Source organism: Vitis riparia, chromosome 18 (genome assembly GCF_004353265.1).
Source record: "Vitis riparia cultivar Riparia Gloire de Montpellier isolate 1030 chromosome 18, EGFV_Vit.rip_1.0, whole genome shotgun sequence".
NCBI classification, from domain to species: domain Eukaryota; kingdom Viridiplantae; phylum Streptophyta; class Magnoliopsida; order Vitales; family Vitaceae; genus Vitis; species Vitis riparia.
The window spans coordinates 2,061,447-2,183,342 of record NC_048448.1 but is presented as its reverse complement, the minus strand read 5'-3'; the positions used below and the strand labels follow the sequence as shown (position 1 = coordinate 2,183,342).

At 33.5% G+C, this 121,896-nt stretch overlaps 6 protein-coding genes across 7 annotated transcripts; 4 read left to right on the top strand and 2 right to left on the bottom strand.

Moving 5' to 3' along the window:
• Window positions 1-3,744: 3,744 nt before the first annotated feature.
• On the top strand, window positions 3,745-18,624 carry LOC117906610 (UDP-sugar pyrophosphorylase). Its single transcript, XM_034819711.1, has 17 exons — window positions 3,745-3,964; window positions 4,048-4,152; window positions 5,240-5,356; window positions 8,482-8,622; window positions 9,039-9,138; window positions 11,356-11,483; window positions 11,559-11,630; window positions 11,768-11,832; window positions 12,306-12,366; window positions 12,560-12,677; window positions 13,284-13,408; window positions 14,182-14,258; window positions 15,034-15,139; window positions 15,334-15,393; window positions 16,173-16,253; window positions 17,344-17,586; window positions 18,038-18,624. The coding sequence occupies exons 1-17, from the start codon at window positions 3,848-3,850 to the stop codon at window positions 18,170-18,172; spliced, it is 1,851 nt and encodes a 616-aa protein (XP_034675602.1). The 5' UTR covers window positions 3,745-3,847; the 3' UTR covers window positions 18,173-18,624.
• A 1,727-nt stretch (window positions 18,625-20,351) lies between these two features.
• LOC117906611 (probable calcium-binding protein CML44) lies at window positions 20,352-21,088 on the top strand. Its single transcript, XM_034819712.1, has one exon. It carries the CDS (start codon window positions 20,431-20,433, stop codon window positions 20,917-20,919), a length of 489 nt encoding a protein of 162 aa, XP_034675603.1. The 5' UTR covers window positions 20,352-20,430; the 3' UTR covers window positions 20,920-21,088.
• A 3,178-nt stretch (window positions 21,089-24,266) lies between these two features.
• Window positions 24,267-38,715, top strand: LOC117906625 (probable methyltransferase PMT10). The gene is made up of 9 exons (XM_034819731.1): window positions 24,267-25,085; window positions 26,211-26,360; window positions 26,442-26,712; window positions 27,088-27,198; window positions 27,475-27,634; window positions 33,450-33,707; window positions 33,865-33,987; window positions 38,035-38,112; window positions 38,206-38,715. The coding sequence occupies exons 1-9, from the start codon at window positions 24,435-24,437 to the stop codon at window positions 38,402-38,404; spliced, it is 2,001 nt and encodes a 666-aa protein (XP_034675622.1). The 5' UTR covers window positions 24,267-24,434; the 3' UTR covers window positions 38,405-38,715.
• A 208-nt stretch (window positions 38,716-38,923) lies between these two features.
• On the bottom strand, window positions 38,924-41,123 carry LOC117906626 (BTB/POZ domain-containing protein At4g08455). The gene is made up of 2 exons (XM_034819732.1): window positions 40,766-41,123; window positions 38,924-39,533 (listed from the first exon to the last, which is right to left on the bottom strand). Exons 1-2 carry the CDS (start codon window positions 41,090-41,092, stop codon window positions 39,066-39,068), a joined length of 795 nt encoding a protein of 264 aa, XP_034675623.1. The 5' UTR covers window positions 41,093-41,123; the 3' UTR covers window positions 38,924-39,065.
• A 5,819-nt stretch (window positions 41,124-46,942) lies between these two features.
• On the top strand, window positions 46,943-64,169 carry LOC117906881 (PHD finger protein EHD3). Its single transcript, XM_034820142.1, has 7 exons — window positions 46,943-47,059; window positions 47,467-47,806; window positions 56,333-56,572; window positions 57,649-57,972; window positions 61,194-61,283; window positions 61,522-61,566; window positions 62,756-64,169. The coding sequence occupies exons 2-7, from the start codon at window positions 47,561-47,563 to the stop codon at window positions 63,623-63,625; spliced, it is 1,815 nt and encodes a 604-aa protein (XP_034676033.1). The 5' UTR covers window positions 46,943-47,059; window positions 47,467-47,560; the 3' UTR covers window positions 63,626-64,169.
• A 10,335-nt stretch (window positions 64,170-74,504) lies between these two features.
• LOC117906299 (tetratricopeptide repeat protein 33) lies at window positions 74,505-82,437 on the bottom strand. Of its 2 annotated transcripts, none has more exons than XM_034819277.1 (5): window positions 82,129-82,437; window positions 78,873-79,011; window positions 78,443-78,522; window positions 75,599-75,685; window positions 74,505-75,133 (listed from the first exon to the last, which is right to left on the bottom strand). In XM_034819277.1, exons 1-5 carry the CDS (start codon window positions 82,408-82,410, stop codon window positions 74,999-75,001), a joined length of 723 nt encoding a protein of 240 aa, XP_034675168.1. In that variant the 5' UTR covers window positions 82,411-82,437; the 3' UTR covers window positions 74,505-74,998. The 2 variants fall into 2 exon arrangements, with proteins under 2 accessions (XP_034675168.1, XP_034675169.1); XM_034819278.1 differs by having other exon boundaries at window positions 78,465-78,496; window positions 82,129-82,425.
• Between the last annotated feature and the right edge of the window lie 39,459 nt (window positions 82,438-121,896).

Genomic DNA, 121,896 nt, shown 5'->3' with positions numbered 1-121,896 from the left:
TTGGACGCCAAAAGAAGAGGAAAATAGAGAGATAGAAACAGAAAGAGAGGAAGAGAGAATGTGGTGGCTGATTCGTGGGGTGTGTTGGGTGTAGGATGCATGCATGGGATTCATGGAATGGGTAGTGGGCTGGTTGGATGAGTAATAACAGTGGCCATGGCGAGAGTGCTATGATAATCAGCAATATCAACGATCAACAACAATAAAATAATCCAGAAAATCCATGAAATATAACATGTAATCCAATCCAAGCTGATAAGCAATGCCAAGTAAACCCAAAATGAGGAAGAGACGAGAAGAAAATGAATGAAACGGAGTAAAAGACCTACCTCAAGCTCGCTTGCAGCAGCTTTTTTTCTTCGTGTTCCTCATCTCCAGTCCGTTCTCCCCTTTCAGATCCCCATTATCTAGGAATCTCTTTTTCTTGTTTTTTCGCTTTTTCTCTTTTTCTCTGCCACCACCAACTTTCTGTCTTGTGTCCCATCTCGCCGCCACCCCCAGCTTGATTTCGGGGTGGTGGGAAGAGTAAACATAAAAAAATGAAAAAAAAAAAAACCGTCCAAGGGGGGGGGGGGTCTACAGTGGGATTTTCTGATAAGTGTCCCAATACGATCCCATGTTTAATGGCTCATTATGGGTCAACATGGGAATTTTTTTCAATAGTACGGTAATTTAAAAAAAATATTCTTAAATTATTGTAGTAAAAAAAGTTATTACAAATATATGGTAGTTTTTGCCACTTAGGAGAGAAGGTGAACGGATAAATTTTTTTTTAACCAAAATCGTATTTTCAAAAGACGATTTCATTTCCATTTAAAAAATAAATAAAAATTCAAAAGGGAAATCGTTGACGAATTCCCATGAAAAAATAATAATATTTTTTTTAAAAAAAAAATCCCAAATTAAAAAAAAAAAAATCCTCAAGAAGAGACGAGTTCCCATGAAAAAAATTAATATATATTTTTTTTAAATCCCAAATTTAAAAAAAAAAAAAAAAAGTCCTCTATAGAAATCGTCTCTTGAAGACGATTTCCCATTAAAAAAAATTAATATATATATTTTTTAAAAATCCCAAATTATAAATATATAAAAAAATATTAATTTTTTTTCATGGGAACTTGTCTTTTTTTTTTTTTTTTTTTTTTTTTTTTTTTAAATTTGGGATTTTTTTTATGGGAACTCGTCTCTTGAAGAGTCGAGTTTCCTTAAGGCTTTGTTTTTTTTTTTTTTTAATTTTATTTATAATTTGGGATTTTTTTTTTAATATATTAATTTTTTTTTAAAAAAAAATATTAATTTTTTTTAATGGAACTCGTCTCTTGAAGAGACGAGTTCTCTTGAGGATTGTTTTTTTTTTTTTTTTTTTTTTTTTTTTTTTTTTTTATTTGGGATTTTTAAAAATTATATATATATTATTTTTTTTTTCATGTTCCTTGAGGATTTATTTTTTATTTATTTATAATTTGGGATTTTTTAAAAAAAAAATATTAATTTTTTTTCATGGGAACTCGTCTCTTTAAGAGACGAGTTCCCTTGAAGATTTTTTATTTTATTTTATTTTATAATATGAGATTTTTTTTAAAATTATTATTTTTTTTCATGGGAACTCATCTCTTGAAGAGACGAGTTCCCTTGATGCTTGTTTTTATTTTTATTTATTTTTTTATAATTTGGGATTTAAAAAAAAATATTAATTTTTTTTTATGGGAGTTTCCTTGATGATTTTTTTTATTTATTTATAATTTGAGATTTTTTTTTTAAAAAAATATTAATTTTTTTTCAATGGAACTCCTCTATTCAAGAGACAAGTTCTCTTGAGGATTTTTTTTTTTTTGGGATTTATATATATATATATATATATTCATGTGAACTCGTCCCTTGAAGAGACGACGAGTTCTCTTTAGGATTTTTTTTTTTAATTTGGGATTTAAAAAAAAAATAAGGGATTTTTTTTTAATTTGGGATTTTTTTAAAAAAATATTATTTTTTTTCATGGGAACTCGTTTCTTCAAGAGACGATTTCCCTTGGGTTTTTTTTTTTTTTTAATTTGTAATAAATATTAAAAAAATATTAATTTTTTTAATTAGAAATCGTCACTTAAAGAGACGATTTTCCTAAAATCGTCTTTTGAAAATATGATTTTGGTTAAAAAAAAAAATTTATCCATTCACCCTCTTTCCTAGGTGGCAAAAACTACCATATATTTATAATAACTTCTTGTGTTACAATAATTTAAGAATAATTTTTTAAAATTATCATAATATTGAGAAAAGTCCGGTCAACATGTTGGGTCGACATGACCTGAGTTGAAAATCATGTCAAGTCGAACCGACCCATGCAAATCAAATAGGTGGTTCAATACGATTCTGTCGTGTCATTTTGTGTTGATGGACTCTGTTAATCCAGAGCCCGCTAAAATAATTGGACCGTATAAATCTGGCCTTTTTGGCGTGTTAGGCTGCTTGTTAAAATGGGTGACCCGACCATTGGACACCTCACGGGAAGTGGGCCCAATGGATGAGTGTCGGAACGTAACCCACTTGAGATGTTAAAAGGACACAATAATAGAAAAGGAAGAGCCAAAACGTAAAGCATATTCCCTAGGGGTTCCGGGCATCCGATTCCAACGCACCTTTCTTTGTACCGCCTAGCAGGCCCCATTGCCCTACAAATTGCACCAATTTAGACTGTTATTAGTTTGCAACATAATAAAGTGGCATAAGAACAAGTTACATAAATTTAAATATGTTTTAGCCAACACATGGGCGATGTCACAACCCATATGGTATATTTTACATAAAAATATCCTGAAAGTAAATTCTTTAATTAAAAAAATTTAAACTAGTACTTAAAACTTTTAAAATTTAAACACGTTGGAGGCAAAAGGGACGTCCTCGATGGATCATGCATGCAGGCAGGTACTGACCCATACATACTCAACCGCCCATCCAACGACACCTAATAAAGAACACCACCCATAATGGGCAGCAACTCGTTATTCAATTATTGAGAACGTGGGTTATTGGGAGAGAAAAGGATTTTCAAGTAACAACAGCCAAAGGGCAATTCTTTGAGTGTACTCAAAATTGGTTGATGAATCAGTGAGCCAATCATATGAATGTGGAGTAGGTGTAAAAGAATGGTGCCAACAAAAAGAAAACATCATTGTGAACCCAAAATTGAAGTTTTGGTTGTCTTGGTTTAACCGATTTTGTGATGATAGTCAATCATGCCATCAATTCATGTTATATGGTTCTTTATGGACCCCACGTATTGGTACACCCGCCCTTTTGATTTGTAAAAGTGTTTTTAGCTTATAATTTTATTTTTGTTGGACTTTTTATTAGATGTTTTCAAATATATCAATGATATAAGTTGATGTTGTTTTTTAAAATTTTTTATTAAAAATATATTTTTTAAAGATTTTAGATTATTTGTTTTTTTAAATATTTCATTTATTTTTAATCTAAATATTAGTAAAAAAGTCAAACACAATCTAACTTTTACGATTTTATTACCTTAGAAAAACATATACGTGACCATTTTTGGGAAGAAGTAAAAGTCTTACCTTATAGACATTTTACCATTGAAAAAGATATTAATGATTCTTAACTTTTACGACTTCATCGCTTTTGAAAATCAGATAGAGAGGTTTTAATTTTTTTTTTAATTAAAAAATAAAAAAATTCAAATCTCGCACGGAATCAAGAACCAACCATTTACCGCCTATAAAGCCAATGGTTTATTTCCAATTCCCAATCGAGCGAAACGCCAACTCCATTTCCAATCTTTCTGCTCTCGCTTCACTTTCTTTCTGGATCAGGTTTTCGCAGGAGACAGGACAGAATGGCGTCCGTGGTCGGATCGACCACAGAGAAGTTGTCGAAGCTCGACATAAATGGAGAATCGATTTTTTCTGTTCCAAATTTGCACAAGAATCTCTCCATTCTCTCCCCTGACCAGGTTTATGATCAAATTTTTTAAAGATTTTGGTGGTGTTTTATTTCTTTTTGGGATGATGGTTTTGATTGTGATTGTTGTGGCAGATTAAGCTTGCGAGGATGTTGGTGGAGGCCGGGCAGAGTCATTTGTTTCAAAGCTGGGCGGAGCCCGGTGTTGAGGATGAAGAAAAGAGAGGTTTCTTTGAACAGGTATTTTTTTTCTTAATTCTTTTTTTATGTGGAAAGTTTCGGAATTTCGGTGTGCTGGTTGCTTATAGATCTGTTTACAGGAGAACCGGGTCAAAGAAATTCGGAGTTTTTAATTTTCTGCCATTTTGTTAATGGAAAATAGAAAATTTTAATTAATCCTTTTTACTCAAATCTGCACTGCAGGAACTTTATATTATTTGGCTATGTTCTTTTTTTTTTTTTTGTAACTTTTCTGGTTTATTGGCAACTAAACATAGCACGGATTAAGTTAGGAAGATTGATAGATTGGGTGCTAAGAACATATGACAAAAACATCAGGATGAACAGAAAGGGGTTGAGAAGAATAAAGGGGGTTGGTGTAGGGGAACTATGATCTGTAGAATTCCTAACATACATCAAATTTAATGGTAAAAATATGGATGATTATTTTAAGGTTGTGGTAAATTGATCTCTCCAAAAGTTGTCAAGCCTATTCATCAATTTTAATCGACTGCAGGTTCAATATTTAATAGGGTTCATCATTTAATTTAGCAATTATGCCTTAGGTGCTCACTTTCTCAAAGATCATCCATGCCCATGATACGAGTGGGCATGCTTTGGGTCAAAAGTTGAAATTGACACACATAAAGCAGCATAGGAATATGATGAGTAGAAAAAGATGCTGTAATTATGTGGCAATCTTTTCTTATAACCCATTATGTATAATTTCTGAACATTACTCCTTTAGATACAAAATGATAAAAGAACAGATTTTTGCAAAATCCACTAGGATTCACAACCCAAAATAAAAAAGACACAAGAACAGGTGACATTTCTATTATCTTAAGCTATATTTAATTTTATGGCTTGTAGATTTAATGTGTTGTGCCAGCATTTGTTATGAAGTATCTTCATTTACTTTTTAAGTTTTAAATTCCTGTGGGTACTGTTTTTCCCCTGAAATTCTTTTATTGGTTTTCTGACATTCACCTATTTGGTGTGCCATTGTTATTAGGTTCACATTAAAGCAAAAATCTTATTATTTATTCTTCTACTCATAAAATTTATATTTTGAAAAAATTTCACGTAATTTAGCGGTTTCTTCCAGGTGGCTCGACTTAATGCTAGCTATCCAGGAGGTTTGACATCATATATTAAAACAGCAAGAGAACTCTTAGCAGATTCAAAGGCCGGAAAGAACCCATTTGATGGCTTTACACCTTCTGTAAGTGAAGGGATTTCCATGTTCAGGAAACTATGAATCTTGACTTAAAACCATGTGGTGTTCAATAGAAATTGGCATCAAATACCTGTCTTTTCTTCCTGTGGTTAATTTTGTAGGAAATAGTAAATGCACCAAACTGTTTTACCTTGCTGAAATACTTATGCAGACCTTGAGTTTCATCATTTTGGATGTAAATGCCTTTGGTACCTGGTTTCTAATATGAAGCTTATTTCTTATGATGGCACACCTTAATCTGGGAATAAATGATTTGCTGGAGCCAATAACATTGACCTGGAATTATCCAATCTTGTTATTTCTGTACATTTTACTTCCAAGCTTGATCTGATATTCCTAGTATTTTCTTTAGTGCTTTCATTGTGATTTCTTATTTCCATCATTGTTTTTTATGCACATAGGAATATCATCAGACAAGCTAGTCTGCCCTTTCTTTATATAAAGGTTTCCTGCTGATTCTAAATTTTCTCATGTGTAGGCACATATCTTTAGCAGCAATGGGGTTCATGCCTTGTAGTTTTATATTGCACATTTCATTTTCTTTCCTTTTTAAAAGATCAGATAAATGCATTATTTTTGTTGATTGAGAACTTAAAAAAAAAAAAAAATTATTTTTGTTGATTGAGTACATTAGTATGCGTTGAAATTTAATTTTATAATAACAAATATAACCGATGTGCTTGAATCCATAGCTCTGTTACTCATTTTTGTTTTGTATAAGAGTGCATCCACACTTGTTTATGCATACTTGGGCAGGAGAAAAGTATTGCTGACATGTACAAGTTGGGACAAAGTTGCATGAGACTTTTTGATTTATCATGCCTCTAAGAACAAGGACTATGGCATTTAAGGAATATGAAGACCAGTAGGCAATGAGAAATACACATTCTCTAATAAAATATGCCCAATTTCAATTAGGAATTTATTAGTACCTAAAAACCAAATTCTCAGAATTATATTAAACTTAAAAATGATTGGAATTACCAATTTTGATCAAAATTACCAATAAATGTAAATCAGTTAATTGGTAATCTACTAAATTTATTCAGACTTAGAAGACAAAAAAACATCATAATCTCCAAAACAAGTAATTTCCAAAACCTATTCTAACTCAGAGGGGAAAAAATAATAATGTCAAAACTAATAACTCTGTAACACATATAGACTCAAAAAGAAAAATATGTAATAATTCCCTAAACATATTTAGGCTTTTGAATTTGGTCAATCTTTAGTCCCATAAGTTTCTCACTCTAAATCACTCTTGTTTCTTTTAAGCATTTAATGTTCTAGAGCTTATGCTTTGCTATAGTTTTAAGAATTGAATTAAAACAAGCTACATATTTTGTTCGAGTTTGTCATGGAATTATTACTTTCTGCATAGATGCATGGTAAATCAAATTGTGATTTCTTGGCAACTGGTGATCATTGAGACGACTGGACATCATTCTTAACTATTTTAACCCAAACTTCAGCCTGACCAATTGCTTTTTGTGGGATGTCTAGGCCGCTCTTCATGTGCATTCTCATGGACCTGGCCCCAAGACTACTCATATCTGGATGCCTTTTGTTGCCTCTATGTTTTGTCTAGGGTTTATCTTAGCCTATCTATTGATTATTTGGTACTTTGATTGCTGCAAGTTGTTGATGTTGAGAATCATTAGATTAGATGTGTTAGATAACCAATTTTCCTAAAAGCTTAAACTTATAAGATTTGGGTCCACAATGTATATAATGCTCTTTAACACCTTTCATCACTTGCAGCCTTATACTCATACATGGAGAGACACATAGATACGTAGGGAAACGACCACTATTAAACTTTTTTGGGCTTGCATGTAAGCTCAATAAATTGGGGATATAAATATTTTTGTGATGAGGCTCAAACACAGACCTCCTGCCAAACAAGGCTCTAATGCCATGTTATTATCATGAAGTCATCTTGTTGCCATTCATCAAAACTTTTAGATTCTTGGGGATGAGTATCTTCTAGGGGATGTTTTAGTTTTCCCTGTGCTTGCATCTACACTCTCACAACTTCAGCCTATAATAAATAATTAGGTCCCTTTAGCTTTATTGAAGTAATATGAACTCTAAGTCTCTAACACTATCTCCAGATTTATGATCACTTCTAGACGTCATACTTGCACTTAAAATGGGAACTATTGCTCTTAAAATTGAAACAAAGGGATGTTAGGAAACTTTTGGCACTAACACATACTTGCATCACAAAACACAACCAATCACATAGGTACTAGTACTGGAGCTCACCGTAGCAAAATAATTGTGGTGTAGACTGTAGTACTGTAGCAGATGACTGTAGCAAAATCATTGTAGCACATACTGTTGCAAAATCACTGTGCTACATGTTGTAGCATGACACTGTAGCCTTTTTTTTGGGTCCACAAGCCACAATGCATATCATGTAGTTTAACAAATGTAGAAGTACTTTATTGTGTGGAGGCAACTTATGGCTTTAGTAGGAAGAGCAATACAATAATTGGAGAAAAATATACCATATATACTGGTTAATTTTATATTTGACTAATTAATTGTCAAGAGAAAGTGATGGGTAACTTCTCAATCAAAGGAGAAATATTCCATGGGGCCTTGATCTACATATCAGAATGCAGATATCTAAGTTTACAGCTATTGGAATAGCATTTGATGTATCTTTATTTCTAAGCTTCAAAGTTTAGGATGGCTTTCAAGGGTGGTTGGAAACTCTCTTGACAAGGAGAGGAGTAGCCTTCTGTTTAAGTGTTACCTACCAATCTGGTTAATTTGGTGTCTAAGATGACTGTATACAACTTCACTTTTCTGAATTTGTTGGATTTGTGGAAAGGTCTATTTTCAAGCTTTATGAGTTTCAAATAGAAAGATAAGATGGATATATAATTATCTAGTGGAGCTGTTTGAGTTTAAGGTTCATGGTATGGAAATTGGGAAATTTACTAACTTACCAATGCAAGTTTGTAGCATCATTGAAAATCACTTAATCTTGGTGAACAACCACATCAAATACAAATCTTGATGAGACTTTCTGAGCCTACTCAGGGTTGGCAGTGTACCTCAAAAATGAGAAATTGGTTTCTGTGTGAACATATTTGCAGGTCCCAACAGGAGAGGTTCTAACTTATGGTGATGATAACTTCGTCAATTTTGAGGAACTAGGCATCAGAGAAGCACGGAATGCTGTATTTGTTCTGGTTGCAGGTGGCCTTGGGGAGCGTCTTGGATATAATGGAATTAAGGTAAAGGCACATCATCACATATGAGCTTTTGATTCTTTGGTAGTGATCCAGGTTCATATTTTCTGTGAAGAATATATACCACCTTCTTTTTCTTAATTGAAATCCTTGCCCTTCTTATCTTGCTCGTCTTTGAAGTCCTTTGAACTTGAACTAAATCTCTTTTTACTACAGTCGGCACTGGTTTTCAATACATCTGGATAAGAGATGTTGGTGGCTATTTTCTCATATTATCCTTAATGGTCCCATCAACTTTTCAACAACAAACCATTATCTTGTTACACTTTTAAATCCTTGTTCATTTTATTGACATGTTTCTTGACTCAATGATCCATAAGATAAAACCAGTTATATCCTTCTTACAGATTCTCCTTTTATTTGCTATGTATTATTTTGTAAATTTTTTTGGCAACTTGCAGTTAGCTCTTCCATCAGAGACCACTATGGGGACATGTTTCTTACAAAATTATATCGAGTCTATTCTAGCTCTTCAAGATGCTAGCTGTCGGCTGGTACAAGGTTTGTCCCTACTAAAAGCTTATCATTATTTGATATGCTGAGAAAGTTTTTAGCATGTTGCCTTCAAGTTTAAAGTACCCTTCTATATTTTTTATTTTCCTCTTTACTAGAAGAGAATAATATATTGCAACGATTTGTCATTATTTAATTTGTTTAGAAAATGGTTAGAATGTCATCTTGATGCTTAAAATACCATTCTATGTTTAGAAAGTGTCAAAGCAAAAAATAAAAAGAAAAATTATAGATCAGGCATACATAATATTCAAACCAATTGTCTTTAAACTCAATACACTGGATCCAAAAATCCTCCACATGAAACATTAAGATGTCACAAAGGAAACACAGAATGTGATTTCATCTCTAAGGGGGCATTCAAACTCTCAAAAATTCTTATATCTCTTTCCTTCTATATGTTATGATAAGAGCAAAGTGATTTATCTTTAAAAGCTTCCATCCTAGAACACCCATTTCATTTCAAGGACTCAAGAACTGCCTTGGCCCAAGGAATTTGAAGCTGTGATTCGGTGAAGATAAATATAGATGATAATACAAGGTTTTAACTGCTCATCATGCAATGGTTTGGAAAAATCCAGGTTTTTGAAAATAAACAGTCTTGTGTTTTGGTTTTATAAAAAATACGGGAGTTCCTGAGGGCCTTTTTTGAAAGCCCCAAAGGATGCTAAGTCATTTTTCTGGGAAAAGCAGCTGCCTTTTCAAATGAGATAAGTTTGGACTTGGACTCCAGAATCTATTCTGGCCTATTTGATAAAATAGTACTTAACGACAACCCAAAAGTTTCTGCATCTAATCAAAGCTTAATTCAATGTTAAGGGTCTGCAACTGCAACTGAAAGCAAATTCAATGCTTTAGAAATTTGCTTTGTATCTTGAACCAATTCCGATTCATTAACCCCAACAAAAAACAAATTGGGGCCAAGCAATGAAAAAAATTCTCAGTGCATTAGTAGTCCTACTGAAAACTCATCCAGCTGCCCAAACTTACGGAATACAAATCCTCTATGGAACTTCTGCATGCCTACTTAATCCTGTTCTGTAGACCAAAACCAGAAGGGGTTATCTCTTCCAAAGAGTTTTACCACAGTAAAGAGGAGCCATACTTAGGAACATTAACTTAAATGCCATAAATTGCCACTGTTATCCCTAAGTTTTCCAGGTGCTCTCTCCAAATAGGCTCATTTTATTGAGGCCAAGGTTTTATAGTTAAGCTCATCACCCTCCTTGGTAGTGAAAATCTTTTCCTAACTGAATGAAACTTAGGTCTCCTTTCTTTTTCTTTCTGAGAAAATTCCATGTCTTTTAAACTCCAAATACCATGGAAATTTGGGAAGGTTACACTGAAAGGCAGTATATACATATGTGGCTTAGGTGCCTTCCATCAAAACACTCTACGGTCTCCCTCCCTCCCATTCTTGAATAGGAAATTGGAGAATCGTATTAGTAAGATAGAAATAAATAGAAATAAGGACAAACTATTCTTTGAACCAGATACACGTGAAGAGAGTCTTAAATAAAATGGTTTACAAATACCCAACAGAGGGCCCCTACTGAAAGAACATAAAGCTGAACATAATCCCTGTGCATGAAAGGATCACTTAGAGGAGGAAGGGAAAAATACCAGACAAGTGAAGCGGTATTGCTAGCCTCTTGAGCTCTTGAGACACACCCACAAAGAGAGCAACTGATGAGTCTCCCTCCTCTTGCAGGCTACAATCATATCCTGAGGATACCACAATCAACCATTCCAACAAAAAGGGTTTCTGCTTCAATAGCTAAGACAAAACTTGGTGGTTAGAGAACACACTATTCATCTTGTCACTTTTTCCTCAAGTTTATCACATCCATTTTTTATTCTTTTTTTTTATAAGTAAGCAAGACATTTTATAGATAAAACCCAAGCTTATCACATCCTTGCATCGCTTTACTACAGAATATCCAAAGTTATGGGTTTTTTCGGAAGCCCTCAAAAGCAACTCAGATAAATCCACTCCAAAACACAAGTTAAGAGTTAGTTTTGTCCCCCAACTTCTAATAACTTCTTGTTGCATGAATTAATTTGCAAGCCTGAAATGACCCAATTTGGGCATGGTTGAAACAGTTTGACTGAATATACTTTCTGCCTATGGCCCTTGGTTTTGTATTACCAAGTTTGTGACCTTTTTTTCAGTTTTCAATTGATGAAGTTGCTATAAACTTGTAGGTGGATGTCAAAATCAGATTCCACTGGTTATAATGACGTCAGATGACACACATGCACGCACAATAGAACTGTTAGAATCAAATGCTTATTTTGGAATGGAACCTAGTCAAGTAAAGCTTCTAAAGCAGGTATGTAATGGGATATTACACTGTCTTATTAGAGCAACATCATTATGAAGTATTTAATTTTACCAATTATTCCAGGAAAAAGTTGCATGCTTAGACGATAATGATGCCAGGCTTGCAGTGGACCCAAAAAGCAAATACAGAATTCAGGTGGCTGTTAAATATTTATATGTTACTAAACATGGTCACATTTTCAGTGGCAAATACTTGTAGCTTTATTGTATTATTTCTAAACATAGATTTCCTTTTTATGCCTGTTCCTTTTCTGCTGGTCTTCTTTGTGATAGACAAAACCTCATGGCCATGGTGATGTGCATTCACTTCTTTATTCCAGTGGTCTTCTCAATATATGGTATGTCTTGTATCCTACCTAATATCTTAAGTTTGTTTGTGTTATCCGACTTTACTTTGCTTTTTATTGCCTAGACCTTATTCTGTGTACAAGATAAGGTCTGTGAAAGTAATCCTGTGCATGTGTGTTGTTGCTTCTCTGAGTAGAGATTGAGACACTTAAAAACCTTCTGATCTATGTTTTCTTTAATGAGAACCATTTTCTTAATGAAATAAAAATGCTACTAGTTTACTCTGCAAACTATCTATTTTCTAGCTTTACTTCCAGTGCTGCCATCAGAAGTAGTGATTGGATTATGATCTGGATCATTTTTATTTGGTTGCAGCTTCTTTTGCCATCTATTTGTTTTAGAAGTTAGATTCTCAAACATACCTTTTGAAAATTCAACAATGGATAGTGGATACAACCATCATGTTGTATAATATGCTTTTATGTGAAACATGATTTGATCTTCACTGTCATCATTTTATTAGGTATGATGCTGGTTTGAGATGGGTTCTGTTTTTCCAAGATACAAATGGACTTCTGTTCAAGGTTTAGTTGTTTTCATTGTTGCATGGCTTCATTTATTTCTTAATTTTTTCCTCCAAATTTTAAATAGGTATCATTTTCTTCTTCTTTTTTGTTCATTCCCTTTTTGTGGGTGTGTGGGGGGTGCGGGGGAGATGCTGGTGGGGGTTATGAAATCACACATACTTATTTCCTTTTACTTCTACCTATGTTCAAGGCAATTCCAGCTGCTTTGGGTGTGAGCTCCTCCAAACTATATGATGTTAATTCTCTTGCTGTTCCACGCAAAGCAAAAGAAGCTATTGGAGGAATTACCAAGCTTACTCATGCTGATGGTATTTCATTTTACTTATGTATCTTGGTCCTTCAGAGCAGGCATTGCCTGTTTATGAAATAATGCACTGTAGCATCAATAACTTGATAAATTTATTTGAAGTATGAAAAATTGGACGAATTTTCAATTTTATGGCATATAAGACAAAGTTTTATCTCCAGAGTGCACATTCTACAACTGGGACACGAAAATGATACTATTTTACTGGTAAAGATTACCAAGGTCTTTTATATTTGTCTTTCAAATTTTCTGTCCCCTTTTTTGTCTCTATAGGGATTCTATTTTCACCTTTAGATGTAAAGTTCTTTGAGGAACACTACTTATTTCTCTTCATAGCTTAAAATGGAAGTCTTTGAGAATCAAGTGGGCTATATTTATGATGAGCACAGGTTGTTTCCACCAGATAGATGTTTGTCTTTCATTTAAGATGTTTAAAATCTACAGTCTGCTAAAACTCTGTTATGTTAGTTCTATGCATATGTAATGGATGTATGTGTAACAAATTCGCTGTTATGATTGTGTTACAATGTGCACAATACAATATAGTTTATATTTTAGTCTTACTTTCTCATTTGCAAAAAAACAAAAAATAAAAAATCAACTTCAGGGAGGACAATGGTGATCAATGTGGAATACAATCAGCTCGATCCTCTACTAAGAGCAACTGGACATCCTGACGGTGACATCAATTGTGAGACAGGATACTCTCCTTTCCCTGGAAATATAAACCAAGTAATTCTCTGGCAGAACTTATCAGTTGATCTCTTTATTTTTGTAAAGATACATATTGAAACAAATTGCTTGACCCTTTTTTATCAGCTCTCTCAAACATCTGCTCATATTTTTTTAAATTACTATTTTTTTACTCTCTTCCTTTCTCTCTCTAGAAAGCAAGGTTCAAACATGGACCTGTTGTTCATGCTTTTAGTGCTGCATGAGCCCACAAGCTGGGTCGCACTTGGGGATTCTCTTTGTAAAGGAAACATCAATCTTAATGATTTCAGACCATTTTACATTATAGATAATTTCATTATTACAACAAATGAAAAAGATCTGGTAGGGAGTAATATGGTGCAAGTTGAAGGTCATGCCAAACATACGGACATAGATCTGATATTTTTGATTTAGAAGATGTGACAGGAACCAATGTGTAATGACAGAAAAGGATTACTTTAACTGACTAAAAAAAATTGGGATAAACTTCTGTTGGATCGTCTATATCAAAGTTTGCATAGCAAGCATTCCACCATGTTGATGTGATACCTTTTGTCTTCTGCCCCTGTTTTGTGTAACGGATGGAACACTATCAAATCTATTCTTTTGCACAACTACTAGAAATCCTACTAGCTTACATGGCTTTCTCAAATAGCTTCCACTCTTCTGAATATCTTTTCTATCATTGACTTCAGATGCTTTTTGTGCACCAATTTTTCTAATGTAACAATGTAATATAGTGAACATATTTCAATCTTGGGCTTGACTTTTACATATACAATTTTTTGCAGTTGATTTTGAAGCTTGGTCCTTATATCAAGGAACTCACTAAAACAGGAGGAGCCATAAAGGAGTTTGTTAACCCGAAGTAATTTCTCCATATGCTGAATTCTTTGTTTTGATTTATAATACGATTTCCTTTTTCCTTTTCTAGATCCAAAACATGATTTGATTCATTAGAAAGTGGAACTTGGGCTCAGTGAATAAGATAATATGATACGTTTAATTCAATGATTTAATCATCATCAATTATGTGCAGTGTAAAAAGTCTTATTGTTCAATGCATGGTAGAAGCCTACTGATTAATTATTATAGGTGTTTGATCCAACTTGTATTTCATTTTGTTAAAAAATTAAAATAAATTTCTACTTTAGGGTACTATATGATGGAGGGCCATAATCTTTGATCAATTTATGGGCATGATAGGGGCATCTGATCCAGTGATAGACTTGGAAAAACATGGATTCCGCATAAATTATTAAGTTAAATAATAATATGAAGTTTTGTTCCAGGTGTAATTTTATCCCAAGTCTGTTATAAATTTATAACATCAATGTTTTCCAGACATGGTTGCTAGTTTAGTTCTAAATATTTTTTAATAATTAAAGGATGCAGTATGTCCTCAGGAATTCAAATCATAATTTATTTCATGAAGGGTGCTCTAAAAGACTATTCAGTTTGTGCTTGCTCATTTTTAATTCTATTTCTGCCTCTTAACACCAACAAGACACAGTAAGCTAGCTGTCTGTGTGAATTTTTTTTACCTCACAAGTTTATGCTATCATATGAGTAAAAGAAATCTTGGAAATCTTTCTTCTTTTCAATTACATTAGCGATCACCCTGCCTTCCCATCTTACTGCAGATACAAAGATTCGAGTAAAACTTCATTTAAGTCCTCAACTCGATTAGAGTGTATGATGCAAGACTATCCAAAAACGTTGCCTCCATCAGCAAGGGTTGGATTTACAGTAAGTTCTTAAAGCTACTCAAATTCTAGGTTTCTTGTCCCTGGGACTTGAGACTTTATGTCTCCAGTCAGAGACCATCTATTGTATGTTATACCACTAGAGTTTTTCCCTCTGTTGTGTGGTAGCATCTGTCATTCGGGCACTCTTTTTGCCATGGAACTAATTCCTGTCACTGCCATCATGTGACTGCTTAGGTGATGGATACATGGCTTGCTTATGCACCTGTGAAAAACAACCCTGAGGATGCTGCTAAGGTAAAGATTTCACCATCATGGATGCTCATTAATTGCTCCTATCTAATAAATTGTATATTTTGGGAAGATTGAACAAATTCCACTATATGGCCTTATTTTTCATGTGCATTTGAAAATAAAGACAGAAACTCAAAGTAAATGGACTTTACCTTATATATATATAAATACTCATAAAATATTAGGAGTTTTCAGATTATGTCTGACCATTTTACTTTAGAATGTTATTGTGAAGGCTGGATCATTTTTCTGAGATCATGGAAAAAAATTCTTCAAATCAGATAACATGTTTAAGTTAGATGCATATTTTGTTGGGCCCTGCACTACCAAACTATTGCCATATTTTCAGCTAAGGTGCTCAAGAGCCCATGCATGATGTATGGGGCTCTCACTAAGCTACTTCTTTGGCTAGATGTGGTCTAGTTATGTAGTGATTTTTGCTGCTGATTGCCCTTATGACATTTTCTTCATCCATAATAGAAGATTTTGTGTATGTATAACGTGAGATGATTTTTTCAATATGTAGGCAAATTTTAACATGCTTAAGTTAAAAATTGTTCATGATCATGAGTATTGAGACCAAAACTCTTCCTGGATAGTTTCAAGACTATGGGAACATTTTGGCGATTTATCCTGTTTTTGGTTCGGGAATGCCTCTTGGTTGGTTAACACTCTAGTGAATTATTTCCTTTTAGATTCGTCTTCAGTTGGGCGTTAATGTTTCAAACTCAGATTGTAGACTTTATTGTACTCCTAGTAACTTAACTTGAATTTAACTGAAGGTACCAAAGGGAAATCCATATCATAGTGCAACTTCTGGGGAAATGGCCATATATCGGGCAAACAGCCTCATCCTCAGAAAGGTAATTATATCTCTTTTATTTCCTTTGAAGTGTTGGACATAATTATCACTGATTTCAGGTTTTTATTCTCTACCTAATGCATTTGTCACAAGAATCAAAGACTTGAAAGGAAGATAGTGCCATCAGGCTGTATGAAGATGTCAACTTCATTGTCTTCTGAATAGGGGAGGCTTGGGGCCAACTTTTGTTCATATATGGTCTATGCAAGATCTTGCCAACTCTTCATTCTACCTCATTTATATTCTTGAACACTATTTTTTTTTTTTTTTTTCTCTCAATGAAATCTTTAGTGGCATTTTTTGGTCTTTTTCCCATAGCACCAGTGATTTAGGCGGAAATTAAGATGGTGTTTGTTTTTTTAGCTTTTTGTTGAAAGTAATTTGTTTTTAGACTTTAGATCGTTTGTTTTTCTACTTTTTCATGACTTATTATAAACTTTTTGTTGAATAGAAAAAACCAAAATATTTGACTTTTTTTAAATGGAAAAAGTAACATGTTTTTTCCTTACTTTTTAATACTTAATAGAAATAAAATACTACAAAAACAAACAACCTAATACTTAACACTATTAAGCATTAAAGTTCTATTTAGAATTAAGTAAAAAAACAAACACCACCTGAGATTATTATATTATGATTTGACATTTAGATTCCATCTAGTAATCTCAAAAGCTAACTACCTCATTGAGAATGCAAATCCTCTTTTCCTTGTATTAGTGGTTCCAGTTGAATGCATAGTCAGTTACAATGCAAATCTAGAGTGCGTAGGCCTCTCAGACACACAACACAAACATACACAGTATTCATAGAGTTCAGTTGTTCATAGCTAACTGCCTTGGTGGCAATGCAAATCTAGAGTGCCCTCAAGTTGGAACTTCAGAGTAAAGACTATGAAGGTCCAGTATTAGTGATGCCCCCTCTATTCATGGAGTTCAGTTGTCCAAAGCTAGCTGCCTCAATGATAATGCAAATCTAGAGTGCATCACTCTGTGTGTGTGTGTGTGTTGAGAGAGAGAGAGAGAGAGAGAAAGAGAGATTAGTTTTTTGACATTTTAACATTTGTTGTCTATGTTTTTTTTTTGGTCTGCTAGGCTGGTGGTGTTCAAATAGATGATCCAGTACAGGAGGTCTTCAATGGACAAGAGGTGGAAGTGTGGCCACGAATCACATGGAAGCCAATATGGGGACTGACATTTTCAGAGATTAAAAGAAAAATCAGTGGAAGCTGCTCTATTTCTCAGAGGTCTACCTTGGTTATTAAGGGCTGTAACATCTTTCTTGAGGATCTCTCCTTGGATGGAACTCTTGTTGTCAACTCTGTTGAAGATGCTGAGGTATGCCATGAAAAACTGATAATATATAATATACATGGAAAAGAAGTCTGCAAATAGATGGAGAAATTGATCATTTTGGAAATTTTCAGTGTTTTCCTTTTCACCTTTTCCTTTTGGCCTCTCAAGAATGTTGAGCTATATTGTAATTTTTCCTTGTGTGGATGTTACCAATTCTGTTGTCAACCTGGATGTCTGGAGTTCAGAAATAACTCCCTAGTTATTTGCACAATCCCTGATTTCCTTGCTTTTCCTGATCAGTTTTTCTCTATATTTATTTTTTATTTGTTAAAAAACTCCTCCATATTCTGCTGTTATCGCTGCTGTAATTTATTACATAACCTTTAACTCTCTTGATATACCATAGACATATTTGTGAAAGCCGATCTCTAGTCGTGTTGGAAAGCCCTTAGTACGATTCTTTTTGATAAAAATGGTTTACCTGTATTAACAGGTCAAAGTGGGAGGCGTGGTGCAAAACAAGGGTTGGATTCTGGAAAAAGTTGACTATAAAGATACTACAGTGCCTGAGGAGGTAAGGACCAGGGGGTTCAGAATCAACAAAGTAGAGCAGCTGGAAAAGAATTAGATTAAATGACCCAGTGAAGTTCCAGTTGAGGCCTTGGAAGGGGAACTTACTCAGAGCAAGGTCATACAAGCGTCTTTAAATAAAGGTATTTGATGCTAATAAAAGCTTTCTTTATTTTTCAAGAAATAAAGATCTCTCCCTTTTGTAACTCAATATTGTATACTAGTTGATGGTTCACCGAAATAATGAGGAGATTGTAAGCTGTCAGGTGGGATTGTTCCCCCGTTTTTGTTTCCTTTTCCTTTGTGTCTGTTTTGATAATTCTTTCCATTTCTCGACAAGGACTGAGAAAGCAAATTAGTCCACAATAAACTATCTATGCCGAGGCTTCCATAGTTATCTTAGTTCTGTTGAGAGTTGAGAATGTGTCTAATGACTCTAATCTGTGCTAAATCCAACTCAATGTTTGGTTGGGAATTTTCGATCCAACTCAATTTGGGTTTTAGTGGTTATTTATCTATTTGTTTGTTCATTGTGTTTAAAGTGGTCCTCTTAGCTTTTCAATTTTGTTCCTACTTTTGTGAGATGTATTTCCTATTCCTGTAGTTGAGAATGAAATTCCTCAATAATTAAAAACAATTATTTTTAAATAATAAACTCTAATAAAATATTAAAAAATAAATTTGCTTAAAGTTAAAATATAATGTAATATTTACAAACTTATTCGGTATTGAAAGATATTTTAACAATTTATCAAAAATGATTTAGGAGGTTTTACACCCATTTATGGATGCGTACGTATATGGTATCATCTTCAATCCAATTTCCTTACTGATGCTCTTTCTTACCTGCATATGGAACTGCACCAAACCAAACGCCCACCCTTGTGAACTCTCCAGAACCCTCCAGAACTCTCACCTCCCCAGTCCTGTCTTGAGGCTGGTCCCATGGGTAAGCAATTGGAGGCACAGCCGTATAAGTACTGAGATGGTCAAATTTAAAACTGTCTTTATTCATTTATTTTTGGTCGTTGTAAGGCATGCGCAACTAGTATATGATGTGACCAAATCATGTGTGCGGTTGAGCGTATACCTCAAGCCATACCCACCATGGGATCTCTTGAAATCTTATATGTAAAAATGCCAAATTTATAACACAAGGTTGTACCCCCAACTTTTCTATCCTCGGGTTAACACAAATTCAATTGTCCAAATGGGAAGTTCAATAGGAACGAGAGCTCTAATTTCATATTTTCCAATATTTTTGGAGATTACATCTTCAAACCGAATCTTCGAGTCAACGACTCAACAAACAATCTCTGGTACAAATGAAATAACCTTATTAACTTCTGCAAAAGACCATAAAAGAGGAAAAAAACAATGGAACCCTTCATAATCGAAAGGCCCGCAACCTACTGTCACATACCTGCCTGTTCACTCAAGACTAGAGCCCTTCTTTCAAGTTGTGAACCCAGCAACAAGCTTAGCCGCAAAACGCCCAGCTTGAAATTCGTAGTGATGTGTCACATGCTCAAGCAGAGGTTAAGAGCATCGAGATCACCACACGTATACACTTCAGGATGTGATCCTATCATACCCCCACTACCACCAATCCCACCACCCATTGTCGTGAGAGCCTTGCAGGCGAAAAAGACGTATCAAAATACCCCCAAAAAAAAATACAAAAGGGGTCCTTCCCCACAAGAGAGGGACACCCATGTGTTTGAGCATTAAGCCCTCCTCCATGAGTACCATAACATCATTACCTTCCCTCTTTTACTTGACCAAGTGAATAAATAGTTTTTTTTTTTTTCATTTTTTATTTATTTATTTTGACTTCAAATATAGACTAAACTTGAAGATGTAGTTTCAAATGAGAAATGATTTGGAACTGTTGATGTTTCCAAACCATTATAAATGGGGGGTATTTGAGAAATGATTTAGACAAACAGGTATAATGGAAGAGAAAGTAATTAAGCTTGTAACTGAATTGAATGATTGAAACAACGGGAAATAGACTATATGCTAAAGTATCAACGTTTCTTTCAAGCTCTGCTTCCGCGAAGCTTCATCATAAAATCACCACCGCCCTGACGGCGACAATTTATACTTCTTTTTTTTTTTTTTTTTTTTTTTTTTTTTTTTATGGTAAGTACGGTGCCGTACTAAAGGACGCCAGTCTCCATTTTTCTGCGTCTTTCCTTTGAACGTCTATAAATACCACATGAGTCTTCAAGCATGGCATCATTCAACAAACACATGTAACCTCCCAAGGTTGAAGGTTTTAGGCAACGACCCCCCCACAATCACTGATTCACAATGTCTTCGTCTTCCCTGAGCTCCAATGACCTGCACAGGATTTTCCACAAGCTTGACCGAAATGGTGATGGCCTGGTGAGCCTTGGGGAGCTCAACTGGCTGCTTGAGAGAGTTGGTGTGCAGTACAGCCTGGATGAGCTGGAGAGTCTCGTGGGGAACACCACCCTCGATTTTAATGAGTTCTTGGTGTTCTATGAATCCATTTCGACCGAGAAAACGGGAGAGAGCGAGGTGGAGGAAGAGGAGGTGAAGGAGGAGGAGGAGGAGGAGGACGTGGGTGACCTAGCGAAGGCTTTCAGGGTGTTTGACTTGAACGGAGATGGGTTCATCACATGTGATGAGCTTCAGAGCGTGCTGTCCAGACTGGGAATGTGGGAGGAGAATGGTGGAGGTGATTGCAGGAGCATGATCAAGGTGTATGACACCAACTCTGATGGGGTTCTTGATTTTGAGGAGTTCAAGAACATGATGCTCCTCAGTACCATCTGAACTCCATCCATCCATCTTCATCATGATTCTGCATCCATGCTTTTCATCTTTGTACCACTACCCCATCATTAATCTTCGTTCCTATATTTTTTTTTTTGTTATCATCTCAATAATCCACTGTAAAATTTCGTGAATCGGAAACTATATATTATTATTATTATTAGTATTATTAGTATTATAAATCTTTATATTAATTAATTGCAGAGAAGTTTCCATTATTGAATGTTGTTCTCGTTTGACAAACTCAACCAAGAATATGCTTTCAAAAAATAGCTAAACAATCAAGTTATTTTTATTCTATTTTGGGTTGTTTTGACAAGACGTGAATCAGTTTGTTTTTAGTTTTGGTTTTCATAAAGAGGGAGTACGGGATGGGATTTGGAGGGTTCTGGCAACTTCTGGAAAAGCCCAAACTTACTTTTTGCCTTGCAGTATTTGGATTCTAGAGGTTGGATGTTTTGTAACATAATAAATCAAAATGGCATATGCATAAACATCGTACTTGTGGTATGGAGACATGGATTAAAGTTAAAATATGCTTTAAGATTTCATTGCATCAATGATTGGGAAAAAGCTAAGCCATTATCATAAGCCTTGATAACTAAAATTACATTTAAACAAAGAAAAATAGAAAATACCCAACTAAATAATTTTATTTATTTATTTATTTATTTTGAACTTGTAATTTGTGTTGGATTGAATTCTATGTAGAACTCGTGTTTTGAAAATATAAGCTCCTTTGTAAATAAGAGAAAATAGTATTCAATGATATCGAAAGCGTTGGGTATTTAAGACGACCCAGTAACAAGGTGAAACTTCCCTGAAAACTGCCAACAAAAAATCTTTCAAAGTCAAAACTCATTCAGATGGCCAATAATCCCCAACCCATCCCATTCATATTATCCCAAGTCTTCTTCCCTCAGTTGGGTGGCTGAACCTTCTCTTAAACTTTCTAAACTACGATTCCAAAATTCAACTAAGGGACCCGCTGGTGCGGAGTTGACGGTAAAAGAAAAAGGTTGTTAAGGAAGTTGCATATCTTGAGGTGATGATGGGAAAAGTACTCATCAATAGTCTAAAGTCTTCTTTTTGACCTTTAAAAAATATTCAAAAATTGTGCAATGGTAAACTTCTGAGAAGTTCAGTCCGTGAAGAAAGAACCCACCACCACCAACTTACCAAATCCTTGGTCCAACCTTAAACATATTCCAAGTATTCCTTTTGGCAGTATTGGTTTGGTCCTCTTGAGAAATGACTTGGGCTTTTGGGGCTTTGTACAAAGTCACCAAAATAGAAAAAAAAAACCTTAATTAATTCCTAGGGGGCATAGGAATAAATATCATTAATTTTCTAGAAGTTGAGTCGCAACTTTCCGCTTTCATTTTTTCTTCTTCCGCACACATAGATTTGTGCATTTTGTGAATACAATATTTTATGTTTTAGTAAAATTATTTGACAGGAAAAATAAGGTGGAAAACCATTTTTAAGCAGGACTACTTTTTCTTGTTTGTGTTACACATGTTTGTTCAATTTGTAGTTACCAAATGTGGAGGGTAATCACAAATTTTATTGATTCTTTTTTTAAAAGAAGTGCTATATGGTTTATTTGATAACTGTTTTCGAAAACCGTTTTTTATTTTTCAAAAAAAAAAAAAAACATTTGGTAATTATAAATTATTTTATGTTTTATGTTCTTAAAAACATAATTAGAGTATTTTTAAATAATATCTTTTAATTATTTTATGATAATTGTTTTAAAAAATATTGATGTAAAATGATTAAAAATAAAAGTTAATTTTAAAAATATTATTTTAAAAAACATACTTTTGTTTTACAAAATATCGAATAATAGTTTTCAAAAATTATTCTAAAAAACTATATTTTAAAACCATTTTTAAAAATATTTGCCAAACAACACTTTAAGTTTCATATAAAATATAATTTTTAACACTTTCTATTAAATATTAATTTACCAAAGCATCAATTTTTTTTAATTAAGATACTTAAAGTAATTAGATATTTGAATTTTTATACCTAGATTTCTCATCTCATAAATATAAATTATAATTTTATAATCCAATTCAAAACAAATGGATAGTAGTTATATTTATCATAAAATGTCAACTATAAGATTTTTTTTTTCTCTCAAATCCTCTTTTTGCATTGATCTCCCATTTTTCAATCTTTCGATTCTTTTCATCCTAATCAAACTATGACAAATATAGAAAATTTGTTATATGCTGATTTTTTGAAGGTTCAAATAATTTTTTTTAATACTTTCAAACATTTCTATTCAGATGTTTGACAAGACTTTATAAATCTCAAAAACCCTGTAAAATAATTTTTTTAAATATAATTTGATAGAAAATGCACACAAAAAAAAATCCTTATATAATAATAATAATTTATTTTACAGGCTGTCAAGCCGTCACAAGTTGTTTGCTTATGAAAAATCAATAATCCCACATATAACGTCGCTAACTCATCCGATTTATTAAAATACATCTATACTCTAATTTAATTAATACTAAATTCTTTACCCACTATGCCTGTTCTTTAGTTGTTTATTATTATTGTTTTTGATCGTACTCAGGTTGATTTCGACCGACCATCGAATTATAAAGTGATCATTTTCAGATTCCCAATGTCTTGGAAATCCCTGCCCAGCACCATCTAGGTACCCGGTAATTCTCACCTTTGACCTAAAATCACCTTCTTAATATGCCCATCTCTAATCTCCATGTTCCTCCCAGAAAATAAAGACGAGTTTATTTTTTTTATTTTATCTTTTTAAACGAGTTTTATTTTTATTATTTTTTTTTATATTTAACTCGTATTTTTAAAAAAAATTAATTTATTTTTTTTATATTTTATATGTATTCATCTTTTAAAAAATGAGTCATACTTAAAATTTAAGAATATAATAGTTTTAAAAAATACATTATTAAAAAAAAAAATCGAGGTTTGAAAATAATAAATTTTGAGTTGTCTTTATGTATAAGTATGAATTGATATCCAATAAATTTACTTAAAGTTTTAAATTATATTTAAAAAATAAAAATAAAATTTATTCTCAAAAGCTATGATTAGAAAATTTTTATTTATATTTTTATTCTCAGTCTTCCACAATACATTGCCATTAACTAATAAAATAAATCACGAAAAACATCTTCTTTTTTTTTTTATTCAATTTATTTATTTTATCAATTATTTAGAATTTTCGGTTGGAGTTTTATTCTATTTAAATTAAATTTTAAAATTTTGAAAATTGAAAAAATAAAGGTATAAAATTGAAAATTTGATTTTGAGTCCCAGGATATAGGCTGAGAGAACACGTGAGGCAAAGTACAAACCAGCTTGCAGCCCAGAGAGTCCAACTTCGCCCATCAAAATCCAGCGGCGATTTGAAACACGCTACACATGCTCCTTCTTTTTCTTTCACTGTCTCTGATTTTCCCAGGGAAATTCCAGATTTGAAGTTCAAGGTCACTTTCAGATCTCTCGTCTCTGCCGCCATGAAAGATATAGGTCCCAATTTAAACTTCATTAAGACTCCGGCATTCATCAAAATTACTGCCTTTGCCATTATCGTTCTCTCTTGCTTCTACCTCGGCAAGCACTATTCCGACGGTTACCAACAGCTCTCGTTCTTCTCCACTTTCCATTCGCCGCAAACCGATTCCATCATCGATGTCGCCGTAGGTGTTTCTCCCAATGTCGGCAAGTTCTCCGACCAGAACCTGAACCTGACCGCTCCCCCTTCGATTCCCGGTTCGCCCCCCAAGAACTCGAAGAATGCTCAGCCGCCGGCTGTGGAGAGGATAGGAATTGTTGATGAGGACGGGGCGATGTCGGTGGAGTTCGAGGTCGGCGAGTTCGATCCGCATTCGGTGGAGGATTTGGGGAAATCGGACGGGGAAGAGGAAAAAAAGGTTGGAAATAGGGATTCTACGGTTAAGATTGAGAATTTTAGGGTGTGTGAAGCGAGTATGCAAGATTACATACCTTGTTTGGACAATGTGGAGGAGATCGCAAGATTGAATTCGACGGAAAGGGGGGAGAAATACGAGCGGCATTGTCCGGGGAAAGGGGAAGGATTGGATTGTTTGGTTCCGATGCCCCAAGGTTACAAACCTCGGATTCCTTGGCCGGCAAGTAGAGATGAGGTAATCTGAAAAAATAAATGTGGCAATTTTAATTTATTTTGATATTTTCCTTGATTTTCATGTTTGAATGTGCATTTTAGTTTCAATTGCTTGTACTGGTGATGGTGGACAGATTATTGGTAGTTGAGTAATTTATGCTAAACCCTACTTATTGGGATGAAAGTTAACCAAAAAGAGATTTCTTTTAGTTGATCAAGTTCGGACATGTTTTGAGCAAGCAAACTTGTTAATGTATAGAATAAATTCATTTGATTAATCTTCTCTGTATGTATTAGTTTGCACTGTGCTATTGCAACAAATAGCTTACTAGGCTTATATATAAAAGGCATTGTACTCCTATTTGAATTTTGAAATTCATCTATATTAAGCCAAGGAACTGTCACAAAGTGCAGCTTATTGGTAGTTGAGTCGCTTATGATGAACCCTACTTGATGGGATGGGAGTTAACTAGAAAGGATTTCATTTAGTTGATGTTGCAAGTTTTGCTTGATGAGTTTCAGACATGTTTTGATCAAGCAAACTTGTTATGTATTGAATAAAAATTCATTTGATTGTTTTTTTTGTGAGTGGAATAGTTTGCACTATGATGTTGCAACAAATAGCTTACAAGGTTTATAAATGATGGCATTGTGCTTCAAATTGAAATTCCGGTATACTCTAAGCCAAGAGACTCTTACAAAATGCAAAACAAGGCGTAATATTGGTTAGGACTAGACTTAGGTTCCTTACACTATTCTCAAAAAGAAATAAATTAAAGTTTATGGTTGATTCATCTCCAGACTCAACAGTGAAAAACTCTATTTTGAGACATTAAATGAACAAAAGGGAATAGTAGAGAATGAGACAAAACTAGAGATTGTGTCTTTAGCCTATGCAGCTTGAAGAAGTGAAAAATTATTCTTTGTTCGATGAAAGGAAACAAAATCATTATAGCTGCATTTAACATGCTTACATCCTATTATAGCAAGTGGAAAAGATTGAAACAATCAAAGACAAATTCTCTGTGGTCAAGAGGGAGGGAGAGAGAGAGAGGGACTGTTATTTGGTTGACTTACTGTTTCTTAAAGTTTGTTATAGTTAAGTTCCTTTCTCTAGTTCTGAACTAACTTTAGGGTCCAATGTCAGGTGTGGTTCAGCAATGTACCCCATACACGACTGGTTGAAGATAAAGGGGGCCAGAATTGGATATCAATAAAAGGTGATAAATTTGTATTTCCAGGAGGTGGAACACAATTTATTCATGGAGCAGATCAATACTTGGATCAGATTTCACAGGTTGACCATTTCTACAATTCTGACTTGGTATTGTTTGTATTTACATTGTATTAATCCCCATCTTTTGACTTGAATATGCAGATGGTTCCTGACATTGCATTTGGTAACCACACCCGAGTCGTCTTGGACATTGGTTGTGGAGTGGCCAGTTTTGGTGCCTTTTTGCTACAACGTAATGTGATCACTCTATCAATAGCTCCAAAAGATGTTCATGAGAACCAGATTCAATTTGCACTAGAGCGTGGTGTGCCTGCCATGGTAGCAGTATTCGCGACACACCGGTTGTTATATCCAAGCCAGGCTTTTGACTTGATACATTGCTCAAGATGTAGAATTAATTGGACCCGTGATGGTATGCCCCCTTCTCCTTTGTATTTCTATTAAGAAAAGCTTTTCCCATTTAAACTGGGTTAAGAAATGACTATTGGTAAATCTTGAGCACAAAGATGCAGTTTTCTATGTTAACCATATTTGTCAACCTAAACACATGAACTTATTCATCTGTATATATTTTCTATGTTATGCATAAAAGCCTATGTTGTGTTAATGGTTTTTTAGTATTCTGATTGAAATCCTTTTGGGTCCATAGGAAGTGTTTATGATCTTTTAGCAGTTCCTTCAAACAGAAGAGGGATGGAATACTTATATTCTTGATGACTAAAGCTCTTTAATATTGACTGTTTTTCTTTTTTCTTTTTTTCTTTTGTTTGTTTGGCTTGTGATAAAGATGGAATTCTGCTTCTTGAGGTCAACAGGATGCTAAGGGCAGGAGGATACTTTGCTTGGGCTGCACAGCCTGTTTATAAACATGAAGAGAACCTCCAAGAACAGTGGAAAGGTAGCTCATCCAATTCATCCTATTCAAAGTATAGATACAGATGTTTGTGGCTACCACTATCTTTCTGACAATTGTAAATTGCTTTTTGAAGTTTTATATTCTTTATCTTGACATGTTTGGTTAAAATTTCATGTCCATCGTAGACATTTCCAATTCTTTTTATCTTTTTAATCCATCATCATCATAATCCTTTTTGGTTTACATTGGCTTGATATTGTTTCAGTGATTTCATATTTATTTGGAATCTTAGTAAATATTTTGTTTGTTTATGGACAGAAATGGAGGACCTCACAATTCGCCTTTGTTGGGAACTCGTAAAGAAGGAGGGATATATTGCCATATGGAGAAAGCCTTTAAACAACAGTTGTTATCTTAATCGAGATACCGGAGTGCAACCTCCATTATGTGATCCTAATGATGATCCAGATGACGTTTGGTATGTCATACTTTGCACCTTCAAATTCAAAGTTTTGAAATAACATTCTTAGTTCTAAACTAAGTTTTCTTGATTGATCCTTTCATGTCAATCCCTATCAATCATATAGGTTAAGCAACATGTGCATCAGTGCTTGATCAAAGATAAATTAGACAGAATATATTCAACTTGTTTGGAAATATATTTGCCCTTTCCAAAATGAATCTTCTGTATCTGACAATAAAGTATCTTCAGTAAAGTTCCATTTAAGATTTAGATGCTGTATTAACCATAAATATTGAATTTATAACAAAGTTTGGCTCTATGGTTCCAGTTGGATCCTTGTCTCTGCAGAGGTGCAGATTTTGAAAAGATTATTTTCAACATTTTCTTATAAAAGAATTCCCTTCCACTTTTACCATGCTTGAAAATTCCATTTTATTCTCCATCTTGTGACACTAAGATCGTTTGTTGAAATATCTTCGAGGGTTTGAAATACGTTCATGAGTTCCACAGCCAAACTGCTCTATTGGAGCATCAAACCAGCTTGTTGCTCTCTTCCTGGTATTATATTAGCATTGGATCCATGCAGTATAGCTCCTCAGATCATGAAGTTAATTAACTTCTTTACAAAAATTTCCTGTTTTTATCTGTAAATATAGCTTTTAAGAAAATAAAGAAGAGGTGATGGAAATACGTGAGATGATATGAATGACAATGCAATATAAAGAAAACAATCAATAGTTTCATCTTCCAAAATCTACTCCCATCTTGAGGCTTGGCTTATGTAGCAATTAGCAAAGAGTTGGTAAAGATGTGGGAGGTTCTAGGTTCAATTTCCATCATGGGGAAAAAGGAAAAAATATTTCTTACCAAAAAAATAAAGGAAAAAAAAATTCAGCTTCACCCCATTATCTCTCTTGATTACTCCCACTTTAGTTGAAAGCTAGGGTATCCACCTTTTTAGTTTGACTACTTTAGAAAGAGGTGACAACAAATATCCTATTTCATTTTCTTGGTTGCTTTAAGGTTTTCCACAAAATGGCTAATGTGCGCAATAAGAGAAATTTGTTGACTAAAGTAAGAGTAATGACACTAGTTTGTTTGAGGAGAGTGAGATTAAGGTTGAGGTGTGTAGAGCTTTCCCTTCTCTGCTCTTTGAGATGGGTGATTAGAGACTGAGCATTAGGGGGTTTGAGTTTTGAGATTTTGAGGTTTTGAAAAATGACAGTTTTGGGGGATTAAAGGAGCTATTTTGAAGGAGGAGGCTTTTGTAGCTCTTTCTAGTCTAAGTGGGGACAAGGTCACTAGGCTGGATGGCTTTACTATGGCTTTTTGGTAGTCACGTTGGGATGTTGTTAAGTTTGAGGTCATGGGTTCTTTTAGAGAGTTTTACTCGAGGTACTTTTCAAAGAAGCTTAAACATCACTTTTTTGGTATAGATCCCAAAAAAAGATGGTGTAGAAGATTTGAAAGACTTCGGACTCATTACTCTTGTAGGAGGATTGTACAAGTTCTTAGCTTAAGTGTTGGTGATTGACTTAAAAATGTGATGGGAAAAGTGGTTTCTCATTATCAACTTGCTTTTGTAAAAGGTAGACAAATTCTGCATGCAGTTCTTCTTATTAATGACGTCACTTGAGCTTGAAGAGCAACAATTCAAGGGTTATTTTGAAAATGGACATTGAGAAGGCATTTGATAACATTAACAAGGACTTCTTACTTGTAGTCTTGTCTAAAATTGGGTTTAGACAAAAGTAGACTATAGTTGGATCAAATGGTCTATTTTGTCAACAAGCTTTTTTGTCCTTTTTAATGGAACCCTATTTGGTTTCTTTCAAAGCTCTAAGGGTTCGAGGTTGGGCAATCCCCTCTTTACCTATTTGTTCATTTTGGTAATGGAGATTCTTAGTTAGTATTTGACTAGAGCCAAGATTAAAGGCTTTATTTTGGGTTTTAAGGTAGGTAAAAGAAGTAAGAAGGGTGTCACATTTTGCTTGTCGGTGACATTATGATTTTTTTGTGATGCCAAATCTCTTGAGATATTTTAGTTAGGTTTTTATGTGGTTTGAGGTAATATCAAACTTAAAAATAAATGTGGATAAAACTAAGGTAATTCCTATTGAGGAAGTTGCTAACATGGAGGAATTAGCCTTAGTATTGGGTTATAGAATTGGGAAGTTGTTGTTTACCTATTTGGATCTCCCTTTGGGAACCTCTTACAAATCTATGAGGGTGTGGGATACAATGGAATAGAGATTTAGGAAGAGATTAGCGATGTTGAAAGGTATTACCTTTCTAAGGGAGAGAGACTTACCTTGATCAGAAGCACTTTATCAAGCCTTCCAATTTATTTCATGTCCTTGTTTGTCATTATGAGAAAGACCAATTCAAGACTCGAGAAGATCCAAATAGACTTTCTATGAGGAGGTGATGCTTAAGAGAAAAGATCTCATTTGGCTAATTGGAACATGGTTTGCTAGAGAAAGAAGGAAGGGTGTCTTGGCATGCTTGCCTTTTATTTTTAAACAAGGCTTTGCTTGGCAACTAGAACTAGAGATTTGCTATTGAAAATGGGTCTTTGTGGAAACAAATCATAATAAGGAAGTTTGGAGAGGAGGAAGGGGAGTAGTGCTCGAGAGGTGTGAGGGGAGGTTATGGAGTAGGGGTGTGGGGAAAGCTATTGGAAATGAGTGGGAGGGCATAAAAAGTAGGACTCACTTTTCAGTTGAGAATGAAAGAAAGGTCAAATTTTGGAAGGACTAATGATGTGAGGATTTACCTTGGAAGAAGCCTTCTCGAACTTGTTCTCTTCTGCCTTTAACAAAGATTGATAGGTATTGGAGGCTTGGTAGCTGGATGAGGAAGCAATTGAGTGGAGCCTTTGCTTTTCAATGGAGTTTAGTGACTGTGTGAGCTTGAGGAAGTGAAGTTTCTCTTGCAAAAATTGCAATCGTTCTTGATGAAGAGTGAAGAGGACAAAATAAGATGAAATGAGTCCAGTAATGGCATTTTCTAGGTTCTTTTCATCCTTGACAAGGGAAGATAGAGTGATGTAGGACAACCTTAGGATGGTTGACTACAATCAAATATGTCAGGTAAGGTTTTTATTTTTTAGGGTTTAAGGAGAGGAACAAGAAATAAAGTTTATGGTAGAGAAAAATGAAATGAAAAATATAGAGAAAGAAGATACGAAGAAGATATAAAAATCTTTTAGTCTCACTAAGGCCTTTTAGGAGTTTTACCTAAAAGAAGATTAATGGAGTTTCACCATTGAGGATTGCAACACTCGAAAAAAAAATAATAATTTACTAACATCAATTAATTACTTTGATTTACATCAATTAATCTTATTTATAGGTTTCTCTAAGAAATCCAAAGTCTATTAAGATTCTAATAACCCATTATGACTTTAATTCTAGTTGTCTTATAACCTGATTAGTTAATCCTAATTTTACTCCAATAAATACTAATCCTATTTTAATTCAATTAATACTAATTTTAATTTAATTTCAACTAATATTAATTCAACTTAAAGTTTATGAGAAAATAAAGGCTAATCTTTAAAAGAGAAAACACCCAAGAGAGGGGGTGAATTGAATTAAAATTTTGTTTTAAACACAACAAATTTAAGCACAAAAGGAGCAAATAAAAAAAGATAAAGTTAGAGAAATCAAACTCAGATTTTATAATGGTTCTACACTTCTTTACCTACGTCCTTTCTGCTCAAGCTCCTAACTGAGTGAGGGTTTCACTAATTTGAAGCTTCAACCAAGCTTCCAATCACTTTTACACTTGGATTCTGGCTCCAATGGACTCTTACACAATCTTTTCAAGTTTTAATTCACTTGAAGGCTTTAACACTTAATTAACAAGAATGAATCTATCAACCTAGCTCAACAATAGCTCAAATACAATTTAAGGCTAGGATGAATCGCAAAGGTATACTAAAGGATATGCAAATGAAGATTTAATGCACCAAGAAAGGAATGAGAGCTTTTAAGGCAAGAACAAGTGGGTAGACAGATAAATGCAGGTGTTCTCTTACTCATAAATGAAGTGGAACTCTCTATTTATAGGTTTCTAACCTCGGGAGCCAATAAAACCAAAAAGCGGTCTCAACCGATCGAGTTAGGGGTCCACCGGTTCACTAGCCGTTGGAGCATTTAATGCTTGGCAGGTGACCATTACCCTCGATCGGACCTCGTCCGGGAAGGCAAATACCTCGACTGGAAAGGAAAGGCTATTGAAAGAGAGAGAGTGTTTTTTTCACTCTTTGACCGAACTTCGACCGGGAAGAAGGAATCAGTCGACCGGTACCCCTAGCTGGTTGAGCCAGTTGGCCAGTGCCTCGACTGGTTTACCATTTTTGGCCCGAAAACCTATCTTTTTATTTATTTATTTTTCTAACACTTAGGTATGGTTTTTAGGTAAATCACTACAAAATTGGCATTTTTATTTATTTATTTTATTTGCCTAAGGTTCATTTGATAAAACTCGATGGAACTGTAACTTTAAAGAATAAATCTAGTTTTTCAAATATGCATGAAATGATATGTAAATCCTAAGTGCACCTATGCATTCATCTTACATATGTTTCCTATAAATAAAGGTCTTCCAAAAGTCTTGATCTTGCATCCATTAGGTCATTTGATGAATTTTCAAATTAATACCTGAAATTCTTTATAATTCAAACCAATTAGTAACTTAACCATGACTTGTTATCATCAAAACCTGATTAGGAGAACCCTTGGGCTAACAATTTATTTATCTCTTTCTTTTCCTTTCTAGAATCTAGTATAGTGTGGAGCACTTAGGTATCACTGAAGGTTGGTTTCTTTGCTTGGGAAGCGACTTGAGGTAGAATTCTTACTCTTGATTAGCTTAAAAGCAGTTGGTGGACTTTGTCGAATAGGTGTTATTAGTGTAAAGGCAAGGAAGAAACAACATATTACTTGCTTTTCCACTATTCCAAAGCTTGTATGTTGTGGCCGATTCTTTCTCTCTTTGGAACAGTTTGAGTGATGCATTCTTGGTTAAAAAGAACCTTTCGGTTGGCATGGTTCTTTCGTAGGGAAGAAATGAAAAAAAGCCTGGAGGTATACACCCTTGTGCTTGTTATGGACTCTGTGGAAAGAGAGGAATAGAAGGAATTTTAATGATGTTTGAGCAATCGAATCAAACAATCAAATCTTAGTATATGTAGTCTTTTGTGAATTAGGTTTAAGGTGTACACAAAGGACTGGTCAATGAATTTGATAGATTTTATAGATTGGCTAAGTGTCAAGTAAGGAGAAGGTTTTTTTTGTTTATCTCCTTCTCACCTAGTTTAGGCTGCCTTTGTATACATCGTGTGTACATTGGTGTGCCTCCTTTTAGGCGCTTTTAATACATTTACTCATTTGCCTATCAAAAAATTTTTCCTGGTTGCTCCACTAACTATTAGCACTATTAGAGCTTTTGTGAGCATGTAAAATGTGATAGAAACAAATCAAACAACCAATCCTGGTCAGTACATCTCCTTAAAAAGGGGTACTAGTTTGGATTAGAAACAGAATTTCTGCTCTTTCAGAACTGAAGACACGGAATGAGAAAAGGTGTTATTTCAAGCATGTTCATTAAATTTTTCATGCATAGTCACTATCATCATGTCTTTAATTTTTGCATATTATGTCAGAATCTTCTAGTTGGGGTTGTTCTTAAAGCTTGGTTGGACAATCAATATGCTTAATCAAACTTTGACATCACAGAGGGGCTTGTTAAAGTTATCCGCTAAAGGGGAGAAGAAATAAAATTAAAATAAAATTGTTGTGACAATTGTCTTGCTTTCTTGCAGGTACGTTGGAATGAAGCCATGCATCACTCTATTACCTGAGAATGGCTATGGGTCTAATGTAACTACATGGCCTGCACGCCTTAATGATCTACCAGAGAGGCTCCAAACCATAGAAATGGATGCCTACATATCCAGAAAGGAAATCCTCAAGGCAGACACAAAATTTTGGCATGAAGTAATATATGGTTACGTTCATGCTTACCACTGGAATGATTCAAAATTGCGAAATGTGATGGACATGAGAGCAGGATTTGGAGGGTATTTTCTTTTCATTCCTCTTGCATCTCCACCACTCCATTGCACAGATTCAGGCATTTGTGAAGTCTACTCGAATTTCTGCATTATTCTTTAATGAGAACAAAAGATCTTTTTTTTCAGTGGGAATTTTTATGACATTGAGTTTGATTATGGATAGGTTTGCAGCAGCACTAATCGATTTCCAAGTTGATTGCTGGGTTATGAATGTTGTTCCAGTTAGTGGATTCAACACACTGCCTGTAATCTATGATCGTGGACTCATAGGAGTTAGGCATGACTGGTATGTGCTAAGCACCTTTTCCTGTGAATTGCTTTTAGTATTTGCTTTTTCTAACATCATTTCCTTGAATATCTCAAATCATCAGAGTTGCTGTAAGCCCCATCAACTGAAAAGATAGCTTATAGCATTTAGCCAGACCAATTTATCATAATTGCACAAAATTAATTTGACTAATAGTACTAGTGTAATTAGGCTTCTGTGACTTTTTCAGATCTTCAAATGTTTGCTCAAGTTTATAATCTTGTAACTTGAGGCTTTACAAACGACACCTGCTGTGTTGAATTTTTTAGAGTGTTTACAATTCTAATGTGTCACTGTTCCTTTTCCTCGATGATTAGTGGAATTGCATGGGAAAAATGAGAACATGATGGGGAGAGGAAAACATGCTTAAAAGGGGGATTGGGGGGGAAGGTGAATTGTCTTCCACTCCACTATTTGTTTATCCACTTCATGATTGAGACAATATATCCTGCTTAGGGATGAAGAATGTGGAGCGGATAAGCAAACCTTTGAGAGAAAATAGCCTAAAAACAAAAATAAACAACCATGATATGGATGCAGGAAGCAGATTCACTACAAGGCTGAGAAAGTATCTATGACTGCCTTTCATCCCCTTGAAAACTTCAAATGTGGAAGCTCTATCTTGGCCAGGAAATTGGCTTCTAAAATTTACTGTTCTGGTATTTATGAAAACATATGGCTCATCATATCCATACAAATGTCAACGCCACCCCTCCAAGGTGGCCCTAAAAATATGTGTACATCCAAGGGTCCTCAAGCTGCCATTAGTCCCTTTCCATGACAATGCTCAAATCCCCTCATCCCTCAATTATGTTTTAGGAGGCCCTTATGCTTAAGCTTATTTAGACCGAAACAAGGAGCACCTTATCTCTTCTCTCTCTACCAAATCAAAATGCCTTGAAGAAAGTAATATATCTGCCTTGTTCCCAACTCAACCAAGCATTAGAACCAACCACTTAGGATAATAGAAAAAGTCCTTTCTCACCTTTTTGTTCTATTTGGAGCCATTTTATCCATTAGATCCTTGGTGATTATATAATGGTTCACCACTGAAGAATTTCTGAATTCCTTTATTGATTTTTTAGGTACACACCATACACATATATATACATTAGAACCAACCACTTAGGATAATAGAAAGCGTTTTCTCCCTTGGCTCTGAGAACAGGGACTGATGACTGGAATGAGAGATGGCCAGAGAGAGATGGTCGGATTGAGAGATGGCCAGAGAGATTTGGCCGGAATGAATGATGGCCTGAATAAGAGGTGGCCAGAAGGGATTAGGGTTTCAAAAAACTGGCTCTGATACCATGAAGAATTTCTGAATTCCTTTATTGATTTTTTAGGTACACACCATACACATATATATACACAAAGGACTGAATAAGAAAATATCAATCTAGCTTGATTCTCTCCTAAAATTAGGAAACTGAATCATCCTAAATGATCTCTCCTTTTTTATTCCTAAAATACTTTCCTAAATTAAAAACCCTAACTTTGAATGCCAAATTTCAACAACCACCTCTGCCCATGTCCTTTTGTTCCTTCCTCCTTCCATCTTAGTGCCATTTACTTAAATTAAATCACTCTGTCCTGGTGTTTCATAGATCTTTGTTTCACATGGTTGAACCATCTTGGATGACTTTTCTTCATGTGGGCTTTAATTGATTTCATCTATAACTCTGACTAGATACATCCATTTGTTATTCCATCTTTTCTAGCACTGAAATGAATCCAGCTAAACATCCTCTGTCTCGTGCACTCACCTTTTTTAATGTAGTTTTACTTAACTAGCTGACATTCTACACCCCCTTGAGGTTTAGGTTGTGTGGCTTCAGTAGAGTTTCCCTTTTAACTTTTTAGCTATTCCATGCTTATGCACTACTCTAGACGCACTTTCCTACTTTTATCATCTAATTTTACAGGCATTGTTCTCTATTTCCTCTTCATTGAGGCACATAGATCTTTTGATAGGATGTAATCAGGTTTGGATGAAAGGGTTCTAAGCTTTTGGAGGATCTCTACAAGGATTAGAGCTTTTTTGAGTTTTCCATAAAAGATTGTATTGTTGTGACATTGTATAATGAATGAGGTGCCAACATGTGGTTCAGTGGTCAATTGTTGGTCATTGGGGGCTATCTTCCAGGCTCTTGCTGGACTTTATCCAGTTTACTTGTTTCTTAACTTCAATATTCAATCCTGGGAAGTTTTGAGATGGAGCAATCACCCTTTCTGGATCAAATGACATAGTTCCTACCTTATTTCAAGGACAAAAAATTATTCTATTTGTGTTGTTCTCAACCAACTCTCTTAAAATCTTTTATTGGAATCTTCATTGCCGGCCTAATTTGTTAGACTAGGAAAATTGCTTCTTTCTTTCATACTTTGGTACCATATTTGTTTGTCCCTATGGCTTGGTCCTTGGAATCTTCATTGTGGTTTTTTCCTTTGTCTAAGAGTGATGATCCAATTTTGTTTCCTCAGGCTAATTCAGTCAGGAAGTCCAAAGTTCCACATGAAGTCAAGAATTTTTGTGGCTTGTAGTGGCAAATAAAAAGGTTTACATCAGTTACTTGTTAAAATTCAGTAGACCTTGTAAAGCACTTATCTTAACTCTGCCTCCTCAAACAATGATGAGACTGTGGATCATCATTCTTTTCACTGTCTAGTCACCTTGAGCTTGTGGAAAAAGTTATTTCAGCTGATGAGTATTCCTCACTTTTCATCCAAAAATGTTGTAGATGTGATGGTTATAGTATCTACAAGTCTTGGCAAGAGTGAAAAGTGCTTTGGCAAGGAGCATCCCTTGCTATGCTTTATGGTTGGAGAAGAATCTGTGTATTTTTTATGATAAGTGGCCATCTACGATTCATTGTGAAATTCAGTTCATCATCTCACTTCTATTTAGGAATCAGTCATGAAGGCTTTTGTAGCACTCCTATGAGTTTGATTATGTTAGATCGGAGGGGAGGTATGCAAAGCTAATTAGAGAGACAATGGGGCTTGGCTGGAGGTGAAAACCCCCCACTTCTGGTTGCTTGAAGCTTAACTTTTATGATTGTTTTTTAGGAAACTCAAGATGGATGGGAATTATCTGTCTCATAGCATGCCCCAAGCCAGCTGGGTTAAGGTTAGCCATTGAAGATGATATTTTAGCTTCATTAGAAGATTTGAAAGAGACAACATTCTTCAGCACTACTAATTGTAGGTAGAAGGAGATTTAGCTGTCATTATTATTTCTTAGGGTCCTAAGAGGGGACTATAAAGATCAGGGCTTGGCTATCAGCAAGGTCATCGTAGATGTAGTGTAGGTTTTAGGTTGCTCATTCACATGTATTCTTAGATCAGCTAAACTAGGCAACTGAATATTAGTGAAGTGCTGTACCAATTAGGTAGAAGGGGGGAGGGGGTAGGATATGTTCAGTGATGGGCCTTCCAGGATCCTTGTTGGGCACTAAGCTATTTTTGTTGCTATTGCAGTTTTTTGTCTTATTTTTTTTCTTCTTAATTTTGCCTGAAGGATAACTCATCTCCCCTATGTACACTTTTATTTCTTTAATGAAATCATTTTGTGCTCTGAAAAAAAAAAAAAAGTTGTCTTAGAACTGTATTTCTTCATATTCAAGCACTTTAGGGATGATGAGTAATTTTATTAGAAGTTAAATACTTATTTTCATCAGTTTTTGTTACTATGGGAGGGGGTAGGATATGTTCAGTGATGGGCCTTCCAGGATCCTTGTTGGGCACTAAGCTATTTTTGTTGCTATTGCAGTTTTTTGTCTTATTTTTTTTCTTCTTAATTTTGCCTGAAGGATAACTCATCTCCCCTATGTACACTTTTATTTCTTTAATGAAATCATTTTGTGCTCTGAAAAAAAAAAAAAAGTTGTCTTAGAACTGTATTTCTTCATATTCAAGCACTTTAGGGATGGTGAGTAATTTTATTAGAAGTTAAATACTTATTTTCATCAGTTTTTGTTACTATGATCTTAAACTTGATTGTGATGCTTGAACTTTGTCTGGCAGGTGTGAGCCATTTGACACCTACCCAAGAACATATGACCTATTGCATGCAGCGGGTCTCTTCTCCATAGAGCAAAAAAGGTTGAATTTTTTTCCATTATTTGTGGCGTTGTATCTATCCACACTTGACAGGGGAAAGTAATCTTTTTATATCTATATCGTATATGTGCACAGATGTAATATCTCAAACATCATGCTTGAGATGGATCGAATGCTAAGACCTGGTGGACGTGTTTATATCCGTGATACAGTATCTGTTGTGAATGAACTACATGCAATTGCGGTTGCCATGGGATGGGCGTCTGCTGTACATGACACAAGTGAAGGTCCCCATGCAAGTTGGAGACTTTTGAGGTGTGACAAGCGATTTTGACATGCTTGATAGGGTGTATGACATGTAAGCATTTCTTTTTTATCCCCTTTGTTGAAAGGACAGCAACCCCTTTGTCAAGTTCTACATATAGGGGGAGATGTTAATGAAATTTGTTCCTGTACATTGGTCATGGGTGCTGCAATAATATCCGATCATAAAGTTAATAGCTTCATGTTTTCCGGTCCTTGTAGTTCAATGTATTTGCTTTAGATTAAGAGGTTTCGACTTCATTTCAACGCTTATAATATGAGCAATTTTTGTATACAGACAATCTGACCATAACTTATTCGAAGGATTTCTTTTGGTTCCTATCCCGATCTCTCTTTTGAAGGGCAACCTCTATGAGGGGCTGAGACCTTCCAGTGGTGGTGCATTGGGGCTGACCTGATGCCTGATTCTTTTATAGGGCTTGTCTACCCTATGAATCTATGATTCAATTTTACAGAGCATGATGTTCTCTGTTGTCCTAAGTGTCCCTCTCAAGGTAAGGCAGGAAGAACTTGAGAAACTTTGCAACCATTAAAACAAGTAATAATCACAACTTCATCCAATTGAAAAATTAATTTACATTTGGAGTTCATTATACATCGAACACTGATCAAAATCTAATATTAACTGAAGGACAATCTTTGCTTCGGTAACAGAAAACCAACAAAACCATTCATGGCCTCAGAGAAGAATCCTTGTGTGCAGCAGTATTGACCTGTTTTGAGAGATAAGCTTCATAGATTTCCACAACGAGGCGAGGATCCTTCTCCACAAGCTCTATATACTCCTCCCGTTTCGTTAGCTTGTCCATGTTATCGGTGATTACTGACAAAGCTGCATCAATCAAGAGTTTGGCATTGTGCTGATGTGCAAAAGCAAAGCTAATAACCGAATTGTCCCAGTTCAATTTGGACACCATGAACTTCTCGCAATATGCCTTGAGATGCTTCACTTGATATTTTTCAGCCAATACTAGAAGATCACAAGCCATTGGCTCATCAAGACATGCTTCAGCAGTGTATAAATAGTTGACAAAACAGCGAAGGGCTTCATATGATACATCGCTAATCTTGATGGTGCCGCTCAGGCTTTCCTCCATCTCATTCTCAAGCATTGCTTTGAAAACCGGGGAACGGCTTGCCTGATTATTTACCAAAATAATGAAAGATATTTATGGAAATATATGACTATAAATAACCGGTCTGTTCGGATTTCAAGAAAGGTTCTGAGAAACAAAAGTAAAGTGGATAGCAGCCAGGTCAACATTTGGCCTTCAATGTTGTAGTCTCATTACAAGCATTTGAATGCAGATTCATACCCCTTTGGCACACACAATTTCATGATTCATTTAATTCACATTCACTACGCATCACAACACAGTATAAAAATATGCCTCCAAAACTTCTACTGTGAGAATGTAGAGTAAAAGAAGCACAAAAAAGTGAAAAGAACAGATATGTGAAGCTGTTATACATATAGGCCTTTTACCTTGTTTTATAAGATATCTAGCCGAGATTCAATCACAACAAACAAGTCATTTCGGTGATTAGAGATCAATCATATAATCAAACAAGTGCACTTAATTGCACAGTGTCTCTTGAGAGGATATAGAAAGCTTGAACAAGTGAATAGAATGAACAAAAAAGGAGTGGTACTTCAAGGATTTCCAGCTCAAAAATAAATGCATAGCATCAAAGCATAGATGATGCTTCTTCAGCAATTCTTGTATGGCAGTGACTCCATATTAATGCCAGATCGAGCTTTTTGGTAGCTCAAACTTTTCATGGGCACTTAACAGCATAAAACAACACTGTAGAATAGCAAGGGTTCAGCCTTACTTGTAGATCCAATGCAGAATGACCTAACCACCATCCATAAATCCAGGGGCTATTAAAGAAATTAACCCTTGTGCTCTTAGAGGAATGGAAGGACATTCAAGATGAGGAAGAAGAAAAAGAGCAAATTTTACAATGAAGACCTTACAGACGTAATAATGTGAACTTTTTTATACTAAATGCCTTCTTAAATTAGTCCCAAATATCTACTATTTTGAATCCAAATCTCTCAGAACCAAACACAAATAGAGTGACAGCTTATCAAATCAACATGATCCCATCCCTTATTTCCTCATAACCATGATTTTACTTTGCAATCTGAGCAACCCCAAGTTTTCAAAAAGAAAATTTAATAATTCCCCTGAAAATTCCCATTTTTTCCCAACTTCCAAAATATGAATTCTTCCAATAAACCCACTTGCAAACATTTCATTGTTGTGAATCGGGTCGATCGCTAAACGAAATCAGCCATAAATAAATATACAAATAAATGAAAACAAAAAGGTGAATGAGAGTAACCGATGAAATGGGTACTCACCAAAACGGACTTATGAGCCGGAACCGGCGCAGCCGATGCGGCGGAGTCATCACTGGAAGCAACCAAAACGACGTCGGAAAAGGAGCGGCGGTGAGAGTGGTCGAGAGGAGACGAACATCGGAGAAAGGCGACTTTGGCTTTGAGTTCTTCGATCTCACGCTTAAGCTCTTCCTCGGTCTCGCTGGCTTCCTCGTAGCACTCCTTGCACGTGCCGGCGTCAATTCTGCTGTAGTCCTCCCGACACGATATGCACCTCATTAGCTCCGTCTCGGTCTCTGTTTCGGATTCAGACGCCGATGTCGATGCCGTACAACGGCGTCGGTGCATTGTTTGACAGCTTTGAGCTACCGAATATCTTTCCGTGCCATTTCTAGGACTAAGTACTCATAATTTTATATTTAAAAAAATAATATAAAATTTCGTTATATTCATTTATTAACTTTTATTAAGCGGTAAATAAAAATTAAATTAGATTAAAAATACAATCAGAATTAACAACAAAGTGATAAATTTAAAAATTTTAAAATGGTATTTTTCTGCTTAGATTTATCATTCATTTATTTTATTTTTCATTGTAGTTTGTTTTTTAACCAAATAAAAAAAGTCAATATATTTAATTTTTTAAATTTAGTTAAAAGTAATTTATCGATATCAATCAATATGACTAAAGTCAACTGTTATCAATAAGTTCGATTTAATTATATTAGTTAATACTAATAGATTATTTTTAATTCAATAAAAAAAATCAAATTATTTTTATATTTTTTATATATAAATTTTTGCTTTTTGTGTTTTTTATACTTAATTTTTTTTAAGGGAACATTTTCACTCTAATTATTTTTGACATAATTAAATGAGAATTCTATTACATACAATAGTAATTAAATAAAAATAATAATATGTAATTAATTTATCATTTATATTATATATATTTTTAGCCTAATTTTTGAAAAAATATTTAATTGATTTTTGTGTTTTCTATGTTAGTATTGAAATATAAGAATAAATCAATTGTTTTAATTGCTAATACAACATGAAATTATGATAAACATGATTGAAAGAATTTTTAAAACAAATTCCTAGATTTGTGTTTAAAAGGAAAAATGTTGAGATTAATGTTATTTAAAGAAGATCCAAAATTTATATTTTCATTTTAAAATTAAATTATTTTTTTTCTACCTCAAATAAATTCAACACAAAGTAAAGGGGTTGTAGTTCTCCATGATTTTTAACAAACCTTATTAATATACACAATCCTATGGAAAAAAAGATTAAATCTTAAATAAAGTGTTCTTCATTTCTTAAAATCAAGATCAAACTCATTATAAAGTTTGTAACAAACTTAATTAGCCCTCAACTACACTTGATTAAAAAATATACGATTATTATAATTGAATCAAGATCAACTTGGAAGATTGAATCAAAGGAATGCAAATTTTTTATTTAAAGAATATTACAAAAGATTGTACTTACATCTTTATTAATATAAATCGGATTTTGTTTGCTTAATTCTTGTCTATTTAATCACATTGGACATAAAATTTGTGCTTACAAATTTTTTGCATGCCTAGTAGCACCTCTTTGGTCCATCTTCACATTAGTTGAGGATTTGGAGTTTTATTCGATCAAAGCAAAAAATAACATCAAAGAAGACTCAAGCTACATATGTGAACAATGATAATGGGAAAATTACCATTGTTTTCATGACCCATCGAAATATGTAGTACTTACTGCTATTGGTTTCATGACTTGTGGCAAGTCAAGCAGCTTGTTTGCTGACATTAGTATAAAGAAGCAACTAGCCTTAATAAACTATTACCTTGACATCTCTAAGGGCAGGGAAACAACTTTTGCCTCATATTGAAGGAAAGAGTTTTTGCCTCATATTGAAAGACGTCCATCGACATTAAAAAATTCAAGGGTCAAATCTCCTTGTTTCATCTTTGACACTAATCAAATACTACTTTTGGGAGTAAAGAAATAAATTTCTCCTCATGGAAAAAAACATCCATCAATGGTGAAAGATTCAAAAGATAAATCCCCTTATTCCATCTCTAGTGTTAGTTTCAATATCAACTCAATGATGACTTCTCCACATGCAAGAGATCAAATTGCCTATTGTAATGAGAGTTTATCATTGATATTGAAGCAATTGATCTAACACTAACTCTAACATGATTTCTATAGGTGGTAAACATTGAGTTAGTCAAAATTGGCAAACACTTATTAGTTTCAAATGACTGAACAAGTCTCCTTATCTCACTTTAAGGTCAAGCCCCTTATTATTTCCCATGCCAGTTCCAATGTCAACTTAATGATGTTTTTTCAATAGCAAAAGATCAGATTGCTCATCATAAGTAGAAATCATCATTGGTATTGAAGGAATTAATCTCCTACACTAACTTTACATGGCTTCTATAGGTGTTAAGGGCCAAGTTAGTTCAAACTAGGAAAAACACACCAATTTTCAAGGACTCAAGGCAAAAATCTTCTTATTTCATAATTGAAGTTGAATTCTAGGTATGCTCATGCTCCAAAGCACCAATTGAAGAGTCAAATAAATAAATAAGTCCAAAGTGCTTTGTTTTTTCACTTCTTCTTACTAAGTGGTCATGCCAATTGCAATGACCAACACCATTTCAGAAGATAAGGACTTGTAAATTAGTTCTCTCATGAGTAAATTTTAGATGTAGGATGTCATAGAGTTAAAACAAGTACATGCTTGTTAGGATGATGAACCATGCACATATCAAGGTTAGTGCAAGTCAAAAGTATGAATAATAAATCTACTCAAATTGCCTTGTTATCCATGTAACAACTATAAGATATGGTAACTAATATGATTAGGGATTAGTATAGTAGTTTATCATAGGGTTAAGTTGTATATTCTAAGCCTTATGCTAAAATGATCAATGGTTTAAGTATGTTTATGACTCATCAACTCTTTAAGTTATAACAACTTAATGGAAAAGGAAATTGTAAACAATACATTACCTATTTCATCAAGGTCGATAGTAGTGCCAATACAAAAAATGATCTTCTTATCAACTAATTTGTTCGTTCATTTAAAGGGAAAGTTTTCTACTAGTATACAAACATCAAACTTAAGTGTGATATTAATAGTTGAGACCAAATACAACATGAGTTCCTCAATTGTTTTTACAACACTTGTTGAGTAGTGAGCATGTTGGTGGAACTTGCAAGTATCAAATAGTGGAAAGATGATTTGGTTGTAGACTACATTAATCATTGACATGCTTTAATCCTCAACCACAAAGATGGACTATTTGAAATCTTAATGGTGGAAATGTACATACAAGATAGGCATTTGAGATTTTTTTTCGACATTCTTCTAGGAATCAAATCTCGTATCTTTGAAAAGTCAGCAACTTGAGCTTATGACATGGAACTTACTATAATTAATCATGGTGCATGAAAGAAATCTGTTATTGACCAAAAAGAGAACAATGTCATGGATTCAAAGACTTTTTGTGTGTAAGTCAATGATAGCCAATATAACCAAAGTCAAAGTTTTATCAAAAGATAAAAGGGGGGAAAAAACAAAATCAACTCAAGGAAATGAGAGGTATTGTTTCATGCTTAAGGAGATAGATGAAAAGGAATATACTTTTCCAAACTCTGACATGTCACTCATATTGGAAGACTTACTTCAAAAGATAGTAATTGAGCTGTCTAATGACAAGTGCCCGAAGAAATAGAGCTTGCTAACAACTTAAAATATTGAAAATTCCACTTCATTATCAACCACCTAATTGAAAAAGTGTTTTGTTTTGAAGAACTTGATAATGAATTTTGTGAACAAAATAAGGGGAGAGTTGGATCTTGATGAAATAATGGAGTCAAACTCTATTATTGTCACTTTTGGGTCCTTTGACTCAATATATTTATCAATTTCACTAAAATCACCTCTAACCCTTTGTTAAATATATGTTTATCACATTTAGATCGAAGTTAAGATAAACAATTAATGCTATTCAAAGCATGAGCCTGAATGGTAAATTGCTCTTAAACTATAAAAGCTTGAAATGTGTAAGACACCAACATAAGAAAAAAATAGTGTCCAAAGGCACCAAAAGAATATAAAAAATAGTGTTTAGTTAAGTTCAATACTTGAAAAGGTACCTTTGTAAAAGTTAGAATATGCTCATAAAACTAAAAAATTGAAATTTAGTGTTGACAAAAGTTAGAGAAAAAAAAAACACTTCTCTTAAACCATATCATGATTTTTTATCATTTCTGGATTATCTTAAGTTCAATCATAGTATAACAATGCCGAGTATTATGTTAAAGCAGTTATATTTGAAAAATACATTGATGAAAGAATCCATAAGGGATGATAGTAAAGAAAAAATGCAACAAAATCATTTGTGGGTAAATCAAATGAGATTATCATTTATTAGTAAGTTTGGCTAGTCAAAACTAAGCTTATCACATCCAAGACAAGTGCGCAACTTCAGTCCAATGATTATCTAAAATAGTCCAAAGAGTTACCAAATTCTTGGTATCAACATTAATGAATACAATGGTTTGAGTAATGATGGCTTGCTCTTTCCTTGAATATGAGATACCATTTTGCTTGCATTTCATGATGAAACCATGTAGTCATTCCACTTATGTAATGATCCAACTCTCACTTAAGTTCATTTCACATGCTCTTTAGGAGTTATTAAGTTAATTTGCAACAATCAATTTTGATTTGCCTTTATGCTCTCACAACCTAATGCCTCTACAAACTGAGACAAAAATAGTAGGTAGGTGATCATTATGTATTTATCGGGTAAGCTTTTTGGAATAAGGGTGTCACACTAACTTAGGGTTAACTCTAATAAAATATTATTTATCCACTTGAACTTTCAATAGTTAAGGGTTTGCCTATGTATTCAACGACAAAGAAAAATTGACCAGATTTTGTTTTCAATAGTGAAGGTGTTTACTCGTTTTTACCAAATGAATAATATATTCCTAGCTTTAGCTAGGTGTCAATGGCAACATGGATTTTTAATAAATACAAAGATTTGACGCTAGCCTTTGTTAGATGTTAAACTAATCTTTTATTGATACCAAGTTTCAATATAAACTCCCATTGGCAGGGAAATCAATCTATAGTTGATGTTGAAACATTGAGATCGCTCCACATCGATGTTATGTCTCCATGCATAGTTTTTAAATTTAGTGTTAAAATCTTAACACTTGCCTTAAGAGTTATGATAAGTTTGGTGTCAAATTTAGCACCCAATTTTTATCAACTCTCAAAATTTTGACAAGCTTGGCATTAAGGAAATGTCAAATTAAAGGGATCGATTTCATTCTTAGGTGGTGTTTGTTTTTTTGGCTTTTTACTGAAAACAATTTATTTTTAGAATTTAGGTTGTTTGTTTTTCTAATTTTTTCGTAACTTATTATAAACTTTTTATTAAATAGAAAAAGTCAAAATGTGTAGTTTTTTCTAAATAGAAAAAATAATATATTGGTTTTTATTTACTTTTTAATACTTAATAGAAATAAAATATTACAAACACAAACAACCTAATATTTAACATTATTAAGCATTAAAGTTTTATTTAGAATTAAGTAAAAAAACAAATACCACCTTAATTTCTTTCTCAATTTCTAATTTTTTTTTTTATTCCATTTTCAAAAGATAATTTTAAAGCATAAAATTATTTTATTTTTTGTAGTGTTTTTTGAGCATCAATTGGAAAAATTGAAAAATATTTTGAAAAGTTTTATACTATGCATAAGTGTATTATACAATAACTTCACACATGTTTTTTTTTTAAATTTAAAAACTATATATATATATATATTTTTATTTTAAAAACTATTTTTAAAAAAAGTTGTCAAACATGGGGTTAGTGTCTTAAAATGAAACTTGTATGTGCCACGTCAGAAGATGAGATTTTCGTGCCCCAAAAAAATCTATATATACTGTAGTTGTAGACATTTATTTTTTATTTTTAAACAGTACAATATCGGTGAGGTGGGTTTGACTCTGGTCCCAACTCAGTAATAACCGGGAACTGCCACGTGTCAGTTGCTCACAACTGAAACTGCTGACCACTAGCCGGTCATATACCCAACCACGATAGCAAAAACCAGTGAAATAAAATAATAATAAAAAAACGAAATAAAAATAAAAAGGCAAAAGCCTCGAGCTCTATTCAAAATTTAAATTCCTCGGATAAGACCACTTGCTGAGTAACGCTTGGCGCTTCGGCTCTCCAATTCTAGGGTTCCCGTCACTGGCTCTGAGATTTTTCGCTTGGTTCTCCGGTGAGTTTTTTTTTTTTTTTTTTTTTAGCTTATTTATTTATTATTTATTTTTTGTTTTTGTTGCAAATCAATGCGGGGTCGGGGAACGAATTTGGGGTTTTGAATCTTGTGTTGCTGCTTGTTTGGATTGAAAAAGAATCTGTTTTGTTTGGACTAGTAGGAGTAGTTGGGTGAAAATGAAGGGGCTGCAATTTGTTTGGGAAACGGTGGGAGTTGAGGGGTGGGCTTGAGGGTTTAATTTTGCTGTCTTTTCCTTGGTTTTCTGGGGAACCTAACGGAGGGTCAATTTTTTATTTTATTTTAATTTTTTTTTCCGGTTTTAGTCAAGTATTGTGTTTCAGCAATGATTTTTGTTGACGTCTGGGTTATGGTTACGGATTGTGATGTTTATTTCTGGGAATTATCAGGTGTTCTTTGAATCTTGGGAGGTCTGTTTTGTGGAGAAAACCCTAATTTTGTGCGGGAAAGCTTGGAATATTGGGGGTTTTATGCACTAGAAAAATGTTTGGTGATGGGAATACGAGCAATGGGGATGGGAATGAACACATGGCACCAGCTGTTCTTTGCAGGAGTGAAGCAGTGCAAAACGGGTTTGCGGCTGGAACTGGCATTGATGTCACTGATGGGAGCTCGAGTGGGGGTTTCCAAACTTATAAGAGGCGGAAGCGCAGGAAGGGGAGTTTAGAAACTGAACCTATAAAAGATGGAAGGTGTTTGGTCAAAGCGGGGACTCAATTAGCTGATGAGGTTTGTGAATTCACTGCTTTTGATAATCAACATAGGTTCCTTTTGTGTTTTAAACTTTGTTTTCTTGTGCTTCTCCAATGGAAAGGAGGTCATCTAATTTTTCCTTCTTTATAGGCTTCAAGTATTGTTGCTTGATGACATGGAGTGTGGATGAAAATAAAGTAAAATGATTTGTTATTAACTTATTATACGGACAACTCAGCATGTAAACCCAAACTGTAGTAGAATTTTGCAGCCATCATCAGCCGCTTGTGTAAAGTGGGAATCACTGAATGTAATGGCTAGTTAAGATCACTTAGGTACCTTTTGGTAGTTGGTGAAGCACTATTGATTTACACAGTGGAGAGATGGCCAAATTATACACTATTTGTTTGCAGAGAAACAAAAAATGAGGCATGCGCAATTTACGTACCTATTACAATGCCAATTCCAAGCATTTATATTGGTCTTTGGTTAACTTGAAGACACTAGCTGTTCAGATGCAGTTGAAGGCTAATTTAACTATTTTAGAAGCAAGAATGTGTGACTATCATGGTTGTAAAAACTTATGGTATAAGCTAGAATACTTGTTGGATAAAACTTTTCATGTGAAATAATACATATCATCCAATATGTATTAGATGTTAAGCATGTCTATTAAGCAAATAAATAAAAGTTGTATAATCAAAATGCCTTGCAGAAAAGGGGATGCAACCCATTTATACAGGAAGTAAACAGATTGTTCCTTGTTGAGAAGAAAAGAAACAGAAAAACAACAAAAAAAGCCTTAGCTTATAACAGAAAAAAAAAAAAAAAAAATCCATGGAACAAGACTCTGACCCCTATAGGAGCTCTAGAGAACTCTAATGACGACTTGACATAGGATCTTTCAACCTCCAATAATCTTTAAACGCTCTTCTGTTCCTCTCTTTCCATAACACTGGAACAGGCAGATTGGAGCCAATCCTCCTCCTTGCCAATCCTGGAGCAGATTTTTAAATGTTACATGAAGAAACCATTGAAATCCAAATGTTGTAAGATGTCCTGCAACAATTTGGTGTTGTCACAATGAATATGGATGTGGTTTGTTTGTTTCCTTAGCCATCTTACATAAATAATATATGTTAACTAAGGCAATCCTCTCTTTATCATTGGTCAATACTAGGATCTTCTTGCAAGTTGCCTCCCACGAAGAAAAAGGCCCTCGAAGGTGCACTGTTGCCTCACACCTTAAGTGTACCTTATGATGTATAATATGAAATATATGATTTATGATACAAATAAAATTCAATACTTTTTAGGAGAATGAAATTTATGTGTTTTTTCTTATATTATTGATCAAAAGATGCTTCAAGGTTAAAAAAGGGTGACGAAAAGGACAGGGAGAGTTAATTAGCCTACATGGAAATGGAATCCATATACATATGGTGTGTAAGGCAAGTGTGGATGATTGAAGTTAAGTATTGTGCCTCTGAATTCTGAGCAGTTGTTATTCAGATAAAGATATGTTATTGGGATGCTTTGAAAGTTGGAATTAAGGAGGATAATGAGTGGAAAGAATGATAACTTTTGCAAAAAAATCTGGAATTCCATACCGGTGTGTATTTTTTGGACGGTTTGGAAGGAGAGAAATAGATTAGCCTTTAGGGGGGGCTCTTTAGACATACAGAAACTCAAAAATTATTTTGTTTGTAACTTGTGGAGTTGGGCTAGAGTGTACATGGGAGAGGAGTCCTCTTCGCTTTTAATCTTTTTGGAGTGGCTAGCGGCTACTTAAGGGCCTTTTGAGGCTGCTCGTTTCTATTGTTTTTTGGGGTGTGGCTGCGTTTGTATACTTCCTGTATGCCTTATGGCGGTTTGCCCTTTAATACAATTTGTGCTTACTTATCAAAAAAAAAAAAAAATGATAACTTTTGCAGAATATTTAAAGTCTTTTAATGTTTTTAAAAAATCTTTAGGAGAGTTTTGAAATGGCACATAAACTCATCTATGTTACTAGTCCACGCAAATGTACAGTTATTTTATGTTATTATAGTTTCTTTTTTCATTTTTTTTTTCTTTTGGATGTATTGTATTTAGACTCATAGGAGCTTATGAGTTTATCATATTGATGATTGTTTATGTTTACTTATTCTATAACCCACCATGTGTTCATGAAATTAGCTCTGTACTTCTATACTTCATTTTTCTTATATGCTTGTTTATGTATATGTTCTTTTTGGATTCCATTTATGTATTTATATGTTTCTTTTAAATTTATTAATTTGTTGAAACTTATCTTATGCAATAAGGTATGATAAATCATACAGAAAAGCAAGAAGATGATACACGATATGTAACACAATGATTTGTGAATATGCTAAAACAAGTTTGAATAGGTATCTAAAATTTTAAGGACCTAGTTTTGATTTTCTTCTCGTTTGTCAATAGAAACTTATAGTCTTCTATTTGCAAGTACATGTCAAACACAGTGCATATAGAAAACTATCACGTGAAACTAGAGATGATAACTTGTGCATCATCTGCTCACATAATATGGCAGAACATCATAAATAAGTTGGAGAGAGAATGTGGGGGGTTGCTTTGGAAGTTGGTTATTGGGAGGAGAGGAAGAGATTCCAGTGAGATTTTAAGCTATAGTTTTGTCGTTTTAAGTTGTTTTACTTTGTTGTTTTTGTTTTTTTATAACACTCATATTAATGTCTTTGTTCTGGAAAAAAGGATAAAAGTGTGCCTTTCAACACCAATGTTGGAAGACACATTGTTTCCTTTATATGGTAATATGAAGGAACATTTTGTTTTGTGAAAATTAAAGTATAATAAAGCCTATATTGATGTCTTGCAATAGCTTATATTTTTTTGTGTCATTGTATTGTGTTGTCCTGAAATTTGTTGTCAGATGTAGTTAAACTGCTATGTGCATAATGTGTTGGATAATTTGTTAGAACCACTTTGTTGGTTTTGGCTTGTTGTTGCCATAAGCCTTAAATCTCTCTCTCTCTCTCTCTCTCTCTCTCTCTCTCTTGGATTTTTAATTCTTGCAAGGTTAGGGAAATAGTTTCATGTTTGTAATTTAGTGAATTTAATAATTTTATAGTTTATAATGTGGTATTTGTGATAAAATTGTTCTTTTTTGTTCCAAGCCACCTTCTCAAGTTTGTTTTATTGATCTTACATCTTTTTGCATTGAAGTTCGGGTAGAAATGCCTTTTATTGTTGATTTCTTTTAGGCAATTTTTGGTTTTCTTTATTATTTATTCTTTTAGGCTACATTTCATTTGAGAGATTAAGATTAGAATAAAATAAAATGTCAGATAAGTTATCTGTCCTCAGATCAGTTCTAAAACTTTAGATGCATGACTTATTCCCTAAAGGTTGTGTATTTGGTAAGTCCTTGACTGTCTCATTCAAGAGTAGGAATGCTTGCTAGTTTAGGTACCTGTGGATATCTCTTCTCTCACATTCATATCCTGATATGAAAATTCTAGGGAAGAGAGAGATTTCTACATTATATTGATGACAATAAAGAGGTTTTTCATAAGATCCAAGTCTTGTAATCAACATATTAGTAGTGAGGATATTTAAATGATTCAAAGACTTGAATTTTGAATTTTGTGAACAACATATTGATAGTGAATATGCTTATACTGTTAGACCATTTAACTATTGTAAAACAAAATATTGAGGGTAAAATATGTTTAGATGATTTAATATTTTAGATTTAATTGGAGATATTACTATCTAACATAAAGAACACATTTTTATTAATAAATTAATAATATTATTATTCTTTAATTAAGTAATTTGTTATTAGTAATGATTGATTAATTTGTTAATTAACCAGATGCATTGTGTTTCTCTAGGCAGTTCTTTGATCTATGATAAGAGGAATCCAATTACTAAAAAATATATCACCATATGTTGTGATTTTGCGCAATGCAACATTAGGGTTATTGTTTTTCTATTGGCATCCTAATGAAGAATGAAGATAGGAAAGTGTTGGTTTGGAGTGGACTCGAAGACTTTTGAAATCTCTGTTGAAGGGGTCAAAGGCAAGCTGTTGGGAAGATTTTGGAAGGGGGTAGGGGTTGTTCTAGTTGGATTAGATTTGTTGAGCTAAGTCTTTCTCATCTTTTGGATGGAGTGGAGTCTTGTAGCCAAGGTGATGAAGGGAAGCCTTTCAACAAGCAATGGTTGGATGGTGGGAGAGTTTACAGGGTGGAGTGTCGTTATAATGATGTTGGAAGGTTCTTCCTTTGTTTGATGCACTTCGCGGAGGCGAAGAGGTTTGTACTGGTTTTCTTGAAAAAGAAAGCACTTTTGAGGGTTGGGGCATTTTGGTTGGTAAACTTTGAAGCTTGGGAGTGACCCCTTGCTCTCAAGTTAGTAGAAGTGCTTTGGTGGGTGTAGGCCGATCAAAGGAGGGATCCTTGACAGGGGTTTTCTCTTTTGACTCTTTTGCAGACAAGGTGAAGAGAGGTTTAGAAGCTTTGGGAGAGGCAGTGTGGTTTTAGATGGGGAGAAAGGAGATCTGTCTTAAAAAGGAATCCTTGAAGAGTTGTCTAGTTAGACAATGAGGGGATTCATCTGACTTAGTGCTGGAGCTGCAAATTTTGAAGAATTGGGTAGTTCATAGCTGACACTTAAAAGGAGGGTTGATTTATTTCTATCATGGGGAGCTCTCATACTTTTCAAGTTTGAATTTTTGAAGATGCAAAGGAGGTGTTGCTTAGAGGTTTAAGGAGGTTTGTGAACAAAAGTTTGTCTCTGGAGAGATGGGCACTGGAGGTGGGGTGCTCTCGAAGAGAAGCACGCAAAAGAGGTTTGGGTTAGGAGGGTAGGGCTCCCTTTGCATTTGTGGGACATGGCACTATTCAAATATCTTGAGGATTTAAGTGGAGGCTTCGTTGCAGCAAATGAAGACATCATAAGGCATTAAAATATCCAGTGAGCAAGAGTTCTTGTGAGGTTAAATGGAAAAAAGCTTCTTGGTTCTCTTCAAGTAGTGGTGGGGTCAACTTGCTACTCAGTTTAGTTGTAGTGGGAGGCCTCACCTTGGTTATCTCAGGTTGCAGCTAGGAAAAGCGAGTAGCAACAATAGGTTAGTGTGGAAGAAGAAGGTGGAGATGTTTCATGCGCTTCAACGGGCATGAGAGAGAAAACTCGGTTAGGCTACAAATGTCCAGAGAGTGTGTCAAGTTTGGGGGAGGTATGGTAACTAGGAAAGTAGCTGGTGGCTCTGAAAAGGTATCATCTCTAAGCCTGGGTGATAGTGGGTGTACACCTGGAGACACCGGTCCAGCATGTGATGAGTGCAGGTCTTTGGATCTTGGGCTTCTGAAGGAGGTCTACTGAAAACTAAATAAAGAAGTATCTTTGGGTCGAGGTTGTGGTGATCCAAGGAAGGATGGTACAAATCCCAACCTGTTAGGATTCTCTGTGCAGGAAGGAAGTTCAAAAGGCTATGATTCTAGATCTGGAGTTGTCTCCAACTTTTTTCGGTGGCATGAGGTTAGGTTGCGACAAAGATTCCCAATCTCTTTTGGTTCACTCTTCTCTGCGCCTAGAGGAGAGAGCGCCATCTGTTGATGTTGCTCTACTATTTGAAGCGCAAGGGCTTTTCAATAAGCCTTCATCTCCAAATGGTCTTGGGTGGGGGGGTTCTTCTTCTATTTCTTCTTTCTTCAAAGATGAGGGCTTTCTTTTAGGAAGAAACAAAAGCTTGGTTCCTTGGAGGGAACAAGACATGGGTCTTTTAGCAGTGGGTAAGGGTGATGTTTTCAAGCCTTTGTGTATGATTTCTGAAGATGGCTTGGTGGTGGAATCCCTAGATATTCAGCCTAAGGATACCAAGAAGGATAACCTAGAAGTGTGCAATAATGAGAGGGATTCGGGTTTTGGGAGTCCTAGTAGGGGTTTATCAGCAGTAGAGAGCCTCGTCAATCATTCTTTTTAGAAATTTATCTCCTTTAGCAAGTTTGCAGGTTTGCTAGTGGATGGGCATGAGAAGGAAATTGTTTCCCTACTAAGAAGGATGGAAACTAGAAAGGGTTGCAGAGTTTCAGCTACGAAGAGAAGGCCATCCTCCACGCCCTGCTTTGTTAGGGAGCTTCGTAATTTGGAATGCTTGATCAATTATGTCAATTTAAACAAAAAAGATAGGAGCCAGAGTAGTGGGTGGGAGTTAGTTTGTAAGTGACATTGTATGTTGTGTTTTTGTAGAAGATGAGAGGGGTTGGTGCTCTCTTGCCCAGTCTTTAGGTTAGGGTTGTGCGGGTGTGGGATTTTTTGTATTTCCTAGGGGGTAGGTTGGTGGTTTCAAGAGGGGCAAGTTGCTAAGTCTTGGGGTTTTTATGTTTTGCTAGGCTTTAGGGTGAAGCCTTTAGTTTCGGGTGTTGGTTTGTTGTTTCTCTTTCCCTTTGCTTGTATTTGGCTACTACTTGTATACTGTGTGCTTTTTCCAAGCGTTTTTAATATATTTGCTCTATTTACCTATAAAAAAAATGTTGTGATTTTGCGCACTTGATTGTCAAGAAAAATCATTAAATTTGAACCTTATTGTGATCAATGAAATGGTTGAATGCCACTGATATTGATTTCACAGTCTGACACGTGGACCTCTAAATGTTCACCTTGTGATCGTCATGACAAGTAAGACCATTGATGTGTATATGCATTCCAAAGGTTATGTAATTAATGCATCATATTGCAATCTCTCCCTCCGCCAATGTTCAAAGTAGATAATTGTCATTGACTTATCGCGACAGCTGTCCCATTACTACATTGTGAAGGCCATCATCACTACTACTTTGAGAGTGTAGAGTGGATGCCAACCATTTCCTAGAGTCTCAAGAAGTAAGCATTCAATCATAGTGAAGGAAGTGCAGAGCTAACAAGCTATTGTGGGATATGAGAGGTTATTTACTTAATTACTTGTTGGTTTCATTAGCATTCTTCTCACTCCATCAAGAGGATATACTAATTATTGTTTTCCATCGAGGATGCCAAGTAGCATAATTCTAGCCATTTCATATTTATCTGAGTTGGATGAAAGACTCTGGGTGCTTAATTTGGGCTTGGTGGACCTTCTTGTGTTTGACTTGCCCCTCCACTGAGCACATAGTTGGTTTGAACGACATTGTTTGCTAAGTAGAATTGGAGGCCCCTCAGCTAAACATTATGGAGCTTGTTTTGATTTGATTGAGAGGAAGGGGAGGCCACATGGGGGGCTAGTGCCATCATCACCACTTTTTTCTCCAAAGGATCAACTGGTTGTATGCATGATGCTGTTCTTTGGGTTCTTGTACATGTGATACCGTCTTATTGGTTATTGATTCATCACTCTACTTACTGTTAACCACAAGGCTCCAATAATAGGTTAAGAGGTCACTATTTGAAATAATTGACGATTTTCTCTGAAATTCAATCTCTCCATCTCTTAAACCCATCAAGGGCCACTGCCATATCTCTAACCCTCTCTTATCTTTCACACTACGTCACTCTTCCTTTGAAATGGGACACCTCAACATCCACATGGCCACCTCCTTTAACAGAGATCTCACTGTGAAAAAAATGGAATATCAAATGCCATGCTTTTCCACGGAAGCGTTAGTTTATGGTTTGCTCTGTGTTTTTGTCCCTTTGTTTCTTAGTCCTTGTGATGCTGTGTTATGCACTCTGTTTTTCTTTAGAATTGAAAAAATGTTCAACTAGTAGTACAAAGTTAATGATAGATGGACAACATTGTGTTAGACGGTGACTTCTTTAGTGACTTAAATTAAATATGCTTCAATTGAAGACTCGGCTTTTGAGTATTGACGGGTTGATCTGGCAGAGTAGTATGTATCTTGTTTATCCAAAATAGTTGAGAAAATGAATACTGGCTAGTGACAATACTTATAGATCGTATTTACTATTGGGTGTTTAATTTGTCGTCTGATGTATGTGGATTCTAATCTGTTGATTGGTTATTATTTTACTGTGTCACCAAGTTAAAAAATGAAATTGATAATGGTAATTTTGGTTGGCACTTAGATTGTACCATCTCTTCTACTGTGCTTTTACATGTTTCATATATGGTTGCTAGATCTTAGATTCAAATTTTGTGGTTGTTGATGATAATGATGTACCCTTGATGAACTTGGAACTTTCTATGAACACAAAATAAGAGTCATTCTATTTGATAGCTATTATTTAAGGGTTGTTGCTAAATTTAATTTGGCATGGGTAGTGGCGACAAGTATAGATGTGCTTTTTGCACCAAACCTTCTTAAACCCTTCTTGCGAGTTCTTGGGATATTGTGAGGAAAGGAATTTCCTTAATGTTTTTTTTTTTTTTTTCCTATTACTCTATGTTATACATGAGAAGAAAACCAAAATAGACAAGTGATGTTTGTTTCTATCTATTGTTCTATTTTTTTTAAAACTGATGAAATATATTTTTTTTACACTTTCTCCTTCCTGTGAACTTTGGACTATTCTGCTTGTGGTGTATTTTAGTCATTAGTTTTTTACTTAGCTATGTCTGATTTATATCATTTCTTGCAGACTGTAAAACAATCAATGGATGTAGGTTTACTCAATAATTTTTCTAAGCGAGCGGTTATTCCTATGATAGATCATCATGCTATTGTGAATGGATTAGATGACAGCCCACAGCAGCATTGGAGAAATATTGTACTGGACCAGATGTACCGATCATTAAGTGATAGTGAAGGTGGTATTCGGGGCTGTGTCCGAGCTGCACTCCTATCTTGTCCAGAAGTTGATCATACAACCACAATTAAGGTACATGCTGCCACCACAGCTGCATTGTTGTGCAAGGATGAAAATATCGGTAGTTGGATTTTACGGATATCACGACAGATATTTTGACAAAAAATATCAGTGAACAAGAATTAATCGAAACTTTAAAAAATGATTGAAAAACAATAATATATACATTGAAGTTGTTTTAAGGAAAAAACTATAAATTTATAACATTATACAATAATATTTTGAATTTGAAAATACATTAATATTAAAATGAAAATGTATTTAGTATTTTTATTTATTTAAAAATGTTGAAAATTTTGTTTATAAATTTATATTTATCTTTTATTTAATTATTATATAAAATACATAATAATATCAAATTAACTTTGTATTTGTCCTATATTTAATTATTATATAAAATGCAATAAGTAAAATTAACTTAATTATAATAATTTTATTTTAATTAATTTCTAATATATAAAAGATTAGTAAATGTATAGATATAAAGTCTTATGTGCATATATACCAGCGAACCACATGTGGTCAGGTGGCACTTGGCAGAGGTTATTTTTTTAATCTCCCAAGTCACAAGTTCAAATCTTTCAATTGCAAACTTGGGCGTTTTTTCCATTTAGGCAATCCCACATCGGTAAACAACAAGAAAAAAGGGCCATATTTAATATGTGGGTGCTATGACATGTTCAGAATGCCAAGCGGACTTCCATGGGACCAGGCCCATTACCCAAAAAATGAACCCAATACTAAACCATTAGCTTTGAGGGAAACTGTGATAATACTGACGTGGCTGAAAAAAGTATTATCAACCAAAAAAATTGAGAGTTTGGAAGGGAAGGCTGAAAAAATCTCTGATATTTTTGAAATATTGGTGTAATATCAGAAATTGGCTGAAAAATCTGCAAAAAATAGGGATAAAATAGGAAATATCTCCCATTCGAAATATCTGTGGCTAATATCTATTGAGGCTTGCCGAAGCACAATTTATCGGCAAAATATCGCTAATAAATGCCGACATTTCCGTCCATGTTGTTGTGGCAATGACTGTCCTCTGTAATTTCTATTAATTAACCCAATTATTGGTGGATTGACAGAAACCTGTGCACTTTCACAAAGATGTACGCTGTCCTCCCCACACAGGCTTGTTGCCAAATGAATCTGCAAGCAGAAGTCATGTGGGTGTAACATCTAATGGATCTCTCAGTGAATCAGATCATCATACTATCACTGAGCTGTGTCGGCGATCTTTCTTTAAGTTGATAATGTCAGAGAAGTTTGCATCACTATGTAAACTAATGTTGGAAAACTTCCAAGGAATCAAGGTTGACAATTTTTTTGATTTTAGTCTTATACACTCAAGGATGATTGAAGGAGCTTATGAGCGTTCACCCATGCTTTTCTCTTCAGATGTTCAGCAGGTATTTCCTTAACCATTCTATGTTCTGGTTAGGTGAAAAAAATTATTGACTAATTCTTGAGTAACGAAATTTGTACATGTTTAGCATTTTAATATCAAAATTTAACATTCAATCTTTTTGCCATCAATTCTTACCATATGCTAATCTCTGTTCTTAATTTTACTAAAATTACATTCCATGCAGTAGTTTAACTGATGGAGATACTAGTATCATTGAATCATATACTAGTGAATTAATACACATGCCTAGTTAATTTAGATGCCTGACTGTAAAGTTGGTAATATTTTGATTCAGATATTGGCAATATCCTGAACTAGCGAAATGTCAGAATGTTTTTGTATGAACTACTACCGATTGACTGAATATCATTTTGGTGATACTGTTCTTTTAACCAAGGTTTCTGAATTCTGGTGCTAAATAATGTACTGTTCTGCATGGTTTCTGAATAAAGTTCCTTTGTTAGTATCCTGATTCTAATTCCATAAGTTGATAAACTTGTTCAAGAAACTTAAATTTGGTTCTGGATGTTCATCTTGCCTTTATGAATAAAAATAGAGTTGATCTTATATTTGGTTCATGCTTACCAAAGAAAATCCTCCCCCTGATTCATGTGCCCTACTTGATGCTTGCCTATATATATAGAAAAAAGTCCTATTGATGCTTGAGAAATCTTCTGCTTGCTGTTTTCTTCTTTGTTGCACTATTAATATTTTTAATTTTCATTTGGAAATGAACCAAATTCATGTAGGCATACAAAAGATTTAAGCCCCATGAAAACTGGTACACTGATATGGATATTATTGCAATGGTGAATTTCTTATGAGCCACATTTTAAGGAAATTCAAGCCTGCTGTCAGTAGACTCCTATGGGGTTATAGTCTGTATATAAGCATGTCATTGGCATAGAGGCTGGTATGGTATTATTTTTTTAACCTGAATTGGTTTCAGGGTGGGTTTTGGTTTACACTAAGGTGACCTGGCTTGTTTCAGTTAAATATGAAATTGCACATCTACCATATTTTTTCCCTTCATCATTCTTTGATTTCTAGTTGTCTTTTATAAAAGAGTAAGTTTTCTCCCAAATTTCACTTTTTCCACCAAGTTTTCTCTCAAATCTCACTTCTTCTACACATCCATGTCTTAATTGGCTGGTCCAACCTCTCTACTCTTTGTTGTCTCCATAGCACCATCATCACTATGTGGCAACATCACCAGCATAGGTGTGACATACATCACAGCAGCCCTCACTTTACTCTTCATTGCAATATGATAGTCTTCATTTCAAAGTCCTGTTTGAAAATCATTGCAAGTGAGGAGCTAAGGTTTATTAGTTGGCAGATCTAGGATCTAATCATTTGGTGGATGGATTCTCGGGATAATTGTCAAAGAACATCTTGTTGATTAATTTGAGCTCTATCTTCTAGAGATCTTGTTGATTGGAAAGAACTTTACTTCTATTGATGTTGTATTGTTATAAAATTGAAAGTAGAGAGGAAAAAGATGTCCTTGCTTTCTGTGATTGCTCATGTTCATCCTAATTTTTTTTATTGAATCAATCTGTTATATAGGTTTGTCAGACTTAATTTTTATGATTGCTATTCGTTTTTCCTTTTTTGTCATCTTAGCTAAATTATTAGAATTTATAAAAAAAGGTATATGAGATCATTTTGAAAATAGAAATAAAGGCCCTGTTTGACAATTCCTTTTGAAAACAATTTTCTGTTCTCTATAACAAAAAGTTAGGATAACATGTTTGACAACCAAAAAATAGAAAACAGTTTCATGTTCTTAAAAGAAAAAACATGGTGTTTTTAAAGAATATCTTTTAGTTGTTTTCATTTGTTTTCTAAGGGTTGTTTTAAAAAATAATTATATAAATATAAAGAATGATTAAAAATAAAACATTATAGATAAAGTTATTTTTAAAACATATTTAAAAATATAGATAACAAGTTAAGAACATTTCAAGTTCCCAAACGGACTTTTATTTTGTGAAACATCATAGAACAATTTTTGAAAACTGTTCTAAAAAACTGTTTTCTAGAAATTGTTTTCGAAAACTCTTCTCAAACAAAGACAAAATAACCCACCCCAACCAAATTCTGAATCTGCCCTGCCCTGCCTTGATGTGGGTTTGACATGGGAATGAGATAATTTTTGGACTTTAGGGGTGGGATTGGGATGGAGGTAACTTGCCTGGTTGACATCCCTGTTTGTATGTGTTGTTTGCTTGCTAGGATGGCATGCACTTAATTTTGTTAAGGCGATTCAATTTCTGCTTTTGTGTGTGAATTTTTCCTCAATTTTTTTTTTTAATCTTTTATTTGTTTTCCCTTTTGGATTGGGTGAAGGACAGAAACTAGCATCCCACCTTATGGACAATGTCAACTCAGTGTCAAGGTTCACCCAATTTTGCTCTAATCTGCAATGTGATTTTAGGATAGAATTATACTTTTGGCAAGAGAATAATTGTAGTATTTTTCACATTTTATGTTATTAAAAAAAATGTTTCAGCTAAAACTGATTTCATAATCAATTTGAATGGTCCACCATACCCATTGCCTTCCTTTCTTTGGCTCCAAGAGAAGCAGCCACGATTTCTTTCTCTGGCAATCAGTAGTGGCACTCAGCGTCTCTGTGTGTGTATGTTCACTATATAGCTGCAGCAGGAGTTTTCTGAAGGTCTCCTTTATTTTGGGTCCAATCCCAAACTAGATTCAATTAGAAGAACATTGGCAGAGTTTCTACCCTTGAATGCTTTCGTTTTCACTTACAGCTATTTTTCTGCAAGCCTCTATTTTTCTACCCTTTGGATGGGGGTACTGTCAGCCATGTTGATTCTGCAGATTTTCCATTTCTTTCTGGTAACATTAAATTGTTTGGTAATCCAAATTCAGATATTGACCAGAAAACTTATGTAAAATTTTTGCCAAAAATTTAACTTGCCCATTCACATAATGTCATTGATCCATGGGAGCAAGGATGGGGAAAATCTTGTTTGGGGAGAAATAAAAGGGAAAAATAAAAATGATTGAAGTGACCTCAGTTAAACAATTTAGGAAATAATGTGAATTGGAACTATAGAGTCCAGATAAATGTGGGACTGATTTGGGATTCTTCTTAAGGTGGGCTCTGAAGATATTCTATTTGTGGTGAGGTTATCTGTCATCTGTGTGTTGCTGCTCTTGCTTGTTTTTCTTACACCTGATTGATTTTTGCAGGTATGGAAAAAGCTTCAAAGAATTGGTACTGAAATAGTTTCTCTTGGAACGACCCTTTCAGAAATGTCAAGGACTTCTTATTCTGAATTGGTATGGTGAACAGGCATGCAGATATTTCTTTTCTTTTGATAAGAAGTGAGAATAATATTATATATAAAGCAAGGAATTTACAGATGAAGGATGGTCCAAACTTGGAAGATCTCTCTGTAAATGCTATGCTTTATTTCATGAAGGTTTTTCTTTGCTCATAGCATTTACCAGGTTATCTTCATTATGTCACTCTTTGCCTATAATGCTTTATTTTAGCCATTTCCTTTTTGTCCTGCAGGTGGAAGGTGCAGTGCTCAGTGCTTCTGAAGATGGCAAAAATGAGGTAAAAGGGAAATTTAAATTATGGTATAGAATTGCTTTTTTGGTCACATATGCATCAATATTGAGCAGAATTGCATATTCAGAAGTCCGATAGATGTGCATTTCATATTTCTTTCTTGAAAGGTTGGGCTGCATTTGGTGTGTTAGAGAGAGTAGATCCAGGAAAAGTTTCCAAAAACCACTACCACTTCTTGTATGTTTGCACCACTAGTACGATTGAACAGAGGATAACATAAAATGAACTGGAGATATGTAGCCAGCTTACGTTCCGGCTTATTTTTCAACCAAGGCATTATCTTCTTGTGCTTCATCCATGTGATTTATAGGATGTTTCAAGTAATGTTTTTATTGTTCTAATGTCCATCTGGTGTCTCAAGGCAGTGTGATAAAAGCTTTGTCAAAACCTGTTGGCTAGTTATAGAGGCAGAGATTCTAGGCTCGTTAAAGTCTTGTATGTGGTGATGGCATTGGAGATCAATGGTGTTCTTGTGGAAGGGGATGTGGTGGTTGTTGTCTCATGTGTTTTTTGGAAAAGGGGGGTGCTTGGAGATAGGATATTTGGATTTGTGAAATCAAAATCTCCTTGGAAGGGGTCACTCTTTTCTTTGGAGGCCTTAGTCAGCTAAACGGGTAGGGGCTCTGCTGGCCAAGTGAGGAGCTTCCTTTTCAGAGGTTTCTGAAGGAAATTTCCTTCCAATAGAGTGTACATAGAGTGTATTGGGATGGTTCAAGCTCTTTCTTGATCTTTGGTGTGTGTGTATATATATAGATGTATATTTTCCTGATTTGCTTGTTGGATAGCTCATCCTTGTACTGATTCTCTTTCTTTCTTTCTTTTTGTTTCTTTCCTATAAAAAAATTGTGCAGCTTCCGTTCATTTTTTCATTGTCCTTCTTGTCATTTTACTTGTATGCTCTCATATCTGGCAAAACTTTCTATGCCTCATTGTTTCTGGCATCATATGGCAATTTGATTAAAAATACCGTACCAGTTATCCCCCCCGAATATCATGCTAGAGCATCTGTGTTGTATGGAAAGCGTTGAAATTCCTTCCTAGATAGCTGGATGGTTACTTTTCAATTTCACATTATGCAGTTCTAGTTATCATGGTTAAGAATTTTTTTCAAGAAATTAATAATTGTGATTCTTACAACAAGGTTGTTTGGATTTTGTCTCTGCAAAACAAACAGGTCTGTACCAGGGAATCAGACTCGCACACTAAACTAGAGCAACTAGTGGCTTGTGGTGTGTTCAAAGTTTGCAGTTGCAGACATTGTGGTGAGAAGGCAGATGGGAGAGATTGCTTAGTATGTGATTCCTGTGAGGAAGTATACCATATTTCCTGTGTTGAGCCTGCTGTCAAAGTGATTCCCCACAAAAGTTGGTATTGTGTTGACTGCATTGCGAGTAGGTTACCCCATGAGAACTGTGTGGTCTGTAAGAAGCTGAATGCTCAGAGAACCCTAATTAATGGGGTTGGTGATGATATCATATCAATGAATGAAGAAACAGATATGGAATTGGAAGAGAGTTCCAATTGCATAACAGAAGTTGGAATTCAACAACAGAAAGAAACCAAATACTTCCAACTTTGTAAAATTTGTGGAAGTGACATGGAATTTGGCGAACATCTGTTGGAATGTGGCCACCCATTCTGCCCTAATAAATACTACCATAAGAGTTGCCTGACAAGTACAGAATTAAGGATGTATGGTCCCTGTTGGTACTGCCCTTCCTGTCTTTGTAGAGCTTGCCTTACTGATCGTGACGATGAGAAGATCATTCTTTGTGATGGCTGTGACCATGCATACCACATTTATTGCATGAATCCTCCTCGCACTTCAATTCCAAGAGGCAAATGGTTCTGCAGAAAATGCGATGCTGATATCCAGAAAATACGCAAGGCAAAAATGGTATTTGAGGACCTTGAAAGGGAAAGGAAACAGAAAGGTGAACAGGTGATCGATAAAGATGAAGAGGGACCGATGGATATTCTACTGAATGCGGCCCAGACACTTAACTTGCAGGAAGAATTGGCTGCCATCCGCATGGATAGGTAAAATTAGATGAGAAGTGAAGCCCTGAATGGTTTTTGTTGGTAGGAGTTTTGTTCTGTATCTCTTGACAATGAGAAAGTCATGGCTGCATAACTTGGTGGGCTAATATTTTGATTAAGTTGTAAACTGTGGTAGATTTAGCTGACCTTTTGGATGCATAATTCAGGCAAGCCATGATCTGCAGGTCATGTGTTTGTTGACGGGCATGTAACTGTAAATGTGTCATTTGGGCCCTGCAAAAGTGAAGGGATCAAACATCTGGAAACCAGTTTAGCCTTAACCTTCCTTTTACCCATCATTGCTACCAAGTCCAAGAAGTTGTACTTTTGATCACATATTTTGTAAGGGTTTTTCAAGCCAGTGTTTGCAGTTTGTTGTAAAATGAAACAGATTTATCCATATTGCGGGTTTCTTGATCATCAAACCTTTTCTTCATTAATCTTTCGAATGTTTTAATATCTCGTCTTTGGTCACATCTAGTACCTATAATCACTCAGGGATTAAAGACCGTTATTTTTCAGTTGTAAAATGAAGCAGCTTTTCCAAACATGGCTTCTTGATAGTCAATTTTCCTTCTATGAATTGTTTCAAGTTGTAGTTTCCTTGGATGTATTTTTTCTTCTCGGATAACCTGTTAGTTATGAACTGGAAAGTAATTCTTCTGAACTTTTCCTTACCTGAATCATTTGGAATGCCATGCCTGCTTTATCTGCATTATTATTTTAGTTGAGTTGTTAAGACAGTAAAATAAGCCAAACAGGTAAAACCAATAGATTATGGTTTGGTATTTCTCCCTATCTCCCCCCTCTGAAAAGCATGGCATCTATTTTCATTTTACATTTGGGATGACTGAAACTTGGTATATCATTTGTATTTGCAGCTTAGTTGAAGGTCCAGCTTATACTTTGTACGTATTTATGAGGATTTTCCTTCTTTCTTTTCTTTTTTTTTTCTTCCTTTTTGTATTATCTATTATAAATTTGGATCTAAACAGCTGCAATGGTGATATTTGGAAGCGTTCACCTGGAATGTTGTGCTGCTTTTGAATGATTCTGTATTTTGGTTAGCCTTCAAGCCACAAATTCAATCTCCAATTGAAGCCAACATTCCAAAGATTGAAAAAAAAAAAAAAAAGGAAAAAGAAACTGTAGTGATACATTCAAGGATACTTCATCGAAAGAGCCCACCTTTGTCCTCAATGCGGATCGTTTGTAATTAGAAGAGTCCAGTGCAGTAACCTAAAACATTTGTGGTTTAATAGAAACTAAAAAAATAGTAAAAATCCATTTCCTTAGGAAAGACGCAACTAGAAACTAAGTGAAATTTGTGAATCCCTGCCATTCTTACCATTTTCCCTGGAATTACTTGGAAGCAAGCTATACCCATGGGTGAATATGACAACCATTTGTCTTGTGATTTTTATGTATTAGTTGCCACTTTTCTTCTTTCCCCAACATTCAGACTTATTAATGGTTTCAGAGCCTCTTTAAACGTGATTTTAAAAGAGACTAAAATTATTTCCGAAATTAATATTTGACAAATTTTAAAAAATCTAGATAATCACTTGAAGTGGTTCTTCAGTTCGTATATTAGATTAATTGTATTACTATGTAACATTTTATCAAAAAATACTATCAAATCTTTTTTTCTTTGGATTTATATTAAAGCCGTAAGTGATTTTTCTTGAAAAGCATTTTATAGTTTATTCTAGGCATTGATTTGTACGACAGTGATTAAGCCTCCCGTGTTGCTTCATATTTACGCGACTGTAAGTCTGAAACCTCAAACCGCAAAATTGCTACTCAATGGCATGCAATTAAGCTGGAAAAATACTCATATAAAGTTTCCAAGATTATATTAATCACAGAGGAAATGACAATCAATTTTCTGCACATTTCTGGTCAGTTTGCTTAACAATGAAGGCAAAGGGCAATCCTCAGTCCTCCTACCTCCCATCTATTGATAAATAGAGAGTCATAGAGCACTCTTGACTCAACCATACTCACTGTGAAATCATTCTCCTACATCTTTCATTTGTTTGCTCATTTCCTTGTCAGAATCCATGGCAGCGAAAGGGGAGGATTTTCCTTCTCCACCTCAGAGAGGAGGTGTGCTGCGTCGGGTTCTAAGGAAGCTGGCGGAGTTGTTGACATGCGGTGGCACTCTTGGCTAATGGCCTCTTCAGGTATCTCTGGTGACAAGGTCAGCACTTCAGATGTATTCCCTCAGACCAGACACCAGAGAAGATGCATGCATATTGTTTATTTTGTCTGCGTTTTCAGTGTTGGATGTGAAGTGTCCAGTCTCTGTTGTGGAAAAAAGATAATCTTAATGAAACGTATGTTCTTTATGTGTCTCTAGTCTAGCTTGTTTCTTATATATATGAAGTTCAAATTCATTGAAAATATATATACATGGGCAGATTTTTCTCATCTTTCTCTTCAGTTCATGTGGAAGGATTTTTAGTCTTTGGGCTTGTTAGAAACCTGCAGTCTGATCTCTCAGTAAAATTGATTCTTTCTATGTAATAAAGAGAGAGGACCAAAGTTTCAACTGCTAGTAACAAGGATGCAAAAAGACGAACCCCACCACATCACTATATATAGCAGAAAGAGATTCACTTCATGAATATTGAAAAAGATTGTTCCTTCATAAATATATATACCATTAATCCAACAAAAGAAATTCTCAATAAGATCTCAAAGATGCACATTGCATCCACAATCAATACTTAGTTGAAGCTAGCTAGTTCTCTTCAATCTGCTAAAGCTTTCTGTAAAAGCCAGGATTTGGCTTTGCACCCATTTGAATGACAGATCTGGGTATAACTGCTCTCTCCAATCCATTTGTAAAATTTTCCGGATTCTAATGGACAAATTTATCTTTATTTGTTATTGTTCAATGAATTTTTTTTTTCATTGGAAAGATTATAATCAGTGATTTTAATACCGAAAATTAGTTCTATATTATGGAAATATTTTCTGCAAGTTAGGTCAACAATGTGAACAGATTAGGGTTCATCATATTGGGGTTAAAAGTATAGGGGAACTGCTGGTGGTGAAGCCGGCTTCGACTTCGACAACCAGCTTACAGGAAGTTACCGGAAGTACCTTATAAGCTTCTCCTGCATTTTCTAACAAGTTTCATAATAATTTCAGCATAATTAACACAAACCATACGTATACAATTGCGTGTCGGATCACATGGCTGGGCATCTAGACAAAAAATTGAGGAATGTGATATGAAGCACAGATAAAATTAATTTTTTTTAAAGTTCTTTTCCCATCTTGTTTTTTCCCCAAGTAATCCAATTCTTCAAACTCTCTTATAAATGTCTAGCAAGAGACGTGTACCTATTTTTCTGAAGAAGCTGGCTCTGTTGATTACCTACAGTGGTGATCTTGGTTAATAAGGGCTAAGCGTTCCAGATGTTCCAGCAGACCAGCCACAGAATGACCATACATTTTTAGGTTTAGGTTGTGTGTTGAGTGGGGGAGTCTTCATGCTTTTCAAAAGGAAAATGCGTTTTATGCAAAGTATGTTCTTTTTGTCTTAGTCTGCCTGTTTCTTCTATATGCATTTATAAAAATCTTCTGAGCACCTTGGCACAAAGTCCCCATCCAAGTAAATAAGAGGAGGCTGATCATGGTTTCAACTGGTAAAAATAAATATTCAGAGATGGTCATAGAACAATTAATCAAGCATGTCTTTGGACATTCCATGAGAGTAGGGAAGCCATAATTCTCCATCTTATGCCCAGCAGGGCTTCACTTCATCTAATAAAGAATTTAAATATAAGGGTCAACTAATCCCATGTATGAAATGTAAACCAATCACTTATGTAGAGATGCATGGTTTCCTCAATCGGTGTTTTCTGCAAGCCAGTTTCTTCTTTATCTCATAGAGTTGCCTGCTTACATGCAGTTTAGCCGCATGGAGTCTATAACAAGCATTCTAATAGATAAAATCAACTAGGATTTGCAATTATAGTAACTGTTCTCCTAGCATTCATTTTTCAAAACATTCTTAGTAGCTTTCCACTTTTCATCAAACTTGTGTTGCAGCGACTTTAGAAAACACCTAAAATTTACTAGAAATCTGCTAAAGCCTTCTGTAAAAGTCGGGATTAATTTTAATATTTATAATGACTACTTTTATAGCATTCATTTTCTATTTTCTATTTTCGGGCTGACTTAGCAAAAAGCATGTCAAAATCTGTTTGGTTTTAGTGAAGGAGCCATGTTTCATTAAACACAAACATACTCTACCAGATTAAGCACAATGCACGGACAGAAAAAGACAATAACTACCATTCAACCCAACTCACAGCCTGTGCCCATAAAATTACAGAACATGAGTGAAGGGAACTAAATTTACTATGCACAGTCTTCTGAGTAGTACGGTAGTCTATGCTCGCAAAGAATAACCTCACCAAGTAAATCTCACCCATTTGAATAACAGATCTCTCTCCTAATCCATCTAATGGTCATTTCTATCTTTATTAGTTATTGTTTAATGAGTTTTTTTTTTTATCACTGAAAAGCTAGGTTAGATTGAGTGATGTTAATACACAAAATTAGTTCTACATTTTGGAAGTATTTTCTGCATTTTGGAGATAAAGGTTAGGTTAGGGTTCATCATATTAAAAGCATATGGGGAAGTACTGGTGAAGGCGGCTTAGACAACCAGCTTACAGAAGGTCGGAGCATGTTCTCCTACATTTTCTAACAAGCTTCACAGTAGTTTCTGCATAATGACACGAACCATACATTGGGATACAATTGTGTGTCGGAGCACCACAATGATGTCTACCAGCTTACAGAAGGTCACCGGAGGAGCATCTTCTCCTACATTTTCTAACAAGCTTCACAATAATTTTTGCATAAATGACACGAACCATACCTTGGGATACAATTGCGTGTCGGAATACCACAATAGTGTTACGGATGGCTTGGAAATAAAGCCCAGATGAAATTACCCTTTTTTTTCTGGATTTTTTCCAGTTTTGTTTGGCCCCCAAGTAATCCAATTCTTCCAACTCTATAAATGAAGGATCAGGAGACATACCCATGTACATATTCTCAAATCTAATCATCTTGCGTTCCATATAATTCATTTTTCTGTTTGTTTCCTTCTGAGATCGATGGCTGGCACTTCCCAGGATTTTCCTCCTCCCAGAGGAGGCGTGCTCCGCAGCGTTTTCAAGAAATTGGCACGGTTGATTACGTGCAGTGGGGATCTTGGAAACTAATCAACAGCATTCCAGATATTACACCAGACCAGCTAGAGATACAGCATACATGTATAGGTAAACAAGATTGTTGTGGGTCTTGAGTGATGAATACTGGGGTCTTCTATGTCTACATATATGTTGTTTGTCATAAATAGGAGCAGTGTCTTGACAGGGAGTAATGTGAACTGTGTGTTGTGGGGAATAAGATTCTTGTGGGTTTTGTTTCATGTTCTTACAAAGGGAAAATGGGTCTGAGTGATGAATGCTGGGGTCTTCTATGTCTACATATAAATAGTAGCAGTGTTTTGGCATAGAGTAATGTAAACTGTGTTGTGGGGAATAATGTAAATTCTCTTTGTGAAAAGTATTTCTTCCTATCTCGTAACTGTTTCTTCAATGTTTCAACTGCTAATGATAAATAATTTCAGAGATGCATGGATCCCCCAATAAATGTTTTCTCCAAGCCAATTTCTTCTTAATCTAGTAAAGCTGTTTACAGTTTGGCAGCATGGTGTTGATAACAAGCATTCTGACAGATAACAAGCAGGATTTGCAATTATAGTACCATTCTTAGTATTGTTCCACTTTTCTTCAAAATTATGTGACAATGATTTTGGGAGACGCCTAAAATGAAAGCTAAGTGGGTCGTTGAGTATTCTGGAAAAGTTCATTGCCGAAACCTAATCAATTGCAAATAAGGAACCTAATCCAAATATGTCTAGCCATACCAAAGTAGAATTGGAAAAGGTAGAATAGTATAAACTTCTGCAAAAGCTCTTTTCAAGTTGTAAATGACGGGTACTAAGTAAGGCATCAAACCGAGAGAGCTAAAAGACCAAGAACCGTTTGGTATTTTCCCTCCTATATGCCATACAAGATAAGCAAATTAAGACTGGAAAAGACACAACAATTACTTCCAAGCTTACTTTCAACCCAAAAATTAAATAATATGAAAAAAAATCCAATCTCTTACAATTCATCATGACCGTGAACAAGTCGTCAGGAATATGGTCTTTCTCTTTTTCTCCACCTTCAATAATGGCCAAAGCCTCCATTGATGTAAGCAGTCATATTCTCTCTCTAAATTCACTCTCACATAAGTTGTATGGAAAAGAAAAATGAATGCTAGGACAACTTTACTAACCGATTGAGGAATCCACGCATCTCTAAATCACTAATTGGTTTACATTTTTATACGTGGATTAGTGGACCCTCATTGTTAAATACTTCATTAGATGAAATGAAGCCCTGCTGCACATAAGATGGAGAAGTAGGCCTTCAATTGCAAGTAGAAATCATCCTACTCTCATGGCATGTCCAAAGACATCCTTAATTCTTTGTTCTATGCATGACCATCTCTGAATCATTTATTTTTAGCAGTTTAAGCATTCAGGCCCTCTTATTACTTGGATGGGAAACCCTTGCCAAGATGCTCAGAATATTTGCACTACGGATATAAAAGAAACAGACGTACCAGAGACAGAAAGAGCATACTTTTTGTAAAGAGAGTATATATTTACATGTTTCCCACAACACACAGTTTACATTACTCAATGTCAAGACACTGCTACTATTTTATGACAAAAGGCATAGACAATAAAAGACCCAGTGGCCAACACTCAAAACACGTTCTCCTTCTGTAAAGCATGAGAACCCCACACAACACAATTAAAACCTAAAACAAACTTGTCTACCTAAACATGTATGATCTTTCTGTGTCTGGTCTGCTGGAACATCTGGAATGCTATTCACTATTAGCCCCTATTAGAGGAGATCACCACTGCAAGTAACCAACTGCACCAGCTTCTTCAAAACCCTTCAGAGCACACCTCCTTTAGGGGGAAGAGGAAAATCCTGGGAGGCCCTAGCCATGATATCTGACAAAGAAATGAATAGAAAAATGAAATATATGAAGAGCAGGATGATTCGATTTGAGAACATGTACATGGGTATGTCTCATGATTGCCATTTATAAGAGAAATAGGCTTGGAGCCCAAACAAAATGGAAAAAAATTCAGAAAAAATTAATCTCATCTGCACTTTATATCTCACATCCTCATAACTTTTTCAATTCATCCCTGATTCCAAGTCATTCAGTAATATTGTGGTGATCCAACATGCAATTGAATCCAACACTAGGTTTTCTGATGCCGTTTCCTTTTGGATTGTGCCGATTGTGGAAAAATTACTATGAAACTTGTTAGAAAATGTAGGAAAAGTTCAGAAGCTCCTCCCTCTATCCTTCTGTAAGCTTGGTGTCAAGCTGACCTCACCACCAGTACTCATATGCTTTTCACTCCAAGTTTTCACATTGTTGACCTAACTTGTAACTCCACAATGCAAAAAATATTTCCATAATAAACAACTAATTTTCTGTGTTAACATAGTCTATTATAACCTTTTCAGTGATTAAAAAAAAAACTCTTAAACCATAACTAATAAAGATAAAATGGCCATTAAAATCCAGAAAATCTTATAGATGGATTTGGAGAGATCAATTATAGCCAGATCTGTTAATCAAATGGATACAAAGCCTCAATTTGAAACCGACATCTGCAACAAGAAAAATTAAGCTTTTGGGTGGTGGATGGATGGTTCGTACAAAAGATAAGGATGCAGAATAGTTTAAGATTCTTGGTAAAGTTTATTGTTTGCTAGCATAGACTACAATAATTATTCAAAAGATAATGAATATATATATATATATATATATATATATAGTATGTATACTATTAAGCATAAATATGCTGTACAAGATGATTCAAATCATCTACAAAATTTTCTGGATTCTGACAGACATCATCTTTATTGGTTATTGTTTAATGAGTTAAGTTATAATGAGTGATGTTAATACAGAAAATTAGTTATGGAGTTAAAAGTTAGGTCAACAGTGTGAACTTACAGACTAGACAGATTCATCAAACTAGGGTTAAGAATATATGAGAAAGTACTGTCGATGAGGCAAGTTTACAGGAGGGTTCCAGGGAGGAGCACCGGAGCTTCTCTTGCATTTTCTAACAAGCTTCATAGTAATTTCTCCTCTATTGGCACTAACCAAAAGGAAATGCCATCAAAAAACTTACTGTTGGATGCCATCGTTTGTTGGATCACCACAATATTACTGAATGGCTTGGAATCTGGAGATGAACTGATCAAAAGAAAGTTTCGAGGAATGCAATAAGAAGTGCAAACGAAATTAATATTTTCTATTTTTTTTTCCCATTCTGTTTGGCCCCCAAATATAATAAATGACCTTGTTAGACGTGTCCATGTACTGTCCAATTCTCAGATCTAATCATCCTCCTCCACATATTTCACTTCTGTTCTTTTCTTTGTGAGATACTATGGCTAGGACCTCCCAGGATTTTCCTCCAGAGGAGGGTTCTGAAGAAGTTGACACAGTTGATTACATGCCGTGGTGGGCTAATAGAGGCTAATAGTGAACAGCATTCCTACATCAATTCCAGCGGTTTAAGTAAACAAATCTGTCGTAGGTTTTGTATTGTGTGGTGGAGTTTTCATGTTTTATAAGAGGAAAATGTGTTTTAAGTGATGAATACTTTGACTTTATGTCTATGTTGTTTGTCAAAAATAGTAGCAGTGCTTTGGCATATAGTAATGTTAACTGTGTTGTGAGGAATAATGTAAATTGTCTCTTAATGAAAAACATGTTCTTTGTGCCTCTAGTCTAGCTGTTTCTTTTATAGGCATAGTGCAGATTCTTTGAGCATCTTGGCAGAGATGTTTCAACTGTTACAGGTCAATGATTCAGAGATGGTTATAGAACAATTAAGGGTATCTTTGGACATGCCATGAAAGTAGAGTGTTCTCTACTTGCAACCAATGATACGAACTCATCTCATGACATCTAGAAAATGATCAATTCATCTAGAGAGAACTTAAAATACAAGGGCCCAGAAATCCTGAGTATGAAATGTAGAGAGCAATTACAGAGTAGAGTTAGATGCATGGATCCCCAATATGTGTTTTCTCCAAGCCATTTTCTTAGTCTGGTAAAGCTGTTTACAGTTTGGCAGCATGGTGTTGATAAGAAGCATTCCAAAAGATAAAAAGCAGGATTGGTAGTTACAGTAACTGTTGCCTCAGCATTCACATTTCAAAATATTCTTAGCAGTTTTCCACCTTCCATACCTTATGAGACTATTTTTTCACTTAATAAAAGCTAAGTGGGTTGTTGATTCCAAATATGGTACTATGAAAATGACAAAGCAAAAGTTTATTGTGGGAACCTAATGAATTGTAAATAAGGAAACTAAACCAATAACTTCTGGCCAAAGCAAAATCGAAATGAAAAAAGTAACAAGGGTATAAATCACAGACAAAAGGCATCCTGCAAAGCAGCAATTTTCCAATACGTTGGAGTCAAATCACAAAGCAGAAAAGACAGAGAAAGTCACTTCCAACAAATAAGAAAGCATCAAAATGGGGAGAGTTTAAAGACCAAGAACCGTCTGGCCTTTCCTCCTATATGCTGTACCAGATTAAGCAATTACTGGAAAAAGGGCTCACAAAAACTACTTTTCAAAAGTATTTTCGGCCCATAAACTATAGTAAAAAATATGCACTTACAATTTCATCATCGTGATGGATGGTCTTTCTCTTTATCTCCACCAATAATGGCCAAGCCTCCATTGATGTAGGCAGCTATGTTCTCTCGCTATGTAAAAGTTATAGGCCACAGCCGGATGCTGAGGAAGACATGGGCATTATTTCCAGATGATTAGGGATAAAACTCTGGAAAACAACAAATGGCTTCTGCTGGATGTTGTTTTAGCATGGATCTGGAGATTACTTTGAGGAAATTGGGTGTTCTTAGCGGCGGGAGACCAGCCTGTAAATGTTATTTTATATCAGACCAATCAGGGGGAAGCAATTCTGTAGGAATGCATTCTGAAAAAGTAAACATGTTTTATGACTGGGGGGCTTTCTCCCAAGCGTCTTTCCAGGTGTACCTTCACGTGTCTGTACACATGGCATCATCCTAATTGGACCACGTGTCACTCCTCCCATCGCTGACCAGACAACCTTCGAGGTAACCAGAAATGTTCCACCCGGATCCATTGGGCCACTAAGCGGACTGCATTTCCCTGATAGCCTCAAATCCTCTCTGATATGCGATAACATGGCTAACTAACACTAGAATTACTGATGGGATTCTTTCCATCTTTAAGTCTACATTAGTAGATTGACACGTCCAGTCTCAAGCCTTCAACAAGATTAAAGGGATAGAAAGCTATGTAATGACGCGTCGTCTGACACAACCCCCAACCGTCTTGTAGTTGTGATAATTATTTTGTCACTACTACATAATCATCACTACAAGGGTCAACTCAACACTACTGTGCATTCCCCCCACCCTTGAGCATTATAAAAATCCTACTGAAAGAGAACTGGGGGACAACACCGTGAGTTCTCTTACTTACCTTCTCTCTCCCTAAGGATTTCAATTCATTCCCAAAGTTTGACTTGGGCTTCGGAGGATGTGTCCGGACAACCCGTCTGGACATCTTTGTATAGGGAACCAAAAAGCCCAAATTCTAATATCGGAACAAGAGCTTTTGCTGCCACATCTAAGGGAGGAATCCATCCTTAGTTGACCTGATATCAACAATGACCTTATTATCCATGAAACCAAAGGGAAATTAATTTCATCCTAGTGATAAAACAGTTTACAGGTTCATGTAGAGAATAGCACCATCCAAGGTTACAACAAATCATGACATCTTTCTTCCTCATATAGAGATTTTGCAATGAAAAATCTCACAGTATACAGGCTCAAGTGGGGAACTTTTTTCATCGAAGGTTACAACGAATCATGTTGACACTTTTTTCCACATAGAAACACTTTACAAGGAAAATTCTCACTCATATTTTACAGATATTTTCAGGTACTCTTGAGTTTCATCTGATTTACATGACATGATAGAATGGGCCCTGCATGGCCCAAGCAACTTGCCGCTCCATTCCACCATTGCAGATGTAAGATATGGGATTTTTTTATTTTTTATTTTTGATAGATATGTAAGATATGAGATTTAAAATTCCCTTCCTCTTCCGGCAAACAAACAGTGCATGGGTTTATACAAAGAAGAGAAGCCCATTCTTTGTCTTCGACTCATATTTTAGGAGCTTTCAGTCTTGTCACCAACCACAAAACGATTTTCGGTATCACTCAGACCTGATGAATGCAGCTGCTTTCGCCTCTTTACAAGATGAAATGCACTTTTTCTGTCATCTTGAGCCTCCTCAGAATTAGGCTGCAGGCAGAGGCAACGTTATCAAGTTCAAGCAGAAAATATTTTTAAGACAGATGGAGACTCTTTTGAGCACTCAAATTCGTAAAGGTAAGCATCCTGCATGGGAGTATATGCAGCTTGCAGACACAAGATTCCATTGGAAAAATCTTAGCTTGACCAAATATCACCGGGTTGGACCATTCCTTTTTGTTCTGCTTATTTTACATGGAGAAAGTGCTGTTATGTTTTATTTTATTCTTAGTATAGGCCATAAATTTTGGACCCAAAACAGATGATCCAGCTAATCTATTCTGTTGATAATTCAGCCGGGAAATCAACTGCTTGATTCAAGTTAAGTTGGCTATCACACTGTGTATCCAATTAAAGTATGACATGCTCAAATTTCAGGTCTGTCACCCAGACACAGTAAGATCCCAAGGGAAAATGGAAAATCACAGTAACTGACAATGTATTGATATTCTTTACCTTGATAGCTAATGCCCTGTCAAAGCTTTTGATGGCAATATCAGGCTCCCCAAAGTTCAACTGTGCTCTACCAAGGGTAATCCAAGCCTGAAATAAATATAATCTTATAAGAAACACAAAATCACTTTCAACATAAGCATAACGAATTTAACTTCGGGTAGTTCCACTAAAACTGGTCTGAAAATTGCATGCTAAAAAAAGTGGTTCACATGAATAACAACTGATAAACAATCATCTAAAACAGCACTAGATGGAACTCCATAATACATGTGCTGGCTGAATGTGCCAATTAACCAGAGCATTAAGTTCTACTGTCAGAACAACTCCCATGTGCAAAAATTATAAGCAAAGATAGGGGTGTGTTCCTTTTATTTCTCCCCTCAAAGGAAGAAGGTTAGACAAGCATTAGGAAGATGATAACAGAGGGAAGCAATACCCTTTACAAGAAAAATGGAACAGCAAAGAAAACTCTAGTACAATGAAATGAAGCCTCAGACAATCCAAAATAATGACAAGTCTTCTCCGCAACTGCTAGGAAGGGAAAAGTAAAAATCATAGGAGCAACAATGTGAAAATTGACAAGGATAAAAGGCAAGAAGTATTACAGAAGTGAATGGTTCATTTTATTTACTGCTCAGTTTATTACTCTGATTCATAATTAAATAGGGAAACAAACTAACTTGACTTTGAGGCATGTTATCCATGGTTCAAGGTCTTGGCAGAGATGAAAATTTGAGGATCAGTTCAATAATATAATAATTTGACGAAGAAAAAAGTAGCAGATGTAGATAAAAAATGTCAAAAAGAAATAGATTCAAAGATAAAAGAAAAGTGGCAACTGCTATAGATTATCCTCTATATGTGATTAATATTGCCTAAACATCCATAATATGAGGAGAACTTCTGAATTATCTAATTAGAAGGGGTGAGTAATATGCAGGAATAACAAGAAGAGACAAACCTTGGTTTCATAGCAATGATTAATGTGATCACATTAATGCTTGGACTACTATTTTTTTCCAGCTTTCTATCAAATCTATATGTCAATGAAGTTTTATTATAAATATTGCACCATACCTCATTGTTGATTAGAAACTGATGAGTATTAACATAGTGTATCATTTGGGTTTAAGACTCATATGTAGCAACTCAAATTGTGTAAACAAAATTTTTTTTTTGATAAGTTCAAATTGTGTAAACAAAATTTGAATACCATTCAACAGGTGAGGAAAAATGATGGGAAGGGAAAGTATAGTGTCAAGTCTTATTATAATTCTCTAAGGGCTGAGAATAATTTATCATTCCCAACTAAAGAGATTTGGGGATCATGTGCCCCTCTTAGAACTCGTTTTTTTGCTTGGGAAGCAGTTTGAGGGAAGATCTTAACTATAGACACGTTAATGAAGAGGGGATGGTCCATGGTTAATAGATGTAGCCTTTGTAAAGGTAGCAAAGAATCAGCTGATCACATTTTGATTCACCGTGATAAGACAAGGGAGCTTTGGACCATGTTGTTAACAACTTTTGGTTTAAGGTTTGGGTGCTCCCAACTTCAATGAGAAATCTTCTCCTAGAAAAGAAAATCAAGGGGCTAGAGAAGAAGAAAAGAGCATTTTGGCCTTTGGCTCTGATTCGTCTATTTTAGTGCATTTGGGGAGAGCGCAACCAAAGGACCTTCAAAGATGAAGAATTGTCAAACCAAAGTTTGAGGGATCTCTTTATCTGATCACTTGTAGAGTGGTCTCAGCAGTTTTTGAAAATTTGGAAAATCCCTCTTTTCTGAATTTTTTGGATGCTCTTTATTGTGGCTAGCCTGCTCTTTTCTAGGTTTTTTCTTCCTTTTCTGGTGCTTGGTTTGATTTTTTGAGTATACTGCCTGTATACGTTGGGTGTGCCCCCTGTTTTTGGCGCTATAAAAAAAAGCAGACATTCATCATGCAATTCATGAGACAATGTGTTCATCCTTTGATAGCTTAAAACCATCAATTGGATGCAATTTATTCAATAAGCTAGTTCAAATGATCTTAATACCATATTGAACGCTGATGAAACAAAGATACAAGCTTAATGAACAAGACTCAGCTTTCATTTTCATCACTTCTAGGCTGTATTTGGTAGTTGGTATACATATGCAGGAAAGTGAAATGAGGAAAAGTATGACAAAGTGATATAGCCTCATCTAGGGTTGTTCATATTTTGTTCCTTTTTTGGGACATTGGCTGAAATAAAGAAATGATGGAATAAAGGCAACCTTGCTTGCCTTTCAAAGATATGACAAGAGCTAATGACAAAGAGGGATAAAAAAAGAGAAGAGTGGAGAGAGAGAGATGATACAATTCAAAGCTGTTCAATATTTACTTACACACACTGTTGATTTTAGATCGGGTTTTCCATGTAATATTTTTACGGAAAACACATTTATATATTTCATAAACTGCTTCTCCAAAAGACTCAATGACATGAGTGAACGAGTATTTGCAAAATCAATGGACTTTATAGTATTTGTTTATTTGGAGAAGCAATATATGAAATCATGGATCATGTATAACACCACTAGGTTTTTTTTCTTTTTAACCAAACCAAAGCTATGCCCCTTCCTGTACTTAAAGGGTTATTTCCATGAAAAAATAGATCAGTTTTTCCCATGCTTCTCCATAAGTTTGGATTCAATCAGTGAATATAAGCTCCATTTTGCCCAAAGCCGAACCCTCAACTTCTAGAGGATAAAGTACCATAAATTTTTTCTGGGTACAACATCACATGGAAAGGAAAGCTATTAAACAAGAGAACAACATATAATATATTTGCATTTGATGTATGAATTATAAATATAGAAGCACATACAGCCGGTAAAGTATAAACAAACCTCAGCCCATGATGGTTCCAATTCAGTAGCGCCTGCAAATGAGTTGAACCCAGGAATGCTAGTGTCAAGGAAATTAAAAAATAAATAAAAATAAAAATAAAATCGTAAGTGTAGAAAGTGCAGATATATTTGTAAAAAGAAATTATGTTTGAAATGTGAAGAAAGTGAAAAGGACATGTTTTAATATCTCAGGACCAGACAACAAAGGGAACTTTGAGATAAAGGACTGGTTTAGCTAATAAAAAACAAACAAACGAATGAACGAACAAACAAATAACCAGTTATATAATGGCTAAATAATAAAGCATTTTTTCATATATCATTGTAAATTAAGCAGTATGAACAAGAAATAGGTCTATATTAGAACAATTAAAATAAAACAGAAGGGGAGTGAAAACTGGGGCTCACGAGTTGCTGCCTTCAAAGCATTCCATGCATCTCCTATCTCAAGTAAAACTTGAGCCTTTTGTTCATGTAAAACTGCTTTTCCAGGCATCAAAGTAAGAGCAGTCTCCCACTTCCCTAGTGCTTCACGATACTTTCCACCCTTGAAAAAAAAAAGCATTACAAAAAACAAACCAGAAAATCCCACAGATTAGAACATCAACTACAACAGATTAGTGGAACTACAACATGGAGCAAATGCTCACCACAGCAAACACACATCCTTGCCATTCATTCAGCACAAGCTCCCTTTATTTTTCTTGGGCATTTAAAGGAATAAATAATCTATTTATAAAGGCATTCACACACCAAAAGTAAATTTAGCAGCTCAAAGATATGTGTCAACTGTCATGTATGCATGGAGACATACAATAGAAGTTGCAACAGGTATGGCATTTAGCCAAGAGCGGTGATGAACCTTGTGCATGCACTGTGCAATTAACAGAATGCCTATGATGTAATAGCAAAGAGAGAACTTTTGGTAGGACAAAATTTAATGACGGAAATGAAGACTACCCAACTAAGATAACCCTGCATCCCTATGGTTATAAACTACCACAAATCTAATAAACTTCCAAAAGCTAAAAGTATTTAAAACCCCGTAAAACATGAATATGTGTTTCAGTAATTAAGGAAATCAGCAGCGCACTAAACTTACACTTATACTTGGAATTTCAAGTCCAACTAGTGCAAAAGTTTGCACTGCCATTGTATTAAATATATATGGTTTTACATGCAAGTTATGCTTCATCATACAAATTTCATGTCTCTTTCATGGAATTCATGGAGACACTTCCATAAAGGGAAAGAGGAGCTTGCTTTGGTACTTTGGCATATACAGGGGGTTCAAGCAATGCAAGTGCTACATATAAGTCTACAAGAGCAACAGAACCTGTCTGTTAATCGATCTATGTTAGTCGATCTAGGTTAGTCAGCAATTCTGGTCCAAAACTCGATTTTCTCACAGCTTGGCTATCCTGAATCCACTCCCAAAGTTCTTGCGAACAAGAATGCCAAATATACCTACATTGGCTAAAATAGATCTTATTTACTAAGGTAAGAATCATGCAAGCGTGGGATGGTTATTTTTTAAAAACTGTGTAATATTGTAAAAGTTTTTTGTAGCTCTAGTGTTTAGAAAGCTCAAAAATTGGCTAATCATGAAATGAAATGGCTTCCAACAGTGTACCATTAATCCACCTATTGGACCACCAATTGCCTGTAGAAACCAAGATGTTAATTGATAAGTCAATCAATCAACAGTCATCGATTGTAACTCCTAGTGCAATGTAGTGATGTGTGTTTTTTGTAATTGCTCAATTGATTGATCGGTGACCAATCAAATGATGCCAAAAGATTCGCATCTTTCTGCATTTTTCTAAGCTGCCTGATTGCCTTTGGATCCTTCATATAAATTCTATTTCCAAATTGAAGTAGGGTGGCAGGAGCCTATAGTTCTCAAGCTACAAAATTCACCAAATTGGGGGTGTTTTATGTGAGAAAATTCTGGTTTTTTCTACTGAAACAGAGTGTTCTTAAGTAATTTTCTTTCCAAATTTGTGTTAGTTCAAACTAGATCATCCATACTCTCATTTTTTCCCAGTTGTTGGAGTAAAATCCAACTCCTTGACGGGGTTTCAAGGAGTGGCTTGTGGTCATGCTTGGTGTGACTACAAGTGTGATAGGGAAGAAGGTCCGTGAGTGAATTGAACTTATGCTAGGTATTCATACTCCTTTTATTTTCATGGTTAATTTTGTTGATCTCCTTAGGCAAGCCATGGGTTTTTATCTCTTAGGAGATTTTCCATATTCAATTTGTGCACCTCTCTAACATAGTCTCTTATTACTCACAATTCCCATCGATTTCTCTTGTTAATTGATCCATATATACATCAGGATGAATTGATGGTAATCATGGGTTGACTTAGCTTATTCGAAATATAATTGAAGCCTATTGTGTTGGGAGATTGCAGAATTTCTTCAGGTGCATTAGTTTTTTTTTTTTTTTCATTTGCTAATGTTTTCAAAATAGGTAGTAGTTCAATGTTAGGAGTGCTGGCTTAACTATTTGCTGCATGTGACTTCAGTTGTGAATTTCTCATTATTTTGATCATTGAGATAATGAGTTGAGGGAGTTTTGATTGACATCATCTTGCGTGTGATTTCATTTTTGAATCATGATAAAAGAGTGTTTATTATTTGATTTCTTTTTTATTTTTTTTATTATGATAGGCAAGCAGAAATATATTAGAAGCACCTAGCAAATGGGCACACCAAAGTACATACATGTTGCTTATTTGATTTGTACAGGGAGTTTTAATAAAATTGGACTATCCTAATTTGACAGTTTAATTTACTATTCACCCCCACTCCCTCTCCCAAATATCCGTACACTAGTTCACTTTCATTAAGCATTTGTTAGGATCATGGACGGTGAACTTAAAGTGTTAAGAAAGTTTATTTGTTTGAGAGTCAAAGGATAGTTTTCTTAACCAACCCCACAATATGTTCATTATTTCCCCTATGTGGCACTTTGGTTGGAAAAGTTCCAGGAATTTATTTTGAGGAGAAACACAAGATAAGTTCAAACATCAATTTATTATATGAAGGATTGGATATTCACGCAAAGGGTTGTGGGAAATTAGCAGACAGCTTGAACAGGATGGTTCTGGTGTCAAAATTGAGAAAGAATTAGATCAAATGAAGTGAAGGGAAGCTATGATGTATATGCACTGAAGGGCATTCTAAAGAGGCAAATTATCTTCTTAAGGAATTGGTTTGTCGTGTAGAATCATAGGAGAGTAACCTCACCTTTCTATTATGGCGAGAAAATAACTCTCCAAAGGTTCGACCTTGGAAACGAGAGGATTACTTGAGTTGGATTCTATTTTGGTTTTCCTTGAATAACTTTTATCATTTGAAAATTCAAATGGAAAACAACTCAGGTTTTCACTATGTAAGCCTAGTGGCACGAGGCATTGATGGTAAACTATCACACTACGAGTGAGTAATCAAAACAACAAATTGAATTGAAAAAAAAATCATGAAAAAACCCTAATTGAAAAACCCAAATTTCTCCTGTACCCTAAATGAATCAAAGTGCACACCAAACCCAAACGGAATGATAAATCCTGTTTGGTTGCCGAGAAAATAAAATGAAAGGAAACTGAAGCAATGATTAGGATTAACAGAAAAAGAAGAAAAATATATCATCGAGGACCTCAGCAAGCTTGTCTCCTTGAGCTTGAAAGGAGTCGGCGAGTTGTTGGGCGGATGGGCCGTCGGAAGAATCTAGGGTTTTGAGGCCGCGAAACTCCCCTTCCTCCTCCACCTTCGCCTCCATGGTACTAGTAGGTTGCTCTGCTTCTTCATCTTCAAACGGAAGATTTGATAAAGCAGCCAGTGACCGCTTCCTGTTATTGCCCTTACTCTGCTTCTTCCACGTTATTTTCATTCTCCAGTTTCTTCTCCGTTTCCTCTTCTCTCTCTGCGCGCAGTTCATTTATGGGCTATTGCTCATCTTAAGTGGACTTCAGCCCAACGATCAGCCTACCTTCACACGACCTGGGCCGGATTGGACCCAATGAACATCCCCAACCCATATCATGTCCCCATTTACATCTTATCAAATCAAGACGACCTTCATTTGGACTCAGACATTTGTGGAATAAAAATCGTACATTTATGGATAAAATATTTGTTTAAGCATCACGATAACATTGTATAATTAATTAAGACCCATCCTCCTTGGAATCAAAATCTTTTTCTTTCTAATTTTTTAAAATGGGAGCTTAAAAATTATTATGATAATCATTGACGAAGCCATGGTTTAGGGGGGCAGGTGCCTTCTAACAATGACAAATCTGGATTATTGGGTCAGTCACAGTAGTACTAGAAGAAGTTGTCATTTGTAAGCTCCGTATTTTGTGGATAAACCTACTTAATGACACGCTAGACATTGAATAGGCTATGGAGCATCCAGACGTGAGTCAAGCAAGAGTGTCACGTGGATAATATGAGTGAAACGGAGAGTATCCTCCACGTTCGAAGGAGGCGTGTGGGGGTGTTGCAGATTCAGAATTCACGGAATTTTGTATTCGTACGAGAATGCCGCGTTTAACGGTCAATTCAATTGACAGCATAAATAAAAATATAAAACAAATAAATAATTTAATTTTTTATTACAACTTTTGCACGTGTGAAACGCCTATGAAACCAGAGTTGGTTTTCGGCTTTTCGGTGTTTGAACCAAATGACAAAAAAACGTACGTATAAATAATGGACCATGACACTGACAGACTGACAGTACTCCAGGAGATATCCACCACTCACCGGCGACCACACTAACGTCAACTTTCCGGCGACTTCTTTTTAATGAATCTGCTGTATCCACTCCTAAATCAGAGCTACGTATGTCGGTGAAGTTTCCGGCTAAGCACTGCCGCTACAGTAACTCCGGCAATTATTTTTTTTTCCAATGAATCTGCTGACATTTGGTTGTCGGAAAGATGGGAAACGAAAGATGAAAGATGAGAGATGAAAGGGAGGAGACGAAATACAAAAATTCCAAACAGAGCTCATTCAACAAGCCCATATTTATTACACCCTACATGTATATCTATATCCTCGAAACATAAGCATATATAACTAGTTGCATATGGACTAAGTGATGGTTTGGTTTTTGGTGGAGGAAGGTGGGGTGTTCTGAGATTGAGAAGGCTTCTTCAGCAGGGAAGTAATGAAATTGAGAATAGAATCAAATACCATCCGCTTCACCAGCCTCCTCTTTGCTGGAATCACGCTCCCATTTCCCTTATTCTTGGGTTTCAGCCTTGGCCCTCCTCCGCCACCTGGGTTCTGCCTCTCCACCACCATTGCTAGCTATCTCTTCCTGATCAGTTCCTCTCTCTTGCTCACTTTCTTATGCCGATTAATAAGAGGCTGGAGGATGATTTATAGAAAAAGTTTTCCAAGCCATTGGATGTCAAATGCCATCCATTTTAAATTTGAAATAAAAATTCCACTTAACCGGTTAAGGGAAGAACCGGTTGTGGCCTTCTTTCTTCCTCCATTCTCAACAATTTTGGGTTTAAATAAAATAAATATTAGATAAAAGTAGAATTGGAAAAAAAATAAAAATAAAAATGATATAAAATTTGAAAACATATTCATTAAAAAAAAAAATCATCATATATCATAATTACATTATTTTATTTTTAACAAATTATTAAACATTTAAATTCAACATAAAAATGAATATGGTAATATTTTAATATGAAATGAGTATTTTCATTAAAATTCAACATTTTGATAATCATATGTAAAGTTTAGGTAATTAGACCGTCCTAATTTTTTTTCATACTCTCCAAATTTTACATTTTTTGAATTTAAGGTTTTTAAAGTTAAATTACAATAAAATAAATTACTAATACTCTTTTAAGTTACTAATGATAGTATTTTCGAAAATAAATTTGTAATTTCAAAAAATTTTAAACTAAAAATCAATATGAAAAATGTGATGAAAGTACCAAACATGTATTTATCACATTTTTCGTACCGTTCTCATATTTTTTGTACCCTAAATTATTTATATTTTTAAAATTTCATATTTACTTTTTAACTTGAAATAACAATAACATGGTTTAATAATATTATTTTGAGTTATTATTAATAGAATTGTTTAAAAAAAAAAGAATTAAAAAAATTTTAAATAGGAAATAATGTAAATTATCCTAAAAAAATTAGAAAATTAAAACACTAAAAAATTAGAGAGAATATGAAAAATGTGAGAAAAGGTATGAAGATTATGAGAAATCCTCACATTCTTCATACCTTACCTCATATTCTCCGTACCCCGAAATTTAACAATTTTTCAATTTTTTTCCACTTAAAAATATAAATAATATTGTTTATTGATACTAATCAAGCTTAAAAATGATGAAAATTATTTTTAAGAAAATTTAAAAATTAAAACACTAAGTAATTGTAGAAGGTACGAATAATGTTATGAATGGTACAAAGAATGTGAGGAATCCTCACATTCTTAGCACCCTTCGTCACATTCTCTTTACCTTAAAAATTTTTACAAATTTTCAAACTTTTCAATTTTTTTTCCACATGGAAATACAATAATATTATTTATTGATACTAATTAAGCTTAGAAATGTCTTACAAAGTTCGTACCATCTCTTAGAAAGTTCGTACATTCTCTTAGAAAGTTTGTACACTCTCTTAGAAAGTTTTATACATTCTCTTAGAAAATTTGTACCTTCTCTTAGAAAGTTTGTATATTCTCTTAGAAAGTTCGTACAATCTCTTAGAAAGTTCGTACACTCTCTTAGAAAGTTTCGTATATTCTCTTAGAAAGTTAGTACCATCTCTTAAAAAGTTCGTACAATCTCTTAGAAAGTTCGTACCCTCTCTTAGAAAGTTTGTACACTTTCTTAGAAAGTTTGTACTATCTCTTAAAAAGTTCGTACCATCTTTTAGAAAGTTCGTACCCTCTCTTAGAAAGTTCGTACCCTCTCTTAGAAAGTTCGTACCATCTCTTACAAAGTTCGTACACCCTCTTAAAAAGTTCGTACCACGTCTTAAAAAGTTCGTACCATCTCTTAAAAAGTCCGTACCATCTTTTAGAAAGTTCGTACCCTTTCTTAAAAAGTTCGTAACCTCTCTTAGAAAGTTCGTACCCTCTCTTAGAAAATTCATACCCACTCTTAGAAAGTTCGTACTATCTCTTACAAAGTTCGTACTCTGTCTTAGAAAGTTCGTACCCTTTCTTAGAAAGTTCATACCATCTCTTAGAAAGTTCGTACCCTCTCTTACAAAGTTCGTACCCTCTCTTACAAAGTTCATACCCTCTCTTACAAAGTCCATACCCTCTCTTAGAAAGTTCGTACCCTGTCTTACAAAGTTTGTACACTCTCTTAGAAAGTTCATACCCTCTCTTAGAAAGTTCGTACCCCATCTTAAAAAGTTTGTACCATTTCTTAGAAAGTTCGTACCCTATCTTAGAAAGTTCGTACCCTATCTTAGAAAGTTCGTACCATCTCTTAGAAAGTTTGTACCATCTCTTAGAAAGTTTGTACCCTCTCTTAGAAAGTTTGTACCCTCTCTTAGATAGTTCGTACCATGTCTTAGAAAGTTCGTACCCTCTCTTAGAAAGTTAGTACTATCTCTTACAAAGTTCGTACTATGTCTTACAAAGTTCGTACCATCTCTTAAAAAGTTCGTACCATCTCTTAGAAAGTTCGTACTTTCTCTTAGAAAGTTCGTACCCTATCTTAGAAAATTTGTACCCCGTCTTAGAAAGTTTGTACCCCGTCTTAGAAAGTTCGTATCCCGTCTTTGAAAGTTCGTACAATCTCTTAGAAAGTTCGTACCCTGTCTTAGAAAGTTCGTACCCTCTTTTAGAAAGTTCGTACCCTCTCTTAGAAAGTCCGTATCCTCTCTTAGAAAGTTCTTATCCTGTCTTAGAAAGTTCGTACCATCTCTAAAAAAGTTCATATCTTCTCTTACAAAATATTTATGACAATTTCATAACAAATGACTAAATGCTCTCAATTTGATTAATAATAACTCAGAAAAAAATTAAAAAATCTAGATGTTATAAATCATTACATATTTAAATGTCATTTAACATGACATTTCTACCTACAATAGTTATATGTAAATGGAAAAAAAAATAAAAAATCAAATGTTACCTTTTAACACTTGTAATCACTTGACATCCTTCAAGACATATAAAGCTTCATCTTCAAATTTAATCTATGAACAAAAAAAAAAAAATTATAAAAAAAAATTAATAACAATTTGATAAAAAAAAAATTATAATAAACTCATAAAAAATTCTAAAATCGTTATTTAACATCACATTTCTTCCTACAACAATTATATTTGGATAAAAAAATATCAAATATTACCTTTGACACTTATAATCACTTGAAATCCTTCATCTTCTTCATATAATATAAATTTTAAATTTTCTCTCTCAAAAAGTTTTAAACTTGATCTTGAAATTTGATTCATCAAAATACATCTTACATATTTTATAATTTGGTAGTTGAAATTATTTAATTTTCATATTAAATTACTATCCTTTTTTATATATATGAATAATGAGAGTATAAGGGGGTGTTTGGTACACGGGAATAGGGAGTGGGAATAGACATCTCATTCATTTTCTCCCTTATTCCTATGTTTGGATAAATGTTAAGAAAGCGGAAATGAAATAAAAAATTATTCCGGCAGAAATCAAATCCAACTTATAAGTCGGATTTGCATTCATTAAAAGTAGGTGGTATTCTGATTCATTAAACCTATTTGATAATATAAAATAACCTAAATTACTATTTTACCCTCTTATCTTGTTCTTCAAACCCGATGTTTATCTTCTTTGCAAAGGTAGAGATCCATTCATCATCCACTTCTTATCTTCTTTGCAAAGCTAGAGACTCACTCATCATTCAATTCTCTGCAACAAGTGATTCTTCCAAATTGAATCAATTAAACCTTCCACAATATTTAAAAAAAAAAATCAATTTCTAATTTATAGGGTTTTGGATGTTCATTTTGATTGTTGGATCTAGGATTCGTCATTGTTTGCTGCAACTAGGTTCTGAAAACTCCCTTCTACATCTTCAATCAGGTTTACCTTATTTTCTTTTTCTTCTTCTACTTCTTTATATGTGTTTCTTCTTCTCTATAAATCGATTAATTTTTTTTTTATTAATTTATGTTTGAAATCTTTGATGTTTCTTTATCTTGTATTAATGGAAACTGGAGAGAAAAATTGAAATGGTTGGAAAAAAATTTTTCGAGTTCACGTGTTTACAATATTGAAAATTTTTAATGGTTAGGAAAAAAATAAAAGAAAAAAACAAACAAAAACAAAACTTTTGGTTTTTTTCCCCTTTGTTTATTTCCTCTTTTGAAAATAGGAAAAACATTTGCTAGCTTTGAGAATTTAAATATTATAATAAATAATTTTTTTTTGAAAAATATAATTTTATAACTACTTAAGCATGACAAATTATTCAAATTTTTAATAAAAATAATAATTGAATATTTGTGCATTAGGATTATACGATTTTTTATGGTTAATTTTTTATTTATTGAGTATATATATATTTTTTAGTCTTATTATTTAATAACAAAAAACCTCTCAAATTTAATTTTTTTAAAATAAAAGTAAAAATAAAAAAATATTTTAAATTATATGTAAGGATATTATTGTAAATTTATTTCTTTTTCATTTCCATTCCTATTATTATCAAACATTGGAATGGAAACAAATAATCATTCCAATCTTGCATTCCTAAGTTCATCCAAATGCTAGAAATGAAATCATTAAATTCATTCCATTCCACTAAGAAATAAGAAAGGAAACAAAATATTATTTCCATTCCCTATTCCGACGTACCAAACACCCCCTAAGAGTAATTGGTAGGATTTTATTTTTTTAGATAGAGTTAGGTAATGCATTAAATAACAAATTATATTTGATATTTAATAATAAATTATAAAAAAGTTGTAATATTTAGATATATATGAAATGCATGTGATTATTTCTCACCAATAAGTCATTTTACTTGTTTGATAAGTTTTTATAAATTTTTTAATGATATGTATTTTACACGTCATCTTTTTATTGGGATCAAATGTGGATAGGTACTCCAAAATGAAGAGTGGGTACCAAAGAACAACCCTTTGGATAGAGAGAGCTTGGGAGAAACGTTAAAACGTCGATTTGGACTTTGGATAGAGAGAAAGTTTGGGAGAAACTTTAAAACATCGATTTGGACTTTAGGAGAAACTTTAAAACATCGATTTGGACTTTGGATAGAGAGAAAGTTTGAAACTTTAAAACGTAAATCTGGACTTTGGATAGAGAGAGTTTGGGAGAAACTTTAAAACATCGATTTAGACTTTAGGAGAAACTTTAAAACATCGATTTGGACTTTGGATAGAGAGAAAGTTTGAAACTTTAAAACGTAAATCTGGACTTTGGATAGAGAGAGTTTGGGAGAAACTTTAAAACATCGATTTGGACTTTGGATAGAGAGAAAGTTTGAAACTTTAAAACGTAAATCTGGACTTTGGATAGAGAGAGTTTGGGAGAAACTTTAAAACATCGATTTGGACTTTAGGAGAAACTTTAAAACATCGATTTGGACTTTGGAGTGGAATCTTTTCTAAACGTGGATTTGACAACCGCTTTTCCAAAATGTCTACTTTTGTTACTTTCCCTTTATGCTTCAACTGCTTCGCCCACAAATTCTATGCTATAAATGAAGGTGAAAAATATGTGACAAAAAAAATAGAACACCCAACATGAATCGTGAATAAAACCCAAAAAGGGCGGAATCTTTTGAGATATAAGATTTAGAAAATGAATGAAGTCCTTTATCAATCATTCTCCATTAGTCTTCATGGGTTTGGACCGGGAATTTGATTAAAAAAAACATAATAATTTTAAAAAATATTTTTTAAAACTTGAAAACAACTTAGAATGGGATAAAGGGCAAGGTCATTATATTATAATTTTGATATTAAGCCCTTTTAAGTTGGTGGGATTTATTGCCACACTGAATTTTAACTTAGATTTTTTTTAAAATTTTTTTTTCATTTTTGTCTTTTACATCAAATTCACATGCTAGTGATTGATTGGTCAATTTTGTAATAATTCCTAATAAAAGAACACCCTTTGAAACTATATTATCATACTAAGTGTATTCATGAGCCCGAACCCTTGACCACGTCCTAAAATACCACGATTTTTATTAGGTTTACTTGCGTTAGGATTCCAAGGCGGCTAGCCTATGGTGGATTCATTGTAGTGCCGACTTCAGGAACCACCTCACTTCATGATGACGTGTGCTCTGCAGAATTTATTATCTGCTTTTGACTTTAATAAATAACATCCAATAGGCATGAAATTGGTACCGTGTAGAACATAATCTGCTTATACCACTTACACCCTTGGATGCGTCAGAGCGGGCCCCACCACCACTGCGGGCCCCACCCACCAAGTCGGTACTAATAAGAGAATATATATTTGAGAGAGAGAGAGAGAGAGAGAGAGAGAGAGAAGTCACAAGGACTTTTACTTGGGATTTCCAAAATGATTCCACCGAGTAGATATTAATATTAATATTATAAATGCCATTCCAAATCTAATTAATAAGAATCACTCGGGACAGAAATATTAGACTCTCTGTCCGTCAGAACAAGATCAGGAGTAGCAACCTGCTTATGGCTGAAAACATCAGGTACTCTTACCTGTGACCAAAAACATGATAATTAAATATTGCAAAAAGAAAAAGAAAAAGAAAAAAAAAACAAGAGAGAAAGAAAAAATATAGAAGTGATGCAAATGAAGACATATACTTGTAATAAACTGCTTAATTTACAGGTGAACGAACACATACCATTTGTAACTTGAAAAACCTCATTATGATTTCATGATTTATGAACTTCACTAGCTTTCAACAGAAGGGTACATGGCCTGTGGCATGAGGGCTACAAGGTGACCCAAGCGTGGCTAATGCAATTCTTAAGTGTTAAGAGGTCTAAGGATGCACGGGGAGCATTCCAAGTTAACATTTGGTGAGTGTGGCTGTAGGCTGGAAGCAGGCAACGTATACAGCATGTGGCACCTACACACTAGGACGTTTGGTAAAATTTTACTGTCCGGATTATCAAATGTTTGATAATTTTCCTTTGGAGCTCATACTTTTAAGGGGGATTTTGCAGCTAAAGGCTACTTGACTATTAATTTCCCTATTTATTGGAATTTTAGAAAATCCATTTTTCCTGTTCAAGCATATCCTAGGTCTCCTGCTGCCAAAGCTAAAATGACTTAAGATACTTTTAAGGGGGTGATGTTCGGATAGCATTTTTGGGAGTTGCCTAGGCTAGTTTCCTAAGACCTAAAAGCACAGGTAAGGCTCTCAGCTGGGTTGGGTACTAAGCTATATTTTGTGCGTTAGAACTGCATGTCATGGCACAATGTTACATCAAGTATGGGCTGATAAGGCAATGATTTGTTGGTGCATACCATGATTACCCTCCACACACACAACACGAGGCTTGGTAAGCCTTTGCAACCATGGGCAATGACTCAGACGACTGGGGGCACAATGCCATGAAAAAGGCACAGAAGTCAGGAGGTTGGCATGACTCTAGTCACTTAAATGTTGGCACAGACATGTTGGTGCATCAAGGCTACTGGCAGAACATGCATCTGTGGGATGAGGCAATGTAAGATTCTGGGTTAAGGTAATATGAAGCCGTGGGCTGAAGCACATCCAATGATCATGTTCTATCTAAACAAGGATCAAGTGATGCTAGCAAACCAAAAAGGAAAAAAAAAAAAAGGAGATACCAAGTACATATCTGCTAGTAAAAGGGAAACCATGTGCTTTGGTCTATCTTTTCATGTTGGCTCAAGGAACTGACATGCAAAATATAGGAGAGATTTTTACAGTTATGGCTGTTTCTATTATGGCAACTAAGAAACTGACTTGAACTTCGGGTACATCTACTTTGTACATGATGTGATCTGAGTATTCTATAAACATTGCAGGTGCCAGCATAGTTATGAAGCAGAGTATGTTCAAACATTCTCCTAAAAGAAAACATTTTATCTTTTGTCAATAATTGCAAAGAATATGTCTAAAATTGCCCAATGCTCAAAGTCAATGTGATTCTGGCTAGCTATTATTGCAAATTGTGACATCCATACAAAGATAATGCATCTGAATGGATGGCTATGATAACTCTGAATTGGATATTGGATATTGGATATCTCAATTCATCAAGGCTAGCTGTCAATACTGCCATGCAATAGATACAAGTCAAAATAAAAAACAAAGCGTGTAGAAGATGAACGAACTGCATCTCCTTCTTGTTCATATAAGTCACATAACATCATCATCATTAATAAATGCATTATCATCTTCTTCATTTTCAATTTTTCCAGAAATTACAACATTATTGAGGATGGTTTCTCCAAAAGCGTCATTGCCATCCTAGACAATAATATCTTCATCAACCAATTCTGGCATATGATGGTCATCATAAAAAATTCACTCTGCTGATTAAGATCAAATATTACCTATACTTTAAAATTAAACATTAGATAACACTTGTACTGTATGAACTAATGGAACATAGCAGAACATTAAAGCATGAAGCAAATAATATTTTATGCAGCATGAAGCAAAATGGTAGGCAACAAAACAAGCATGGGTTTTTTTTTTGGATAGGTAGTAGGCAACAAAACTAGCATGTGAGATAAGCTACCTAAAAAAATTGGTGTTTCAATTCTGCAGTTATGTGTTTGGGTTAGCTTCAGTTTCTAGTACTAATAATTTGACAATCTACAGGAAATAAAATCAATGAAAAAGAAAAATCAGTAGCAATTCCTGAAGATTGTGCCTAGGTATGTCAGTCCCCATTGTTATATTGTAAAAGTTCTTGGTAGCTCTAGTGTTTAGAAAGCTCAAAAATAGGCTAATCATGAAATGAAACGATTTCCAATGTTGTAGGATCAATTCACCTATTGGACCACCAATCATCTGTAGAAACCAAGAGGAACCAATTGATAGGTCAATCAATCAGCAGTCATCGCTCAATTGGTTGATCAGTGATCAATCAAATGATGCCTAAAGATTCGCATCTTTCTGCGCATTTCTAAGCATCTAATTGCCTTTGGATCCTTCATATAAAATCTCTTTCCAAATTTAAGTAGGGTGACAAGCTTCAAAATTCAAACGATAGTTCATGGTTCAAAATTCACCAAATTGGCAGTGTTGTATGTGAGAGAAAATTCATGGTTTTCTACTAAAATTGAGTGTTCTTGAGTAATTTTCTTTCCAAATTGGTATTATATCCATATTCTCATTTTTGCCCCTTTGTTGGTGTAAAATCCAACTTCTCCTTGACAGGGTTCAATAAGTGGATTGAGGTCATGCTTGATGTGTGACTACAAGTGTGCTAGGGAAGCAGGTCCATGAGTGGATTGAGATGATTAGGCTATAGGCACTCGTACTCCTCTTATTTTCGTAGTAAATTTTTGTTGATTGCCATAGGCAGCCCATGGGTTTTTATCTCTTAGGAGATTTTCTATAATCAATTTGTGCACCTCTTTAAAATAGTCTCTAATTTCTCACAATTCCCCTCTCTGTCTCTTGTTAATTAATCCATATATATGTCAGGATGAATTGATGGTAATCATGGGCTGAGTCACTATGCAATTTAAGCTTATTGTGCAGGGAGACTGGAATTTCATAATTTTCCTGTGAATTGGCTTTTTTTAATTTCATTTGCTAATGTTTTGATAAATTGACAGTAGTTCGATGTTAGGAGTGTTGGCCTAAATATTGGCTGCATGTGACTTAAGTTGTGAATTTCTCATTATTTTGATCATTGAGAAAATGAGTTGAGGAAATGTTGAATGAGGTCATCTTGCATGTGATTTCATTTTTGGGGAGAAACACAGGATAAGCTCAAACATTTTATAATCTGGAGGATTGAACATTCAGGCAAATGGTTGTGAGAAATGAAATGGTTAATGGACAGCTGGAAGAAGATGGTTCTGGGATTTAAATTGACTGGAGCGCATTCTAAAGAGGCAATTAACTTAAGCGATTGGGTCCTCATGGAGAACGATAGAAGGGTAACCTCACCTTTCTATTATGGTGAGAAAATATCTCTCTAAAGGTTCAACTTTGGCAAACGTATAGAGGATTGCTTGAGCTAAGATAGTTGGATTCTGTTTTGGTTTTCCTTGAATAACTTTATCAAATGAAAATTCAAATGGAAAACAATTTACGTTTCACTATGTAAGCCTAGTGGCACAAGGCATGTAGGCTAAACTACTACTACATTACGAGTGAGTAATCAAAACAAAAAAAAAAATAAAAAAAATTGAATTGCAAGAAAATCATGAACAAACCCTAATTGAAAAACCCAATTTTCTCCGCTATCCTAAAAGAATCACCATGCATACAAAACCGAATGATGAATCCTGTTTGGTTCCCGAGAAAACTGAAGGAAAAAAAAAAATAAATAAAAAACAGGTAACTGAAGCAATTATTAGAATGAACAGGAAAAGAGAAAAATATCAGCGAGTACCTCGGCAAGCTTGTCTCCTTGAGCTTGAAAGGAGTCGGCGAGTTGTTGGGTGGATGGGCCGTCGGAAGAATCTAGGGCTTTGCGGCCGCGAAACTCCTCTTGCTCTTCCACCTTTGCCTTCATGGCACTAGTAGGTGACCGGTACTTGTCATTGCCCATGCTCTGTCCACGTTATTTTCATCCTCATAGGCTTTGTAGTTCATATATGGGCCGACCCTCAGCTTAACTGGACTGGAGGCCCAACGCCCAGCCCCTCTTCACATTAATTGGGCCCAATAAATATGCTGAACCCAAATCATGTCCTCCATTTACATCTTAATATCCTTATCACATGTCAATACAATAATCCGCTGCTGTATAGTCCGCGACTACACACGATAATCATCGCAAAGATTTCTAGAAGGAGAGTTTGCCCGGTTGCTCACCACCGTGGAGCAACGTCATCCCCACGTAACATTTAGACACATCGGCTACGTGTCATCATCCTAGGGCATCAGAATCTGGCGCTGAATTCTTAGAGATTGTACAGGGCGCGTGAAATGAGATGGGTTCCACCCACGTGGAATGGCTTAATGCCCAAGTTATAATCTGATTGGCTCTCCTCGTTATTTTAAGGCTCAACCAATTAAGACAAAGTGAGAGTGAGATGGAGATGGAGACCCTGTCTGGAGCAAGCTCCATTCAGAAGCAAGTCTGGAAGACCACAAGAATATATGAAGTGTATAATATATGGGCTTGTTGGACGAGTTGTTAATTATTAAATCAATTGGTTACAATTAATGTTAATTAATGATTAGTGATTAATTACGGACTTTGGGTTGTGTAAGAGACCAAGATTACTGTTATATAATATAATATAATGCTAATGCCTGCAACTGTCAAGAGTCAACAGTCAACCGCACTGGTTCATTTTTCTAGATCTTGTGACTCAAAGATTCCGGTCCTAAAATCCAAACAGATTTTTGGGTGCCCAAATTAGCATCATTTTGGCTTTTATTTATTTTCTTATCACATTTTTTTTACCCTCTTTGGTACATAAACTAATAAACATAAATGGTAAGAGTACGATTTTACATGCTCACGTTACGTGTGGGCATAGAAATTGGAGGTTCAGTGATAAAAAGGGAAAGGCACAAAACTAGAAAATTTCAAAGTCAAAACAAATTGGTCTGTCCTTTTTGGCACTAATTATTGCTTTCTGTTGAATGGATGGTCAGACGAATCAATGCCGTGTCTTTCTTCATTAACTGAAGATGACAAGCGGTCTTCTTAGAGGGTGCCGCGTCATCTGGCTAACTCCCTGTAGGGGACATGAGAATGCACCCCAATCAAAATTTATTACTTATTATCTTAAATATCAAGATTATTTGATTATATAGAACTATTTTTTAGAATAATATATTATAAAGTGATATTTGTTAATATGTTATATTAAATTTATTTGACATTAAATAAATTTATTAAATTATTCTATTGATTATGTTTGATATAAGACATAGATGGATGGATAATGGAACAAAGACATTCCATGACATGAATAAAAAAGAAATTGGATCGGGATATGCGGTGAGTTTTAAGCAAAAATAACTTAATTTAAAAGAAAAAATCTACAAGCTAAACTTGGATTCCAAAATAATATTTGATTTAGTGCATCTCTAGCATATAGGCATCCACATTATAAAACCGTAATTGATGGCTACGGTTTTGATTTTTTTTTTTTAAATTGTCAAAATCATAATCACCCATTGCGGTTTTAAGTTTAAAATTAAAACGCAGTTGATATATTTTTTTTAATTATTCATATGTATTATGTTGTTTATTTTCTTATTATGAACAAATTAATATATATTGAAATGAAAATACAATAAATTATAAACTTAAATTGAATTTATATAATCCGAAGTCTTAATCTTCCAACTAGGCAGAAGAAAGAAGTTTCTCTTTAATACTCTGATCTTTCTTAATCAAGTGTTCTAACGTCAAGCCACTTGAAAGCAAATGGAACCACTTAATTAAATAGAGGGCATGCGGGCTAGATAATCTAAGAAGAGAAACGATGTTCATACAAGAGTAGCCAATGAAATGGGTGAAGTAGCTCTGCAATCAATCAAGTTAAGTAAATAGGCTCACCCAAGAGAAGTTCGTAGTGAGTCAAGTAATAACAGTAAATGAATCTATAATAATTTTCAATAACATAAGTGTGGACCCCGCATTTCGGCTCAATGCGTTTCCCACTCGATGGCGAGCTCGATTTTTATTTTGAAAAAAATGATTTTTATTAATTATGAAAATGACTTGGAGTCGCCACTTATTTTTGTTTTATTTTTAAAAGGGTAAACAAAATAAGAAAGAAAAACTCTAAGTGTGACTCCTTATTTTGGAAAAGATGGTCTACGGGAAAAACCGGATCGGGTTCAGGAGTCAGGTTACTTATCGGGAAGGTATGGTACAAACCGTAGCACCCCTTTAAGTTCCTAAAGCCGGGTCTCTACTAATAAAATGAAGCAATCATGGCAATTGATGAGAGAATCAATGAATACTCAGAGTGATCACACACATGTGAAAATCTAAACATATATACAGAAAATGACTCGAGCGGGTGTGGATGCGTACCTGGGCAGTGATCCATAAAGCGCTATCAAGAAGTGAGGTTAGTGCACAATTAAAGAACAATTTCGAGCATGTCATAGAACAAAATAAAATCGATCACGCATAACAATTAAATCAAACAAACAATCAATCAATCATAAGGAAATCACATATGTTGGGCCCCCACCAAAGCCCGATCTATCTTGCATGAATTAATCCCATAAATTCCATTATTCGGAATTACGGAAAATGCGTTCTTGCTTATATAAAATTAAGAAAGATAGAAAATTATTTGAAAACCAAAGTGGAATTAAAATTGTTCGAGAGAAAATTGAATTTTTGAAATTTATTTGAAAATTGGAGTCTCGAAGATTATTTGAGAATTAAATTTAAAAGTTGGAATTTTGAGAATTGAATTAGAAAGAAATTTAGAATTTTGGGAATTGGAAATTAAGTTCATAAGTTGGAATTTTTAAAAAATTGTTTAAAATGGAATTTCAAAATAAATAACTAAAATAATAATAATTAAATAGATTAATGTGAATTTTGGAATTTTGGAATTAGGAATTAAATCGGGAGTCGGAAATTTTAATGAATTGTTTAAAATGAAATTTTAGAATGCGGAAGTGGAAATTTTAATGAATTGTTTGAAAATGGAATTTTAGAATAAATAAATAAAATAATAATAATTTAATTAATTAATGTGAATATTGGAATTTTTGGGATTAGAAATTTAATTCGGAAATCGAAAGTTTTAAGTGAACTGTTTAAAATGGAATTTTAGAATAAATAAAATAAAATAATGATAATTAAATAAATTAATGTGAATATTGGAATTTTCAGAAATAGAAATTTAATTCGGAAGTCGAAAGTTTTAAATGAACTGTTTAAAATGGAATTTTAGAATAAATAAATAAAATAAAATAATTAAATAGATTAATGTGAATATTGGGATTTTTGGAATTAGAAATTAAAATCGGAAGTGAAAATTTTAATGAATTGTTTAAAATGGAATTTTAGAATAAATAAAATAAAATAATGATAATTAAATAAATTAATGTGAATATTGGAATTTTTAGAAATAGAAATTTAATTCGGAAGTCGAAAGTTTTAAATGAACTGTTTAAAATGGAATTTTAGAATAAATAAATAAAATAGTAATAATTAAATAGATTAATGTGAATTTTGGAATTTTGGAATTAGGAATTAAATCGGGAGTCGGAAATTTTAATGAATTGTTTAAAATGAAATTTTAGAATGCGGAAGTGGAAATTTTAATGAATTGTTTGAAAATGGAATTTTAGAATAAATAAATAAAATAATAATAATTAAATTAATTAATGTGAATATTGGAATTTTTGAAAATAGTGAATTGAATTTAGAAACCAAGATTTCGAAGGATTATTTAAAGGTTATATATATTGTAAGTAGGATTTGGAAATTAGAACTTAGAATATTGATTGAGAAACTAATGATTTTAGAATGGTAAATTATGTAAATTAAATCTTGAAGTAGGTGGGCTTGAAATAGGCATGGGTGAAGCTAAAGTGGGTGGACCAAACAAACAAAACAGTCCGGATGAACAATAGCTTGATGCTGGAGCATCCATGTTACAAACTGGTAGAGAGCTTCTAGATATGGGGCTTAGGACCAACTGGCTGCTTCATTTGTGCATTTACAATGGCCGACTGTAGGCTTACTCCCTATTCCCCAAGTGCATGGAGAAATTCCATGCATTATTATATGCAGAGTGCACCTTGATGACCAAATATTTAAACCCATGGGTCACAACCTCATCTCATGAGGGATAGATGAGTTGGGGGAAGTAAGTGGGATGAGCAAAAAGAAGTTGCAAATGTAAACAAGAAAACACTACTACAAATGTAAAAAAAAATCAGAGCCAGTGATAATAAAAACCAACAAACAGAAGAGAACGGGCATGTTTAGACCTTTGCAAAGCAATCTGAAAAAATTCAAAATAATCATACAACCCTCTACCCATGCACAATCAACATAATGCCAAGAAATGATCAATAGAAAACTGAAGAAAACAATGAATACCGAGAAACGAGAGGGTTACTGCGTCCATACCTGAATTCTTCCCGTAAAAAAGAAAAATCCCTTCTCTTGTCACTTCTTCCAAGAACCCCCCTCTGCTCCAGCTTCCCAACCCCTTCTATCACTTTTTCTTTTTTCCCCAAAAAAAACAACTCCTGCCCGTCCTCTCCCTCACTTCCCATCTCACCCACTCTCACCCACTTCATTAAAAAAATATTTTTCCTGGGCTTCAATCAAATCTGCTGATGGTCATCCTTTGCAACTCTATAGTATTTTTCCACATGCTGACATTGACCAATTAGCTAAGCAAATCCCTCACTGTGAGTAATAACTATTAGTTGAAAATTCTCATGCCCTTTCCCAGCTAATAATGGGGTCTACAATAAGTTACCATAAAATAAAGAGTGAAATCCAAAAAGTCTATACATCTCGTATTATATACCACTTACATTATAGTATATAAAAATAATTAATTTATATAATAATCTATATTATTATTTTTAAATATAATATAATTTATTATATTTAATTTATATTTAAATATAATTAACTAACTATAATTTATATTAAGTATAATGTCAATTGTTTTAATAAAATTAAACATGTTATAAAATATGATAATTTATCAAATTATGGGAACTTGTGGATGATCATCCATATTAATGTATATTTCTTTGTAATTCCCTATAAAAGAGAGATACCTCTAATGAAAATTCATCATGTTCTATTCCTACATTCCATTCTACTTTTCTTTGAATATCTTTGTTTATTCTCTCGTCTTTTCTTCTTATTATTATTTTATTTTACAACACGTTATCAGCACGACGCTCCGAATACATAGAAAAAAAAAATGCTTGAGGTACAAAAGAAAAGTAGAATAAAATGTAGGAAGAAAACATAATGATTTTTTATTAAAGGTATCTCCCTTTTATAGGGAGTTACAAAGAAATATACATCAATATGGATGATCATACACAAGTTCCCATAATTTGATAAATTCTCATATTTCATAACACTCTCCCTTGATGACCATAAGAATATGTCTTATTAAAACCTTACTAGAAAAAATCCTATGAGAAAAACCCTAGTAAAGAAAAAAAAAGTACAATATTTTTTTAGATTATTATAATTGTCTCGTTAAAAACCTTACTAGTGAAACCCAATGTGACAAAACCTAAACAAAAGAAAAAAAAAGTATAGCATAGTGATATTCTTATCAATTAGTTCTTCCTTATGTTGACATTATTATATTTTCTCTAGTAGTACAACATGAAGATCTTTGAGTTGACATATTTCAATGAGCTTCTTGAGTACTATAGTTAACAATGCCTTTGTAAATAGAACTACTAAATTGTCACTTGATCTTACTCGTCAAATAGTAATTTCATCACTCTTCTAGAGTTAATAAAAGTAAAAAACTTGGGCGATATATGCTTGATTCTATTACCCTTAATGTATCATTCTTTAATATGTGCAATGCATGCAACATTATTAACTTGGTAGCATTACCTCTGATAGAGGGTAGTCCACATGTTTCCATTATTTTCTTGATTGATCTCCATGATATTATTGTACCACCATAAATAAATACATACCTCATTTAAGATCGAGCTTTGTGGGGGTCTAAAAGATAGTCAGTATCTACATGTTCAAATAATTAAGATTTTGATCCTTTGGAATAACATAGACTTATGTTATCGTAGTACATGATTGACTTTATTACAATCTCTCTAAGTTGGTGTAGAACTATATATTGCAAGTAAGTTAACAAGGAATGCAATATCTGGTTATGTATAATTTGCAAGATATATCACTGCACCAATAACACTAATATATGGTACTTCTGTACCAAGTAGTTCTTCTAGACCAAGTAGTTCTTCATTATTTCTTTAGGATAGAAGGGGTCATTTTTCATTTCAAGTGAATGAATTATAATCAGAGAATTTAATGGATGTGATTTATCCATATGAAAGCGTTTCAAGACTTTTTTTTTATATATATGTTGACTAATAAACTAACATTTTATTTTAAAAGTACTCGATCTGCAGGCCGAGACAAAAATTTTGTTTTCCAAGATATTTCATTTCAAATAGTCAACTATTCTTGTAAGCTCTTCAGGAGTTCCAACAAAATTCTATGTTCCACATATACTATAACAATTACAAATATTCAACATAATGAATATGCATAGACAAATAAAGTAATATATACATCTCATTTCAAATATTCATTGAAGTGATTGTACCACATGCTTTTGGATTGTTTAATCGATACAAGGATCTTTGTAGTTTAATTGAGTATATGCTACAATGTTTTGAATTAGTTGCTTCAGGCATTTGAAATCCTTCAAAGATTTTCATATATATGTCACTATTTAAAGATCCATGTAAATATGCAGTAATGACATCCATGAGACGCAAATTCAGTCATTATGAGATTGCTAAACAATTTAGATATCCAAATATGATTGCATCCATCATAGGAGAATATGTTTCCTCATGGTCAATACTAGGTCTTTGCGAGAAACCTTGAGCTATGAGTCACGCTTTATATCTAGTAATTTCATTTTTCTCATTACACTCTCTTATAAATACTCATTTATATCACACAAGTTTGACAACTTTAGGCATCTGGACTACAGGTCCAAATACTTCTCCTTTTTCTAATCAATCTATTTTTTTCAAGATCTATTCTTTCCATTTTTTGCCAGTTTTTTCTATATTGACATTCATCCATAGTTTCTACTTTGAAATCCTCATAATTTCTTATGATGTCAATAATCACTTGGAAAGAAAATATATTGTCAATGACAAGAGTACTTCAACCCCATTTTTCTTCATATATAAGTAGATAATTGAGATCTCATCATTATTAGGCACTTATACCTTTTCAAGAGCTAATTATAAAACATATGTCTCTCCTAGGGCTACTTGCTTAAACTGTGCCTTTTTAGGGGCTGCTTGAGACTAATCAATCATTTTAATAATTCACTTTATATGCAACTTCTTCAAGAGTGTCACATTTTATATATCTTTCCTTGTATTTTCCTCTTATAATGAATGTGCTTGCCTCTTCAGGATCTACCACAAGGTCTACCATGCTTCAAGCATACCTTATCATTATTTAATTATCCTTCAGGGACATCAACTCATTATTTAATTATCCTTCAAGGGCATCGACTCATTATTTAATTGTCCTTTCAACTTATTATTTAATTGTCCTTCAAGGATATCAACGCATTATTTAATCGTTCTTCAGGGATATCAACGCATTATTTAATCGTTCTTCAGGGATATCAACTCATTATTTAATCGTTTTTCAGGGACATCAATTCGTACTGGAATATTATAGATCAGTGAAAATGATTTTGTCACTTTCTTTACATCAATGAAAGCATTTGGTAGTTGATTTGCAAGTCTTTGAAAATGAATAATCTTTTTTAACTTCCAGTTCACATTGATTAATACGATGATTAAAATAAGTCAAAGTCAATGCATTCCAAATAATTTTACGTCGTCATTTTGAATCTGGCTTTTCAATTCCTAATGACAGGAAAATTGTCTCATAAAAATGATAATCTACACAATATGTCATTCTACCTTTCAAGTGTATAGGTAGACTAGTTACTAGATAAAAACTTTTGGTTTTATAATGTACATCCATATGACTTTACAATGAGTTAATGTATCATCGTTTACCTCGGGGGACCAAATTGGTCTTACAAGATTCTTCTGGATGTAGCATAGTATAAAGAGTCATTCACATGGAATCAAATACTATTAGTGACATAGTATAAGCTCTTCTGGAGCCTTTAATCAACTTTCTATCACCTGATATAGTATTAACATTATTTGTCATCAATATTGTGCAATTAATGAGACAAGAATTTCATTAAAATAACAAATTATAAAACATGTCATAAAGACCTCGCCTTTATAGAGTTAAAGAAATATTATCATAGATAAAGAGTTAAAACAAATGAAAAAATACTAGTCATCGATGATGACTTATCTTAATAAGTTGTGTAAAAGCAATGAAAGCATATATAACACAACAAAACAAATATGAAAAAAAATAATTTAAAATTATATATTTCTTAAATATCTCACACATTTGATTTTGTAAGTGTAGAACAATTTATACATAAAATAACTAGGAAGTATTTCAATAATCAAACTAATTGTAGTGATAGATCAATAATTTTATTCAAATTATAATTATGATTTAGATCAATGTGCAAAAATTAATTCATAAATCAAAGTTTCAAAAGAGAACATATTATGAATTGTTTGAACATTGATTATCTTTCAAACCCCACAAAGTTCGATCTCAAATGAGGTATGTATTTATATATGATAGTACGACAATATCGTGGAGATCAATCAAGGGAAAGTATTATAAAATATAAGAATTTATCGGATTAGAGGAACTTGTGGATGATCATCCATATTGATGTATATCTCTTTGTAACTTTCTATAAAAAGAAGATACCTCTAATTAAAATTCATTTTGTTATCTTCTTATATTTTCTTCTACTTTTTTTTTTAACATCTTAGTTTATGCTCGTCTTTTCTTCTTCTTATTCTTTTATTTTACAACAAAACAAAAATAATTTTTTTATCAAATTTAAAATACCAATTATTTGTTTCATATGTTATTATTTTTAAATAATTATATAAGTTTATTAATCACTTACATATTTTAATAAATATAAAATAAAAATAATATGATAAATTTATTTTAAAAAATAAAGTTAAATATTTTAAATAAAACAATATATATAGATATATTAAGTCACAACTAATTGTGGGTTTAAAATTAAGTTAAAAAATGTAGTCACTAATCACAGTTTTAACTTTAAGCATAGAATCGTAGTTGGTAACTATGATTTTGATTTTTTTTTTTTTATAAATAGTTTTTATGATGTGGGTGCCTATATAGCATAGATGCACTAAGTTAGGACATTATTTTGAAATCATGTTTTGATTGGTGTATAATTTTTATAAGGTGGGCTATTTTTTGTCAAATCTCGTGGGCACGGTGTTTCGAAGTCAAAAAAAAAAAAGATTCTTACATTAATACATGAAAATGAAAGAAAGGAAAGAAAAGGAAAGGAAGTACAAATTCAATTGATCCAAAAAATTCAGATTAGGTGCCCTCACCAGGAAGCTACCAATACACACCAACATAGGTTGGCCCAATCCAACTTGCCGTCGAAATCCAAGCCCAAGGAGCTACCTTCCAGGAAGCAACCAAGCGGGCCCTCTTGGCGCTTTCTCCCTCTATATATTTGTGACTCTTGCTTTTCTCGATAACCTGCGTACGTAAACAAGAGAGAGAGGAAGTGATAGCTAGCAATGGTGGCGGAGAGGCAGCGCCCAGGTGGCGGAGGGCGGAGGCTGAAACCCAAGAATAAGGGAAATGGGAGCGTGATTCCAGCAAAGAAGAGGCTGGTGAAGCGGATGGTGTTTGATTCTGTTCTCAATTTCATTGCTTCCCTGCTGAAGAAGCCTTCTCAATCTCATAACACCCCACCTTCCCCCACCCAAAACCAAACCATCACTTAGTCTAACCTACAAATGTCATATATATGCTTATATTTCGAGGATATATAAAGTGTATAATAAATGGGCTTGTTGGATGAGTTCTGTTCGGACTTTAATTTGGTATTTCCGCTCCTCTTTTATCATCTCTCATCTTTCATTTTTCATTTTTCCGACAGCCAAATGTTTGCTGATTCACTGAAAAAGAAAAATGTTGCCGGAAGTAACCGTAGCGGCGGTGCTTCGCCGGAAACTTCACCGACATACCTAGCACTGATTTAGGAGTGGATATCGATCAGCGGATTCATTAAAAAGAAGTTGCGGGAAAGTTGACGTTGCCGTGGTAGCCGGTCATATGCCGGAACCGGCTCGTCGACCTCCAGTGATCACGGATTCACGTGTGCAATTGGGTTGATAGCTTCTGAACTGTCAGTGTCATGTAGTCCATTACACGTTTTTAATTTTTTATTTTTACAATGACTTTGCGTAAATATTTGTACTTATTATATAAAGAAAACACTCGTCTTGTCTTCCTACTTCCTCCTTTTGATTTTATATTTTGTAAAAATTCAAAAATTATATATATATAAGGATAAATAGAATCACCCTTTTATAGTATTCATTTGTTTTTGTTGACCGCTGAAAAATATTCATGACTCTGGTTTTTTTTTATCAAATTAATTATCTAAAATTTGTTTAACATTAACTTCAAGGTTGTTTGGTCAAAAATTGTTCATGATATTACATCACAGCATGTTCTTAATTTCTAGACGCAATGAATCATCCGAGAAGAAAGACTTATTGTAGCCTGGATTAAGTGTGGAGTCTAAATTCAATCCAAAATAGACAAGTCATTCATTCTAGAAAGATGGATGTCCGTCCACTTGCACTTATCCGTAATTATTTAATTATTCATTTATTTTTGTATTTTCTCTTCTTTTTTTTGGTTTAAAAAATAAAATGATAAGTCACAATTAAAAACAAAAAGAAGACATGCCAAAAAGGAGGCTGAGGTCTGCGGTTTAATTTTTTTTTCTTTGTAATTTGCCTTTTTTGTTAAATAAATAAAATGATAAGTACCCAAAAAAAAAAAAAAAATCTTAACTTGACGTGAACTTTTTTTATTTTACTCCGACAGTTAGTATTATAATCAATGAATGATAGTTACAACAAAATCTGTGTAAAGGGGGCGTTGTTTATTTAATTTGGTCCAAATAAACAAGACAAACCCAATAATTAAAGAATGATTGAGACTGTTAAGAGTACTTATTTATTTTATTAAAAATTGAAATAATTAAAATATTAGTTTCAAATTTCCAAGTGAGTGGGCTACATAAAACAATAAAAAATATATATATATTTAAAAAATAGTCAACAATTTTGACTTGGGATCAACTACTTCAAAAATGATTTTATCTATATTTTTATAGGATGTACTCCCAAAGCTTTAATAACTTTCGAACAAGTTATTAAACAAAAATACAAAAAAAATAAGACTATAATATAAATAATAAAACTTAAATATGTACAAATGGCATTGATTGATGATATTTTTTCGATTTTTATTCTTTAGGCCGACCCTAATGAATAATATAAGTGTATATTAATATTAATAATATTAATATTAATATTAATATCATTCCAAATCTAATTAATAAGAATCAGTAGCAACAGAAATATTAGACTCACTATCTATTACATCATGCCTCATCTATACGTCAGAACAAGATCAGGAATAGCAGGCTGCCTGAAAATAATCAGGTATCGGAACCTGTGACAAAAACGTAAAAAACACGATAATTAAAGATTACAAAAAGAACAAGATATAAAAACGAGAGAGAAAGGCAAGCATAGAAATGATGCAAATGAAGACATGCAATATGTAATAACATGCTTAATTTACAGGTGAACACATTTCCTAGGACTATGACCTTTCAAATAATGGAATTAGAACTTAAATAGATGTGACCTATGTTACATGGGCTTAGGTAGAGGTATCGAGTACAAATATGTATCTAGGTGTCGGATCCATTGTATCCCAACGTCTGAAAACATGGGATTCAGTTGAAAAGGATTTCAATTATGAGTGCAAGTACTTGGATTCGACATTAAAAAAAAAAAAATTAAGATGAAATATAAAGACGGTAAGATGAATCATTTATAATAATATATTATTAATTATAATTGGAGAATTTATTTATTATATCTTTTCAATTTTGATAAAGTGTTAGGTGTTATTTTACTTTGACATCACTACTAATTTTACATGAAAAACATGTCTATTGTAGGTCTTTTATTTTTGTATGATGCTGAGAAAAATCGTTAAGACAATATGATGTAAACGTCAATTTTTTTATAGGGAAATAAGGACTGTATTAAGAAGGTGTCCAAAGGAGTGCATCAAAGAACATGGGAAGAATTCTGCTTCCTAACACTTTCATGAAGGGAAATAAAAGAAGCTTGCTTGGGGTATTTATACTTTTAAGGGGCTTTAAGCAAGACAACTAAGTGCTTCTACATGTATACAAGACCAGTGGAAACCATCTTTGAAAATTTGTGAGGAACTTGCAGCGTGATGGGGTAAACCAACTTGAAGTAACCTGTCTCTTTAACCCACCCATATTATGTTCAATATTCCCCAACTGGGGGCATTTGGCTGGAAAAAGTTCCAGAGTGAATTTACTTGGGGGAGAAACACAGGACGAGTTCAAACATTAACATCTAATTTGAAGGATTGTGAAAATTTGAGAAAGAATTGATCAAATGAAGTGAAAGGGAAGCTACGTGCATTCTAAAGAGGTCAATGAACTTCTTAAGAGATTGCATTTCTCATGGACAACGATGGGAGCGTAACCTCGCCTCCACCAGAATTACTCAGCTATCAAATATCCTTTCCGCGTGCTTGAAGTCGATGGTGAGAGCTGATAATAGCTTTTCATGGAGATGGTCTAAAGTAAAATTCAGGTCTCAAGATGTAAGCCTAGAGAAACTGAACATTGTCTGCTAAACTACCACATGTACACTTAATCCTGAACGAGTGATTAATCAAAGTATCAGATTGAATTGCAAGAAAACACGAACAAACCCTAAGAGCACCCAATTAAAAACCCTAATTTCCCCCGTACCATCCAAAAAAACACAATGCATAAAACAAAAATCCAAATTGATTAATAAATTCCGTTTGTTTTCCGAGAAAACAGAAGAAGTAATAGAAGATAAAAAGAAACTGACGCAATTATTAGGACGATTAGGAAAAACTGATTTGCAAGTACCTCAGCAATCTTGTCTCCCTTGGGCTTGAAAGGAGTCGACGAGTTGTTGGATGCATGGGCCGTCGGATGAATCGAGTATTTTGCGGCGGCGAAACTCCCCATCATCTTCCACCTTTGCCTCTTTAGTAGTAGTAGGTTGGTCTTCCTATTCATCGTAAAATGGAAGATTTGAGATGGCGACCAGTAGCCACTTCTTGTTATCGCTGTTGCTCTGCTTCTTCGACGTTATTTTCATTTTTCAATTCTCATTTCTCCCCGCTTTCTTCTTCTTCTATCTCTGTTCATAGGTCACCTATGGGCTCCAGCCCACCTGAGCGTGCAGCCCATTTTCACACTACTTGGCCCGGGTTGGACCAACAAATGTGCTGTACGTAAACCAGGTCCCCATTTCCATCTTATCAACGAATGGGTCGTGACTCGTGAGTACGGTAAAAACGATAGTCCGCCACTGCATATGATAATCATCACAAATATCTCTAGAAGGAACAACCGCACGTGCAACCTAAACCCACAGTAGTGTATAAGTGTCATCATTCTAGGGCCTGAGATGTGGGGTTCAGTCAAAGGAGACTGTATAGAACACGTCATATGACATGAGGTGGGTTCCACCCATGTGGAGTGGCTTAATTCCCAAGTTAGAATCTGATTGGCTCTCCCCTCTGTTTTAAGGCCCATCCTCAGTCTTATTTTTATGACTCCAAATTAAAAAAAAAAAAGGAAGCTGCAACTCATAGGCTGAGTCAGAGAGAGTGGAATGGAGAAGAGGGCTAGTGGAGAAGTGGTCCGAAGCATGTCTGGAGCAAGCTCCATATCAGAAGCAAGTGTCGAACCCAACAAGAATGGAGGCAAGACTATGGAGGTGGAGCTGAATCCACCCAAAAGAAGGTTAGTGAAGAAGATGATGTACGATTACATAAAAGCTGCAGTCTTGCCTCATTCCTCCACCCACCATGGCTGCCCCAGCAAAAGCTCCTGAGCTCCGAGCTTATCTTTATGTTAATTAATGATTAATTAAGGACTTTTCCGATGTACATACATACATATATATATATATAGATATATATATATATATATACATATATTTGCTTGCAACTGTCAACTGTACTGATTCCTCTTCTAAATTTAATATCTCAAGGATTGTACCTTTGGGTGGCGATCCCAGCAGCTATATCTACCTGGAATCACCGGTGAGCTTTCTGCAGAAGCCAGCAGCCCACCCCTTTTTTTTCTATTCTTTTCTTCTTCTTTTTTTTTTTTTTTTTCCCTTTTTTTCCTTTCTGATAATTTTGATAGTAAATTGTAAGAGAAGATTTTTACATACTAAATATGAGCCACGAAATAAAGTCAATGATTTTACGTTCTTTTTTACAACAACAACAAAAAAAAAAACGACTATTTTAATGGGGGAGTGGATAGCTTTTTAGCCTTTTATTGTCAAAACTAATTATGATGTGCTTTGTCATGCTTTATCCAGTCCTACCGTCCGACAGCACCAACCGCTACCAGTAGTTGAATGGATTATGGATTCCGTGCACGAATGGTGGACCAATTCTTGTGCTTTGTTTTTCAAACCAAAATGATAAGGAGAGACAATCGTGACTTTTGTGCCACTGCTTCTTCAACTATTAAATCATATCAAATTTATAGTTTCCTTAATTTCAAGAATATTGTACGTGGAAATGGCGCAACCATTTCATGAAACACATGTATGAAAGATACAAAAGAAAATGCATGGGCAGTATAGATGGGCCATAGGCGTTGAAAAACGTGTCACCATTGAATTTGGCACGTCTCTTTAATTTTAGTATCCGCCCACATTCCATGTATATGATGATTAGATCTAGGAAACATTTAGACACATTGGAGAATAAGACAATATCCATTAAATTTCACACTTTAGCCCTAATTTGGAAACTGTTGTCTTCCAAAAATTAAAAAAAAAAATTAATTGAAATTAAAAAAAAATAATATGACTTTTTAAAATATTGTGAAAAAATAATTAAAAATATGAAAAATATCTTGTAAATTTTTATATTATATACAAGTTGGACTTGGTAAGAGGAGATCAAATAGAAATACCTAAAGTAAGAGGAATAATGACAAGGTAACTCCTCATCGTACTTGGTGGGCATAGAAACAGAAGAAAAAGTGTCATGTAGAGGGATGAGTAGATTATGAGATGAGAATGATGAAATTCATGTATTGAGATAATATAATATACCTTTAGAAAGGTTTGTTTTCATGTAGTTAATGTTCTCTGAGATAATTTTGTTAAAAACAATTCAAAATTACTATAAAAATGAATTTCAAATATACTGTCTTACAAAACTCTATTTGATAATTTTTTTTAAAATAATTTTCTATTCTCTAAAATAAAAAAATCGAAAAACACACTTTACAACTAAAAAACAAAATATTATCAATGACCATTTTTTAATTGTTTTCACTAATTTTCTCAATGTTATTTTAAAAAATAATTCTCTAAATACAAATAATGATTAAAAAAGTAATTTTCAAAACATATTTGAAAATGTTAAAAACATGTTAAAAATACTTTCGATTCTCAAATGACCTTTTATTTTATAAAATAAATTTTTTGAAAGTTATTTTTTAGAATTGTTTTTGAAAATACTTTTTAAATAGAGACTAACAATTCATTTGATAATTGTTCTTAAAAACAATTTATTTTGCTCTTAAAAATAAAAAATAATTTTTCTAATTTTAAAAACATGTTCAAGAAATCTTTGATAAATTTTAGAATTTTTTGAGAAAAAAAAATATTTTTAATAACAAAATTATTGCATTTAATTGTGTTTTATATAGTTTTTTCAACAACAATCAATAAGATGAAGAATACTCCGAAAACTTTGGTATTAGACATAATTAAATAATAACTATTTTTCGTATTTGTGTTTCTAAATATGATGTTATTTATGAAAACAATTTAGAATTATTTAAAAAAATTGAAAAAAATTAACAAACAAATCCAAATTTTTTACTTTGCTCTTTTTACAAGTTATAAAGAAGCTTATGTTCCATATTCATAGATAAAATTTCACTAATGTATCCTAGTGTCACATGTTTTAATAGGACAAAATTGAGGCCCCGAGTGACAGAGGCGTTGACACCATTTTTACACAACCAAATAAGGACTATGGTGGTCAATTTCATACTGTTTAAATTTGAAAAGTTAAGATATCTTTGGTAACTATTTTTTAAAATAGTTGTAAAAAAATGGTTTTTAAGAATAATTTTTTATAAAATAAAACAAAATTTGTTTAGGACTTGAAATATTTTTAATATTTTTAAATGTGTTTTAAAAATTATTTTTATCTTTACAACCTTATTTTTAATCATTATATAGTCTGTATAATTAATTTTTAAAGCAATTGCTAAAAATAAGTGAAAATAATTGAAAATGATTAAAAGATGTTATGTGAAATCATCCTATTTTCTATTTTCTATTTTCTCTTCTCGAAAACAGTTGTCAAATAAATCCTAACGTAAAGTTTGGATGCACCTTTTTCAAAAATTAAAAAGTTCATAAATAAAATAAAATTTACCTTCTACCTTAAAGCTCTAATGGATGGGCCAGAGTTGAATTTTTTGTTTATAACCTATTGATAATAGTAATGCTGTCAATTGTTCTGTACATGTGATTTTAGGAATTCAATTTTACATAAGAAATAAAAGCAACAAGTGGTACAACTAATTATTTGATTCAAACCCAAGAAATTAGATGTTGGCTTCCCAAATCCCATATTAAAAATGTTAATTAATAATTTACAATTTTATTTTTCAGTTTTTAAAAAATTAAATTTTTTTTTTTAAAATGTATATTTATGTTAAAATAGATAAAGATATTATTAATACAAATATTTAATAAAAATAATATTATTTTAAGAATACAAAAATAAAACAATACACACAAAGATACATGAAGTTTTATGGTCAATTATGTCTATATCAATGGATGAGACAAAATCGTTTTACCATATTATAAAAAATATTTTTATTTATATCATATGGTCTTTACAAGTTCATCTTTATCTTATAACTTTTTCCCTTTATAATTTAAAATATTTACAATTATAAAGATATTTATAACAACATTACTTATTTTATATATATAAAAAATTAATATTATAATAATATATCAACTTATGAAATATTTTATACAATAGTTTTTATTAAAAAAAACGAATTTAAATTATGATTTTTTAAAGAAAATTTGACAATTTGGCGAATTATTTAAGACTAACAAAAGATGTTGGAGTTGGGTTTAGGTGCCCAAATGGGCTAACCTGACCCAACCCAATTAATGGAAGAAATAAGGGGAGTAGTTTTTGAGAGTTTTAAAACTATCCAGAAATTGCCACTATTTAAAAAAAAAAGTTTTTTTTCTCTCTTAAGAGAAAATTCTCTCTCTATGAAAACTCTCTCCATGAAAAACTAGAGAGAGAAATATAATTTTCTCTTTCTCTTATTGAAAACAAAGGTGAAGAAATACGTTTTCTTCTTTCCTTAAAAAACATAAGAAAGAATAATTTTTCTTCTAAAGAAACAAAAAGTCATTTGTCATAAAGTTATTATGTTTTCTCCATGAAAACGAAGGTCAAAGCTCTTGTACTGTGAAAAATGAATTATTCTTGTATTCGTAGTTTCATTCATGACTTGAGGTGAGAAATTTGGCTAGTGAAACAACCAATCTAGATCTTGGGCATTTCATAAGGTAATCGAATATCTTATTATTTATCAAAAGAAATATCATTTTCTTCCTAAAATTTACACCCATAAGGAGATAGTTTATTGAACCAAAACCAAATTTGTCCCAACCAAGCAAAGCCCTAGCCCAAATTCTTTTTACGGACATGTAATCGAGCCCAAGGCCTTAAGCTTAAGGTTGGGCCAAAACTTGCCCTTGACTTATAATAATTGTATGAGTCGGACACACAATATAACTACTTTGTTAAAAGCTTAAATCATCAACACATTTTTCTATCCACCTATGTGACATTTTCGAATAATCCCATTGCAAAGGCTAAAATTTTTTAGAACTTGTTTGGGTGATAAAAAAAGGTCCCTCCCCATCATGTGATGATTTTTTTTTTTTTTTTCCATTTCCAAAACAAAGATTATCTAAAAATACAATACCATATTAAATCAATGAATTGGAACTAATCAATTTATCGATAAATATTTTTTCAACTATAGTTAGTAGTAAGATTTTAAAAAAGCATCCTCGATTTATTGTTTTATATCTTCCCTTATGGTTAGGGCCTTTTTGAGGATTGAAAAAGTAAATTTTCAATACGATTAAGGAAAAGTGACATGCAATACAAATCATCACATCGTTAAAAGTAATGTTAGTTTGCATTGCTACATATCCAATTTCCTTGTACCTTAACCTAATTTTTTTGTACTTTTATCCTATTTCTTTGTATTTTTATTCAATAACTTAGATTTAATCATATACTTTAAAGGCCCAAAATTTGAGTTTGTTGTCATACCATACCAATTTTGTTGTGGTTATATTTGTTATTAAGTAAATTGGATCCGTCACGATGGATACTATTTATAAAAGTATGATGTGTTTGCTTTTTTCTCTTTTTTCAAAAATGCCCCTATCAATACTCACAATTAAGCCCAAAAATAACTAAAATCAACTAAAACCTAACAACCTAGCTCATTATATATAAGCTAATCCAAACCCGATCAATTATTAATTAATATTAATTTTTATATAAACCAATAGCCCAACTCCTAATTTATACGAAACCAATCTAAAAATTATTCAAACCATTTAAGCCAAGTCCATCACAAATTTTCTAGAAAATCAAAATTTTAGGGGAATTAAGAGTAATGGATAGGGATTGAGGGAAAAGGAAAAAGGAAGAAAGAGTGAGAGTTTATAATGGATAAACATAAAAGAAAAAAAAAGGGTGAATATGAAAAATGAGGACAAGGTGGAGGGAAGGAAACATTTTGCGATTAAATTCCTAAACGTTTAAAATAATATGATTTTTTTATAAAAAAAAAATCTTAAATATTAAGGAATAAATTATTCATTTAACATAAATGTTTTGTCCTTTTATTAATTTATTTTTGATAATTTATATTTATTGTTTTCACATTTCACAATTTTATACAATCAATTTTGTTTCCTCCATCTGATAGCTCTTGTTGCGGCTTCCTTCCTATTTGATTCTTTCTATTTGTTTTCAAGATTTTGTGAACTACCAATTTTCCTATCCAACAAAACAAATATGGGAAATACACATTATAGAGAGAAGTGTCAAACTAAGTTCTAATACCATATTACACAATTAATTTTTCAAAAACCTAAGCTTATAGGATTTGAATTTAATATACATATTATACTCCTTAACATGGTTAAGATGTAATTGAAACTTAAGACTCTAAGTCAACAATGACTTTTTAATTTTACATATAATTATTGTCACAAAATACAAGGGAAAAAAATCAGAGTTTTTGGCCAAAATATTTAAAAAAAACACACACACACACAAAAATTGGTTTCAGAACTAATGCCCATTCTAGTTTGCTTCATACATATGGATGTCAACATGGACTTTTTTTAAAATCAGAACCGCAAGCCTGAGTTGCATTAATTAAAAAAAAAATTGAAAAACGCAGCTATGAGCTGAATTTTTTTAAGAACAAATAAAAACCTAAAAAAACACTTGCCAAGTGACATATTAAGGGATGGGAAGGATTTCTTGGAAAGGTATTTGGTGAGGTGCCTTAGGAGTAGATGGTCTGCTAGGGTGCTAATTCATCAACTCATTTTATCATCGGTCACTCCAAGTTGATTACTTAGAATTGTTCATTGTTTTGTAATTTTAGCTGTTATTAATACATTAAAATGTAGTGTTTCACATCGTATAGAGAGTATAGGCCTAATAAAGAAGTAAAATAAAGGGCGTCTGATGGATCATGTGTGTGTTATTATAGTTCTAAACCCGACAATATTGGATGAAGAGTGGGGTCGTGATAAAATATTATTAGAACATGATCTCCGATTGAAAGTGTGTCAATAAAGATGCTAGGTCTCAAGGCTGGTGGACTATAATGTCCCACATCTTTCAAAAAGTGAAACTATGTATTCATCGTTGTAATTTAGTAGATGATCACCTATGAAATATATAGATATTTAATCTTTGTTTTTTGTAATGAGTAGTAAGTAGTGAGTAATTTAGTTCATCAAATGTATAGACCATTAGTTCCAAAAATTCAATATATGATGGAACAAAACTTGAAGCCTTTTGATTCTTCCTCAAGAACATTTCTCTTTCTATATCAGTTGGTGTAATTGTCCTTAGTTTTTTTTTTTTTTTTGGGTTGAATGTATTCATTGTCATATTTTTTTGATTAATTTTAGTTCATTTTTGTTTTAGACCACTTGTTTTTGTTGTCTAGTTTTCTAGTGAAATGGTTGGTATTGGCATATGAAGAACACTTTTTGTCTGTTGTACTCTAATCATTATTTCATGCTTAACCTTGACAATAATTCACCTAAAGAAACCTCTCCATTCCCACACGGAAACGAGGGGAAAGGAATGAAAGAAAATCTAGGATTAGAGTTAGGGTTTGGAAAGAGGAAGAAGATGAGGGAACTTTTATAATTTCTCATGTATTCCAACTTTTTGTATAAGACTATCTAACCTAAATCATTCTCTCTCTCTCTTTTAATACTAAAATCATCAAAATAACTTTACTTTTTTTCCTTTTTTATCATTTTTATTGGTTCAAAGTCATATATTTATCTATGTCACTCTGTATCATACCTTTATGTTATGCATCATGCATAGTTGAGGTAGTACAAAAGCAACTTCCAAATAAACACAAAAAAAAACCCAGCAAATCCCGTTTATAACATGGTGCGGAGTAGATGGATGAACAATAAGAGACAGTAGGGCACAAGGTATAACCTACATCCAAACCAAAGAACACGTACGGATTAGGGAAAAATCAAATGATCGAATTACATTGTTGAATTGACTAGTACAAAATGCAAAGAATTGGGACTTGATCTTCTACTTTTTGGGAAACAATTTAATAATAATAATAATAATTTTAAATAAAAAAATCGGTCAATTACACATGTGAGGATTGAAAAAAAATCTCTCCAATACATGAACATGAATCATTGTTAGAGTTGATGATTAAGAATGATCAATTTTAAGGGGCTAGTCCAAGATGTCATTTTCCTGTTGGAAAGTGACCAGTGTGTCTCCCTACAAGGCATGGAGACTTTTTGGTCTCATTCGACCTCTTTCTTGGACAAAATATTCAATGTCAGAATATATATTAGGATACTGGTTGATTGAAATTATTTAATATTGTTGATTTGATTGAAATTTAGCTAGGTTCATTTTCCTCTCACATTTTTAGAATGACAGTACTTTGAAATTTTGAATATTTTAACCACCCATGGTTGATTCATTCAAGTTTCATTTTCAGCTGTCCAGATCCAAATGCAAGTCTAGGCATTTGACCCAGTTTGCTTTGTAGAAAATGAATTTATGAAGTAAACGAAAATTTTCGATATGACAATTGATGTTAACTAAACTTTTACAAACTTTACGTGTAAATAATTATTTAAAAAAAATAATTTTAGATATATAAAATAAAATAAATATAAGTACTAAAATAATGATTATATTCTTACCTTAATTCATAATATTAATAACATTTTTGAAGTGAAATTGAATCACCTTGTGAATTAGATTGTCAATGTCTTCAACTCACTACTCTCATATAATTGATGGATCACTTATATAATGTATGTTGTTAAAAATAAAACAACAAAATAACATAAAAATGATAGTGTGGTTTTGGACTTCAACTTATAAAAAGTTGTATATTTCTTAGTCTTCCCATCAAAGACTATATGAGAGTTATATTCATTATTTACACCTATTATGTACAAATTAATGGGTAATGGTGGGTTATAAACTTGAATGCATCTATATAATTACATAGGTTATACTTTTTCATTTCCCTCCATTACTCATAAACATAATATATAAGATAAAATTCATAATAATGGGGTTACAAAAGTTGTAACACCACATTCATATAAATTAAATTTTCCAATTCCTCATTTATAATTTGAGTCTTCCATACATAAGACTCTTGGATACCCAATCAATTTATTCACCTACTTATCAATTGATACCTTTAAATAATATTCATACAAATATAATTATATATGACACACATTATAGGGAAAAAAAAAGCTAATAATTGATATTTTTATGCATAAGACTCTTAAATGTCTAATCAATTGGTTCACCTATCTATTCATTAATACTCTTAAATAATATTCATACAAATATAATTACATATGGGCACACATTATAGGAAAAAAAAAAAAGCTAATAATTGACACCTTCATGCACCCCTCAATTATATGTCTGTATCATTCACGTTTCATTTTTCTTATTCCTCATCCGTGATTGTCTGAAGATTGACTTTCATATTAATACAGAAAAGTTCAGTTTTAACCTTTGTTGTTTTGGTAAGTCAAGGCCCTTATATGTTATATCACGGCCACCCCTCCACACAAAAAGAGGACGCTAGCTAGCTAGGAAGCTATGCTATTGATTTGAATTCATTGAGCGCTGCTACATCCTATATTCCTCTCAGTATTTGATTCCCAGGAAGAAGTGAGGAGGGAAGGAGATGATGGGCATGGCAAAGGAGAACCCAGGTGACGAGGGAGGAGTGGTGAGGGACAGGGCAGAGCCAAAGCTGAAGACCAAAAAGAATGGGAGCGTGATTCCACCAAAGAGGAAGCTTGTGAAGAAGAAGGTATTTGATTCCATCCTCCATTTTATCACTTCCCTCTTCCCTTCTAAACACAGACGTCCAGCTTCGTCCAAAGAGCTCAAGGCTGAAGGATGATGGTTCAAGATCGCTGCTGCCTGCTGCCTGCTGCCTGCTGCACCACTCAACCCCATAGAATGAGAATTCAAGAATACGTCTCTAAACCCATCATATGTAATTACTATTTCCTTAGTCTTGTATGAACATATTTTCATGTTTTATTGATATCAAGTGGCTAGCTACTACTTTACTTTTTTATGTATGATTTTTTCTTGTCTTATTTTGAATGATCAATTAAGAGTTCATTTCACAAAGATTTTAGAAGTGTTTTTTTGTTAAAAAAAAAAAAAACATTAGATATTTAACAAAATTTAAGAAATATTTTTAAAATTTTGAAAAATCTTTGTAGTATTAAAAAAATACTTATAATGTTTTTTGAAAAAAAAAACTAAATAATGATTCTTCTAAAAACACTTCATGAAAAAATACTTTAATTAAAAATACTTTGAGTAAAACACCTCTCGACATTGATTGCTCATAAATTCAAAGAAATATAAAATATAAGAGTTGTATATCATGTATTTTGATCATTTGTGGAAATTAGTTTTCATTTTGGTCGATTCCTCCAAATTAAGTTGAATTAATAACTCCCAAAATTAAGCACTAAAACATAATTTCTTATATTTTATTTGGACTCTATAGTGGTAAAAAACTAGAAATTCATAACTTGATATTTATTTATATAAATGTAAATTTGAATTTTAATGGGACACATCTACATTGTTTTTAAAAGCAAAATTAGTTTGATAATTAACTACAAAAAAAATTATTTTCATAATATATAACAATCTAAACCCAATTCTATAAATATTGTCTACTCAAATATGAGTCAAGGATACATGCCTATAGAATATAAAAAAACTTATATATCTCCTTAGCGCTATTACTAAATAAATACTTGTATTCATCTTAATTTTCTTCTTCTTTTATCATTATTTTTATTTGAATAGTAAAAATATTAATTTGTAGTCTTTTGGAATTACAAAATAGTACTTTTTAATTTTTTATTTGCTTCCCCTACTCTTTTTTTTTCCCTAAGTTTGAAACTACTCCAACATCCCACCAAAAAATTCTAGACTGTCGAGTGATAAAAGAAAGTCTTCATCCAACATGTGATATAAAAGTTTTAAAACAAGAAACGTGGCTTATTGTTTGGTAGATTTGGTCAATCGTTCAATCTAAAATCAAATAAATTGAAGATGGGTTCTTCGCTTTTAGGAAACAATAGCAATATTAAAATATAAATTTATTTTCCAAACTTAGGTCAGCGCACGGAAATTGAAAAATCCCCCCTTCATATTGGACATTTTTGTGTCAACCAAATGCATTAACATCACATGCCTAAAAATTCATTTTCTTGTTTCCGTGTTGGAATTTTTGGTCACATGCAACCTCTTTTTAGGACAATATATTCAGACTTGGATATTGTCTTACTAAAATTACGCCTAGTGGGAATTTTTTCTTTGATTAATAAGTTGATTGAAATTATTCCATTTAATGATTTAATTATTTGATAGATATGTTTTGTGTATCTTGTTTTGCATGATTATTTATATATACGTGAATTCAGAAAACTTGAAAAACATTTGTATCACTCATAGCAAATAAAATGAAAATAAATATAATCTCATTATTTTTGGGTAAAAAGTCCAGAACAAACAAAATGACTTTTAAAAAATAGTTTTATTTCCAAAAGGAAAATAATGAATTTAAGTGTATTAAAGCTGCTTTATTTTTCAAAATAAAAAATAATTAATATTTATAAAATTGATTAATTTTTTGGAAATGCTTCCTATAAACAAATTCTGAACAATTATCATCTATTGTATTTTATCATTTTCATTTTATTAATTTCTAAATTTAATTCCTATAAAATTTGAAGAAAAAATAAAAAGGAAAAGTAGAAAAAAAATAGGTTTAAAGTTTATAAATTATTTTAATTTTATTTATTTATTTAATTTTTTATATAAAGATTATAAAAAATTAAAAAATATAGAAAATTTTTAATAACTTTAATTATATTTGACTTTTGAAACATTTAATAGGAAATATGAAATCAAAAGATTTGACAACTTTGGACACGGTGCAGCATAAATTTTGAAAGCAATACATGGATAGGTGCATTTACCATATCCATGGATGCTGACAACGTTAATAATTCACTTCATAAATGAAATTTGAGTACAACATTATCCTATAGCATAACATTATTCAGTAGCCGTAGAACCATAAATCAGAAACATAAATTTGTCACACTACAACATTGCAGAGCAATTTTCAAATCTTAGACTAGGAACCTAGGATGGAACCCCCAACTTCATTATTATTATGAAACGTCATTAAAAGTTCAGTATAAAAGATAAGAAAACCGTTGGGGATATAAAATATGAAGATCGAAATGTTGCGTCATAACTTTTGGACCCCATCATATGTCAGAAACCATCATTGAAACCTATTGTAATAAATCAATAACCTGTCTAGTAATTGTTTTTAAAAAACGGTTTCTAAAATTGGGCTTGTGAAAATGCTTTCGAAAATATTTTCAAAATCATTAATTTATAAAATGAATTATTCCACTAAGTTTAAGGTTAATTTCATTAGCATTTCGTGGGATGTAGAGTGAAACAAATTGATGGACAAATTCACGAAGCCAAAAATAGGAAATCCTAACAAAAACTAGAGTGGAGTCTATCAACCATCGAAGTCAATATATATTATTACTACAGAGTACAGACAACACGCTGGCCCACAAATTTTAACACCTCCTTCTGCGGAGTTGGATTATGTCAAGATCATAAATTTCTGAATTATTGCTTTCATTTGCACATGGATGATAAAGTAAGTACTTTCCCGACAGTGCACTACCCCGCTTGAAAACTAACGTAATATTTGGTGGGATGATTGAATGTAACTCACAATCAGGATAGATTATAGATATGGAGAAGGGTAGACCACAAAATCAAAAAAAAAAAAATATATATATATATATATCGGTAAAATATCATGAAAACACGACAAATTGCCTGATAAGGGAAAACAGGCGTGGAGTTTTTGGAAAAAATCACCTGTTAACCATCAATTCTTTAAAAAATCAGAGATTTATCATTGATTTTTTGAAAAACATCATCAATAGGCACTTTTAATCTTTACACGTGTTTTTTTTTAAATGGCGTTTCGTGTCTTTTAATCATTATTTTTATTTTAAATTTATATTATTCTTTTATTGTTTTAATTTTTTATATTTATCTCATTAATCATATTTTAAAAAATTAATATCACTTCACTTTTAATTTTTTTATATTTATCTTTTAAATTTTATTTAATTTTAAAACTAATGTCCACTACATGTCATAATTGAACCTCATTTACCTATTTAATTCAAACTTCTCTATGTTTACCATGTCATCTTAGTTGATCATGCAGCAATATCATAATTAAAATAATAATAATAATTTTTAAAAATTTTCCTACTCCAATACCAATTGAAAGTTTGTAGATCAAATTATAATACACCTCTACAAATTATAATACACCTAGAGGAGAGTGAATAAGTGTTTACTTCTAACACAAAATAATAAAAATAATAATTCATCATTATTATTTAGGAAATAGAAAAAAAAAATCAATCTTACTAAAAGGCAACAATTTTTTACTCAAAAAAACTACCTATATAATATATAAAAACTATATGGTCAAAAACCTAAAATCACAATTCCACTATTGAAATAGCAGTACATAGTTTTACCTAATAGATATTACCCTAAGTCTTACACCTTAGTACTTGTATTAATCTTCAAGTTGAAGACGCAATACCATTTGTGCTCTTGGTGGACTCTACCTCAACACTCGAGGAGATGTAAATTTCTCTCCTAACTCATTAAATGTAACGACAAACTTCTTGAGAGTGATGGAAGTCGTAAAGGCTAATATGGTTTTTTCAATGTTTGTATAAAAATAAAATAAAAATTGTGTGGAATTTATGTAATAAAAACATAGTGGATGAAATCTAGAAATTTTTAAAAATAAAATCAATTAAAAATATGGAGAAAAAAAATAGTATTGCACAAATTTAAAATTTTGTCATGAATGCTCTAACGCCCTTAAGAGTGTTTAAGCAATCTCTAGTGCTCAATAAGTTAAAAAAAAAATATTTTTTAAAAAATATTTAAGCTCAATTTTAAAACCTAATGTTTCTTTCATGTTATAATTGAATTCAATTAGTCTTTCTCAAACCTCTTTATACTTGTATCATCTTAATTAATCATGCAACAATTTCAAGCATTTAATAAAGAAAAAGACATATAAAACTAGAGAAGCCATGAACAAGAATAAATAAAATAAAATCGTCAACTTAAATAGCTTAATGCACTAATACTATCAATAGTCATTATTACTAGCTTTATAATAATAATAATAATAATAAATTTTGAATAGTTAATTTCAATAATAAATAAATAAAATTCTTTATTTTGAATT

Coding starts and splice junctions, on each gene's coding strand:
- LOC117906626 (XM_034819732.1), bottom strand. CDS start 41,092: ATGCACCGACGCCGTTGTACGGCATCGACATCGGCGTCTGAATCCGAA. Junction 39,534..40,765: donor CGGCTCATAAGTCCGTTTTG/GTGAGTACCCAT, acceptor GTAAATAATCAG/GCAAGCCGTTCCCCGGTTTT.
- LOC117906610 (XM_034819711.1), top strand. CDS start 3,848: ATGGCGTCCGTGGTCGGATCGACCACAGAGAAGTTGTCGAAGCTCGAC. Junction 11,631..11,767: donor AAAGCAAATACAGAATTCAG/GTGGCTGTTAAA, acceptor TCTTTGTGATAG/ACAAAACCTCATGGCCATGG. Junction 16,254..17,343: donor ACAGCCTCATCCTCAGAAAG/GTAATTATATCT, acceptor TTGGTCTGCTAG/GCTGGTGGTGTTCAAATAGA.
- LOC117906625 (XM_034819731.1), top strand. CDS start 24,435: ATGAAAGATATAGGTCCCAATTTAAACTTCATTAAGACTCCGGCATTC. Junction 27,635..33,449: donor GATGATCCAGATGACGTTTG/GTATGTCATACT, acceptor GCTTTCTTGCAG/GTACGTTGGAATGAAGCCAT. Junction 33,708..33,864: donor ATGAGAGCAGGATTTGGAGG/GTATTTTCTTTT, acceptor GATTATGGATAG/GTTTGCAGCAGCACTAATCG.
- LOC117906611 (XM_034819712.1), top strand. CDS start 20,431: ATGTCTTCGTCTTCCCTGAGCTCCAATGACCTGCACAGGATTTTCCAC.
- LOC117906299 (XM_034819277.1), bottom strand. CDS start 82,410: ATGAACTGCGCGCAGAGAGAGAAGAGGAAACGGAGAAGAAACTGGAGA. Junction 79,012..82,128: donor AAGGAGACAAGCTTGCTGAG/GTCCTCGATGAT, acceptor TTTTTTTTCAAG/GGTGGAAAGTATCGTGAAGC. Junction 78,523..78,872: donor TGCTTTGAAGGCAGCAACTC/GTGAGCCCCAGT, acceptor CCTTGACACTAG/CATTCCTGGGTTCAACTCAT.
- LOC117906881 (XM_034820142.1), top strand. CDS start 47,561: ATGTTTGGTGATGGGAATACGAGCAATGGGGATGGGAATGAACACATG. Junction 56,573..57,648: donor ATCATACAACCACAATTAAG/GTACATGCTGCC, acceptor GTGGATTGACAG/AAACCTGTGCACTTTCACAA. Junction 61,567..62,755: donor CTGAAGATGGCAAAAATGAG/GTAAAAGGGAAA, acceptor CAAAACAAACAG/GTCTGTACCAGGGAATCAGA.